This window comes from Oncorhynchus mykiss, chromosome 11, assembly GCF_057628025.1.
Source record: "Oncorhynchus mykiss isolate SJ-2025 chromosome 11, ASM5762802v1, whole genome shotgun sequence".
Lineage (NCBI taxonomy): Eukaryota > Metazoa > Chordata > Actinopteri > Salmoniformes > Salmonidae > Oncorhynchus > Oncorhynchus mykiss.
This window is the reverse complement of record NC_143032.1, coordinates 80,631,205-80,775,383: the sequence shown is the minus strand read 5'-3', so window position 1 is coordinate 80,775,383 and position 144,179 is coordinate 80,631,205. Positions and strand designations below refer to the sequence as shown.

General features: G+C 45.2%; 3 protein-coding genes and 1 non-coding gene across 18 annotated transcripts in view; 1 reads left to right on the top strand and 3 right to left on the bottom strand.

Annotated features, from left to right (window-relative positions):
* LOC110535129 (extracellular matrix organizing protein FRAS1) overlaps positions 1–64,676 on the bottom strand; it is a 349,490-nt gene extending 284,814 nt beyond the window's left edge. For all 4 annotated transcript variants that reach the window (XR_016484722.1, XM_090191232.1, XM_090191233.1 and 1 more), the window contains exons 1-2: positions 63,913–64,676; positions 60,648–60,679 (exon numbers count right to left, since the gene is read on the bottom strand). Coding sequence is in view for 3 of the 4 variants with exons in the window: in XM_090191232.1 (XP_090047358.1) it covers positions 60,648–60,679; positions 63,913–63,982 (102 nt within the window). In the remaining variant the exon portion in view is untranslated. The remainder of the gene's footprint in view (positions 1–60,647; positions 60,680–63,912) is intronic.
* Positions 64,677–66,436: 1,760 nt separating this feature from the next.
* LOC110536455 (uncharacterized) lies at positions 66,437–80,299 on the bottom strand. 6 transcript variants are annotated; one of them, XR_016484720.1, is made up of 7 exons: positions 75,620–80,299; positions 75,309–75,422; positions 74,501–74,583; positions 72,316–72,398; positions 71,969–72,040; positions 71,716–71,822; positions 66,437–66,582 (listed from the first exon to the last, which is right to left on the bottom strand). It is a non-coding gene; the product is annotated as an uncharacterized LOC110536455 (transcript). The 6 variants fall into 6 exon arrangements; XR_016484716.1 differs by having other exon boundaries at positions 66,437–71,822; XR_016484721.1 differs by lacking the exon at positions 72,316–72,398.
* Positions 80,300–83,050: 2,751 nt separating this feature from the next.
* cnot6l (CCR4-NOT transcription complex, subunit 6-like) lies at positions 83,051–106,989 on the top strand. 6 transcript variants are annotated; one of them, XM_036936460.2, is made up of 13 exons: positions 83,051–83,290; positions 84,416–84,537; positions 88,778–88,964; positions 89,212–89,297; positions 89,486–89,575; positions 89,767–89,835; positions 91,847–92,004; positions 92,289–92,443; positions 93,470–93,621; positions 94,275–94,502; positions 95,891–96,093; positions 98,627–98,835; positions 105,031–106,989. In XM_036936460.2, the coding sequence occupies exons 1-13, from the start codon at positions 83,109–83,111 to the stop codon at positions 105,032–105,034; spliced, it is 1,845 nt and encodes a 614-aa protein (XP_036792355.1). In that variant the 5' UTR covers positions 83,051–83,108; the 3' UTR covers positions 105,035–106,989. The 6 variants fall into 6 exon arrangements, 5 of the variants coding, with proteins under 5 accessions (XP_036792355.1, XP_036792353.1, XP_036792354.1 ...); XM_036936458.2 differs by lacking the exon at positions 105,031–106,989 and adding an exon at positions 101,515–101,546; XR_016484715.1 differs by lacking the exon at positions 105,031–106,989 and having other exon boundaries at positions 95,891–96,174; positions 98,627–99,512.
* Positions 106,990–108,657: 1,668 nt separating this feature from the next.
* LOC101268935 (chemokine CXCL13) lies at positions 108,658–110,047 on the bottom strand. 2 transcript variants are annotated; one of them, XM_090189032.1, is made up of 4 exons: positions 109,903–110,047; positions 109,588–109,723; positions 109,192–109,272; positions 108,658–108,959 (listed from the first exon to the last, which is right to left on the bottom strand). In XM_090189032.1, the coding sequence occupies exons 1-4, from the start codon at positions 109,964–109,966 to the stop codon at positions 108,860–108,862; spliced, it is 381 nt and encodes a 126-aa protein (XP_090045158.1). In that variant the 5' UTR covers positions 109,967–110,047; the 3' UTR covers positions 108,658–108,859.
* Between the last annotated feature and the right edge of the window lie 34,132 nt (positions 110,048–144,179).

The following is a 144,179-nucleotide window of genomic DNA, read 5'->3' as shown; positions in this document are numbered from 1 at the left end:
ACTATATACAGGGTCAGTTAATACCATACTATATACAGGGTCAGTTAATACCATACTATATACAGGGTCAGTTAATACCATACTATATACAGGGTCAGTTAATACCATACTATATACAGGGTCAGTTAATACCATACTATATACAGGGTCAGTTAATACCATACTATATACAGGGTCAGTTAATACCATACTATATACAGGGTCAGTTAATACCATACTATATACAGGGTCAGTTAATACCAGACTATATACAGGGTCAGTTAATACCATACTATATACAGGGTCAGTTAATACCATACTATATACAGGGTCAGTTAATACCATACTATATACAGGGTCAGTTAATACCATACTATATACAGGGTCAGTTAATACCATACTATATACAGGGTCAGTTAATACCATACTATATACAGGGTCAGTTAATACCATACTATATACAGGGTCAGTTAATACCATACTATATACAGGGTCAGTTAATACCATACTATATACAGGGTCAGTTAATACCATACTATATACAGGGTCAGTTAATACCATACTATATACAGGGTCAGTTAATACCATACTATATACAGGGTCAGTTAATACCATACTATATACAGGGTCAGTTAATACCACACTATATACAGGGTCAGTTAATACCATACTATATACAGGGTCAGTTAATACCATACTATATACAGGGTCAGTTAATACCATACTATATACAGGGTCAGTTAATACCACACTATATACAGGGTCAGTTAATACCATACTATATACAGGGTCAGTTAATACCATACTATATACAGGGTCAGTTAATACCATACTATATACAGGGTCAGTTAATACCATACTATATACAGGGTCAGTTAATACCATACTATATACAGGGTCAGTTAATACCATACTATATACAGGGTCAGTTAATACCATACTATATACAGGGTCAGTTCATTACCATACTATATACAGGGTCAGTTAATACCACACTATATACAGGGTCAGTTAATACCAGACTATATACAGGGTCAGTTAATACCATACTATATACAGGGTCAGTTAATACCATACTATATACAGGGTCAGTTAATACCACACTATATACAGGGTCAGTTAATACCATACTATATACAGGGTCAGTTAATACCAGACTATATACAGGGTCAGTTAATACCATACTATATACAGGGTCAGTTAATACCATACTATATACAGGGTCAGTTAATACCATACTATATACAGGGTCAGTTAATACCATACTATATACAGGGTCAGTTAATACCACACTATATACAGGGTCAGTTAATACCATACTATATACAGGGTCAGTTAATACCACACTATATACAGGGTCAGTTAATACCATACTATATACAGGGTCAGTTAATACCATACTATATACAGGGTCAGTTAATACCATACTATATACAGGGTCAGTTAATACCATACTATATACAGGGTCAGTTAATACCATACTATATACAGGGTCAGTTAATACCATACTATATACAGGGTCAGTTAATACCATACTATATACAGGGTCAGTTCATTACCATACTATATACAGGGTCAGTAAATACCAGACTATATACAGGGTCAGTGGGAGTGTGTAGGGCACTGTGAGTGTGCAGGGCACTGTGAGTGTGTAGGCCACTGTGAGTGTGCAGGGCACTGTGAGTGTGCAGGGCACTGTGAGTGTGTAGGGCACTGTGAGTGTGTAGGCCACTGTGAGTGTGTAGGGCACTGTGAGTGAGTAGGGTACTGTGAGTGTGTAGGCCACTGTGAGTGTGTAGTGCACTGTGAGTGTGTAGGGCACTGTGAGTGTGTAGGGCACTGTGAGTGTGTAGGCCACTGTGAGTGTGTAGGGCACTGTGAGTGTGTAGGGCACTGTGAGTGTGTAGGACACTGTGAGTGTGTAGGGCACTGTGAGTGTGCATAGAGACAAGAATACAAATAAAAAAGGTAAACGAGGACACAAGGTTAACGCAGATAGTCTGTGTAGCTATTTATCAGTCTTATTGCTTGGGGATAGGAGCTGTTCGAAGATGCTGTTGGTGCCAGACTTGATGCACGGGTACCACTTGCCGTGAGGACGCAGGGAGAATAGTCTATCACTTGGGTGGTTGGAGTCTTTAACGGGCCTTCCTCTGACACCGCCTGATATAGAGATCCCGGATGGCAGGGAGCTCGGCCCCAGTGATGTACCGAGCTGTCCGCACCACCCTCTGTAGCACCATGCGATCCAGGGCGGTGCCAATGCCACACCAAGCAGTGAGGCAGCCAGTCAAAATGCTGCTAAGTGGTAAATCTGCAGAATAGTTTGAGGATTTGAAGGCCTATGCCAAACTTTTTCAACCTCCTGAGGGGGAAGAGGCTCTGTCGCACGTGTTTGAACCATTTTAAATCTTTAGTGATTTGGACACCGAGGAACTTGAAGGTCTTGACCTGTTCCATGTGGACAGGGGTGTGCTCCGCCCCCTCGTTTCCTCTAGTCTACGATCAGCTCCTTGGTCTGACTGACGTTGAGGGAGAGGTTGTTGTCCTGGCACCACATAGCCAAGTGTCTGACTTCCTTCCTGTAGGCTGACTCATCGTCGCCGGTGATCAGGCCTACCAGAGGTGACGTGGCCTACCTTCACCACCTGGGGTCGGCCCGTCATGAAATGTGTGTGTGATTACAAACAACACAGATTGAAATTTTAGCCTTCAGGGAGTCCTCCTTGGACTGTATTCACAAAGCATCTCCGAATAAAAATGCTGATCAGGGATCAGTTTAGCCTTTTAGATTAAAAAATTATAATATTTCATGGACAGGGGGGACCTGATCCTAGATCAGACCTCTTACTCTGAGATGATCCTTTGAGAGTTTGAGTCCCGACTTTACCTCAACTATTTAGACATGAGGTACAACACAACAGCTTGTTGTCATACCTTTTGAATGAATTTACTTCAAAATGCTGTTAGTCCTTTGGTGATATATTCATTGTGTCTTTTGTACCGCAGTCCATCCACCTAGTCCCCAGTCCATCCACCTGGTCCACCTGGTCCACAGTCCATCCACCTGGTCCACAGTCCATCCACCTGGTCCACAATCCATCCACCTGGTCCCCAGTCCATCCACCTGGTCCACAGTCCATCCACCTGGTCCCCAGTCCATCCACCTGGTCCACAGTCCATCCACCTGGTCCCCAGTCCATATACCTGGTCCCCAGTCCATCCACCTGGTCCCCAGTCATCCACCTGGTCCATCTGGTCCACAATCCATCCACCTGGTCCCCAGTCCATCCACCTGATCCCCAGTCCATCCACCTGGTCCACCTGGTCCCCAGTCCATCCACCTGGTCCACCTAGTCCCCAGTCCATCCACCTGGTCCACCTGGTCCCCAGTCCATCCACCTGGTCCACCTGGTCCCCAGTCCATCCACCTGGTCCCCAGTCCATCCACCTGGTCCACCTGGTCCCCAGTCCATCCACCTGGTCCCCAGTCCATCCACCTGGTCCCCAGTCCATCCACCTGGTCCACCTGGTCCCCAGTCCATCCACCTGGTCCCTAGTCCATCCACCTGGTCCACCTGCTCCCCAGTCCATCCATCTGGTCCCCAGTCCATCCACCTGGTCCACCTAGTCCCCAGTCCATCCACCTGGTCCACCTGGTCCCCAGTCCATCCACCTGGTCCCCAGTCCATCCACCTGGTCCCAGTCCATCCACCTGGTCCCCAGTCCATCCACCTGGTCCACAGGGGTTCTGTTAAAAGAGGCTTTCTTCTTGCCTTGAAGGTTGCCTTGAAACGGAATTCACCTGTATTTAACCGAACAAACCGCAACTGAAAAACCACAGTTTCTTTTTGAGAAGTACTCTGTGTAGAAATGATTTATGTTTTCCCTCACAACAAAGAAATCCCTGTTTTCCGTAACTCTGCAAAAGTCTTCTGACTCTAGTTTCTTTGTGTAAAAACACCATTTATTCTATTGTATATGAATTGGTGGCCCTTCACAACCTGATATTTGAAGGTCGAAGCCAGAAAAGTTATTCAACAGTACGAGACAGTTTTATAAGAATACCTTATCAAAGCACACAGTGTAGTCTGGTCCAGGAGTGGGAAGGTGAACGGAAAGTCTCTGGAGCAACGAACCGCCCTTTCTGTCTCTGCCTGGCCGGTTCCCCTCTTTCCACTGGGATTCTCTGCCTCTAACCCTATTACAGGGGCTGAGTGGTGCTCTTTCATACCGTCCCTGGGAGGGGTGCGTCACTTGAGTGGGTTGAGTCACTGATGTGATCTTCCTGTCTGGGTTGGCGCCCCCTCTTGGGTTGTGCCATGGCGGAGATCTTTGTGGGCAATACTCAGCCTTTTTATTTATTTTATTTATTTATTTCACCTTTATTTAACCAGGTAGACCAGTTGAGAACACCTTTATTTAACCAGGTAGGCTAGTTGAGAACACCTTTATTTAACCAGGTAGGCTAGTTGAGAACACCTTTATTTAACCAGGTAGGCCAGTTGAGAACACCTTTATTTAACCAGGTAGGCCAGTTGAGAACAAGTTCTCATTTACAATTGCGACCTGGCCAAGATAAAGCAAAGCAGTTCGACACATACAATGACACAGAGTTACACATGGAGTAAAACAAACATACAGTCAATAATACAGTATAAACAAGTCTATATACGATGTGAGCAAATGAGGTGAGATAAGGGAGGTAAAGGCAATAAGGCCATGGTGGCAAAGTAAATACAATATAGCAAGTAAAACACTGGAATGGTAGATTTGCAGTGGAAGAATGTGCAAAGTAGAAATACAAATAATGGGGTGCAAAGGAGCAAAATATATAAAATAAATACAGTAGGGAGAGAGGTAGTTGTTTGGGCTAAATTATAGGTGGGCTATGTACAGGTGCAGTAATCTGTGAGCTGCTCTGACAGTTGGTGCTTAAAGCTAGTGAGGGAGATAAGTGTTTCCAGTTTTAGAGATTTTTGTAGTTCGTTCCAGTCATTGGCAGCAGAGAACTGGAAGGAGAGGCGGCCAAAGAAAGAATTGGTTTTGGGGGTGACTAGAGAGATATACAGTGCCTTGCGAAATTATTCGGCCCCCTTGAACTTTGCGACCTTTTGCCACATTTCAGGCTTCAAACATAAAGATAAAAAACTGTATTTTTTTGTGAAGAATCAACAACAAGTGGGACACAATCATGAAGTGGAACGACATTTATTGGATATTCAAACTTTTTTAACAAATCAAAAACTGAAAAATTTGGCGTGCAAAATTATTCAGCCCCCTTAAGTTAATACTTTGTAGCGCCACCTTTTGCACCTTTTACAGCTGTAAGTCGCTTGGGGTATGTCTCTATCAGTTTTGCACATTGAGAGACTGACATTTTTTCCAGTTCCTCCTTGCAAAACAGCTCGAGCTCAGTGAGGTTGGATGGAGAGCATTTGTGAACAGCAGTTTTCAGTTCTTTCCACAGATTCTCGATTGGATTCAGGTCTGGACTTTGACTTGGCCATTCTAACACCTGGATATGTTTATTTTTGAACCATTCCATTGTAGATTTTGCTTTATGTTTTGGATCATTGTCTTGTTGGAAGACAAATCTCCGTCCCAGTCTCAGGTCTTTTGCAGACTCCATCAGGTTTTCTTCCAGAATGGTCCTGTATTTGGCTCCATCCATCTTCCCATCAATTTTAACCATCTTCCCTGTCCCTGCTGAAGAAAAGCAGGCCCAAACCATGATGCTGCCACCACCATGTTTGACAGTGGGGATGGTGTGTTCAGGGTGATGAGCTGTGTTGCTTTTACGCCAAAACATAACGTTTTGCATTGTTGCCAAAAAGTTCCATTTTGGTTTCATCTGACCGGAGCACCTTCTTCCACATGTTTGGTGTGTCTCCCAGGTGGCTTGTGGCAAACTTTAAACGACACTTTTTATGGATATCTTTAAGAAATGGCTTTCTTCTTGCCACTCTTCCATAAAGGCCAGATTTGTGCAATATACGACTGATTGTTGTCCTATGGACAGAGTCTCCCACCTCAGCTGTAGATCTCTGCAGTTCATCCAGAGTGATCATGGGCCTCTTGGCTGCATCTCTGATCAGTCTTCTCCTTGTATGAGCTGAAAGTTTAGAGGGACGGTCAGGTCTTGGTAGATTTGCAGTGGTCTGATACTCCTTCCATTTCAATATTATCGCTTGCACAGTGCTCCTTGGGATGTTTAAAGCTTGGGAAATATTTTTGTATCCAAATCCAGCTTTAAACTTCTTCACAACAGTATCTCGGACCTGCCTGGTGTGTTCCTTGTTCTTCATGATGCTCTCTGCGCTTTTAACGGACCTCTGAGACTTTCACAGTGCAGGTGCATTTATACGGAGACTTGATTACACACAGGTGGATTGTATTTATCATCATTAGTCATTTAGGTCAACATTGGATCATTCAGAGATCCTCATTGAACTTCTGGAGAGAGTTTGCTGCACTGAAAGTAAAGGGGCTGAATAATTTTGCACGCCCAATTTTCCAGTTTTTGATTTGTTAAAAAAGTTTGAAATATCCAATAAATGTCGTTCCACTTCATGATTGTGTCCCACTTGTTGTTGATTCTTCACAAAAAAATACAGTTTTATATCTTTATGTTTGAAGCCTGAAATGTGGCAAAAGGTCGCAAAGTTCAAGGGGGCCGAATACTTTCGCAAGGCACTGTACCTGCTGGAGCGTGTGCTACAGGTGGGAGATGCTATGGTGACCTTGTCTCAGGATGGTAAGTTGGTGGTTGAAGATATCCCTCTAATGGTGTGGGGGCTGTGCTTTGGCAAAGTGGGTGGGGTTATATCCTTCCTGTTTGGCCCTGTCCGGGGGTGTCATCGGATGGGGCCACAGTACCTCCTGACCCCTAGTGTCTCAGCCTCCAGTATTTATGCTGCAGTAGTTTATGTGTTGGGGGGCTAGGGTCAGTTTGTTATATCTGGAGTACTTCTCCTGTCCTATCCGGTGTCCTGTGTGAATTTAAGTATGCTCTCTCTAATTCTCTCTTTCTCTCTCTCTCTCGGAGGACCTGAGCCCTAGGACCATGCCTCAGGACTACCTGACATGATGACTCCTTGCTGTCCCCAGTCCACCTGGCCGTGCTGCTGCTCCAGTTTCAACTGTTCTGCCTGTGATTATTATTATTTGACCATGCTGGTCATTTATGAACATTTGAACATCTTGGCCATGTTCTGTTATAATCTCCACCCGGCACAGCCAGAAGAGGACTGGCCACCCCACATAGCCTGGTTTCCTAGGTTTCTTCCTAGGTTTTGGCCTTTCTAGGGAGTTTTTCCTAGCCACTGTGCTTCTACACCTGCATTGCTTGCTGTTTGGGGTTTTAGGCTGGGTTTCTGTACAGCACTTTGAGATATCAGCTGATGTACAAAGGGCTATATAAATAAATGTGATTTGATTTGATTGGAATTGGACATATATGAACGGTCATATGAACAAACCCAATCCAAACCAATCAAATGCTATTGGTCACATACACATGTTTAGCAGATGTTATTGCGGGTGTAGTGAAATGCTTGTGTTTCTAGCTCCAACGGTATGTGTTGTCAAGACCTGTGCTATTTCACACTGAGTCAATTTATCACACATACACACTGAGACACAGAGACGAGACACAGAGACGAGACACAGAGACGAGACACAGAGACGAGACACAGAGACGAGACACAGAGACAAGACACAGAGACGAGACACAGAGACGAGACACAGACAAGTCTTTCCAACAAAATGACTTACGATTACACAAAAACAACCAATTCTGCCTCTGAATGATCCCCAAAGAAAAGTCCATCACTTCTCCCTCACTGTCCACCTACAATGCTCTTCCCTTTAGGCAGACAGCCATCACAAAAGACAGTCTCTGTTAGCAGTAGGGGCTAAGAGCAGAGCAGAGTGGGGGTTTGTCTTGTATCAAACACTCTCTGTTAGCAGGAGGAGATAAGAGCAGAGCAGAGTGTGGGGGTTTGTCTTGTATAAAACAGTCTCTGTTAGCAGTAGGAGCTAAGAGCAGAGCATAGTGGGGGTTTGTCTTGTATAAAACAGTCTCTGTTAGCAGGAGGAGCTAAGAGCAGAGCAGAGTGGGGGTTTGTCTTGTATAAAACAGTCTATGTTAGCAGGAGGAGATAAGAGCAGAGCAGAGTGGGGGGCTGTCTTGTATAAAACAGTCTCTGTTAGCAGGAGGAGCTAAGAGCAGAGCAGAGTGGGGGGTTGTCTTGTATTAGACAGCCTCTGTAAGAAGTCTCCTTTTCACTGTGCCTTGGACACAGTCCTGCTCTTGTGTCTTCTCATCGAGGAGAGGAGAGGGAACAGGGAGAGTTGACTATAAACTTCAAGATAACAAAGAGAGTCCTGTCGTGGAACAACTCTCGTCACCGTAGAGCAGACAGCCTTGAGAACAACGCAGTAAGAATCCTTCCCCTCCCATTCACTCTTGGACACAGACAGATAGAAACAGTCCTGCAGAGGAACACAGTGAGCAGAGAAGCCCTGTTGTAGGCTCCCTCGTTGGAGCCGTCGGGGCTCTGCCACGGTTCACTTCCCTAATCCTTCCCACGCCACATGGGGCTTCTGGGAGAAGGGGGGGAGGGTGAGACAGAAGGGGGTAGGACAGAAAGTCAATGAAGCCACTACTTTTGTGTAGACATGGTTCAGCGGTGAAGGAACACTCAGCACAGAAAATCAACAGTTGTCCTTTTTTTCCCTCTCCTTCTCACTGCGGATGGAGAGGTTTAGTTTGAGGTTTACCCTTCAGGGGTCTAGTACTTCTCTCATTAATAAGACTATGTCATTAGATGCTGGAGGGCGGGGAGGCAACCTCCTGATCTGGGTCCCCAGATCCTCAAAGAGTTCTACAGCTGCACCATCGAGAGCATCCTGACCGGTTGCATCACTGCTTGGTATGGCCACTCTAAGCATTTGAACGTAAAGTTCTACAGAGGGCAGTACATCACTGGGGCCAAGCTTCCTGCCATCCAGGACCTATATACCAGGTGGTGTCAGAGGAAGGGCCTAAAAATGTGTCAAAGGCTCAAGTTACTCTAGTCATAGACTGTTCTCTCTGCTACCGCACAGCAAGCGGTACCGGAGCGCAAAGTCTAGGACCAAAAGACACCTTAACAGTTTCTACCCCCGAGCCATAAACCTGCTGAACAACTATTCAAATGGACACCCTGACTATCTACATTGTTTTTACACTGCTCCTACCCACTGTTTACTATCAATGCATAGTCACATTACAAATTACCTCGATTATCCTGTACCCCAGCACATTGACTCGGTACCGGTACCCCCTGTATATAGCCTCCACATTGACTCGGTACCGGTAGCCCCTGCATATAACCTCCACATTGACTCGGTACCGGTAGCCCCTGCATATAACCTCCACATTGACTCTGTACCGGTACCCCCTGTATATAGTCTCCACATTGACTCTGTATCTGTACCCCTTGTATATAGTCTCCACATTGACTCTGTACCGGTACCCCCTGTATATAGCCTCCACAGTGACTCTGTACCGGTTCCCCCAGTATATAGCCTCTACATTGACTCTGTACCGGTACCCCCTGTATATATCCTCCACATTGACTCAGTACCGGTACACCCTGTATAAAGCCTCGTTATTGTTATTTTCTTGTGTTACTTTTTTGATTTTATGGTAAATATTTTCTAAACAAAATTTTCTAGACACACAGCTGTACATTTCAATGAAACATGGTGAAGTCCCAAAATTGCCCTCGCTAGAAGCATGTGTTTCAGACATAAGGAAGTGGATGGCTGCAAACTTTCTACTTTTAAACTCGGACAAAACAGAGATGCTTGTTCTAGGTCCCAAGAAACAAAGAGATCTTCTGTTGAATCTGACAATTAATCTTAATGGTTGTACAGTCGTCTCAAATAAAACTGTGAAGGACCTCGGCGTTACTCTGGACCCTGATCTCTCTTTTGAAGAACATATCAAGACCATTTCAAGGACCGCTTTTTTCCATCTACGTAACATTGCAAAAATCAGAAACTTTCTGTCCAAAAATGATGCAGAAAAATTAATCCATGCTTTTGTCACTTCTAGGTTAGACTACTGCAATGCTCTACTTTCAGGCTACCCGGATAAAGCACTAAATAAACTTCAGTTAGTGCTAAATACGGCAGCTAGAATCCTGACTAGAACCAAAAAATGTGATCATATTACTCCAGTGCTAGCCTCCCTACACTGGCTTCCTGTCAAAGCAAGGGCTGATTTCAAGGTTTTACTGCTAACCTACAAAGCATTACATGGGCTTGCTCCTACCTATCTCTCTGATTTGGTCCTGCCGTACATACCTACACGTCACAAGACGCAGGCCTCCTAATTGTCCCTAGAATTTCTAAGCAAACGGCTGGAGGCAGGGCTTTCTCCTATAGAGCTCCATTTTTATGGAACGGTCTGCCTACCCATGTCAGAGACGCAAACTCGGTCTCAATCTTTAAGTCTTTACTGAAGGCTCATCTCTTCAGTGGGTCATATGATTGAGTGTAGTCTGGCCCAGGAGTGGGAAGGTGAACGGAAAGGCTCTGGAGCAACGAACCGCCCTTGCTGTCTCTGCCTGGCCGGTTCCCCTCTTTCCACTGGGATTCTCTGCCTCTAACCCTATTACAGGGGCTGAGTCACTGGCTTACTGGGGCTCTCTCATACCATCCCTGGGAGGGGTGCGTCACCTGAGTGGGTTGAGTCACTGATGTGATCATTCTGTCTGGGTTGCCTTTATTATTATTGGACCATGCTGGTCATTTATGAACATTTGAACATCTTGACCATGTTTTGTTATAATCTCCACCCGGCACAGCCAGAAGAGGACTGGCCACCCCACATAGCCTGGTTCCTCTCTAGGTTTCTTCCTAGGTTTTGGTCTTTCTAGGGAGTTTTTCCTAGCCACCGTGCTTCTACACCTGCATTGCTTGCTGTTTGGGGTTTTAGGCTGGGTTTCTGTACAGCACTTTGAGATATCAGCTGATGTACGAAGGGCTATATAAATACATTTGATTTGATTTGATTTAAACTCTTATTGAACTGCAATGTTGGTCAAAGGCTTGTAAAAGTAAGCATTTCACGGTAAGGTTGTATTCGGCGTGTGTGTGACAAATTAAATTGGATTTGATTTGAGGACCAGCCTCTTAAGGCTAATTTGCAAGACAAGCAGGAGCCTAAAGGGTCATGTTTGATTCATCCAAGTTTTCCGGTTCAAACTTCAAGGCTCTTTGAGTCACCAAAGAGACGGAAGAGAAGTCTAAAGTTATGTAAAAAGGTAATTACTAGAGTTCAGAGAAGATAACCAGAGGCATAGAGCAGTCATCAAAAACAGCACAAACATTCATCTCAGTAAAGGATACACTGTCAGTGTCTGAGGCTGTGCCAAAAGCTCTAATAATATAATGTCAGCAAAATTATCAGTTAAAAATGTTTGCCGTTTCATACAATATATCACAAAGTAATTTTTGCAAACTAACCCTAACCCAAACTAACCCTAACCCTAACCCTAACCCAAACTAACCCTAACCCTAACCCTAACCCAAACTAACCCTAACCCGTTTCAGTTAAGAGTGAGACACTCCTAAATGTTCATAAGCTACAAGGGGGAGCATTGTCTAACGTCTTTAAATGACTTATCTTTCCACATTACCTTCAGCACAGGCAGTATGTGACAACAAAAACACACCCTGTCCCCCTTCGGTCGTGTGTGTCGACTGTTAAAGCTTTACTGCTCTTTAAACAGAATCTATCAGTGCCATAAAAAAACAAGTGGTTCCCCGGACAGCTCTGACCCCACTCAATAAAACGGGACATTGCCAGACGGCCACACACACACACACACACACACACACGCACACACGCGCACACACATACGTACACACACACACACACCCATCCGGCGCAGACAGAGATGGCCGCCTCGCTTCGAGTTCTTAGGAAACTTTGCAGTCTTTAGCTTTTTTTTTATGTATTATTTCTTACATTGTTACCCCAGGAAACCTTAAGTCTTATTACAAACAGACGAGAAGAACTATGGGATATAAGAGCAACGTCAACTTACCAACATTATGACCGAGAATAAGACTTTTCCGAAGCGGATCCTCTGTTCGGACCAACACCCAGGACAATGGATCAGATCCTCTGTTCGGACCAACACCCAGGACAATGGATCAGATCCTCTGTTCGGACCAACACCCAGGACAATGGATCAGATCCTCTGTTCGGACCACCACCCAGGACAATGGATCAGATCCTCTGTTCGGACCAACACCCAGGACAATGGATCAGATCCTCTGTTCGGACCAACACCCAGGACAATGGATCGGATCCTCTGTTCGGACCAACACCCAGGACAATGGATCGGATCCTCTGTTCGGACCAACACCCAGGACAATGGATCGGATCCTCTGTTCGGACCAACACCCAGGACAATTAATCGGATTCCAGCAGGCGACCCAAAACAACGGCGCCGCAGCAGGGGCCGACGGAGCAGTCTTCTGGTCAGGCTTCGTAGACGGGCACATCGCCCACCGCTCCCGAGTAATACTACTCGCCAATGTCCAGTCTCTTGACAATAAGGTAGACGAAAACCGAGCAAGGGCTGCCTTCCAGAGAGACATCAGAGATTGTAACATTCTCTGTTTCACGGAAACATGGCTCACTCGGGATACGTTATCAGAGTCGGTACAGCCACCTGGTTTCTTCACTCATCGCGCCGATAGAAACAAACATCTCTCTGGTAAGAAGAAGGGAGGGGGTGTATGCCTTATGATTAACGAGTCGTGGTGTGATCATAACAACATACAGGAACTCAAGTGGTTTTGTTCAGATGCCGACCGCATTATCTACCAAGAGAATTCTCTTAGATTATAACCACAGTCGTGAATATTCCCCCCCAAGCAGACACATCGACGCCCCTGAAAGAACTTCAATGGACTCTTTATAAACTGGAAACCACATATCCTGAGGCTGCATTTATTGTAGCTGGGGATTTTAACAAGGCTAATCTGAAAACAAGGCTAAATGTTTTCAGCATATCGAATGCGCGACCCGGGCTGGGAAAATTCTGGATCATTTTTACTCAAACTTCCGCGACGCATACAAAGCCTTCCCTCACCCCCCTTTCGGCAAATCTGACCATGACTCCATTTTGTTGCTCCCAGCCTTAGACAGAAAATAAAACAGGAAACGTCTGTGCACAGGTCTGTTCAACGCTGGTCCAGCCAATCTGATTCCATGCTTCAAGATTGCTTCGATCACGTAGACTGGGATATGTTCCGGATAGCGTCGAACAACAACATTGATGTATACGCTGATTCGGTGAGCGAGATTATTAGCTAGTGAATTGGTGATATTGTACCAACAGTGACTATTAAAACCTCCCCAACCAGAAACCGTGGTTTGATGACAGCATTCGCGCAAAACTGAAAGCGCGAACCACTGCTTTTAATCAGGGAAAGGCGACCGGAAACATGACCGAATACAAACAGTGTAGCTAATCAAACAAGCTAAGCGTCAGTATAGAGACAAAGGCAGCCGGCCCAGACGGCATCCCTAGCTGCGTCCTCAGAGCATGCTTGTCTGTTTACGGACATATTCAATCCATCCCTATCCCAGTCTACTATTTCCACATGCTTCAAGAGGGCCAGCATTGTTCCTGTTCCCAAGTAAGCTAAGGTAACTGAGCTAAACGACTATCGCCCTGTAGCACTCACTTCCGTCTTCATGAAGTGTGGCTTGTCACCAAAAACACACACAAACTTTTACAGATGCACAATCGAGAGCATCCTGTCGGGGTGTATCACCGCCTGGTACGGCAACTGCTCCGCCCACAACCGTAAGGCTCTCCAGAGGGTAGTGAGGTCTGCACAACGCATCACCGGGGGCAAACTACCTGCTCTTCAAGACACCTACACCACCCGATGTCACAGGAAGGCCAAAAAGATGAACAAGGACAACAACCACCCGAGCCACTGCCTGTTCACCCCGCTATCATCCAGAAGGCGAGGTCAGTACAGGTGCATCAAAGCTGGGACAGAGAGACTGAAAAACACCTTCTATCTCAAGGCCATCAGACTGTTAAACAGCCACCACTAACATTGAGTGGCTGCTGCCAACATATTGACTCACATCTCTAGCCACTTTAATAATAAAAAATTGGACGTAATAAATGTATCACTAGCCACTTTAAACAATGTCACTTTATATAATATATATATATAATGTCACTCACATTAACATTAGCTAACCATGTGTATGTGACAAATAAAAGTTGATTTGATTTGATTTGACACACACACACAAACACACACAAACACACACAAACCCTGCTTTCACCTGTTCCATTCAGCCACCAAGGGCCTTTTAATCTGAACGATTGAACAATGCCAACAGAGGTCACCAACTCTGGGAATATGTATATAATATGTATAATGTACGGTGGCTCAGATTCTGAGAACCAGGCAATACCGCTGAACGTGAAACGTGCCACACAGATTTTTAAGCAAATCCTTCTCCTGAGGAGTTTACACGCAAACTCATTCTACAGAAATCTATTGAGACAAGCATTTAGGCTACAGACAATCTGATTCCTTCTGTATTTGATTGTTTCTTTATGCCATTTGATGCAAGGAATGTGTACTTAATTCACTGTGTCATCGATATACAATATAAGGAAACGGGGAATACCTAGTCAGTTGTACAACTGAATGCCTTCAACTGAATATGTCTTCAGCATTTAATCCCTCTGAATCAGAGAGGTACGTGGGGGCTGCCTTAAAAGGCCTATACAGTAGGGTTTCTGTAAGGACATAGATAAATGTATTGGCATACTATGACAAAAGAAAACATATATTCTCAACAACTGCATTCACTGGTATTCACAACGAATAGACCCGCTTGTATCTAACTTTGGAGTAGATGAAATAATCACATCTTCACTAGACGATACCTTCAATTAGCTCATTCACCCCCCCCCCCCCCCTCATCTCCCCTGAATGTGTTCTCAGCCAACTTACCTGGTAAAATAAGGGTAAAATATATATATATATTTTTTAAAGGTTCCAAAGGAAGTTGTGAAATTGATAAAGGATAAAGAACAGGTGAAGATGTGGTTTAGCCATCTGACACACTCCAGAGCCTAACCATCAATGTCTATGGCCTACTGACTAGTGACATAGAGCTGTCGAAGGACAGAGAGGCCAGCAGGCGATCACTCAGGCAAGAAACTAAGGGTAAATCCCAGATGGCATCCCTATTCCCTATATAGTGCACAGGGCCTTGGTCAACAGTGGAGCACTATATATAGGGAATAGGGCTCTGGTCTAAAGTAGTGCACTATATAGGGAATAGGGCTCTGGTCAACAGTAGTGCACTATATAGGTAATAGGGCTCTGGTCAACAGTAGAGCATTATTTAGGGAATAGGGCTCTGGTCAACAGTAGAGCATTATTTAGGGAATAGGGCTCTGGTCAACAGTAGTGCACTATATAGGGAATAGGGCTCTGGTCAACAGTAGTGTTCTATATAGGGAATAGGGCTCTGGTCAACAGTAGTGTTCTATATAGGGAATAGGGCTCTGGTCAACAGTAGTGTACAATATAGGGAATAGGGCTCTGGTCAACAGTAGTGTTCTATATAGGGAATAGGGCTCTGGTCAACAGTAGTGCACTATATAGGGAATAGGGCTCTGGTCAACAGTAGTGTTCTATATAGGGAATAGGGCTCTGGTCAACAGTAGTGTTCTATATAGGGAATAGGGCTCTGGTCAACAGTAGTGTACAATATAGGGAATAGGGCTCTGGTCAACAGTAGTGTTCTATATAGGGAATAGGGCTCTGGTCAACAGTAGAGCATTATTTAGGGAATAGGGCTCTGGTCAACAGTAGTGCACTATATAGGGAATAGGGCTCTGGTCAACAGTAGTGTTCTATATAGGGAATAGGGCTCTGGTCAACAGTAGTGTACTATATAGGGAATAGGGAGCCATTTGAGAATCAAACTAACTGTTACAAATTATGAATGAATGAATTAGGGGGTTGTTTTTATAGTCCTTTTATAGTCACTGTATGAAGTGGGCAAGGGGCTACAGGTGTGGAATATCCCACTCCCCCTGAGACACCCTCAGACAGTGAGGTCACAACCAGGGATCAGACACATATCCCACTCCCCCTGAGACACCATCAGAGAGTGAGGTCACAACCAGGGATCAGACACATATCCCACTCCCCCTGAGACACCCTCAGAGAGTGAGGTCACAACCAGGGATCAGACACATATCCCACTCCCCCTGAGACACCCTCAGAGAGTGAGGTCACAACCAGGGATCAGACACATATCCCACTCCCCCTGAGACAGGGCTGAATGACAGATTTTATCTCGTCGGCTCAGAATTCCATCCACCAACCTTTCGGTTACTGGACCCAACACCTGTTTCATTCGCTGTTGGGTTCATGAGAAATAATAGCTGGTCTCAGAATAGTTCCTTGGTCGGCTGAAAGAGGAGAGATGACACCCCAGTAAGTGGTTCTCTCCGGGCCCCCTCCAACACTATAAACAGACAAATGAGCTACATGACACGATCCTATTCATAGACAGTGAAGTCAATCTGAGGACGCTTGAACGCTATCATACCTGGGTTCAAATTGTATTTGTTTTCTTTCACATACTTCAGCGTGCCTGGTACAACAGAGGCTATTGAATATGTAGTCGTCAAGAGGACTTCAGACAGGTTCAAGCAAACACTGCAAGAAGAAAAGTACTCTCGTTTGAACCCAGGTCTAAACGATACTGCTTTCTACTCAATACAACCCAACACCTTCCCGGGCAACCCCCCCCCCCCCCCCCCCCCCCCCCACCAGTCTACCCCTCACCTATCCAGTCTACCCCTCACCTACCGAGTCTACCCCTCACCTACCGAGTCTACCCTTACCTGCCCAGTCTACCCCTCCTACCCAGTCTACCCTTACCTACCCAGTCTACCCTTACCTACCCAGTCTACCCTTACCTACCCAGTCTACCCTTACCTACCCAGTCTACCCTTACCTACCCAGTCTACCCTTACCTACCCAGTCTACCCCTCCTACCCAGTATACCCTTACCTACCCAGTCTACCCCTACCCAGTCTACCCCTCACCTATCCATTCTACCCCTCACCTACCGAGTCTACCCCTCACCTACCGAGTCTACCCTTACCTGCCCAGTCTACCCCTCCTACCCAGTCTACCCTTACCTACCCAGTCTACCCTTACCTACCCAGTCTAACCTTACCTACCGAGTCTACCCCTCCTACCCAGTCTACCCTTACCTACCCAGTCTACCCCTCCTACCCAGTCTACCCCTACCCAGTCTACCCCTACCCAGTCTACCCCTCACCTACCCAGTCTACCCTACCCAGTCTACCCCTCATCTACCCAGTCTACCCTCACCTACCCAGTCTACCCCTACCCAGTCTATCCATACCCATTCTACCCTGACCTACCCAGTCTCCCCCTACCCAGTCTATCCATACTCAGTCTACCCTTACATACACAGTCTACCCCACCTACCCAGTCTACCCCTACCCAGTCTAGCCATACTCAGTCTCCCCTTACCTACCCAGTCTCCCTTACCTACCCAGTCTCCCTTACCTACCCAGTCTACCCTTACCTACCCAGTCTACCCCTACCCAGTCTACCCTTACCTACCCAGGCTACCCTTACCTACCCAGTCTACCCTCACCTACCCAGTCTACCCTTACCTACCCAGTCTACCCTTACCTACCCAGTCTACCCCTACCCAGTCTACCCCTACCCAGTCTACCCCTTCCTACCCAGTCTACCCTCACCTACCCAGTCTATCCATACCCAGTCTACCCTTACCTACCCAGTCTACCCTCACCTACCCAGTCTATCCATACCCAGTCTACCCTCACTTACTCAGTCAGCCATACCCAGTCTACCCTTACCTACTCAGTCTACCCTCACCTACCCAGTCTACTCCTACCCAGTCTATACCTACCCAGCCTACCCTTACCCAGCCTACCCTTACCCAGCCTACCCTCACCCAGCCTACTCCTACCCAGTCTACACCTACCCAGTCTACACCTACCCTTACCCAGCCTACCCTTACCCAGCCTACCCTCACCCAGCCTACACCTACCCAGTCTACACCTACCCATACCCAGCCTACCCCTACCCAGCCTACCCCTCTCTGGGGTCCCTCCTGATGACAGATCAAGAGAGAGGAGCTCAGGTTGTGCTTTGCTTCTCTCTGTTTAACGGCTGTTCCACAGGTTAATTACAGTGTTCTACAACCTGGTTTAAACCTGCAGAGTTCCAGGTGTTGGTCATCAGCAACACAGACAACACATGCCATTAGGTTACATCTGTCTACAGAGCAAAGCACCAACAACAGAACCTTCAAAAGGCCTAGTGTTCCTGTAAAAGATTCCTGCTGGGAGAAGAGAGGGATGGAGAGAGAATTAGAGAGAGGGGGGAAAACAGACATCTTGAAGAAGAGAAGGAGGGAGAGAGATGCGATTGTGAGCTGTCACTCTGGTCCAGTGTGTGTGTGTGTGTGTGTGTGTGTGTGTGTGTGTGTGTGTGTGTGTTTGAGTTGTGTGTGTGTGTGTGTGCATTTGTCATCGGAATGCACCAGAACACAAAAGAGCTTGGCCATCTGCCAACAACACAGTGACCGAACCTGAGTCAGGAGACTGACTGACACAAAGAACAAGGACATTCCCCCTCTCCTCTCCACAATGAGACAAGTGAAGGGCCAAGCACAGGAACCATTGTGTCGGGTGGGGAGGGAGAGAAGGGTCAGGATGGGTTAAAGGAGGGAGAGAAGGGTCAGGATGGGTTAAAGGGGGGGGAGAATGGTCAGGATGGGTTAAAGGAGGGGGGGGGGGTCAGGATGGGTTAATGGGGAGTGGGGGGTCAGGATGGGTTAATGGGGAGTGGGGGGTCAGGATGGGTTAAAGGGGGGGAGAAGAGTCAGGATGGGTTAAAGGAGGGGGGGGGGGTCAGGATGGGTTAATGGGAGTGGGGGGTCAGGATGGGTTAAAGGGGGGGCGAAGGGTCAGGATGGATTAAAGGGGGGTGGGGTCAGGATGGGTTAAAGGGGGGGAAGGGTCAGGATGGGTTAAAGGGGGGGTGAGAAGGGTCAGGATGGGTTAAAGGGGGGGAGAAGAGTCAGGATGGGTTAAAGGGAAGGGGGCAGGATGGGTTAAAGGGGGGTGGGGTCAGGATGGGTTAAAGGGGGGGTGAGAAGGGTCAGGATGGGTTAAAGTGGGGGTGAGAAGGGTCAGGATGGGTTAAAGGGGGGGAAGTCAGGATGGGTTAAAGGGGGGAGAAGGGTCAGGATGGGTTAAAGGGGGGGAGGGTCAGGGTGGGTTAAAGGGGGGGTGAAGGGTCAGGATGGGTTAAAGGGGGGAGGGTCAGAATGGGTTAAAGGGGGGAGAAGGGTCAGGATGGGTTAAAGGGGGGAGAAGGGTCAGGATGGGTTAAAGGGGGGGAGAATGGTCAGGATGGGTTAAAGGGGGGGAGAAGGGTTAGGATGGGTTAAAGGGGGGGAGAAGAGTCAGGATGGGTTAAAGGGGGGAGAAGGGTCAGGATGGGTAAAAGGGGGGGAGAAGGGTCAGGATGGGTTAAAGGGGGGGGGGAGGGTCAGGATGGGTTAAAGGGGGGGAGAAGAGTCAGGATGGGTTAAAGGGGGGGAGAAGAGTCAGGATGGGTTAAAGTGGGGAGAAGGGTCAGGATGGGTTAAAGGGGGGGAGAAGGGTCAGGATGGGTTAAAGGGGGGGAGAAGGGTCAGGATGGGTGAAAGGGGGGATCAGGATGGGTTAAAGGGGGGTGGAGAATGGTCAGGATGGGTTAAAAGGGGGGAGAAGGGTCAGGATGGGTTAAAGGGGGGGAGAAGAGTCAGGATGGGTTAAAGGGGGGGAGAAGGGTCAGGATGGGTTAAAAGGGGGAGGAAGAAGGGTCAGGATGGGTTAAAGGGGGTGAGAAGGGTCAGGATGGGTTAAAGGGGGGGGGGGAAGGGTAAGTATGGGTAAAAAAAGGGGGAAAGAAGGGTCAGGATGGGTTAAAGGGGGGGAGAAGGGTCAGGATGGGTTAAAAGGGGGGGGGGGGGGTAAGTATGGTAAAAAAGGGGGGAAAGAAGGGTCAGGATGGGTAAAAAAGGGGGGAAAGAAGGGTCAGGATGGGTTAAAGGGGGGGAGAAGGGTCAGGATGGGTTAAAGGGGGGGAGAAGGGTCAGGATGGGTTAAAGGGGGGGGAGAAGGGTCAGGATGGGTTAAAGAGGGGGAGAAGGGTCAGGATGGGTTAAAGGGGGAGAGAAGGGTCAGGATGGGTTAAAGGGAGGGGAGAAGGGTCAGGATGGGTTAAAGGGGGGGGTGAAGGGTCAGGATGGGTTAAAGGGGGGAGAGAAGGGTCAGGATGGGTTAAAGGGGGGGAGAAGGGTCAGAATGGGTTAAAGGGGAGGAGAAGGGTCAGGATGGGTTAAAGGGGGGAGAAGGGTCAGGATGGGTTAAAGGGGGGAGGGTCAGAATGGGTTAAAGGGGGGGAGAAGGGTCAGAATGGGTTAAAGGGGGGGAGAAGGGTCAGGATGGGTTAAAGGGGGGGTGAAGGGTCAGGATGGGTTAAAGGGGGGAGGGTCAGAATGGGTTAAAGGGGGGGTGAAGGGTCAGGATGGGTTAAAGGGGGGAGGGTCAGAATGGGTTAAAGGGGGGGAGAAGGGTCAGGATGGGTTAAAGGGGGGGTGAAGGGTCAGGAAGGGTTAAAGGGGGGAGGGTCAGAATGGGTTAAAGGGGGGAGAAGGGTTAGGTTGGGTTAAAGGGGGGGAGAAGGGTCAGGATGGGTTAAAGGGGGGGGGAAGGGTCAGGACGGGTTAAAGGGGGGGTGAAGGGTCAGGATGGGTTAAAGGGGGGGAGAAGGGTTAGGATGGGTTAAAGGGGGGGAGAATGGTCAGGATGGGTTAAAGGGGGGGTGAAGGTTCAGGATGGGTTAAAGGGGGGGAGAAGGGTCAGGATGGGTTAAAGGGGGGGTGAAGGGTCAGGATGGGTTAAAGGGGGGGGTGAAGGTTCAGGATGGGTTAAAGGGGGGGAGAAGGGTCAGGATGGGTTAAAGGGGGGGTGAAGGTTCAGGATGGGTTAAAGGGGGGGAGAAGGGTCAGGATGGGTTAAAGGGGGGGAGAAGAGTCAGGATGGGTTAAAGGGGGGGAGAAGGGTCAGGATGGGTTAAAGGGGGGGAGAAGGGTCAGGATGGGTTAAAGGGGGGGAGAAGGGTCAGGATGGGTTAAAGGGGGAGAGAAGAGTCAGGATGGGTTAAAGGGGAGGAGAAGGGTCAGGATGGGTTAAAGGGGGGGAGAAGGGTCAGGATGGGTTAAAGGGGGGGAGAAGGGTCAGGATGGGTGAAAGGGGGGGATCAGGATGGGTTAAAGGGGGGTGGAGAATGGTCAGGATGGGTTAAAAGGGGGGAGAAGGGTCAGGATGGGTTAAAGGGGGGGAGAAGGGTCAGGATGGGTTAAAGGGAGGGGAGAAGGGTCAGGATGGGTTAAAGGGGGGGGTGAAGGGTCAGGATGGGTTAAAGGGGGGAGAGAAGGGTCAGGATGGGTTAAAGGGGGGGAGAAGGGTCAGAATGGGTTAAAGGGGAGGAGAAGGGTCAGGATGGGTTAAAGGGGGGAGAAGGGTCAGGATGGGTTAAAGGGGGGAGGGTCAGAATGGGTTAAAGGGGGGGAGAAGGGTCAGAATGGGTTAAAGGGGGGGAGAAGGGTCAGGATGGGTTAAAGGGGGGGTGAAGGGTCAGGATGGGTTAAAGGGGGGAGGGTCAGAATGGGTTAAAGGGGGGGTGAAGGGTCAGGATGGGTTAAAGGGGGGAGGGTCAGAATGGGTTAAAGGGGGGGAGAAGGGTCAGGATGGGTTAAAGGGGGGGTGAAGGGTCAGGAAGGGTTAAAGGGGGGAGGGTCAGAATGGGTTAAAGGGGGGAGAAGGGTTAGGTTGGGTTAAAGGGGGGGAGAAGGGTCAGGATGGGTTAAAGGGGGGGGGGGGAAGGGTCAGGATGGGTTAAAGGGGGGGTGAAGGGTCAGGATGGGTTAAAGGGGGGGAGAAGGGTTAGGATGGGTTAAAGGGGGGGAGAATGGTCAGGATGGGTTAAAGGGGGGGTGAAGGTTCAGGATGGGTTAAAGGGGGGGAGAAGGGTCAGGATGGGTTAAAGGGGGGGTGAAGGGTCAGGATGGGTTAAAGGGGGGGGTGAAGGTTCAGGATGGGTTAAAGGGGGGGAGAAGGGTCAGGATGGGTTAAAGGGGGGGTGAAGGTTCAGGATGGGTTAAAGGGGGGGAGAAGGGTCAGGATGGGTTAAAGGGGGGGAGAAGAGTCAGGATGGGTTAAAGGGGGGGAGAAGGGTCAGGATGGGTTAAAGGGGGGGAGAAGGGTCAGGATGGGTTAAAGGGGGGGAGAAGGGTCAGGATGGGTTAAAGGGGGAGAGAAGAGTCAGGATGGGTTAAAGGGGAGGAGAAGGGTCAGGATGGGTTAAAGGGGGGGAGAAGGGTCAGGATGGGTTAAAGGGGGGAGAAGGGTCAGGATGGGTTAAAGGGGGGGAGAAGGGTCAGGATGGGTTAAAGGGGGGGATCAGGGTCAGGATGGGTTAAAGGGGGGGAGAAGGGTCAGGATGGGTGAAAGGGGGGGATCAGGATGGGTTAAAGGGGGGTGGAGAATGGTCAGGATGGGTTAAAAGGGGGGAGAAGGGTCAGGATGGGTTAAAGGGGGGAGAGAAGAGTCAGGATGGGTTAAAGGGGGGGAGAACAGTCAGGATGGGTTAAAGGGGGGGGAGAAGGGTCAGGATGGGTTAAAAGGGGGAGGAAGAAGGGTCAGGATGGGTTAAAGGGGGGAAGTCAGGATGGGTTAAAGGGGGGGAAGAAGGGTCAGGATGGGTTAAAGGGGGTGAGAAGGGTCAGGATGGGTTAAAGGGGGGGAGAAGGGTCAGGATGGGTTAAAAGGGGGGGGGAAGGGTAAGTATGGGTAAAAAAAGGGGGAAAGAAGGGTCAGGATGGGTTAAAGGGGGGAGAAGGGTCAGGATGGGTTAAAAGGGGGGAAAGAAGGGTCAGGATGGGTAAAAAAGGGGGGAAAGAAGGGTCAGGATGGGTTAAAGGGGGGGAGAAGGGTCAGGATGGGTTAAAGGGGGGAGAAGGGTTAGGTTGGGTTAAAGGGGGGAGGGTCAGAATGGGTTAAAGGGGGGAGAAGGGTCAGGATGGGTTAAAGGGGGGGAGAAGAGTCAGGATGGGTTAAAGGGGGGGAGAAGGGTCAGGATGGGTTTAAGGGGGGAGAAGGGTCAGGATGGGTTAAAGGGGGGGAGAAGGGTCAGGATGGGTTAAAGGGGGGGAGAAGGGTCAGGATGGGTTAAAGGGGGAGAGAAGAGTCAGGATGGGTTAAAGGGGAGGAGAAGGGTCAGGATGGGTTAAAGGGGGGGAGAAGGGTCAGGATGGGTTAAAGGGGGGAGAAGGGTCAGGATGGGTTAAAGGGGGGGAGAAGGGTCAGGATGGGTTAAAGGGGGGGATCAGGGTCAGGATGGGTTAAAGGGGGGGAGAAGGGTCAGGATGGGTGAAAGGGGGGGATCAGGATGGGTTAAAGGGGGGTGGAGAATGGTCAGGATGGGTTAAAAGGGGGGAGAAGGGTCAGGATGGGTTAAAGGGGGGAGAGAAGAGTCAGGATGGGTTAAAGGGGGGGAGAACAGTCAGGATGGGTTAAAGGGGGGGGAGAAGGGTCAGGATGGGTTAAAAGGGGGAGGAAGAAGGGTCAGGATGGGTTAAAGGGGGGAAGTCAGGATGGGTTAAAGGGGGGGAAGAAGGGTCAGGATGGGTTAAAGGGGGTGAGAAGGGTCAGGATGGGTTAAAGGGGGGGAGAAGGGTCAGGATGGGTTAAAAGGGGGGGGGGAATGGTAAGTATGGGTAAAAAAAGGGGGAAAGAAGGGTCAGGTTTGGTTAAAGGGGGGAGAAGGGTCAGGATGGGTTAAAGGGGGAGAGAAGGGTCAGGATGGGTTAAAGGGGGGGAGAAGGGTCAGGATGGGTTAAAGGGGGGGAGAAGGGTCAGGATGGGTTAAAGGGGGGGAGAAGGGTCAGGATGGGTTAAAGGGGGGGAGAAGAGTCAGGATGGGTTAAAGGGGGGGAGAAGGGTCAGGATGGGTTAAAGGGGGAGAGAAGGGTCAGGATGGGTTAAAGGGGGGGAGAAGGGTCAGGATGGGTTAAAGGGGGGGAGAAGGGTCAGGATGGGTTAAAGGGGGGAGAAGGGTCAGGATGGGTTAAAGGGGGGGAGAAGAGTCAGGATGGGTTAAAGGGGGGGAGAAGGGTCAGGATGGGTTAAAGGGGGGGAGAATGGTCAGGATGGGTTAAAGGGGGGGAGAAGGGTCAGGATGGGTTAAAGGGGGGAGAAGGGTCAGGATGGGTTAAAGGGGGGGAGAAGGGTCAGGATGGGTTAAAGGGGGGGAGAAGGGTCAGGATGGGTTAAAGGGGGGGAGAAGGTTCAGGATGAGTTAAAGGGGGGGTGAAGGGTCAGGATGGGTTAAAGGGGGGAGGGTCAGAATGGGTTAAAGGGGGGGAGAAGGGTCAGGATGGGTTAAAGGGGGGAGAAGGGTTAGGTTGGGTTAAAGGGGGGTGAAGGGTCAGGATGGGTTAAAGGGGGGGTGAAGGGTCAGGATGGGTTAAAGGAGGGAGAAGGGTCAGGATGGGTTAAAGGGGGGGAGAAGGGTCAGGATGGGTTAAAGGGGGGGTGAAGGGTCAGGATGGGTTAAAGGGGGGGTGAAGGGTCAGGATGGGTTAAAGGGGGGAGGGTCAGAATGGGTTAAAGGGGGGGAGAAGGGTCAGGATGGGTTAAAGGGGGGGTGAAGGGTCAGGATGGGTTAAAGGGGGGAGGGTCAGAATGGGTTAAAGGGGGGGAGAAGGGTCAGGATGGGTTAAAGGGGGGGAGAAGGGTCAGGATGGGTTAAAGGGGGGAAGTCAGGATGGGTTAAAGGGGGGGAGAAGGGTCAGGATGGGTTAAAGGGGGGGTGAAGGGTCAGGATGGGTTAAAGGGGGGGTGAAGGGTCAGGATGGGTTAAAGGGGGGAGGGTCAGAATGGGTTAAAGGGGGGGAGAAGGGTCAGGATGGGTTAAAGGGGGGGTGAAGGGTCAGGATGGGTTAAAGGGGGGAAGAAGGGTCAGGATGGGTTAAAGGGGGGGAGAAGGGTTAGGTTGGGTTAAAGGGGGAGAGAAGGGTCAGGATGGGTTAAACGGGGGGAGAAGAGTCAGAATGGGTTAAAGGGGGGGAGAAGGGTCAGGATGGGTTAAAGGGGGGAGAAGGGTCAGGATGGGTTAAAGGGGGGGAGAAGGGTCAGGATGGGTTAAAGGGGGGAGAAGGGTCAGGATGGGTTAAAGGGGGGGAGAAGGGTCAGGATGGGTTAAAGGGGGGGAGAAGGGTCAGGATGGGTTAAAGGGGGAGAGAAGAGTCAGGATGGGTTAAAGGGGAGGAGAAGAGTCAGGATGGGTTAAAGGGGGGGAGAAGGGTCAGGATGGGTTAAAGGGGGGAGAAGGGTCAGGATGGGTTAAAGGGGGGGAGAAGGGTCAGGATGGGTTAAAGGGGGGGATCAGGGTCAGGATGGGTTAAAGGGGGGGAGAAGGGTCAGGATGGGTGAAAGGGGGGGATCAGGATGGGTTAAAGGGGGGTGGAGAATGGTCAGGATGGGTTAAAAGGGGGGAGAAGGGTCAGGATGGGTTAAAGGGGGGAGAGAAGAGTCAGGATGGGTTAAAGGGGGGGAGAACAGTCAGGATGGGTTAAAGGGGGGGGAGAAGGGTCAGGATGGGTTAAAAGGGGGAGGAAGAAGGGTCAGGATGGGTTAAAGGGGGGAAGTCAGGATGGGTTAAAGGGGGGGAAGAAGGGTCAGGATGGGTTAAAGGGGGTGAGAAGGGTCAGGATGGGTTAAAGGGGGGGAGAAGGGTCAGGATGGGTTAAAAGGGGGGGGGGAATGGTAAGTATGGGTAAAAAAAGGGGGAAAGAAGGGTCAGGTTTGGTTAAAGGGGGGAGAAGGGTCAGGATGGGTTAAAGGGGGAGAGAAGGGTCAGGATGGGTTAAAGGGGGGGAGAAGGGTCAGGATGGGTTAAAGGGGGGGAGAAGGGTCAGGATGGGTTAAAGGGGGGGAGAAGGGTCAGGATGGGTTAAAGGGGGGGAGAAGAGTCAGGATGGGTTAAAGGGGGGGAGAAGGGTCAGGATGGGTTAAAGGGGGAGAGAAGGGTCAGGATGGGTTAAAGGGGGGGAGAAGGGTCAGGATGGGTTAAAGGGGGGGAGAAGGGTCAGGATGGGTTAAAGGGGGGAGAAGGGTCAGGATGGGTTAAAGGGGGGGAGAAGAGTCAGGATGGGTTAAAGGGGGGGAGAAGGGTCAGGATGGGTTAAAGGGGGGGAGAATGGTCAGGATGGGTTAAAGGGGGGGAGAAGGGTCAGGATGGGTTAAAGGGGGGAGAAGGGTCAGGATGGGTTAAAGGGGGGGAGAAGGGTCAGGATGGGTTAAAGGGGGGGAGAAGGGTCAGGATGGGTTAAAGGGGGGGAGAAGGTTCAGGATGAGTTAAAGGGGGGGTGAAGGGTCAGGATGGGTTAAAGGGGGGAGGGTCAGAATGGGTTAAAGGGGGGGAGAAGGGTCAGGATGGGTTAAAGGGGGGAGAAGGGTTAGGTTGGGTTAAAGGGGGGTGAAGGGTCAGGATGGGTTAAAGGGGGGGTGAAGGGTCAGGATGGGTTAAAGGAGGGAGAAGGGTCAGGATGGGTTAAAGGGGGGGAGAAGGGTCAGGATGGGTTAAAGGGGGGGTGAAGGGTCAGGATGGGTTAAAGGGGGGGTGAAGGGTCAGGATGGGTTAAAGGGGGGAGGGTCAGAATGGGTTAAAGGGGGGGAGAAGGGTCAGGATGGGTTAAAGGGGGGGTGAAGGGTCAGGATGGGTTAAAGGGGGGAGGGTCAGAATGGGTTAAAGGGGGGGAGAAGGGTCAGGATGGGTTAAAGGGGGGGAGAAGGGTCAGGATGGGTTAAAGGGGGGAAGTCAGGATGGGTTAAAGGGGGGGAGAAGGGTCAGGATGGGTTAAAGGGGGGGTGAAGGGTCAGGATGGGTTAAAGGGGGGGTGAAGGGTCAGGATGGGTTAAAGGGGGGAGGGTCAGAATGGGTTAAAGGGGGGGAGAAGGGTCAGGATGGGTTAAAGGGGGGGTGAAGGGTCAGGATGGGTTAAAGGGGGGAAGAAGGGTCAGGATGGGTTAAAGGGGGGGAGAAGGGTTAGGTTGGGTTAAAGGGGGAGAGAAGGGTCAGGATGGGTTAAACGGGGGGAGAAGAGTCAGAATGGGTTAAAGGGGGGGAGAAGGGTCAGGATGGGTTAAAGGGGGGAGAAGGGTCAGGATGGGTTAAAGGGGGGGAGAAGGGTCAGGATGGGTTAAAGGGGGGGGGGGGGGTCAGGATGGGTTAAAGGGGGGGAGAAGGTTCAGGATGGGTTAAAGGGAGGGTGAGAAGGGTCAGGATGGGTTAAAGGGGGAGAGAAGGGTCAGGATGGGTTAAAGGGGGGGAGAAGGGTCAGGATGGGTTAAAGGGGGGGAGAAGGGTCAGGATGGGTTAAAGGGGGGGAGAAGAGTCAGGATGGGTTAAAGGGGGGGAGAAGGGTTAGGTTGGGTTAAAGGGGGGAGAAGGGTCAGGATGGGTTAAAGGGGGAGAGAAGGGTCAGGATGGGTTAAAGGGGGGGAGAAGGGTCAGGATGGGTTAAAGGGGGGGAGAAGGGTCAGGATGGGTTAAAGGGGGGAGAAGGGTCAGGATGGGTTAAAGGGGGGGAGAAGAGTCAGGATGGGTTAAAGGGGGGGAGAAGGGTCAGGATGGGTTAAAGGGGGGGAGAATGGTCAGGATGGGTTAAAGGGGGGGAGAAGGGTCAGGATGGGTTAAAGGGGGGAGAAGGGTCAGGATGGGTTAAAGGGGGGGAGAAGGGTCAGGATGGGTTAAAAGGGGGGAGAAGGGTCAGGATGGGTTAAAGGGGGGGAGAAGGTTCAGGATGAGTTAAAGGGGGGGTGAAGGGTCAGGATGGGTTAAAGGGGGGAGGGTCAGAATGGGTTAAAGGGGGGGAGAAGGGTCAGGATGGGTTAAAGGGGGGAGAAGGGTTAGGTTGGGTTAAAGGGGGGGTGAAGGGTCAGGATGGGTTAAAGGGGGGGTGAAGGGTCAGGATGGGTTAAAGGAGGGAGAAGGGTCAGGATGGGTTAAAGGGGGGGAGAAGGGTCAGGATGGGTTAAAGGGGGGGTGAAGGGTCAGGATGGGTTAAAGGGGGGGTGAAGGGTCAGGATGGGTTAAAGGGGGGAGGGTCAGAATGGGTTAAAGGGGGGGAGAAGGGTCAGGATGGGTTAAAGGGGGGGTGAAGGGTCAGGATGGGTTAAAGGGGGGAGGGTCAGAATGGGTTAAAGGGGGGGAGAAGGGTCAGGATGGGTTAAAGGGGGGGAGAAGGGTCAGGATGGGTTAAAGGGGGGAAGTCAGGATGGGTTAAAGGGGGGGAGAAGGGTCAGGATGGGTTAAAGGGGGGGTGAAGGGTCAGGATGGGTTAAAGGGGGGGTGAAGGGTCAGGATGGGTTAAAGGGGGGAGGGTCAGAATGGGTTAAAGGGGGGGAGAAGGGTCAGGATGGGTTAAAGGGGGGGTGAAGGGTCAGGATGGGTTAAAGGGGGGAAGAAGGGTCAGGATGGGTTAAAGGGGGGGAGAAGGGTCAGGATGGGTTAAAGGGGGGAGAAGGGTTAGGTTGGGTTAAAGGGGGGGTGAAGGGTCAGGATGGGTTAAAGGGAGGGTGAAGGGTCAGGATGGGTTAAAGGAGGGAGAAGGGTCAGGATGGGTTAAAGGGGGGGAGAAGGGTCAGGATGGGTTAAAGGGGGGGTGAAGGGTCAGGATGGGTTAAAGGGGGGGTGAAGGGTCAGGATGGGTTAAAGGGGGAGGGTCAGAATGGGTTAAAGGGGGGGAGAAGGGTCAGGATGGGTTAAAGGGGGGGTGAAGGGTCAGGATGGGTTAAAGGGGGGAGGGTCAGAATGGGTTAAAGGGGGGGAGAAGGGTCAGGATGGGTTAAAGGGGGGAGAAGGGTCAGGATGGGTTAAAGGGGGGAAGTCAGGATGGGTTAAAGGGGGGGAGAAGGGTCAGGATGGGTTAAAGGGGGGGTGAAGGGTCAGGATGGGTTAAAGGGGGGGTGAAGGGTCAGGATGGGTTAAAGGGGGGAGGGTCAGAATGGGTTAAAGGGGGGGAGAAGGGTCAGGATGGGTTAAAGGGGGGGTGAAGGGTCAGGATGGGTTAAAGGGGGGAAGAAGGGTCAGGATGGGTTAAAGGGGGGGAGAAGGGTTAGGTTGGGTTAAAGGGGGAGAGAAGGGTCAGGATGGGTTAAAGGGGGGGAGAAGAGTCAGAATGGGTTAAAGGGGGGGAGAAGGGTCAGGATGGGTTAAAGGGGGAGAAGGGTCAGGATGGGTTAAAGGGGGGGAGAAGGGTCAGGATGGGTTAAAGGGGGGGGGGGTCAGGATGGGTTAAAGGGGGGGGAGAAGGTTCAGGATGGGTTAAAGGGAGGGGAGAAGGGTCAGGATGGGTTAAAGGGGGAGAGAAGGGTCAGGATGGGTTAAAGGGGGGGAGAAGGGTCAGGATGGGTTAAAGGGGGGGAGAAGGGTCAGGATGGGTTAAAGGGGGGGAGAAGAGTCAGGATGGGTTAAAGGGGGGGAGAAGGGTTAGGTTGGGTTAAAGGGGGGAGAAGGGTCAGGATGGGTTAAAGGGGGAGAGAAGGGTCAGGATGGGTTAAAGGGGGGGAGAAGGGTCAGGATGGGTTAAAGGGGGGGAGAAGGGTCAGGATGGGTTAAAGGGGGGAGAAGGGTCAGGATGGGTTAAAGGGGGGGAGAAGAGTCAGGATGGGTTAAAGGGGGGGAGAAGGGTCAGGATGGGTTAAAGGGGGGGAGAATGGTCAGGATGGGTTAAAGGGGGGGAGAAGGGTCAGGATGGGTTAAAGGGGGGAGAAGGGTCAGGATGGGTTAAAGGGGGGGAGAAGGGTCAGGATGCGTTAAAGGGGGGGAGAAGGGTCAGGATGGGTTAAAGGGGGGGAGAAGGTTCAGGATGAGTTAAAGGGGGGGTGAAGGGTCAGGATGGGTTAAAGGGGGGAGGGTCAGAATGGGTTAAAGGGGGGGAGAAGGGTCAGGATGGGTTAAAGGGGGGAGAAGGGTTAGGTTGGGTTAAAGGGGGGGTGAAGGGTCAGGATGGGTTAAAGGGGGGGTGAAGGGTCAGGATGGGTTAAAGGAGGGAGAAGGGTCAGGATGGGTTAAAGGGGGGGAGAAGGGTCAGGATGGGTTAAAGGGGGGGTGAAGGGTCAGGATGGGTTAAAGGGGGGGTGAAGGGTCAGGATGGGTTAAAGGGGGGAGGGTCAGAATGGGTTAAAGGGGGGGAGAAGGGTCAGGATGGGTTAAAGGGGGGGTGAAGGGTCAGGATGGGTTAAAGGGGGGAGGGTCAGAATGGGTTAAAGGGGGGGAGAAGGGTCAGGATGGGTTAAAGGGGGGGAGAAGGGTCAGGATGGGTTAAAGGGGGGAAGTCAGGATGGGTTAAAGGGGGGGAGAAGGGTCAGGATGGGTTAAAGGGGGGGTGAAGGGTCAGGATGGGTTAAAGGGGGGGTGAAGGGTCAGGATGGGTTAAAGGGGGGAGGGTCAGAATGGGTTAAAGGGGGGGAGAAGGGTCAGGATGGGTTAAAGGGGGGGGTGAAGGGTCAGGATGGGTTAAAGGGGGGAAGAAGGGTCAGGATGGGTTAAAGGGGGGGAGAAGGGTTAGGTTGGGTTAAAGGGGGAGAGAAGGGTCAGGATGGGTTAAAGGGGGGGAGAAGAGTCAGAATGGGTTAAAGGGGGGGAGAAGGGTCAGGATGGGTTAAAGGGGGGAGAAGGGTCAGGATGGGTTAAAGGGGGGGAGAAGGGTCAGGATGGGTTAAAGGGGGGGGGGGTCAGGATGGGTTAAAGGGGGGGAGAAGGTTCAGGATGGGTTAAAGGGAGGGGAGAAGGGTCAGGATGGGTTAAAGGGGGAGAGAAGGGTCAGGATGGGTTAAAGGGGGAGAGAAGGGTCAGGATGGGTTAAAGGGGGAGAGAAGGGTCAGGATGGGTTAAAGGGGGGGAGAAGGGTCAGGATGGGTTAAAGGGGGGGAGAAGGGTCAGAATGGGTTAAAGGGGGGGAGAAGGGTCAGAATGGGTTAAAGGGGGGGAGAAGGGTCAGGATGGGTTAAAGGGGGAGAGAAGGGTCAGGATGGGTTAAAGGGGGGGAGAAGGGTCAGGATGGGTTAAAGGGGGGGAGAAGGGTCAGGATGGGTTAAAGGAGGGAGAGAAGGGTCAGGATGGGTTAAAGGGGGGGAGAAGGGTCAGGATGGGTTAAAGGAGGGAGAGAAGGGTCAGGATGGGTTAAAGGGGGGGAGAAGAGTCAGGATGGGTTAAAGGGGGGAGAGAAGGGTCAGGATGGGTTAAAGGGGGGGAGAAGAGTCAGAATGGGTTAAAGGGGGGAGAAGGGTCAGGATGGGTTAAAGGGGGGAGAAGGGTCTGGATGGGTTAAAGGGGGGGAGAAGGGTCAGGATGGGTTAAAGGGGGGGAGAAGAGTCAGGATGGGTTAAAGGGGGGAGAAGAGTCAGGATGGGTTAAAGGGGGGGAGAAGAGTCAGGATGGGTTAAAGGGGGGGAGAAGAGTCAGGATGGGTTAAAGGGGGGGAGAAGGGTCAGGATGGGTTAAAGGAGGGAGAGAAGGGTCAGGATGGGTTAAAGGAGGGGGGGGCAGGATGGGTTAAAGGGGGGTGGGGGGTCATGTTGGGTTAAAGGGAGGGTGAAGGATCAGGATGGGTTAAAGGGGGGGGGGAATGGTTAGGATGGGTTGAAGGGGGGGAGAAGGGTCAGGATGGGTTAAAGGGGGTGGGGTCAGGATGGGTTAAAGGGGGGGAAGGGTCAGGATAAGTTAAAGGGGGGGGGGGTCAGGTTGCGTTAAAGGGGGGGAGAAGGGTCAGGATGGGTTAAAGGAGGGGGGGTCAGGATGCGTTAAAGGGGGGGGGGGGGTCAGGAAGCGTTAAAGGGGGGGTGAAAGGTCACGCACGCACCCACGCACGCACGCACACACACACACACACACACACACACACAGAGACTTAGAGCAGCAGGAGTGGAATGACACTATTTGAAGCTTCAATAGTGAAAGTAGTCAAATCTCAATGAGGGTATTTTCACTCCCCTGTTCTGACAGGGACCATATTACACATGATGGATGTCATAAAGCAACTCCAGCAGAGGGGAACAGAACAGTGTGTGTGTGTGTGTGTGTGTGTGTGTGTGTGTGTGTGTGTGTGTGTGTGTGTGTGTGTGTGTGTGTGTGTGTGTGTGTGTGTGTGTGTGTGTGTGTGTGTGTGTGTGTGTGTGTGCGTGCGTGCGTGCGTGTGTCACCTCTCAGAGGAAACTATGAAACTGCCCTTTGCTGCGTGACTTCCTGTCTCTGTATGGTCATGTAAAATACAGAGACCTCATTCTTCTGTTTGTCTACAGTAGGTGATATACAGGATGCTGCTCAAGGTATTTTCTCCCTGTCTTACCAGTCAGAAAGGGGTGAGTGCAGGGGGAATAGAAACAAGACAAACAGAGGAGAGACGGATAGTGTAATGACTGCAGGTTCTGGAGGAGAGGAGGTGGAGGAGGAGAGGGATAGTGTCATGACTGCAGGCTCTAGAGGAGAGGAGGTGGAGAGGGATAGTGTAATGACTGCAGGCTCTAGAGGAGAGGAGGTGGAGAGGGATAGTGTAATGACTGCAGGCTCTAGAGAAGAGGAGGTGGAGGAGGAGGAGAGGGATAGTGTAATGACTGCAGGCTCTAGAGAAGAGGAGGTGGAGGAGGAGAGGGATAGTGTCATGACTGCAGGCTCTAGAGGAGAGGAGGTGGAGAGGGATAGTGTAATGACTGCAGGCTCTTGAGGAGAGGAGGTGGAGGAGGAGAGGGATAGTGTAATGACTGCAGGCTCTTGAGGAGAGGAGGTGGAGGAGGAGAGGGATAGTGTAATGACTGCAGGCTCTAGAGGAGAGGAGGTGGAGAGGGATAGTGTAATGACTGCAGGCTCTAGAGGAGAGGAGGTGGAGGAGGAGAGGGATAGTGTAATGACTGCAGGCTCTAGAGGAGAGGAGGTGGAGAGGGATAGTGTAATGACTGCAGGCTCTAGAGAAGAGGAGGTGGAGGTGGAGAGGGATAGTGTAATGACTGCAGGCTCTAGAGAAGAGGAGGTGGAGGTGGAGAGGGATAGTGTAATGACTGCAGGTCAGGCTCTATAGGAGAGGAGGTGGAGGAGGAGAGGGATAGTGTAATGACTGCAGGCTCTAGAGGAGAGGAGGTGGAGGAGGAGAGGGATAGTGTAATGACTGCAGCCTCTTGAGGAGAGGAGGTGGAAGAGGAGGAGAGGGATAGTGTAATGACTGCAGGCTCTTGAGGAGAGGAGGTGGAGGAGGAGGAGAGGGATAGTGTAATGACTGCAGGCTCTAGAGGAGAGGAGGTGGAGGAGGAGAGGGATAGTGTAATGACTGCAGCCTCTTGAGGAGAGGAGGTGGAGGAGGAGGAGAGGGATAGTGTAATGACTGCAGGCTCTATAGGAGAGGAGGTAGAGGAGGAGAGGGATAGTGTCATGACTGTATAGTATAGTTCCCTTAAGGAAAAGCACCTTTAGTAAATTTGTTTTCTCTGTGAGATCTTCCCATGTCTGGAATACACTGCCATCAGACACACATAACTGCACCACATATCACACTTTCACAAAATGCTTAAGGCCAATCAGATTTGTGAACATGGTCCCTAGCTGTGTGTTGCTGCTTTCCATGTCTGTTGTCTGTAACTTGTGAGGTGTGGAAACACTTTCTTGTTGCTTTTATGAATTTTGTCTTGCTGCTTTTTGTTCTATGTTGCTCTGTCTGTATGCTACGTCTTGATTGTTCTATGTTGCTCTGTCTGTATGTTACGTCTTGCTTGTTCTATGTTGCTCTGTCTGTATGCTACGTCTTGATTGTCCTATGTTGCTCTGTCTGTATGCTACGTCTTGATTGTCCTATGTTGCTCTGTCTGTATGCTACGTCTTGATTGTCCTATGTTGCTCTGTCTGTATGCTACGTCTTGCTTGTCCTATGTTGCTCTGTCTGTATGCTATGTCTTACTTGTCCTATGTTGCTATTGTCTATATTGTAATTGTGTGTGTGTGTGTGTGTGTGTGTGTGTGTGTGTGTGTGTGTGTGTGTGTGTGCGTGCGTGCGTGCGTGTGTCACCTCTCAGAGGAAACTATGAAACTGCCCTTTGCTGCGTGACTTCCTGTCTCTGTATGGTCATGTAAAATACAGAGACCTCATTCTTCTGTTTGTCTACAGTAGGTGATATACAGGATGCTGCTCAAGGTATTTTCTCCCTGTCTTACCAGTCAGAAAGGGGTGAGTGCAGGGGGAATAGAAACAAGACAAACAGAGGAGAGACGGATAGTGTAATGACTGCAGGTTCTGGAGGAGAGGAGGTGGAGGAGGAGAGGGATAGTGTCTTGCTTGTTCTATGTTGCTCTGTCTGTATGCTACGTCTTGATTGTCCTATGTTGCTCTGTCTGTATGCTACGTCTTGATTGTCCTATGTTGCTCTGTCTGTATGCTACGTCTTGATTGTCCTATGTTGCTCTGTCTGTATGCTACGTCTTGCTTGTCCTATGTTGCTCTGTCTGTATGCTATGTCTTACTTGTCCTATGTTGCTATTGTCTATATTGTAATTGTTTTTCATAACCTGCCCAGGGACTGCGGTTGAAAATTAGCCGGCTGGCTAAAACCAGCACTTTTACTGAAACGTTGATTAATGTGCACTGTCCCTGTAAAAATAAAATAAACTCAAACCCAAACTCAAACTGCAGGCCTGGCTCTTGAACCTAACTTTCTAGTGAGGCTGTGGCACTGTTTAGTGTGGTAGATTAATGATGTCTGGGCCTGTGGGTCTATGAGGGAGGGAGGGATGATGGAGGGAGCATTAGATTAGAGGGAGGGATAAGGTAGGAAGGGAGAGAGCAGAGAGAGGAGGGAGGGAGCATTAGATTAGAGGGAGGAAGGGAGAGAGCAGAGAGAGGAGGGAGGCAGGAAGGGAGAGAACAGAGAGAGGAGGGAGGGAGCATTAGATTAGAGGGAGGAAGGGAGAGAGCAGAGAGAGGAGGGAGAGAGCATTAGATTAGAGGGAGGGAGGAAGAGAGCAGAGAGGGGAGGGAGAGAGCAGAGAGAGGATGGAGAGAGAGAGAGGAGGGAGAGAGAGAGAGAGGAGGGAGGGAGCATTAGATTAGAGGGAGGAAGGGAGAGAGCAGAGAGAGGAGGGAGAGAGCATTAGATTAGAGGGAGGGAGGAAGAGAGCAGAGAGGGGAGGGAGAGAGCCGAGAGAGGATGGAGAGAGAGAGAGGAGGGAGAGAGAGAGAGAGGAGGGAGGGAGCATTAGATTAGAGGGAGGAAGGGAGAGAGCAGAGAGAGGATGGAGAGAGCATTAGATTAGAGGGAGGAGGAAGGGAGAGAGCAGAGAGAGGAGGGAGGCAGGAAGGGAGAGAACAGAGAGAGGAGGGAGGGAGCATTAGATTAGAGGGAGGAAGGGAGAGAGCAGAGAGAGGAGAGAGAGAGCATTAGATTAGAGGGAGGAAGGGAGAGAGCAGAGAGAGGAGGGAGAGAGCATTAAATTAGAGGGAGGGAGGAAGAGAGCAGAGAGGGGAGGGAGAGAGCCGAGAGAGAATGGAGAGAGAGAGAGGAGGGAGAGAGAGAGAGGAGGGAGAGAGTATTAGATTAGAGGGAGGGAGGAAGGGAGGGAGAGAGAGAGAGGAGGGAGGCAGGAAAGCATGCTTACTTATCCTGGGCCACCACCACAATGGGACGCCTTACCCTACTGAGTCCCCCGCCCCCTCCTACAGACACACGCACGCACGCACGCACGCACACACACACACACACACACACACACACACACACACACACACACACACACACACACACACACACACACACACACACACACACACACACACACACACACACACACACACACACACACACATACACACACACACAGAGACTCACACCAGGGCTGTGGGCTGTGCTATTTGCAGTGGACAAGATAAATAATGTGTCTGCTAGCGGTCCTGTCTGAGACGTGGGAGTCATGGGGTTTTGCTGGATGTAATTGCATGTTATTATTATACCCCTCGGCTTATTGATGACACTTTAACTCCGTGGAGGCAGGAAGACTCTCTCTCTCTCTCTCTCTCTCTCCTCGCTTTCTATTGTTTAACTCAGAAATCTACTTTTTTATCCAGGTCTCTTACATTCTCTCCCAAACACAACCTTTCCTATAATGTGCAGTACTTTTGACGAGAGGCCTATGGGTGCAGATGGAATGCTAGAACAGTGCAGATGGAATACTATAACAGTGCAGATGGAATTCTAGAACAGTGCAGTGCAGATGGAATGCTAGAACAGTGCAGAAGGAATGCTAGAACTGTGCAGATGGAATGCTAGAACAGTGCAGATGGAATGCTAGAACAGTGCAGATGGAATGCTAGAACAGTGCAGATGGAATGCTAGAACAGTGCAGTGAAGATGGAATGCTAGAACAGTACAGATGGAATGCTAGAACAGTGCAGATGGAATGCTAGAACAGTGCAGTGCAGATGGAATGCTAGAACAGTGCAGTGCAGATGGAATGCTATAACAGTGCAGTGCAGAAGGAACGCTATAACAGTGCAGTGCAGAAGGAACGCTATAACAGTGCAGTGCAGATGGAAAGCTAGAACAGTGCAGATGGAATGCTAGAACAGTGCAGATGGAATGCTATAACAGTGCAGATGGAATGCTAGAACAGTGCAGATGGATTGCTGGAACAGTGCAGTGCAGATGGACGCTAGAACAGTGCAGATGGAATGCTAGAACAGTGCACTGCAGATGGAATGCTAGAACAGTGCAGATGGAATGCTAGAACAGTGCAGTGCAGAAGGAACGCTAGAACAGTGCAGTGCAGATGGAAAGCTAGAACAGTGCAGTGCAGATGGAATGCTAGAACAGTACAGTGCAGATGGAATGCTAGAACAGTGCAGATGGAATGCTAGAACAGTGCAGTGCAGAAGGAATGCTAGAACAGTGCAGTGCAGATGGATTGCTAGAACAGTGCAGTGCAGATGGAATTCTAGAACAGTGCAGTGCAGATGGAATGCTAGAACAGTGCAGTGCAGATAGAATGCTAGAACAGTGCAGTGCAGATGGAATGCTAGAACAGTGCAGTGCAGATGGAATGCTAGAACAGTGCAGATGGAATGCTAGAACAGTGCAGTGCAGATGGAATGCTATAACAGTGCAGTGCAGATGGAATGCTATAATAGTGCAGTGCAGATGGAATGCTAGAACAGTGCAGTGCAGATGGAATGCTATAACAGTGCAGTGCAGAAGGAATGCTAGAACAGCGCAGAAGGAATACTATAACAGTGCCGTGCAGAAGGACTGCTAGAACAGTGCAGATGGAATGCTAGAACAGTGCAGTGCAGATGGAATGCTAGAACAGTGCAGTGCAGATGGAATGCTATAACAGTGCAGTGCAGAAGGAATGCTAGAACAGCGCAGAAGGAATACTATAACAGTGCCGTGCAGAAGGACTGCTAGAACAGTGCAGATGGAATGCTAGAACAGTGCAGATGAAATGCTATAACTGTGCAGTGCAGAAGGAATGCTAGAACAGTGCAGAAGGAATGCTAGAACAGTGCAGAAGGAATGCTAGAACAGTGCAGATGGAATGCTAGAACAGTGCAGAAGGAACGCTATAACAGTGCAGTGCAGATGGAATGCTAGAACAGTGCAGTGCAGATGGAATGCTAGAACGGTGCAGTGCAGATGGAATGCTAGAACAGTGCAGTGCAGATGGAATGCTAGAACAGTGCAGTGCAGATGGATTGCTAGAACAGTGCAGATGGAATGCTAGAACAGTGCAGTGCAGGTGGAATGCTATAACAGTGCAGTGCAGATGGAATGCTATAATAGTGCAGTGCAGATGGAATGCTAGAACAGTGCAGTGCAGAAGGAATGCCAGAACAGCGCAGAAGGAATACTATAACAGTGCAGTGCAGAAGGACTGCTAGAACAGTGCAGATGGAATGCTAGAACAGTGCAGATGAAATGCTATAACAGTGCAGTGCAGAAGGAATGCTAGAACAGTGCAGAAGGACTGCTAGAACAGTGCAGAAGGAATGCTAGAACAGTGCAGTGCAGAAGGAATGCTAGAACAGTGCAGATGGAATGCTAGAACAGTGCAGATGGAATGCTATAACAGTGCAGTGCAGATGGAATGCTAGAACAGTGCAGATGGACGCTAGAACAGTGCAGATGGAATGCTAGAACAGTGTAGATGGAATGCTAGAACAGTGCAGATGGAATGCTAGAACAGTGCAGATGGAATGCTATAACAGTGCAGTGCAGATGGAATGCTAGAACAGTGCAGATGGACGCTAGAACAGTGCAGATGGAATGCTAGAACAGTGTAGATGGAATGCTAGAACAGTGCAGATGGAATGCTAGAACAGTGCAGATGGACGCTAGAACAGTGCAGATGGAATGCTAGAACAGTGCAGATGGAATGCTAGAACAGTGCAGATGGAATGCTAGAACAGTGCAGATGGAATGCTAGAACAGTGCAGATGGAATGCTAGAACAGTGCAGTGAAAACTGTTCTAGTTCTAACTCTAGTTAAAGTTACTCACTGTGATGTCACAGAGGCGAGAAGCGGTAAAGAAGATAATTATCTCACCGGTAAGAAGACTGTAACCCTTGACCTTGACAGGGACATAAAATAACCTAATTTCCTGTCTGTCATTACTCTTTCCGATTTCGCCGCAGGCGTAAGAGACAACCTGTCCCATCAACAAGAGTCTGGGGTTGTCCCAAATTGCCCCCTATTTGCTATGTAGTGCACAGGGTTCTGGTCAAAAGTAGTACGCTACAGAGAGAATAGGGAGCAATATGTCTACCCTGTCTGATCAATCATAGGAGCAGCCATATTGGTGTAAGGGGTCATAGGTCAATCACCCCTAACCCCTTTACTTAACCCTGCACCCCCATTGTGTTGTTACTCCCACCCTGCCTGCCTCTCAGTCAGCCTGTCTGTCTAACACCCCCCCACCCACCCACCCATCCCCACCCCACCCCGCCTGCCTCTAAGTAAGCCTGTCTGTCTAACACCCCCCCCACCCCCCCTACCTGACTCTCAGTCAGCCTGTCTGTCTAACACCCCCCCCACCCTGCCTGCCTCTCAGTCAGCCTGTCTGACTCTCAGTCAGCCTGTCTGTCTAACACCCACCCCACCCCACCCCCCCACCCATCCCCACCCCACCCTGCCTGACTCTCAGTCAGCCTGTCTGTCTAACACTCCCCCACCCTGCCTGCCTCTCAGTCAGCCTGTCTGTCTAACACCCCCCCACCCACCCTGCCTGCCTCTCAGTCAGCCTGTCTGCCCCCCCCCCCACCCTACCTGACTCTCAGTCAGCCTGTCTGTCCCCCCCCCCCCCCCACCCTGAGAAGACCCCTACAAGGCTGGAGAATAAAGGGGGAAGGGACTAATAAAAAGCCAAGACCTGAGTGTCAGAGCTGTCCCAAGAACTGTCTAGATGGATGCCATTACACACACACACACACACACACACACACACAAGCGCACACACACACACACACACACACACACACACACACACACACACACACAAGCGCACACGCACACACACACACACACACACACACACACACACACACACACACAAACACACACACACACACAAGCGCACACGCACACACACACACACACACACAAGCGCACACACACACAAGCGCACACACACACACACACACACACACACACACACACACACACACACAAACACAAGCGCACACACACACACGCACACACACACACACACAAGCGCATACACACACACACAAGCGCACACGCGCACACACACACACACACGCACACTACATACGCTGAGTTTAGGGAAACAGTTTTGGGGGGGAAGTGAGTGGGGTGAGCTGAAAAGTGAGAAAAAAATAACATAATTTAATATGAATGTAATTTCCCTCCATTACATAAATGGAAGGCCTAATCATAATGCACGTTCGCCCCCAGGGCTAATTGAAATGAAACCTTTGATATCCAATTCCACGAGTCAGTGCTAACAAATTACACTTGATGCGTCAGAAATGGCAGCCTATCCCCCCCATATAGTTCACTTTGTAGGGAACAGGGTGGCATTTGGGACACAGGACCCTTTCTAGCACAGCAGTGGCATATCAAAGATTTGATTTGGTATTCTGGATCCAACTCAACTAGACAAGACCGTAGGACTTCTCCCTGTACTCAGAATACAGTGGAATACAGTAAACTACTCAGAATACCGTGGAATACAGTAAACTACTCAGAATACAGTGGAATACAGTATACTACTCAGAATATAGTGGAATACAGTAAACTACTCAGAATATAGTGGAATACAGTAAACTACTCAGAATACAGTGGAATATAGTAAACTACTCAGAATATAGTGGAATACAGTAAACTACTCAGAATACAGTGGAATACAGTAAACTACTCAGAATATAGTGGAATACAGTAAACTACTCAGAATATAGTGGAATACAGTAAACTACTCAGAATACAGTGGAATACAGTAAACTACTCAGAATATAGTGGAATACAGTAAACTACTCAGAATATAGTGGAATACTGTATACTAGTCATAGTACTGTGGAATACTGAATAATAGTCATAGTACTGTGGAATACTGAATACTAGTCATAATACTGTGGAATACTGAATACTAGTCATAGTACTGTGGAAAACGGAATACTAGTCATAGTACTGTGGAATACTGTATACTAGTCATAGTACTGTGGAATACAGTATACTACTCATAATGCTGTGAAATACAGTATACTACTCACATTACTGTGGAATACAGTAAACTACTCTGAATGCTGTGGAATACAGTATACTACTCATATTACTGTGGAATACTGTATCCTACTAATATTACTGTGGAATACAGTAAACTACTCATAATGCTGTGAAATACAGTACACTACTCATAGTACTGTGGAATATTGTATACCACTAATAATACTGTGGAATACAGTAAACAACTCATAATGCTGTGAAATACAGTACACTACTCATACTGCTGTGGAATATTGTAAACTACTCATAATGCTGTGGAATACAGTATACTACTCAGAATACAGTGGAATACAGTAAACTACTCATAATGCTGTGGAATACGGAATACTAGTCATAGTACTGTGGAATACACTATACTACTCAGAATACAGTGGAATACAGTATACTACTCATACTGCTGTGAAATACAGTATACTACTCAAAAAACTGTGGAATACAGTATACTACTCATAGACTGTGGAAAACACTATACTACTCAGAATACAGTGGAATACAGTATACTAGGCATAGTACTGTGAAGTACTGTATACTAGTCATAGTACTGTGGAATACAGTATACTACTCATAATGCTGTGAAATACACTATACTACTCAGAATTCAGTGGAATACAGTATACTAGGCATAGTACTGTGGAATACAGTACACTACTCATAGACTGTGGAAAACACTATACTACAAAGAATACAGTGGAATACAGTATACTAGTCATAGTACTGTGGAGTACTGTATACTAGTCACAGTACTGTGGAATACAGTATACTACTCATAATGCTGTGAAATACAGTATACTACTCATAGTACAGTGGAATACAGTATACTGTGGAATACAGTATACTACTCATAATGCTGTGAAATACAGTATACTCCTCACATTACTGTGGAATACAGTAAACTACTCAGAATGCTGTGGAATACAGTATACTACTCATATTACTGTGGAATACTGTATACTACTAATACTACTGTGGAATACAGTATACTACTAAAAAAAACAGTGGAATACAGCATACTACTCATAATATTGTGGAATACAGTATACTACTCAAAATGCTGTGGAATATAGTATACTACTCAGAATACAGTGGAATAAAGTATACTACTCATATTACCGTGGAATACTGTATACTACTCAGAATACAGTGGCATACAGTATAGTACTTATAATACTGTGGAATACAGTATACTACTCAGAATACTGTGGAATACAGTATACTACTCATATTACCATGGAATACTGTATACTACTAATAATACTGTGGAATACAGTATACAACAAAAAAAACAGTGGAATACAGTATACTACTCAGAATACAGCAGAATACAGTATACTACTTATAATACAGTGGAATACAGTATAGTACTTATAATACAGTGGAATACAGTATACTACCCATAATGCTGTGGAATACAGTATACTACTTATAATACTGTGGAATACAGTATACTACTTATAATACTGTGGAATACAGTATACTACCCATAATGCTGTGGAATACAGTATACTACCCATAATGCTGTGGAATACAGTATACTACTTATAATACTGTGGAATACAGTATACTACTTATAATACTGTGGAATACAGTATACTACCCATACTGCTGTGGAATACAGTATACTACCCATAATGCTGTGGAATACAGTATACTACCCATAATGCTGTGGAATACAGTATACTACCCATAATGCTGTGGAATACAGTATACTACTCATAGTGATAAAGACATCCCAAATGACATTATATCCCATTGTGTAGATGTCAGATATTGTAATGGGATTATTAAATGCACACTACTTATTAGTTATTACTAGTGTATTAGTTATTTCATTTGACTGATGTTGAAATATTTGTACTGCCCTGTTGAGGGAGCTCGCAGGTAAGAAGTTCACTGTATTGTTCATACCTGCTGTAAACTGTGTATGTGACGGACAAAACATGAATTTGATACAGAATATTATTTCGACAAGTTTAGATAGCGCTCTGTTTAAAAGTAGTGGATTATACAGGGAATACATTTCCATCTGGAATGAAACATTGGACAGTTTAACAATCAGTTAAAGAGAGAGAGAGAGTTCTACTCTATTCTACTGCCAAACTGTTACATCTTGACACTGTAGTCCACTAAAAAGGCTTGAAACAACATCACAGTTTGGTGTTTGTTTTCTCACATCGAAAACCCAGAGGTAGTCTCGACTCTCCAGCCATAGCCTGTAAATAACAGATCCTACATTCTCTTCACCCCACAATGACCAACTGTTACGGACTGCAAAGGCTCCTGTGGTGGAAATAAACAAGAATAAACCAAAATAAACAAAACAACAGGAGGAGTAAACACATAGAAGATAGGGTATTCTCTGTCTGAGTACCCCTCCTGGTCTCAGACAAACCAACTGACTAACACAGCACAGGTCTCAGACAATAACACTGACTAACACAGCACAGGTCTCAGACAATACAACTGACTAACACAGCACAGGTCTCAGACAAACCAACTGACTAACACAGCACAGGTCTCAGACAAACCAACTGACCAACACAGCACAGGTCTCAGACAAACCAACTGACCAACACAGCACAGGTCTCAGACAAACCATCTGACCAACACAGCACAGGTCTCAGACAAACCAACTGACTAACACAGCACAGGTCTCAGACAAACCAACTGACTAACACAGCACAGGTCTCAGACAAACCAACTGACTAACACAGCACAGGTCTCAGACAAACCAACTGACCAACACAGCACAGGTCTCAGACAAACCAACTGACTAACACAGCACAGGTCTCAGACAAACCAACTGACCAACACAGCACAGGTCTCAGACAAACCAACTGACTAACACAGCACAGGTCTCAGACAAACCAACTGACTAACACAGCACAGGTCTCAGACAAACCAACTGACCAACACAGCACAGGTCTCAGACAAACCAACTGACTAACACAGCACAGGTCTCAGACAAACCAACTGACCAACACAGCACAGGTCTCAGACAAACCAACTGACCAACACAGCACAGGTCTCAGACAAACCAACTGACCAACACAGCACAGGTCTCAGACAAACCAACTGACCAACACAGCACAGGTCTCAGACAAACCATCTGACTAACACAGCACAGGTCTCAGACAAACCAACTGACCAACACAGCACAGGTCTCAGACAAACCAACTGACCAACACAGCACAAATCTCAGACAAACCAACTGACCAACACAGCACAGTTTGGGTCAGGAACACAATCTACACCCTCGTCAAACTCAAATTGTAAATTGCTTTTTAAGTTCATGACTTGATTTAGACGCACTTTTTTTGCTCATTAATTCACTAACTGATTGGAATTTAAAAGGAATTAAACTCAACTTGAAACCCATTTACAGTGAGGTTTAGAATGACACCCTTGATAAAGATGAGCCTTAAATGACTGTATAAAATTAATAATTGAAATACTGAGCTGTGCTGTATGCTGGGATAAGAACATCTACTAAATGACAACAACAACAAAAACTAGAAATGTAAATACAAATTTCCCCAATGTACACCTGATGAGTCAGAGAGAAGACTATAATTGGAGGAATTCGCAACTCCGATCTCACATTATATGTTGAGTGCCTTGACGCAGAGTAGCAGTTCCTCCTGTACGGGCCAAACCAACAGAGAGCTTAAGGCTTTATAATAGGACTCGTACTTACGGCTTTATAATAGGACTCGTACTTACGGCTTTATAATAGGACTCGTACTTACGGCTTTATAATAGGACTCGTACTTAAGGCTTTATAATAGGACTCGTACTTACGGCTTTATAATAGGACTCGTACTTACGGCTTTATAATAGGACTTTTACTTAATGCTTTATAATAGGACTCGTACTTAAATAATAGGACTCTTACTTAAGGCTTTATAATAGGACTCTTACTTAAATAATAGGACTCTTACTTAAATAATAGGACTATTACTTAAGGCTTTATAAAAATGACTCGTACTTAATGCTTTATAATAGGACTCTTACTTAAATAATAGGACTATTACTTAAGGCTTTACAATAGGACTCTTACTTAAATAATAGGACTCTTACTTAAGGCTTTATAATAGGACTCTTACTTAAGGCTTTATAATAGGACTCTTACTTAAATAATAGGACTCTTACTTAAATAATAGGACTCTTACTTAAGGCTTTATAATAGGACTCGTGCTTTATAAGTATGCAACTTGAAGACCACATCTTTTGATTGTCTAAAAAGGTCCTAAGACCTTCTGTAGTAGAAGATGAAATGCAACCACCGTGCAATTATATAAAACCTGTTGGGGGTATTTACCTTTTGAAGAGATTCTTGTGAGAGATTCTTGTGAGAGATTCTCGTGAGAGATTCTTGTGGGAGATTCTTGTGGGAGATTATTGTGAGAGATTCTTGTGGGAGATTCTTGTGAGAGATTCTTGTGAGAGATTCTTGTGGGAGATTCTTGTGGGAGATTCTCGTGAGAGATTCTTGTGAGAGATTCTTGTGGGAGATTCTTGTGGGAGATTATTGTGAGAGATTCTTGTGGGAGATTCTTCCCCGCTCCCTGGGGACCCCAACTGTTTCAGTTATATCTTCTTTTTTTTTACTATTCCAGAACTAGTACACCTAATTCAACTTGTCAACTAATCATGAAGTCCTTGACTATGTGAATCAGGTGACTTAGTACAACAACACTGCGAAACGTCTTGGGGGGTGTCCCTGAGAAGAGGTTTGAGAACCACTGCCCGAAGAAGCCACATCTCTCACCTAAATATTCATAATAAAAGACAGGAAATGAGAGAATGAGAGAAGGCGTGTGATTCTATGCCCTCAGGTAAAAGCTCTCTCTCTCTCTCTTAGGTGTTTTTCTTTGTTATCAGTTGGGAGAGAGGCCAGTGTGTTGGGGTTGCTGTTTGTTTGATGTGGGAGCGATTTTCTTTTCTCCCGGCACAACATGCCACAACGTAATCCTAACGTCTTGTGGGGTCGAGTAGCAGATCACGGTGGAAAAGTAACGGGTTTTTTTTTTCCTGTCAACTGCAGACGACATAAGGTGGATCTTTCTGTCTAGCTCTTTACCCCGGATGACCCTGACTCAGACAGGCCTTAACGAGGGGCAACACGCTCCAGACAGGCCTTAACGAGGGGCAACACGCTCCAGACAGGCCTTAACGAGGGACAACACACTCCAGACAGGCCTAAATGAATAGCCTAATTGACGAATAACTTGCTGTGCATAGATCTCCCCTGAAACGTCGATGTTTGAGCCTTACATATAAACATGTCTAGTTAGCAACCTTGCTTTGAAGTGGCCTACCTTATCCATTTGATCCCTGATTCATTGAACGAGGGAATCACTTCATAAAGACAAAAGGATTTGGATGTAATGTTGAAATATTTTATATCAAAGGTGGCAACCACCCTCCAGGATAGCTACTGGGAGTGCAGGCTTTTGTTCCTGCCCTACTCTAACCACACTGTAGCCTAAACATCAGCCCTGGTCTAATCACACTGTAGCCTAAACATCAGCCCTGGTCTAATCACACTGTAGCCTAAACATCAGCCCTGGTCTAACATCATCGCTGGTCTAAACACACTGTAGCCTAAACATCAGCCCTGGTCTAACCACACTGTAGCCTAAACATCAGCCCTGGTCTAATCACACTGTAGCCTAAACATCAGCCCTGGTCTAATCATACTGTAGCCTAAACATCAGCCCTGGTCTAATCACACTGTAGCCTAAACATCATGCCTGGTCTAACATCATCCCTGGTCTAAACACACTGTTGCCTAAACATCAGCCCTGGTCTAACCACACTGTAGCCTAAACATCAGCCCTGGTCTAACCACACTGTTGCCTAAACATCAGCCCTGGTCTAACCACACTGTAGCCTAAACATCAGCCCTGGTCTAATCACACTGTAGCCTAAACATCAGCCCTGGTCTAACCACACTGTAGCCTAAACATCAGCCCTGGTCTAATCACACTGTAGCCTAAACATCAGCCCTGGTCTAATCATACTGTAGCCTAAACATCAGCCCTGGTCTAATCACACTGTAGCCTAAACATCATGCCTGGTCTAACATCATCCCTGGTCTAACATCATCCCTGGTCTAACATCATCCCTGGTCTAACATCATCCCTGGTCTAAACACATTGTAGCCTAAACATCATCCCTGGTCTAACATCATCCCTGGTCTAACATCATCCCTGGTCTAACATCATCCCTGGTCTAACATCAGCCCTGGTCTAATCACACTGTAGCCTAAACATCAGCTGCTCAACAGGACCTTGATCAGCAGACTTGGGTGTTTCAGGTCAGGATCAAACGCCAAGTCTGCACACTCAGCAGCTCCCCAGACGGAGGGTTGACCACATGTTGACCACATGTTGACCACATGTTACTAACAGTCCAGTTCTACTTTGTGGTGGGTTAAGTGCCTTGATCAAGGGCACGATGGCAGGATCTACATAGGATCAGACATAGGACCCTTCCAGCGTCAATAAAGCTTAATTTTTCATGTAAAGTAATAGTCATGAAAATTTGGTTAAAAATCATGGAAAATGTGTATAAACCTTTAATAGTGAATAATCCGAGGTCTCTACAGCATCATGTCATTTGTGAATATCGGTGAACATAGTGCTGCACTTCTTTCTTCTCAAGTTAATCAGTGCGGAGCTCAAACTATGCTCTGTTATTGTTATTTAGGGGACAACCATCCTGTGTCCTCTTTTCTAGATTAAAGTCTAAGAGTCTTGTTTGGATGTTGGAGAGTCACAAACCTGATTCTAAATGCCTGGACAATGGAGATTCTACGCTGAACATGCTGTCCAGTCTAGGTCTAGGACTAGTCTTAATCTGGGTAAACTGTCCCTAAAAGTCTCGTCTGGATGTTGGAGAGCCACAAACCTTGATCCTAAACTCCTGAGCAACCATGTACTGTGAGGGAGGTGGAGAATGTCATCACTCCCTCCATCTATCTTTCCTTTCCTCTCCCACATACTTCACATCTTCAGGTTAATAAATTATTAGCATTAGTAAATCCTCAGCAGGCAGCAGGAGAGTTCTTCGTTGACCCTGAGAGAGGGATTAAGATGGTCACAATTTTCAGGTCATTGTGCTACAACTGAGCAGGAAACCACAGCATTAACTTCTCACACACACAGATTTAAACTAAACCTGTGGGGAACCATGGGAACAGTACTAGAATAGGCTGCACTTATTATTATTTTTTGATATAAAATATTAGCCCTGATCTACTAAACAAAGCGATACTTCTAAGTTCCTATGTGACTTGGGTCTTTACATGAAGACTTTCCAAACCGTTCGAGAGGAGAGCCTCAAGCGAGGTGAGAGAAGCATCGACTTGTGAAAGCACGGGAATGTGTGAATGTTGAAGAACTAAGAAGCAGATTAGCCTTAAAAGCGTCTTGTGGGAGAAGAGTCGCTGTAGGCACTTCACAGTCTAAGACTTCTTAATAATTCACAAGTGGGGAAAGGAAGGGAAAGCCACAAATGGCAAGTCCTCAATAATCTATTTCAGTTCTGTGTCCTCCTGGTCTGCTGTGTTTCTGAACAGAATATTCTCCAGGCATTTACATGGGAATGCTGTGCTGCAGTGGTTCACTTCTCTACATGGGGTCCTCTCCATTGGAACGGCTGTGTACGTGCCAAGAAAGCTACTACAGAGAAATTGACTCCAGAGAACTCCATCTACTAACAGACAGTGAAAGCTACTCCAGCTACTAACAGACAGTGAAAGCTACTCCATCTACTAACAGACAGTGAAAGCTACTCCAGCTACTAACAGACAGTGGAAGCTACTCCAGCTACTAACAGACAGTGAAAGCTACTCCAGCTACTAACAGACAGTGAAAGCTACTCCAGCTATTAACAGACAGTGAAAGCTACTCCAACTACTAACAGACAGTGAAAAATTCCAGCTACTAACAGACAGTGAAAGCTACTCCAGCTACTAACAGACAGTGAAAGCTACTCCAGCTACTAACAAACAGTGAAAGCTACTCCAGCCACTAACAGACAGTGAAAGCTACTCCAGCCACTAACAGACATTGAAAGCTACTCCAACTACTAACAGACAGTGAAAACTACTCCAGCTACTAACAGACGGTGAAAGCTACTCCAGCTACTAACAGACAGTGAAAGCTACTCCAGCCACTAACAGACAGTGAAAGCTACTCCAGACACTGACAGTGAAAGCTACTCCAGCCACTAACAGACAGTGAAAGCTACTCCAGCTACTAACAGACAATGAAAGCTACTCCAGCTACTAACAGACAGTGAAAGCTACTAACAGACAGTGAAAGCTACTCCAGCTACTAACAGACAGTGAAAGCTACTCCAGCTACTAACAGACAGTGAAAGCTACTCCAGCCACTAACAGACAGTGAAAGCTACTCCAGACACTGACAGTGAAAGCTACTCCAGCCACTAACAGACAGTGAAAGCTACTCCAGCTACTAACAGACAGTGAAAGCTACTCCAGCTACTAACAGACAGTGAAAGCTACTCCAGCCACTAACAGACAGTGAAAGATACTCCAGCTACTAACAGACAGTGAAAGCTACTCCAGCTACTAACAGACAGTGAAAGCTACTCCAGCCACTAACAGACAGTGAAAGCTGCTACTAACAGAAGTGAATTTCAGGCTTATGCAGGCTGTTTGAAACAGTAAGTGGTCTGAGGTTGCTAGTGGACTCTCTCTCTCTCTTTCTCACTTTCTCTCTCTGAGGTTGCTAGTTGATTTCCATCATGCTTTCAGAGGTAAACACGGAGGTATTCAAGCACAGCTAGGATGAGTTCATTTACAACAGAAAAAAGTACCACTTCAGCTCCAAGTTCATTTTGGATTATGTTGCACAAACAAGGACCTTTGTTTTGACTTGTTGAACAAGGCTAGAGGGCGAGGTGCCCCAATTTGAACCCATACATTTCATATTACCTGTCTAGCATTTTACATTAAAGAAAAAACGAACATGGAACATAGCATCGTCGATAAACAACTGCAGCACTGCAGAAATAGAACAATTCTAAGTTTGGGGTGACGGCAGGAGTGGACAGGGGACTATAACCAACAACGGTTTATGATTTATTTCTTCTTCAGGACAGTTAGGCTGAAGTCAGGTGACCTTACTACCTGTCCAGGGGGTAACTACTCCCCCTCTTCAGCCAGCCAGCCAGCCAGCCAGCCAGCCAGCCAGCCAGCCAGCCAGCCAGCCAGCCAGCCAGCCAGACAGACAGACAGAGAGAGAGCGATAGAGAGAGGGATAGAGAGAGAGAGGGGGTTAAACTAGTTTAACTCCCTATCGCTCTCTCTCTGTGTCTCTCTCTCTCTCCCATTTTCTCTCTCTATCTCTCTCCCCCTCATTCCCTCTCTTTCTCCCCCTCCTCCCTCTCTTTCTCCTATACTTTCTCTCATTCTCCACCCACACCTTCTCAAGATCAAGTTCAATTTATATGTATTGTCCCAACTCGGAAATGTGTTGATCAACAAAACAAAAAAACTAAAACAACTTTAAAAACAGTGACAACCATACAACCTCTCTCGTCCTGTCACTTTCTCTCAAATCTCTTCCCTGTTTTTCTTGTTCCCTGTCAACTCCTGTGTTTAATATCTCTTTCCCTCTCTCTCTCCCCTCCTTCCCTCTCTCTCTCTCTTGTCCTCTATCTTCTCGCCATCCCGCTCTCTTCCCTCCATCCATCTCTCTCTCTCCAGCAGTCCATGTCTTCTCTCCAAGGTAGGGCTGCAAAGCTACAAGTAATTTACTAAATGTACCAGAATCTTCAGTAATTTTGGTAATTAACAGAAAATCTATTGCATTATATGGTAATGTATAAAACGTACAAAAATAAACAATATACAGTATTAATTTACTTTACACTGAACAGAAATATAAACGCAAAGTGTAAAGTGTTGGTCCCATGAACTAAAATAAAAGATACCAGAAATGTTCCGTACTCACAAAAAGCTTATTTCTCTAAAATGTTGTTGACAGATTTGTTTACATCCCTGTTCTCCTTTGCCAAGATAATCCATCCACCTGAAAGGTGTGGCATATCAAGAACCTTGTGCTGGGGACAGTAAAGGGCCACTGGAAAATGTGCAGTTTTGTCACACAAAACAATGTCACAGTTTTGAGGGAGCGTGCAATATTGGCATGCTGACTGCTGGAATGTCCACAAAAGCTGTTGCCAGAGAATTTGATGTAAATCTCTGTACTATAAGCCTCCTCTAACACCGTTGTAGAACATTTTGCAGCACAACAGCAGACCGTATGTAACCATGCCAGCCCAGGACCTCCACATCCGGCTTCTTCCCCTGCGGGATCATGTGAGACCAGCCACACGGACAGCTGATGAAACTGTAGGTTTGCGCAACCAAAGAATTTCTGCACAAACTGTCAGAAACCGTCTCAGGGAAGCTCATCTGCGTGTTTGTAGTTCCTCACCAGGGTCTTGACCTGACTGCAGTTAAGTGTTGTAACCGACTTCAGTAGGCAAATGCTCACCTTCGATGGCCACTGGCACACATGATAATGCACAGCCCCATGTCACAAAGATCTGTACACAATTCCTGGAAGCTGAAAGAACCCCAGTTCTTCAATGGCCTGCATACTCACCAGACATGTCACTCATTGAGCATGTTTGGGATGCTGTGGATCAACGTATAAGACAGCATGTTCCAGGTCCTGCCAATATCCATCAACTTCGCACAGCCATTGAAGAGGAGTGGGACAAGATACCACAGGCCACAATCAACAGCCTGATCAACTCTATGTGAAGGAGATGTGTCGCGCTGCATGAGGCAAATGGTGGTCACACCAGATACTGACTGGTTCTCTGATCCACACCCCTACTTTGTCTAAGGTATCTGTGACCAACAGATGCATATCTGTATTCCCAGGCATGTGAAATCCATAGATTAGAGCCTAATTAATTGACTTATATAAACTGTAACTCGGTAAAATCTTTGAAAGTGTTGCATGTTGCGTTCATATTTCTGTCCAGTGTACGTGTGTCCATATTGTCCATGAGTTTCTAGTAAAAACAAACAAACATATGGTTCAAGAGAAAATAGCCCAATTAATAATAATGAAAAATAAAAAAACATTTAATCAACAATGGCATTCAATTACCTCTGCAACTCGTCCAACTGTTGACTTTTTTCACAACTGCACGTTGTTTGAACCAAAAAAACATTGTCAACAAATACATATTGACAAAATAACTACGTGTGTTAAGATATATATATATATAATCCATCAGTAATTAAACATCCGTTATACTGTATATATATTTATCTATAAATATATATACAGTGCCTTGCGAAAGTATTCGGCCCCCTTGTTACTAGACGTATTGTGATAGATCACATACAATCCTTGAAACACAATTCTGTGAGTTTTACTGGTAAACGTCCCAGTAATATATCCCCCCTTTGCAAGGTTACTCCAGGGTACAGGAAGACCTGATAGGGCTTGTCCTCTGATCACATGGGGGTTAGGGCATTGAGCCCCGGGATTGCCCCAGCCTGAAACATCAGTCACTGGTGCTGCCACACACACACACGCACGCACGCACGCACACACACACACGCACACACACACACACACACACACACGCACGCACGCACGCATGCACGCACGCACGCACGCACGCACGCACACACACACACACACACACACACACACACACACACACACGCATATACACACACACGGCGACCCCACTGCCACCACACAAATGACTTATCTCCAGCAGGGCTCCAGTATTAATCCAGTCAGTTCCCATATACAGATTCTCTTCAGCTCAGCTCTGTGACAGTCCGATCCTATTAACTCTTAACGTCATTCTCAACGTCACCATGTCCTATGAATTTCCTCTAAATGTGCATGTGAACTGAGCTGAAAGTCATACTTAAGCATCAAAGGCCTTCAGGGTAACAATATGTATTTCCATGCTTAGGATGTTCCTCCTGACGGTGACGGTGTGACTTAGGCAGCCGGTTTAAACATATTCATGTCTTAAAGCAACTCTTCTGTAAAAATCTCACTTTTATAAGTTCATATTGTGTTAACTTACACCCCAAAATAATGTCGTTGACCAGTCTTACGTATTTGTGGCCAAAGGAGAACTTGGAGGGAAACAAAAACACTTCAAAAACCCTCAAACATTTTTTTATTTTTTATTTTCCGTTGGGGGAAAAGGATCCTTCATGACACTTGGGAAGACACGAGTTTACGGCACACAAGCAAGCTAGCTAGCAAACCAAGCAATTCACAGAGATTCATATGGTTGCATAGGACAGCGCCTATGAAACAATATCTTCAGTGACTTTCTATTTCAAACTATGTGGTTTGTAAGAGTTGGCCCTGCTGGCTGTTTAGAAGCAGTTAACATGCTAACGTTAGCTAGCATGCTAACATTAGCTAATGTTAGCTAGCTAGCCAACAAGACAGCAAGTCGAAGTAGATCCGCCATACAACAACAATATCACCATTCCTTACTATTTTAGATACTTTGGATGGTAGCTAAATGTTTTATGTCAAGAGGAAACCTAATTGGCTGTTATTGACTGATATAGGTAGCAGTAGTAGCTAGCTAGCTTCACAACTAGCTTGTTAGGTAGCCAACAACAAAAATATCAGGATTATAGTGACAAAGCACCCTAGTGGTTCCATCGTGCATTTCCAAATCCTGAATCCAATCCATCCATAATATTTTATAATATTTGACTTGGTGCAGCTGGTGATAAGTGGGTTGACTGATAACCCGCAGTCCATGCAGTTATATCAACGGGGCGGGTGAGTTGAGGGTCATGAAATATTGTGTGGATGAAAGGCGGGTGGGTGGCGGGCAGGTGATAAAGAGAAAACAATGAATTAAAAACCAATAAATGAATCATTCTTGTGCAATTCATATCTATAGGATACATTGAGGTATTTCTATCCTTATTTTTTTTAACCTGCCATTAGTGCGTATTCCTAAACTTTAGGGCCTAACAGCACGTGCGCCATATACACACCAATCGCCAAATCCTTTTGGGAACTTGGGCTGATAAAGTTAACATCGATCCACTGAGGCAAAAAGGAATATGTCAAAGTTTAATTCAATAAGAGAAAAGCTGCGAAGCGGAGAGTTAAAAATAAGGGAGGGCCAGAACAGTAATGTTTTGGAAAGAATTTGTGAAGTGGTAAAAGACGATGGTAGCAGTGAACTGAATCTGAATTTAAGGAAATTAAAAGCAACGAAAACATCCCAACATGTATTTGATAGGTCAAACTTAAATTCAGCAAACAACATTTTTGCAATTTCTCCCCGGTCCCTATACATCTGCTGCACGAGAGAAGCAGATGTATAGGGACCGGGGAGAAATTGCAAAAATGTTGTTTGCTGAATGAGAAGCAGAGATGAAAGAAAAAAACTTTACTGATGTCAATCTGATTGAAGCATTCATCGATTTCTGAAATTATTCTGGTTTATTTTGTCTTCTAGCTGCTGTATTTATCTACTTATAGACGATGATTATTATTATTATATATTATCCTATTATAAGCTGACTAACAAATAGGTTATGCAAAAATTTTGGAAATTATAGGCAGACATATATATAAATTAGGGTTAAAAAAAACTCCACCCCCCCCCCCCCCCCCTGTCAAAAAAATAGTTCTGCCAGGCTGTGGCTCGGGTGGTTGATGTCCTTGATGATCTTTTTGGCCTTCCTGTGACATTGGGTGATGTAGGTGTCCTGGAGGGCAGGTAGTTTGCCCCTGATGACCTGTTGGGCAGACCGCACCACCCTCTGGAGAGCCCTGCGGTTGCAGGCGGTGCAGTTGCCGTACCAGGTGGTGATACAGCCCAACAGGATCCTCTCAATTGTTCATCTGTAAAAGTTTGTGACGGTTTTAGGTGCCAAGCCAAATTTCTTCAGCCTGAGGTTCAAGATGTGCTGTTACGCCTTCTTCACCACACAGTCTGTGTGGGTGGACCATTTCAGATTGTCAGTGATGTGTACGAAGAGGAACATGAATCTTTCCACCTTCTTCACTGCGGTCCCGTCGATGTAGATAGGAGCGTGCTGACTGTTGGACTGTTGGAAAAGCATTCCTCATGAAGCTGGTTGAGAGAATGCCAAGAGTGTGCAAAGCTGTCATCAAGGAAAAGGGTGGCTATTTGAAGAATTTCAAATATAAAATATATTTAGATTTATTTGGCACTTTTTTTGGTTACTACATGATTCCATATGTGTTATTTCATAGTTTTGATGTCTTCATTATTATTCTACAATGTAGAAAATAGTAAAAAAAAAAATATATATATATATTAAAACCTTGAATGAGTAGGTGTTGTAAAGCTTTTGACCTGTAGTGTACAGTCAGACCTTTCACTGACATCACCAACAAATCATGAAAAAATATTTTTTTGTACAGCAGCCTACAGCTCTTCTGCTCTTGATTCATTGGTGTCCCTTCCCTGCCTGCTGTTATCGATGGTTCTATTCTTAAAGTGCCCTACATTTGGACCCCTTACAGGGAGGATGACTTGCAATGCCAGGAATGACTGCTCTGAGGCACTAGTGATATATTTGGACTTGCATGGTGCTGGCTGTCTCTGTGTTGCTGTGAAGTAGCGCCGGGCATCTTTACAGTACAGTACGACAGTATGTCAGGCCAGTACAATGCGTCAGAGGGCACTTCTACTGACTTATTTACACCACTGTGTAGGATATGTCACCCATGAGAGTGCGGCTTCTTCAGACCAGGAAGGAATCTAAAATAGGCCTCATGTAAGGTATCTCCTTGTGAGAGTGGTAGGTAAAGTACACGCAGTTTGACGTTTATTTTCATGAATCTTGCCCTGGAAAGTTTCGTTTTTGTGTATTATACGTTTGGTTTGGTACACTAGCTTCAAACAGCTGAAAATTCAATATTTTTAGTTCTGAAAAATATATTTCACAGCGTTTTTGTTACATGAACTGAAATTAGGGGAACTATTAGAATGTTTGCAACCAGGAAATGGTGGAGCGATTTCTGCACAGTGCATTTTTAAAGGTTTGTGTGAGCAGTGTTTTGCCATATCAAGCTGCCAAAGGAACCTGAAACACACCACAGTGAAACACACACATACTCCTACCTCAAAACACAACCTCTGTACGTCTTTGTTCTCTGGTTATTTTGATGTGCAAATGCCTTGACCGGAGACTTCAACAAAAGTTTCTCAGGGCTTCCATTAGGATACGCTTCCACTTTAATCTGTGTATGTGTTGTTTTCTTCCGGTAGTACCCAGGTCCAATTCCAGGTGTTGAGCTAGTTGTCCTCTTTGAACTCCAGAAGGGCCTCTTCCTGACTGTGTTAGAACATGCTCAGACCTACCAGCTACACCAGTCCCCACCCTCCTTCCTCTTGTTACTCATTCCCCTTCTCCTCGTCTCCCCCCCACCTCTCCTACTCATCCTTCCTCCTGTTCTCCTCTACCACGTCCCACTCTTCAACCACTACCTCCACCTCCCTCTCTCCACCTGCCTCTCTCCACCTGCCTCTCTCCACCTCCCTCTCTCCACCTCCCTCTCTCCACCTCCCTCTCTCCACCTCCCTCTCTCCACCTGCCTCTCTCCACCTCCCTCTCTCCACCTCCCTCTCTCCACCTGCCTCTCTCCACCTCCCTCTCTCCACCTGCCTCTCTCCACCTGCCTCTCTCCACCTCCCTCTCTCCACCTCCCTCTCTCCACCTCCTTCTCTCCACCTCCCTCTCTCCACCTCCCTCTCTCCACCTCCCTCTCTCCACCTGCCTCTCTCCACCTCCCTCTCTCCACCTGCCTCTCTCCACCTGCCTCTCTCCATCTCCCTCTCTCCACCTCCCTCTCTCCACCTCCCTCTCTCCACCTGCCTCTCTCCACCTCCCTCTCTCCACCTGCCTCTCTCCACCTGCCTCTCTCCACCTCCCTCTCTCCACCTCTCCTTCCTCACTGAAGTGAACTGAAGGGAAATTATAGAATGGGTGATCTGTGCCCCAACTGCAGTGTTCTTAGAGCTTACATGAGGGAAGAGTGAGAGAGAAAGAAAGAAAGGGATAGAAAGGAGAGAGAGATAGTGAGAGAGAGAGACAGAGACAGAGAGAAAGAGAGACACAGAGACATCGACAGAGACAGAGAGAGAGAGACACAGAGACACAGAGACAGAGACAAAGAGACACAGAGACATCGACAGAGACAGAGAGAGAGAGAGAGAGAGACAGAGAGACAGCGACAGAGACAGAGAGAAAGAGAGACACAGAGACATTGACAGAGACAGAGAGAGAGAGCAAAAGAGAGAGAGAGAGAGAGAGAGAGAGAGAGAGAGAGAGAGAGAGAGAGAGACAGTTAACTCTAACCTGACTGTAATTATGTTGATCACACAGTGGTGCAAGCCGTATTAAACCTGTGTGCCTGGGAACCACAACTCTATCCCTGAGAACTGTGTTTAACCGTGTTTTTAATAAGAGAGATGAACAGTTGTTTCAGGGGGAGAAAAGTAGGGTAACTAAAGTAACAACTGTGTCTGTAATAATGACATGGCTTGTTTCCTCAGAAGGTATTCAGGACATACAGAAGAACACACCTTCCTCTTAACCTCTTACGGATCCGCAAATTTTTGTCAATTTTAGCCAAAAATGGCATACCCAAATCTAACTGCCTGTAGCTCAGGACCTGAAGCAAGGATATGCATATTCTTGATACCATTTGAAAGGAAACACTTTGAAATTTGTGGAAATGTGAATGAATGTGAAATGAATGTAACACATGAGATCTTGTAAAAGATGATGCAAAGAAAAAAACAACCATTTTTTTTTTGTACGCTCTCAACTTCTCTACACCTTCTCTTAACTTCTCTACACCTTCTCTTAACTTCTCTACACCTTCTCTTAACTTCTCTACACCTTCTCTTAACTTCTCTACACCTTCTCTTAACTTCTCTACACCTTCTCTTAACTTCTCTAAACCTTCTCTTAACTTCTCTACACCTTCTCTTAACTTCTCTACACCTTCTCTTAACTTCTCTACACCTTCTCTTAACTTCTCTACACTTTCTCTTAACTTCTCTACACCTTCTCTTAACTTCTCTACACCTTCTCTTAACTTCTCTTAACTTCTCTACACCTTCTCTTAACTTCTCTACACCTTCTCTTAACTTCTCTACACCTTCTCTTAACTTCTCTACACCTTCTCTTAACTTCTCTTAAATTCTCTACACCTTCTCTTAACTTCTCTACACCTTCTCTTAACTTCTCTACACCTTCTCTTAACTTCTCTTAACTTCTCTACACCTTCTCTTAACTTCTCTACACCAGCTCTTAACTTCTCTACACCAGCTCTTAACTTCTCTACACCTTCTCTTAACTTCTCTTAAATTCTCTACACCTTCTCTTAACTTCTCTACACCTTCTCTTAACTTCTCTACACCTTCTCTTAACTTCTCTACACCTTCTCTTAACTTATCTTAACTTCTCTACACCTTCTCTTAACTTCTCTTAAATTCTCTACACCTTCTCTTAACTTCTCTACACCTTCTCTTAACTTCTCTACACCTTCTCTTAACTTCTCTTAACTTCTCTACACCTTCTCTTAACTTCTCTTAACTTCTCTTAACTTCTCTACACCTTCTCTTAACTTCTCTTAACTTCTCTTAACTTCTCTACACCTTCTCTTAACTTCTCTACACCAGCTCTTAACTTCTCTACACCTTCTCTTAACTTTTCACACAAGCAGGGCTCCTGCCATTCTCTGCGAAGTATGAAGGAGTATTTTTACTTTCTTAGATGGGGTCTGAAAACTATACATCTATGGACAGACCCAGACCATCCCTGGACAGACCCAGACCATCCCTGGACAGACCCAGACCATCCCTGGACAGACCCAGACCAACCTTGGACAGACCCAGACCAGCTTTGGACAGATCCAGACCAGCCCTGGACAGACCCAGACGAGCCTTGGTCTATTTATGAACATGAATGATGTTTTGGTCAAAAAAAAATAAGTTAAATTAGTTCATAGCAGATACATTCAACATAAATAGCAATAATGACAAAGCACATACAGAGCGAAAGAGAGGCAAGAGCAACCAATCAATAAAAAACATCTCTAGATGAGATATTGAACAAAATGAAAAGCATGGCTCTTAGTTTGTAGGCCTATATTGCAGAGTTCTAACATCCAAAAATAATACCAGAAATGCACGACCTTCTCCTACAGTCCTCACAGACATCCGTATAGCTTTCTCCATAAGTAGGAGTCGGAGACAAGCAACCATTACCAAGACAACGGGATCTAGTCTCCTGTGTCCCAAAATGGCACCATATTCTCTATGCAGTGCACTACCATTGGCCAGAGTCCCTATGAGTGTATTAAGTAGGGTAGAGGGTGCCATAGAGACGCAACCAAACAGGATCTAGTTGTCATATCAGCAATGACTTGTTGATGAAGAGCATCTACTCAGCTACATGTCCGAATGCATCTTCAAATAGCACCCTTTCCCTATATAGTGCACTACTGTTGACCAGAGCCCTATTCCCTATATAGTACACTACTGTTGACCAGAGCCCTATTCCCTATATAGTGCACTACTGTTGACCAGAGCCCTATTCCCTATATAGTGCGCTACTGTTGACCAGAGCCCTATTCCCTATATAGTACACTACTGTTGACCAGAGCCCTATTCCCTATATAGTGCACTACTGTTGACCAGAGCCCTATTCCCTATATAGTACACTACTGTTGACCAGAGCCCTATTCCCTATATAGTACACTACTGTTGACCAGAGCCCTATTCCCTATATAGTGCACTACTGTTGACCAGAGCCCTATTCCCTATGCAGCCTGGTCAAAATAAGTGCACTACAAAGGGAATAGGGTGCCATTTGGGACACACACTCAGAAAACACATCAGTGAAACAACCTCCAGTGATAGGGTGAAGATCTGGGTCACCTCCAATGTAACCCTGCTTCAGAATCACCACCTTCATCATGTGTCATATACAGGAACACTGAGTGTACAAAACATTAGGAACACCTTAATACTGAGTTGCACCCACCCCCCTCTTGTTGCCCTTCGTCGGGGCATGGACTCTAAAAGATGTCGAAAAGCATTCCACAGGGTTGCTGGACCATGTTGACTCCAATTGCTTCCCACGGTTGTGTCAAGTCGGCTGGATGTTATTTTGGGGTGGTGGAACATTCTTGATACACACAGGAAACTGTTGAGGATGAAAAACCCAGCAGCGTTGCAGTTCTTGACACAAACAGATGCACCTGGCACCTACTACCATCCCCCGTTCAAAGGCATTTGTTAGTTTTATCTTGCCCATTCTCTGAATGACACACACACATAATCCACGTCTCAATTGTTTCAAGGCTTAAAAATCCTTCTTTAACCCGTCTCCTCCCCTTCATCTACACTGATTGAAGTGGATTTAACAAGTGACATCAATAAGGATCATGGCTTTCACCTGGATTCACCTGGTCAGTCTGTGTCATGGAAATAGCAGGTGTTCCTAATGTTTTGTCCACTCAGTGAACAGTAGTTGTGTAAATAAATGTGACGGCGGGAAGAAGAAGGCAGGAAGGAACGATGAAAGGTGCACTTACCGCGAACAGAGATCCCTGATAGAGACATGCTCCTGTGGGTGAAGAGGAGGAGGAAGAGAGGAGAACACAGCAGTGTTAAGAGCAAGTTCAAAAGGTATTTCAATGTACAATACAGTATTTTTTGAAGAATGCACTTAAAGCCTTATACCTACATAAATATTACACCACGACCTAGGTAAGAGTAGGTAAAAAAAAAAAAAGCTAGACATTTTTATGTGTGTGTGAGACGTGTGTCCATCTGAACCACTACATGGTCTCACTCTTGACTTGCACAGTAGCCTGTAGCCATTACATAAAGACGCTGAACATTTGAACAACGGAGTGGCCATTATTCTCCTTTGCTCAATTGGAAGACTAAACATAGAAAAAAATGAACTAGCAGTGAGAGAGAGAGAGCCAGGCGGACAGGCGGGGACGTGTCAATACATCTTGGCTGGGGGGGGGGGGGTCACCCTGAGAGTTGAACAGACTTCACACACACCCCAAAAAGCACCACAACAGAAGTGAAATGGATGTGGACAACTGTGGTGTAGTCTGCTGTACATGTGATGTGACCGACCAGGTGGTGCCCAACCCAGGTCTGGGTGCCACAAGATAGTTAGCCAACTGAGCTAAAAACGTAGGTAGTGCAAGGCTTCAGGTCCAGCAGATGTTTTAGACTACTTTGTCTACCTCAGCGCCATCTGAGACCACTGTCCCCCTGAGACCACTGTCCCCTGAGACCACTGTCCCCTGAGACCACTGTCCCCCTGAGACCACTGTCCCCTGAGACCACTGTCCCCTGAGACCACTGTCCCCCCGAGACCACTGTCCTCTGAGCCCACTGTCTTCTGAGCCCACTGTCCTCTGAGCCCACTGTCCCCTGAGACCACTGTCCCCTGAGACCACTGTCCCCTGAGACCACTGTCCCCCTGAGACCACTGTCCCCTGAGACCACTGTCCCCCCGAGACCACTGTCCTCTGAGCCCACTGTCTTCTGAGCCCACTGTCCTCTGAGCCCACTGTCCCCTGAGACCACTGTCCCCCTGAGACAACTGGCCCCTGAGACCACTGTCCCCCTGAGCCCACTGTCCTCTGAGACAGTTGTCTACATTATTCAAATAGAACTCAAGATTGACTGTGTAATGTTATTTTTATTTCACCTTTATTTAACCAGGTAGGCTAGTTGAGAACAAGTTCTCATTTACAACTGTGACCTGGCCAAGATAAAGCAAAGCAGTGCGACACAAACAACAACAACAGAGTTACACATGGAATAAACAAACATACAATCAATAATACAACAGAACAAGTCTACATATAGTGTGTGCAAATGAGGTAGGGTAAGAGGTAAGGCAATACATAGGCCATAGTGGCAATATAATTACAATATAGCAATTAAACACTGGAGTGAAGATGAGTGTGCAAGTAGAGATACTGGGGTGCAAAGGATCAAAAGGATCAACATTTAAAAAAAAAAGTTTAAAAAAAATACAAATAAATAAATAACAGTATGGAGATGAGGTAGTTGGATGGGCTATTTACAGATGGGCTATGTACAGGTGCAGTGATCTGTGAGCTGCTCTGACAGCTGGTGCTTAAAGTTAGAGAGGGAGATATGAGTCTCCAGCTTCAGTGATTTTTGCAGTTTGTTCCAGTCATTGGCAGCAGAGAACTGGAAGGAAAGGCGGCCAAAGGAGGAATTGGCTTTGGGGGTGACCAGTGAAATATACCTGCTAGAGTGAGTGCTACGGGTGGGTGTTGCTATGGTGACCAGTGAGCTGAGATACGGCGGGGCTATACCTAGCAAAGACTTATAGATGACCTGGAGCCAGTTGACCTGGAGCCAGTGGGTTTGGCGACGAATATGAAGCGAGGGCCAGCCAACGAGAGCATCCAGGTAGCAGTGGTGGGTGGTATATGGGGCTTTGGTGACAAAACGGATGGCACTTTGATAGACTACATCAAATTTGCTGAGTAGAGTGTTGGAGGCTATTTTGTAAATGAAATAACATCTTTTTTTTTTTTAACAAAATTTTAATACTGGCTATGATTATATTTCCTCTTGGCCTGTGCGGTTTATGTACTTTAAAAGCTGAGCATGATCTCTGTAGATTTTTTAGTTATTATTGTATTATAAGACATCATAAAGCCTTATAACAGGCTTATAACAGGCTTATAACAGGGTTATAACAGGTAATACGTCATTATACCTGCAGGTTGTCAGTAAAGTGTTCTACCCACAGGGTTTTCTCATGTCCTTCTGTGAGTGAATGTCCAGCAGTTGCCCTATGGGAGAGAGCACCAGATCCACATCTAAACTTTGCCTTACACTCCTGCAGAGACACTTATGGCAAGATGGTACAGACAGATAGGGTAGCTCTGCTTCTAGCTCATAAACAACTTTGCGGTATTTTTAAAAATAAATAAATGGTGTGTTATTTCTTACATTATTAGCCCAGGACATTTGTTTGTGTTATTACATACAGCATTCTAATATTTATATATTCCTTAATTGCATTATTTTACTTTTAGGTTTCCGTGTATTGTGTTTATTGTTGTGAATTGTTAGATAGTACTGCACTGTTGGAGCTAGAAACACAAGCATTTCGCTACACCCCGCAATAACATCTGCTAAACATGTGTACATTTATATTTATTTGATTGAACAGTAATAGAATATGTATGTTTACATGCCATTGGAGTTGATTGTGATGAGGTAAAACCTTAGCCTAGGGTTTTAACTATATTTAGGTTACAGTCAAACAAGTACATGTGTGTGTGTGTGTGAGTGACTGTGAGGCATTTGATCAATTCAATCTCAGTTAGAGGCAGATTACAGATGACAGATTTACCTGGCTGGTTGGGATTATATTCTGTCTGGACATGAATAATAAATCAGACAAATGGGACATTTCTTTCCACACAGAGAACGCCGAGGAAAGGAGCCAGCTGGTTTATAGAGTGGTGTGTTCCCCTGTTATAACATGTGGATCCAAAGATGTGCATACGGCCTATTCTTAAAAGTCATAGTGTCTTGAGTTGTATTTCTGTTTTAGAATGTCAGAGCTAAATTTCCCTTAATAACCATAAAATATATATTTAGAACCTAAACACAGTCAAATATACTGCCTATGTTTGCAACGCAACCTTTTGCAATATATTAATATATATGAATAATATCCAAGCCTACCCGTTTTTTTTTTTTTTTTTACAGATGTTAATTTCCATAATCGATAAATAAAAAGTGAATTCACGTGATTGAATAAGAGACTAAAATACCCACCATGTATTTCTGAAGTGGCGGTGAGAAGAATTCCAGCCAAAGCGGCTACGAGGATCCATTGTAAAGCCATAGTCACCGCATACAAGGCATTCAATCCGATGGGGCAGAAGCAGAACTTAAATGCAGAATCTTTCTAGTTCAAAACTAATCGATTCTCAAATATCATTATTGATTTTCCGATGTTTCAGATAAACGACCACACTGGGCAAAGCCTTGCCAGAAGAATGTTTGACTGGGCTGGAGAATAGTTCAGAAGTTACACGTAAAGACAGCAGGTAGGAACGGGGACCCCCTCTCTCTCTCTCTCTAGCTCTCTCACTAAGTCTGAAAAACGCTGCAGGTCTGGACTCCAGAGCGAAGGAATGCAGTCCCAACTGTTCGCAATCGGCGAAACTTCAAGACAAAAACGCAGGTGTCATCGACCGTAGATTTAAAAGCTGTACAGCATGACGAAGTATGAGAATCCGTTTCCAGCCCGTATAATTATAGACTAAAATCCGCTCGCTCACTTGCAATGGTCGCGCTGTGCAAGAACTGAGGCGACGCTATAAAGTGCCCTGCTATGCAGGGTTTCTTCTCCCTCTCTCTCTCCAAGCACACTCCAAACCGTAGGACGTCCCCCAGCACACCACCCGGACGATTGAATGCAGTCTAGGGATAGAAACGTATGATGTGCGGTCTGCTCTAAATTAATAAAATATAGGGCTTTGCTATGCAACAACAGCTATTTGACATCTTTCTCATTCCTCTAATCATGCTTGAACAGGCCCAATATGCTACCAGATTGTTATGCGTTCTGTGGCCAATATGCTACCAGGTTGTTATGCGTTCCATTTGAACGGGCCCAACAATATGCTACCAGGTTGTTATGAGTTACGTCTGAACGGGCCCAACAATATGCTACCAGGTTGATATGAGTTCTGTCTGAACGGTCCCAACAATATGCTACCAGGTTGTTATGAGTTACGTCTGAACGGGCCCAACAATATGCTACCAGGTTGTTATGAGTTCTGTCTGAACGGTCCCAACAATATGCTACCAGGTTGTTATGGGTTCTGTTTGAACAGGCTCAATATGTTACCAGGTTGTTATGAGTTCTGTTTGAACAGGCTCAATATGCTACCAGGTTGTTATGAATTCCGTCTGAACGGGCCCAACAATATGCTACCAGGTTGTTATGGGTTCTGTTTGAACGGGCTCAATATGCTACCAGGTTGTTATGGGTTCTGTTTGAACAGGCTCAATATGCTACCAGGTTGTTATGGGTTCTGTTTGAACAGGCTCAATATGCTACCAGGTTGTTATGAGTTCCGTCTGAACGGGCCCAACAATATGCTACCAGGTTGTTATGAGTTACGTCTGAACGGGCCCAACAATATGCTACCAGGTTGTTATGAGTTCCGTCTGAACGGGCCCAACAATATGCTACCAGGTTGTAATGGGTTCTGTTTGAACAGGCTCAATATACCCAATATGCTACCAGGTTGTTATGGGTTCTGTTTGAACAGGCTCAACAGGCCCAATATGCTACCAGGTTGTTATGAATTCCGTCTGAACGGGCCCAACAATATGTTACCAGGTTGTTATGGGTTCTGTTTGTAGTAGCAATTGCATATTATAGTGTTGTAAAACAATCCATTATTGCTGGCCTATAAACATACTCAAATTTGGAAGAACGGACAATTAAATAAACAATCCATTCAGCAAGCACGTACTAAGAGCTGACATTCCTCTAGGTCACACAGGAGCAACCTAATCTTCAGTCAATGGCAAACGCTTTTTGTCCCCGGCTGAGAAGAGCCATCAGACAAGACTCCTGGCCTTTAGAAAACAACAGTTGCCACTGCTGTCCCACGCATGAGTGAATTCCTCAGCTTTCCCGCCAAGTAGAGTTGGCTGTGTGCAATGGACATTTACAAAATAAATAAATAAATAAATAAGGTAGAAATTTAGATTGGGATAACCTACCATCCAAATATAATCACCCTAAAAAGCTATATTGTTTATAATGCGGTCATAGTGAATCCCCTGTTGTTGGCAACCTGATTATTTATCCCCCTGTTTGTTTCCATGTTTATTCCCAATGGTGAAATGTGACTCCATAATTTACAGTATTAAACAGGTTGAGGCCTCCAACTACAGAACATATTGACAAGTCTTTGGCCCAGCTGTACAGAATATACACGTTGTCTAAGTGATAACATCCAGATAAGACAGTGGAGGTTTTAATTCAACCTCGAACTCCTGGGAAAACAATAAGAATTGTTGTACATGTTGTTACTGCCATCTGGTGTTACAGAGTGGAATAGTCCAGTGGACGGTTAGATCTTTCTCTGTGGCCTACTCAATATTGTATTAAATAGCAGCTACACGTACATTCTAGTTTTAACCAGTAGCTTCGGATCGACCATCCTTTTCTCGTGAGATCACACTCCTTTTCTCTGAACGTGGTCAGTCGGGTTTCGCCAGGCGACTTAACAGTCAATTCTAAATATGCTCAATGTTCACAAGACGAGTCAGTAAATCCATAATATTTTCATACTTTATTGAATAAATTATACACATTAACATATAAAATCACAAGCGTCTTTAATCGTCCTTTTTCACTGTGACTTTCTGTACGAGTTCTTCACTCCGACAGCTGACGATCGCTCGCTCTAATGACACGTCCTGTGGAGACAAGGGAAGAGGTGTCAGAGACATTGAAACAGTGCCAGGGTCTAGTCTAGTAGTAATGCTGCCGTCCTTTGAACCAGAACCAGAACCCTGGTGGCGTGGGTTCAATCCCTGTTCAGACCCCTATGCCTTACTTTACCATTCTCTTCCTTTCCATTTCATCCCTCACAACATTCATCAGAAAATAGTGAAGTACGGAACTCCACATGGATAGACATTAGGACAGGAGAAGAAGGATGTTATGAAAGTACACACCTGAACAGAGTTGCTCAGACACACGTCTGATGCAATATGACAAATCTACTGTTTTCTTTTCAGACCACTTGTCAAGAAGATTTCCGTTACATTCTAGAATCCTCTCCCTGAGGGTATTTGTGTTACCTGCCTGCCTCTCTCCCTCCCCCTGCCTGCCTCTCTCTCACTCTTCCCTGCCTGCCCCTCTCTCTCCCTGCCTGCCTCTCTCTCTCTCCCTGCCTGCCTCTCTCTCTCTCTCCCTGCCTGCCTCTCTCACTCCCTGCTTCTCTCTCTCCCTGCCTGCCTCTCTCTCTCTCCCTGCCTGCCTGCCTCTCTCTCTTACTCTCCCCTGCCTGCCTCTCTCGCTCCCCCTGCCTGCCTCTCTTTCTCCCTGCCTGCCTCTCTCTCTCTCCCCCTGCCTGCTTCTCCCTCTTTCTCTCCCCCTGCCTGCCTGCCCCTCTCTCCCCCAGCCTGCCTCTCTCTCTCCCCCCTGCCTGCCTCTCCCTCTTTCTCTCCCCCTGCCTGCCTGCCTCTCTCTCTCCCCCTGCCTGCCTGCCTGCCACTCTATCCCCCTGCCTGCCTGCCTGCCTGTCACTCTCTCCCCTGTGGGACTGTGGGACCTTATATAGACAGGCGTGTGCCTTTCCAAATCATGTCCAATCAATTGAATTTACCACAGGTTGACCTCCAATCAAGTTGGAGAAACATCTCAAGGATGATCAATGGAAACAGGATGCACCTGAGCGCAATTTTCAAGGGGTCTGAATACTTTCCGAATGCACTAGTATGAGTTCTGGCCTTGTACTGTAGATCCTTTACTATAGTTATCCCTTGATACACACAAATCCCTATTGGTTTGCTTTGTTTGTAGGCAAAAATTACACACCTATCAAGCACACAATATTGCATTGGAAGGCTTGGTATTAAAGTCCATGGGATGTGTAGTTCAATAATGAGGAATCATGGAGTGGGATATGTAGTTCAATAACTAGAATGAGGAATCATGGAGTGGGATATGTAGTTCAATAATGAGGAATGAGGAATCATGGAGTGGGATATGTAGTTCAATAATGAGGAATCATGGAGTGGGATATGCAGTTCAATAGCTATAATGAGGAATCATGGAGTGGGATATGTAGTTCAATAGCTATAATGAGGAATCATGGAGTGTGATATGTAGTTCAATAACTAGAATGAGGAATCATGGAGTGGGATATGTAGTTCAATAATGAGGAATCATGGAGTGGGATATGCAGTTCAATAACTAGAATGAGGAATCATGGAGTGGGATATGTAGTTCAATAATGAGGAATCATGGAGTGGGATATGCAGTTCAATAGCTATAATGAGGAATCATGGAGTGGGATATGTAGTTCAATAGCTATAATGAAGAATCATGGAGTGGGATATGTAGTTCAATAATGAGGAATCATGGAGTGGGATATGCAGTTCAATAGCTATAATGAGGAATCATGGAGTGGGATATGTAGTTCAATAGCTATAATGAGGAATCATGGAGTGGGATATGTAGTTCAATAGCTAGAATGAGGAATCAAGGAGTGGGATATGTAGTTCAATAATGAGGAATCATGGAGTGGGATATGTAGTTCAATAACTAGAATGAGAAATCACGGCGCGTATGATAGCATGTAGCACTGCCTTGAAGTCTCACTGCCAAATAAGTCCCAGAGAGCCTTGGAACGGTCATGTTGTCAAGGAGGGGATCCAGGTATGTATGGTTGTAGTCACATGACCCAGGCTCCTCTAAACGTGTGTTAACCCTCTAAAGCCCAATGTGACATACATGGCATATACACCGAGTGTACAAAACATTAAGAACACCTTCCCAATATTGAGTTGCACCTCCCTTTTGCCCTCAGAACAGCCTAAATTCGTCGTGGCGTGGACTCTACAAGGTGTCGAAAGCGTTCCACAAGGACGCTGGCCCATGTTGACTCCAATGTGTCACACGGTTGTGTCAAGTTGACTGGATGTCCTTTGGGTGGTGTTCTTGATACACACTGGAAGTGTTGAGCTTTAAAAACCCAGCAGCGTTGCAGTTCTTGACACACTCAAACCGGTGCGCCTGGCACCTACTACCATCCCCCGTTCAAAGGCACTTACATGTTTTGTCTAGCCAATTCTCTGAATGGAACACATACACAATCCATGTCTCAATTGTTAAGGCTTAAAAATCATTCTTTAACCCGTCTCCTCCCCTTCATCTACACTGATTGAAGTGGATTTAACAAGTGACATCATCACGACTTGACTTTCATTTCAGACATAATACATTGAATACAGTTCATACAGGGCATTCGGAAAGTATTCAGACCCCTTGACTTTTTCTACATTTTGTTGCGTTACAGCCTTATCCTAAAATTGATCAAATACATTTTTTCCCTCATCAATCTACACAACACTCCATAATGACATCACAATACCCCATAATGACATCACAATACCCCATAATGACATCACAACACCCCATAAGGACAAAGAAAAAACACAGACATTTTTTTTAAAGCAAAAAAATAAACTTATTTACATAAGTATTCAGACCTTTTGCTCTGAGACTCAAAATTGAGCTACGGTATATCCTGTTTCCATTGATCGTTTCTACAACTTGGAGTCCACCTGTGGTAAATTCAATTGATTGGACATGACTTGGAAAGGCACCCACCTGTCTATATAAGGTCCCACAGTTGACAGTGCATGTCAGAGCAAAAACCAAGCCATGAGGTCGAAGGAATTGTCCGTAGAGCTCCGAGACAGGATTGTGTCGAGGCAGAGATCTGGGGAAGGGTACCAAAAATATTCTGCAGCATTGAAGGTCCCCAAGAACACAGTGGCCTCCATCATTCATAAATGGGAGAAGTTTGGAACCACCAAGACCCTTCCTAGAGCTGGCCGCCCTGCCAAACTGAGCAATCGGGGGAGAAGGGCCTTGGTCAGGGAGGTGACCAAGAACCCTATGGTCACTCTGACATAGCTATAACGTTCCTCTGTGGAGATGAGAGAACCTTCCAGAAGGACAACCATCTCTGCAGCACTCCACCAATCAGGCCTTTATGGTAGAGTGGCCAGATGGTGGCTACACTTCAGTAAAAGGCACATGACAGTCCGCTTGGAGTTTACCAAAAGGCACCTAAAGGACTCTCAGACCATGAGAAACAAGGTTCTCTGGTCTGACGAAATCTAGATTGAATTCTTTGTCCTGGAGGATACCTGACATCATCTCTACGGTGAAGCATGGTGGTGGCAGCATCATGCTGTGGGGATGTTTTTCAGCAGCAGGGACTGGGAGACTAGTCATAAATACAACCCACATTTTAACGGCTATGTTCTGATTTCAACGTGATGTCGATATGAGTGCTGAAAATAAAAGAAAACTAGCGTTGCGCTTACCTTTCCGCATTGAAACCAAATGCAACAATCCAACATCTAGCTGTCGGTCTTCTCCAAGTTGTCCTGAACCAGGGATATTACACAGTACATATTATTCCCAGTCTGGAACTTTGGTGTGACTCCGCCCCCTCTCGTTCTATTGATTTCAACATATGTATTTATTATGGATCCCCATTATTTCCTGTCAAGGCAGCAGCTACTCTTCCTGGGGTTTATTATGGATCCCCATTATTTCCTGTCAAGGCAGCAGCTACTCTTCCTGGGGTTTATTATGGATCCCCATTATTTCCTGTCAAGGCAGCAGCTACTCTTCCTGGGGTTTATTATGGATCCACATTAGTTCCTGCCAAAGCAGCAGCTCCTCTTCCTGGGGTTTATTATGGATCCCCATTATTTCCTGTCAAGGCAGCAGCTACTCTTCCTGGGGTTTATTATGGGATCCTCATTACTTCCTGCCAAGGCAGCAGCTACTCTTCCTGGGGTTTATTATGGATCCCCATTATTTCCTGTCAAGGCAGCAGCTACTCTTCCTGGGGTTTATTATGGATCCCCATTAGTTCCTGCCAAGGCAGCAGCTACTCTTCCTGGGGTTTATTATGGGATCCTCATTAGTTCCTGCCAAGGCAGCAGCTACTCTTCCTGAGGTTTATTATGGATCCCCATTAGTTCTTAACCTTGGATTAATTCTCTTAACCTTGGATTAATTCTCTTAACCTTGGATTAATTCTCTTAACGTTGGATAATCTGACAGACATTTGTGAGGATTACAAGTATGCTTTAACGTTGTGGTGATTATACTGTAGGTCGTTCCGTAATGAATTTATACTTACCGTTCCTACCATAGTGATGACAGTGTTCCTTCATACTTACCGTTAGTACCGTAGTGATGACAGTGTTATTGTTTTGGTCACTCTATAAAATCAGTTATCTTTTGGCAAATTTCATTTTCACGGTTGTATTTTTTCACGGTTTCAGAGTTTCCCAAATTCACTCTCAAAAACCACACTTTTAAATGAGAAAAACCACACAAATTTTATGCTTTAAGCTTAAAAATCAAATCACAAGACCACTTTGGAGGTCTGGGAACAATTCTTTGGCAGGTGTAGTTGCCCTTCCATTCAATTGCACACCTAGCAAGTAGACCGCTGTGTTTGGCTAGTGGCGTTTTTGTCCTGTACAATGTACCAGGTAGGCTACATGTGATGGCAGAGTTAGAAACAAGAAAAAAAAGACCCATGATCGATACAAACAATCAAGATAATTATTCTGCAAAGTAGGCCACCTTCATTTGAAAAGGTTTTTGGGGGAAGCCTTCAGAATGTTCCTTTAAACAGCGCATGGGGGGGCCTCCTCTCAGAGTCAGGTTCCTCTCAAGGTTTTGTTCCTAGGGTTTTTTTTGGGGGGGGGGGGGTGTCAAAAGCATTTTGACAAATGTAAAAAAGGACGATGTAAATTTGATTGATTGATAACGGGAGTGTTGCCCACCTCTCTTGTTCTTGGGGAACTTCTTTGCGTCGGTTGTTCTTCAGAGGCAGTAGTTTGGAGATGATATCTAGTACCACTACGTAGAAGTCCACATTATCTTCCAAGATCTACATTACAAAGAACAGAGAACACAGGAAATATTAACAAAAAGTGTGTGAGTGATGTGTGTGGGTGGGGGGTGTGAGAGAGACAGAAACAGAAGGGGGAAAGATTGAATTTCCCTCAGAGAGCGAAAGAACTTTGTGACACTCACTCTCTGCACAAGGTCGGCTCCTCCCACAAACGCTGCTCCGTTCTCCTGGGCTACTTTGGCTTGATCAGGATTCTGACAAGAACAGACAGTATCCTTCATTTATATTTACTACAGTATGAACACAAGGCAGAGCACCATGGGACCTATCCTGACATGGGCTGCATTTACACAGGCAGCCCAATTCTGATCTTTAGCCCAACTATTAGCAAAAGTCAACTCCAGTGTTATGGTGTGGTACAGTGTAGTAGGTGTGTTTACTGGAACTAGGAATTCCCCGATGTACAAATATAATATGCTTGGCTGAACCTTTGATCCAAAGCGACGTACAAAACAATATATGCACTCACTGTAATGTAAAGTGTAATGTGTTTGATCCCTGCAGGAACTGAACCACGCGACCTTGATGTTGTTAGTGCCACTCTCTTGCTAACTGGGGCACAAACAGAACGATGTTCATATACATACATATATATATATATATATATATATATATACATATATATATATATATACATATATATATATACATATATATATATATATATATATATATATATATATATATATATATATACACACACACAATATACAGTACCAGTCAAAAGTTTGGACAAACCTACTTTTAAACAATTTTCTACATTGTAGAATAATAGTAAAGACATCAACACTATGAAATAACACATATCGAATCATGTAGTAACCAAAAAAGTGTTAAAACATTTTTTTTCTCTAAATACATTTTATATTTGAGATTCTACAAAGTAGCCACCCTTTGCCTTAATGACAGCTTTGCACACTCTTGGCATTCTCTCAACCAGCTTCATGAGTTAGTCACTACTTTTCTACAATGTAAATAATTGTAAAATAAAAATGCTAGAAATGAGTAGGTTTGTCCAAACTTTTGACTGGTACTGTACATCACTGCCAGTTCTAGTTGCCATACAGATTATACACAGTGCATTCGGAAAGTACTCAGACCCCTTGACTAATATTTTGTTACGTTACAGCCTTATTCTTAAATTAAAAATATATAAAAAATAAAAAAGAATCAATCTACCCCATAATGACAAAGAAAAATATTGTTGCAAACGTATAAATACAAAAAAACTGAAATATCACATTTACATAAATATTCAGACCCTTTACTCAGTACTTTGTTGAAGCACCTTTGGCAGTGATTACAGCCTCAAGTCTTCTTGGGTATGACGCTACAAGTTTGGCACACCTGTATTTGGGGAGTTTCTCCCATTCTCCTCTACAGATCCTTTCAAGCTGTCAGGTTGGATGGGGAGCGTCGCTGCACAGCTATTTTCAAGTCTCTCCACAGATGTTAGATCGGGCTCTAGCTGGGCTACTCAAGGACATTCAGAGACTTGACCATTCTACCATGTAGGCCTGATTGGTAGAGTGCTGCAGAGAAGGTTGTCCTTTTGGAAGGTCACCTCCCTGACCAAGGCCCTTCTCCCTCAATTGGCCCGGGCACCCAGCTCTAGGAAGAGTCTTGGTGGTTCCAAACTTCTTGCATTTCAGAATGATGGAGGCCACTGTGTTCTTGGGGACCTTCAATGCTGCAGACATTTTTTGTTGCCCTTCCCCAGATCTGTGCCTCGACACAATCCTGTCTCGGTGCTCTACAGACAATTCCTTCCATCTCATGGCTTGGTTTTTTTCTCTGACATGCACCGTCAACTCTGGGACCTTATATAGACAGGTGTGTCTTTCCAAATCTTGTCCAATAAATTGAATTTATCACAGATTGACTCCAAACAAGTTGAAGAAACATCTCAAGAATTATCAATGGAAATGCACCTGAGCTCAATTTCGAGTCTCATAGTAAAGGTTCTGAATACTAGTGGTTAGAGAGTTGGGCCAGTAACCGAAAGGTTACTGGATCAAATCCCAGAGCTGACAAGGTAAAAATCTTTCATTCTGCCCCTGACCAAGGCAGTTAACTCACTATTACCGGGGCGCCGAAGACGTGGATGTTGATTCAGAGGCGAAGACGTGGATGTTGATTATGTCAGCCTCCAGCACCTCTCTGATTCAGAGGGGTTGGGTTAAATGCAGGAAGACATTTCAGTTGAAGGCATTCCGTTGTACAACTGACTAGGTATCACCCCTTTCCCCTTTTGTAAATAAGGTAATTCAGTTTTATATTTATTTTGCAAACATTTCTAAAAGCCTGTTTTCGCTTTGTCATTATGGGGTATTGTGTGTAGATTGATGAGGGAAAAAGTTGATTTAATCAATTTTAGAATAAGGCTGTAACGTAACAAAAATGTGGAAAAAGTCAAGAGGTCTGAATCATTTCCAAATGTACTGTATTTCCATGTATACATCACTGTCAGATCAACAAGGGATTTCAATAGAATGACTGATTAACATGTAAATGACTTAGGGACTCGGTAAGGTCCATCAAGGAAGACATAACATAAATCAAACGAATAAATTAGCTATTGATGTTGGAAACAGCACACAGGAGATTTTAAAAAAGACACAGAATAAAGGCTACTGTTAAGTCACATAACCTACCTCTGTAAAAATTGAAACTTCGTTGACTTCTGTCTTGAACAAGTAAATAAAACTGTGCTGACAAAGGGATCCACTTTTTTTTCCTGGAAGAGAAGATTGAAAACATTCATGGTAATATATTGCTGTGTTGCCTGCGACATCAAAAGCCTACATTAAAAACCCAATATGTGGCAAGCAGATGAAGGAATCTGGATTTTACTCAACCACGTTTACCATCCTAGGTCACCATGACAACATAATGCGTGCGCCACAAATGGAACCGCTATCCCCCCCATTGTGCATGACTTTTCACCTATTGGGCCCTGGTCAAACGCAGTACCTGTTAATATCAGGGTTACTGCCTCCCGGGTGGCGCAGTGGTTAAGGGCAGCGGCGCCAGCTGTGCCATCAGAGACCCTGGGTTCGCACCCAGGCTCTGTCGTAACCTGCCGCGACCGGGAGGTCCGTGGGGGCGACTCACAATTGGCCTAGCGTCGTCCGGGTTAGGGAGGGCTTGGTCGGTAGGGATGTCCTTGTCTCATCGCGCACCAGCGACTCCTTTGGCGGGCCTTGCGCAGTGCACGCTAACCAAGGTTGCCAGGTGCACCTTGGTGCGGCTGGCTTCCGGGTTGGATGCGCGCTGTGTTAAGAAGCAGTGCGGTTGGTTGGGTTGTGTATCGGAGGACGCATGGCTTTTGACCTTTGTCTCTCCCGAGCCCGTACGGGAGTTGTAGCGATGAGACAAGATACTAAAAAACAATTGGATACCACGAAATTGGGGAGAAAAAGGGGTAAAAATTCAACAACAAAAAAATACAAAAATAAATACCCGGGTTACGTACACATCATCCACCGGTGCCCATACAGTTTGTGACGACCTGTGTTGTCAATAACCAGTTTCTCCTCTCTTTTGTCTTTGACATTTCTTTTTTTTTTAAAGGCCCTGTGGAAAGACGACATTTATGTTAAAAAGGTCGGTGTTGTCTGGCTTATGGAGCGGACCTTATAAATGCAAACTAGGCTAATAGGTATGTAAATGATCATTCAAAACAAAAAACTAAATGTTATGTTCAATCAGTCTATGGTGCGAAAAGGAGAAATTGGAAAGCATTCGATGAGGGTGTGTGTGTGATGACTTACTTCGCGGCAGCATAGATCCTAACAGGGAGATGTCTGGGTGCAGTCTGAGAGACATTTCAGTATGTTGGATCACCAACCATCAGGAGATGTCTGGCATCCTGCTAAAACTAAGAGAATTGAAGCATTGCGAGTCAGTAAGTATCCCAGCCGGACTTCACAGCTGTTCAGTTGAATGCGGTTTGATTGTTTGAAGTATAGGTGCAATTTCACCACACAATCTGTAAAACTTTAGCAAGTTAGATAAACACGGTACGCATAAAATCATTCCAAAAGGATAGTAGGTGAATAAAACGCGTACAGGAATCTGATTAAAAAGAAGTCATAGACGAGAGATACTGCGTTCAAACAGGCAGCCTAATTCTGATGTTTTTTTTCTCCACTTATGGGTTTTTTGACCAATCACATCAGATATTTTTTTCAGGGCTGATCTGATTGGTCAAAAGACCCCTTAGCGAAAAGAAACATCAGATTAGGTAGGGCTGCCCGTCTAAATGCAGCCAGAGAGATAGTGACGTTACGTTTGATACCGGAGCTCGCGAGGCGTCGAAATTGCTAAGCATTTTACTTCGAGGCAGTGAGTTGAGTGACTCAACAATGAGCGTCGAATTTGGTTAATCGAAAATGTAACGGCTTATTTTCTACGTGTTGGTTTTATTTGATTAAATAGAAGTTGCGTAATAATTAGGTTGTTACGAGTGTACTGATTTAAGTAGGACTCGTGACATCCAGGAAACTTTGAGGTCCCACCTGATCTTGCCTCGTCCTGACCGCCTTCCGTTCTTTAAGGAATGTAGTTTCATTGTTAGAGGGGCCACTACAGTATCAGGTCAATATAAAAGTATAATCTGATGCAGCCCAAGAGTCAGACAGGCTGCGTTTACACAGGCAGATCAATTCTGAAGTTTTTTTTTTTCTTCCCGCAAATTGGTCTTTTGACCAATCACATCACCTGTGTAACTGTCACACCGGCCAACATTACTGGACAGCTTCATTAACAAGATAGCTAGCTAGAGAATTGCCTGGAAACCCGATGTTGCATTGAATTGTATGTCAGGCAGAAATTAGCATTTGAATCAGTAAAGTTTCCTCTAACGAACCTCTACAAGTCAGAATGTTGAAAACAATTAGATTTTAAAGTACTGTACTGGTTGTCTGTGCGGTTGGTCCTTTTTGGCGGTAGGAATGTGAGACAATATATCCACAGGAAAGTAGAATTACAAGAACCTTTCAAAAAGCACTGGTAGAGCGTTCAGATTTCCATCACCCGAAGCATGCGGACAAGATAACAACACATGCACACTTGCCGAGCAGGTGCATGTGTTGACATGGTTCTGCGCGAGTTGTGAACTTCAACAACAACTACGCAGAGGATAATCTAATAGTATTAGCAGGACGCCACCGAGGACACAAACACTTTGGTGGAAAGCTGCTGCCGTCCCATGTGACAAAAGCAGTGATGTGGCATCTCTAAAGGAATCGATGACAACACTTGGTATGTAAAAGCACAAACACAACATTTTGATTATTTAAATTTACCTCCAACATGATTGGCACTACTTTTATTCATCTCACATTTTCTCTGTTATTTCCTGTTTTTACAGCTTCGATTCTCTAGAGCCTGGTGTCGTCGCCAAGGACCGTGTGGACTCAGTCGGGACCAGGTTTCAGCTGCTATGGCAATGCTGAAATCCTTCCTCCCATGGATGGTCTGCCTGTACAAGCACCACCTGGACTGGACACAGCTAGACAAACTTATATTTTTGAGAAGATCAGGGAGTTTTGCGACGAAGAGGCTAAGGATATCACATGCCGTGCAGCAAAGTCAAGGGCAGGACAGAAACAGGCTCTCCGAATGCGTCGTACTACACTGGCTCCAACGCTCGGATGTGGCAGGCTTGCAAACTATTACAGATTACAAAGGGAAGCACAGCCATTAGCTGCCCAGTGACACAAGCCTACAAGACGAGCTAAATTACTTCTATGCTCGCATCGAAGCAAATGACACTGAAACATGCATGAGAGCACCAGCTGTTCCAGACGACTGTGTGATCACACTCTCCATAGCCGGACAGGTCAACATTCACAAGGACAAGGGCCAGGATGTGTACTCCGAGCATGCGCTGACCAACCAGCAAGTGTCTTCACTGACATTTTCAACCTGTCCCTGACAGTCTTTAATATCAACATGTTTCAAGTAGACCACCATAGTCCCTGTGCCCAAGAGCACAAAGGTAACCTGCCTCAATCACTACCGACCCATAACACTCACGTCTGTAGTCATGAAGTGCTTTGAAAGGCTGGTCATGGCTCACAACACCATTGTCCCAGAAACCCTAGACCCACTCCAATTTTCATACCACCCCAACATACCACCCCAACGGATCCATGATGCAATCTCTATTAGAGGTCGACCAATTAATCGGAATGGCCGATTAATTAGGGACGATTTCAAGTTTTCCTAAGAATCGGAAATCCTTTATTTAACTAGGCAAGTCAGTTAAGAACACATTCTTCTTTTCGATGACGGCCTAGGAACGTTCTGCCTCGACAGATTTTTACCTTGTCAGCTCTAGGGATCCAATCTTGCAACCTTAGTTAACTAGTCCAACGCTCTAACCAACTGATTACATTGCACTCCACGAGGAGCCTGCCTGTTACGCGAATGCAGTAAACCAAGGTAAGTTGCTAGCTAGCATTAAACTTATCTTATAAAAAACAATCAACGACTGTCGTTGCTCCAATGTGTATTTAACCATAAACATCAATGCCTTTCTTAAAATCAATACACAAGTATATATTTTTAAACCTGCATATTTAGCTAAAAGAAATCCAGGTTAGCAAGCAATATTAACCAGGTGAAATTGTGTCACCTCTTGCGTTCATTGCACGCAGAGTCAGGTTATATGCAACAGTTTGGGCCGCCTGGCTCTTTGCGAACTAATTTGCCAGAATTTTACGTAATTATGACATAACATTGAAGGTTGTGCAATGTAACAGGAATATTTAGACTCATGGATGCCACCCGTTAGATAAAATACGGAACGGAATAAACGTTTTGTTTTTGAGGTGATAGTTTCCGGATTTGACCTAAGGCTCGTATTTCTGTGTGTTTATTATAGATAAGTCTATGATTTGATATTTGATAGAGCAGTCTGACTGAGGGGTGGTAGGCAGCAGCAGGATCGTAATAGTTAAAGGTATATGGTTTAAAGAAATAGTCGACGCGTTATAATTCCTGTAATAACTTGCGGCTGAACTTGAAAGGGGTTCCTTCTCCTTATTTTACCGTTCATGTCTTCCATACAGAATGTCTTGATCTACTTCAGATAAGGTCTGTGTTTCGTTCAGGCTTAAACCGCCTCTGTTCATGTCTTCCATAGAGAATGTCTTGATCTACTTCAGATAAGGTCTGTGTTTCTTTCAGGCTTAAACGCCTCGGCATTTTGATCCCCGTGTAAATCTCACTAGGATAAGGTAACATTTGTCAAAATATTTTCAGAAATCCACTCTATAAAAAAAGTGATCTTCGCTTATATTTAGCCAATATTGATCAGAGTTACCTTGTCCTATGGATAGCTACACAGTTATAAAATTGGCAAGGTGGTGTAAGCCGACACGAAACACAGACCTTATTTTAAGTGAATCTAAAAATATCCTATGGAATAAATGAATGAATGAACCGCTTTTCAGATTTTGCTAGAAGGTGTCATGGGAATTATGACTCGCACTTTGGTAGTCAATTCTTACCATGTCCATTATTAAAATAGGATTTCCTGCATATAGAAATTACAGTTTCTGTTTTCAACATTCATCATTCATGTTATTTGAGATTAAATTGATTTAATTTATGTATTATATTAAGTCAAAATAAAAGTTACATAAAATACGGAACGGTTCCGTATTTCACTGAAAGAATAAACGTCTTGTTTTCGAGATGATAGTTTCCGGATTTGACCATATTAATGACCTAAGGCTCGTATTTCTGTGTGTAATTATGTTATAATTAAGTCTGTGATTTGATAGAGCAGTCTGACTGAGCGGTGGTAGGCAGCAGCAGACTCGTAAGCATTCATTCAAACAGCACTTTAGTGCGTTTGCCAGAAGCTCTTCGCTGTGCTTCAAGCATTGAGCTGTTTATGACTTCAAGCCTATCAAATCCCGAGATTAGGCTAGTGTAACTGATGTGAAATGGCTAGCTAGTTAGCGGGGTGTGCGCTAATAGTCCTTCAATTGGTGACGTCACTCGTTCTGAGACCTTGAAGTAGTTGTTCCCCTTGCTCTGCAAGGGCCACGGCTTTTGTGGAGCGATGGGTAACGATGCTTTGAGGGTGGCTGTTGTCGTTGTGTTCCTGGTTCGAGCCCAGGTAGGGGCGAGGAGAGGGACGGAAGCTATACTGTTACACTGGCAATACTAAACTGCCTATAATAACATCCAATAGTCAAAGGTATATGAAATACAAATGGTATAGAGAGAAATAGTCCTATAATTCCTATAATAACTACAACCTAAAACTTCTTACCTGGGAATATTGAAGACTCATGTTAAAAGGAACCACCAGCTTTCATATGTTCTCCTGTTCTGAGCAAGGAACTTAAACGTTAGCTTTTTTACATGGCACATATTGCACTTTTACTTCTCCAACACTTTGTTTTTGCATTATTTAAACCAAATTGAATATGTTTCATTATTTTAGACTAAATTGATTTTATTGATGTATTATATGATGTATTATATTAAAGTTAAAATAAAAGTGTGCATTGTTCATTCAGTATTGTTGTAATTGTCATTATTACAAACATATATATATATATATATATATATATATATATATATATAAAAATCTTGCGATAAATTGGTATGGGCTTTTTTTTGGTCCTCCAATAATTGCTATCGGTGTTAAAATATCATAATCGGTCGACCTACAGAAGGTAGTGTGTACGGCCCAGTACATCACTGGGACCAGGCTTCCTGCCACCCAGGACCTCTATACCAGGCAGTGTCAGAGGAAGGCCCTAAAAATTGTCAAAAACTCCAGCCACCCAAGTCATAGACTGTTCTCTTTGCTAACACACTGCAAGCGGTAGCAGAGCGCCAAGTCTAGGTCCAAAAGACTTCCTAACAGCTTCTACCCCAAGCCATAAAACTTCTGAACAGCTAATCAAATTATTACTCATGCTACTCAAGACTATTTGCGTTGCCCCCCTCCACTCTCTTTTACACTGCTGCTACTCTCTGTTTATTATCTATGCATAGTCACTTTGACTCTACCTACATGCACATATTACCTCAATTACCGCAACTAACCTGTACCCCCGCACATTGACTCTGTACCGGTACCCACTGTATATAGCCTCCACATTGACTCTGTACTGTAATACCCTGTATATTGCCTCCACATTGACTCTGTACCGTAATACCCTGTATATAGCCTCCACATTGACTCTGTACCGTAATACCCTGTATATAGCCTCCACATTGACTGTGTACCGTAATACCCTGTATATAGCCTCCACATTGACTCTGTACCGTAATACCCTGTATATAGTCTCCACATTGACTCTGTACCGTAATACCCTGTATATAGCCACCACATTGACTCTGTACCGTAATACCCTGTATATAGCCTCCACATTGACTCTGTACCGTAATACCCTGTATATAGCCTCCACGTTGACTCTGTATATAGCCTTTACTGCTGCTCTTTTTTGCTCTACTTATCTATTTTTTATTTAATTAACACTTATTTGATTTTGTTTTGGGAATATAGATTATTTTGTTATAGATTACTTAGCAAGATGTGGCTGGTGGTTATAGCATTTCTTACACATGACCCATCAATATAGACAAGTGCGGCTGGGTAAGAATCATCTAACATTTATAAATATATTTATCTGGACACTTTCGATTTACCTGGAATGTTTCCTTATTGTAGGCTACTACTTTTAGTCTTAATCTTTACTACACTACTCACTGTTTAGCACATGACCTCACATGAATCCTTAAAGAGATGTGTGGGCCAGGTTTAAGAGGGTGTAAACGATGCTGAATGTGTGTAGACAAAGGAGAGCTCTCAAGTAGGTACCAAAACATTCAAAGGCCATTTTCTCAAAAGTGAGTTTACAAGTTTATCAACTTTCAAAGCAGAATTACTTTCCCATTGTTCCTGAGCTGTAGTGTATGATATATCATTTTGTAGCTCTGAGTCTACTTTTATCCAATGTAAAAAACACAATTTCAAACTTTGATACATAAGACCGAATCCAGGTGGTTGGTCATCATAGTGGTCTCTGACATCATAGTGGTCTCTGACATCATTAGTGGTCTCTGACATCATAGTGGTCTCCGACATCATAGTGGTCTCCGACATCATAGTGGTCTCCGACATCATAGTGGTCTCCGACATCATAGTGGTCTCCGAAATTATAGTGGTCTCTGACATCATTAGTGGTCTCTGACATCATTAGTGGTCTCTGACATCATTAGTGGTCAGAATCGCTCAGGTGGAACAAACTTAAACTTGCAGCTTTTTTCAATGCTGATTTGAATGTCATTGAGAAAACAAAGAGGTGTCTTTCTGAATTTAAAAGTAATCCTTGAAATAATCATGTCGTTTTTCTAAAGTATCTAATCTGATTACAATATTTTTTGCTGGTAATCTAACCCTGGTAGAAAGTAAGGGCTCCCGAGTGGCGCCGCGGTCTAAGGCACTGCATCTCAGTGCTAAAGGCGTCACTACAGACCTGGTTCGATTTCAGGCTGTATCACAACCCGCCGTGATTGGGAGTCCCATTGAGCAGCGCACAATTGGCCCAGCGTCGTCCGGGTTAGGGCTTGGCCTTCATTGTAAATAAGAATTTGTTCTTAATTAACTGACTTGCGTAGTTAAATAATACACTTTTTTTTAAGGAGTTGAAAAGTTTCTAATTAGCTAAAAATGGTCTGTGATGAGATTTAAACTCGCAACCTTTGGGTTGCTAGACGTTCTTGTTATACGCACAACTTTTGTTTTTGCCTTAAGTAACCACCCGTCTTATGTAACCATGCCAAACGTAACATATCACACTAATTTAAGTATCCTATGTTACTTCTAGTGTAAGAGACCACGCTGAGTTATTGAAGTTATTGAATCCTACTAGTGAGCATCAGTAGTTAGAACATTTGTTTGCTAGCTACATGAGTGACAAAGGCTGCTAGATAGATACTTTTGCTAACGTCAGCTACTCGCCCGAGTTTGTTGGAGTCGACAGCTAGGAACAAAGTACAGTATGCAACATAAATGCATTGCCTATGCATCATCATATGGACTGTTTATTCTAAACATTGAACTGCAATTGAATTTAAGATTTAAAAAAAATAGTTTGTAGAACTGACCTTTTTCAATCCTCGTCCAGGTTGCCATGTTTATATATATATATATATATATTTACACCAGTGCACCTTGCCTTATGTTAAATTCGTCACGTGTAGAAACAACGCAGCCAACTTTGCATGCCGGTGGGGGGCAGACGGATAGGGCAGACGGTACGAGCTGGAAGCCATGTTTGTTGTTCCTCCTTCTGCCACTTCGGAGTTCGGTACGTTCAGGGTCTGAACGTTCAAGAACTCCGTCTGCATGTCTTTATTATCAACAATATCGCCACTAAATATTCTCTACCACCCTCCGAATGCAGGTAATACATGTTTTTTATTGTTCATAGTTGCAGTGATACAATTTGTATCGCCGAATGTCTCTCTGCATTTCTCCCGTCCGGTTTTTGTCTCACCTCTTCCCAAGGTCCAAGTACCAGAGCTAGGTAGCTTTCTGGCGCAGGAAAGGCTGTGCTCTCAGACCGCCTGTTAATTTACTCAACACCCATGCTTCAAGCCTTTGGTATATTTACTGTCGAAAGTAACGGGAACGTTCAGTTGTGTGTTCAAGTTGTTAAAACTGCTGAGATGTATTTGTAACTAGGTGCTGTTGTTGCTCATACAAATGTGTCATGCATGCTATTGAATGGTTTTGACAGCTGGCAAGTAAACTTCTCTTGCAAAGCAGGCCCGGTGTAGTTGCATAGCTGTTGCTACTTTTGACATTTGGCAATAATGTCAACACACAATTGTCACTGCATTTTACAATCATCGGTAGTTTTTAAGAATTGCAAATTAGCTAGGTAACGTTATTGAAATGTAGCTAGTTTGGTTGGTTGCTAAAGTGTTGTAGTTACTGTGTCATTATCAAAGACCCAGCTGTGTAAGCAGCTGTCAATGGACCTCGAAAAGATATTCTCGGATGACAGCCCCGGTGTTAATTTCTTATACCCGGTCACCAGCCAGAGAACGAAACATATTCAATCCCCATTCATACTGTGGTGGTGGTGGTGGTGTTGTTGTTGCCACTATCACTGGTACAGGACGTGTGGCCGACTTGTGTTTAGACAGATAAACAGATTATGTAACTACTAAGCCAGCTCCGAACGTCTTCCCTGCTAGCTACACTTCAACTTTGACATTCCAAGTATTTGTGTTACTAATTGTTACTTCCTCTATAGCTGCAAGCTTTCAATACATTTCCCATGTCACTGACACCAGAATGATTTCTCAATGAGACAATATGCACAATATAACTAAAATATCAATGTGGACCCCCCTCACAATTTAAAGATATTAAAGTTGGACACCTCCTACAGACAGGAGGCACCCCAGGAGACCATGTGTAATTCAAACCCTGGTGAATCAACATGTCTTGTGTAATAATCTGCCTTGTTGGTGTGTGTCTACTAGGCATTTGACCTGGCTCGTTGGTGTGTGTTCCTTAGATTAACAGGTATGCCAAAGGAAAAATATGATTCCCCGGATCCTCGCCGATTATACACCATCATGTCAGCTGAGGAGGCAGCCAACGGGAAGAAGTCGCACTGGGCCGAGCTGGAGATATCAGGTCAGTCAGTGACAGTCAGTCAGTCTGTTAGGTTGATATATCAGGTCAGTTAGTTAGCTGGAGGTGACAGTCAGTCAGTTAGGTTGAGATATCAGGTCAGTTAGTTAGTCCGTCTATTAGCTGGAGATATCAGGTCAGTTAGCTAGCTGGAGAGATCAGGTCAGTTAGCTAGCTGGAGAGATCAGGTCAGTTAGCTAGCTGGAGATATCAGGTCAGTTAGTTAGCTGGAGATATCAGGTCAGTCAGTTAGCTGGATATATCAGGTCAGTCAGTTAGCTGGATATATCAGGTCAGTCAGTTAGCTGGAGATATCAGGTAAGTTAGTCCGTCTGTTAGCTGGAGATATCAGGTCAGTTAGTCCGTCTGTTAGCTGGAGATATCAGGTCAGTTAGCTAGCTGGAGATATCAGGTCAGTCAGTTAGCTAGCTGGAGAGATCAGGTCAGTTAGCAAGCTGGAAATATCAGGTCAGTTAGTTAGCTGGAGATATCAGGTCAGTTAGTTAGCTGGAGATATCAGGTCAGTTAGCTAGCTGGAGACATCAGGTCAGTTAGCTAGCTGGAGAAATCAGGTCATTTAGCTAGCTGGAGACATCAGGTCAGTTAGTTAGCTGGAGATTTCAGGTCAGTTAGTTAGCTGGAGATATTGGGTCAGTTAGTTAGCTGGAGACATCAAGTCAGTTAGCTAGCTGGAGATATCAGGTCAGTTAGCTGGAGATATCAGGTCAGTTAGTTTGTCAGTCAGTTAGCTGGAGACATCAGGTCAGTTAGCTGGAAATATCAAGTCAGTTAGCTGGAGACATCAAGTCAGTTAGCTGGAGACATCAGGTCAGTTAGCTAGCTGGAGATATCAGGTCAGTTAGCTAGCTGGAGATATCAGGTCAGTTAGTTAGCTGGAGATATCAGGTCAGTTAGCTAGCTGGAGATATCAGGTCAGTTAGTTTGTCAGTCAGTTAGCTGGAGACATCAGGTCAGTTAGCTAGCTGGAGATATCAGGTCAGTTAGTTAGCTGGAGATATCAGGTCAGTTAGCTAGCTGGAGATATCAGGTCAGTTAGTCCGTCTGTTAGCTGGAGATATCAGGTCAGTTAGCTAGCTGGAGATATCAGGTCAGTCAGTTAGCTAGCTGGAGATATCAGGTCAGTCAGCTAGCTGGAGATATCAGGTCAGTCAGCTAGCTGGAGATATCAGGTCAGTCAGCTAGCTGGAGATATCAGGTCAGTTAGCAAGCTGGAAATATCAGGTCAGTTAGTTAGCTGGAGATATCAGGTCAGTTAGCTTGCTGGAGACATCAGGTCAGTTAGCTAGCTGGAGAAATCAGGTCATTTAGCTAGCTGGAGACATCAGGTCAGTTAGTTAGCTGGAGATGTCAGGTCAGTTAGTTAGCTGGAGATATTGGGTCAGTTAGTTAGCTGGAGACATCAAGTCAGTTAGCTAGCTGGAGATATCAGGTCATTTAGCTAGCTGGAGATATCAGGTCAGTTAGCTGGAGATATCAGGTCAGTTAGTTTGTCAGTCAGTTAGCTGGAGACATCAGGTCAGTTAGCTGGAGATATCAGGTCAGTTAGCTGGAGACATCAGGTCAGTTAGCTGGAGACATCAGGTCAGTTAGCTGGAGACATCAGGTCAGTTAGTTTGTCAGTCAGTTAGCTGGAGATATCAAGTCAGTTAGCTGGAGACATCAGGTCAGTTAGCTAGCTGGAGATATCAGGTCAGTTAGTTAGCTGGAGATATCAGGTCAGTTAGCTAGCTGGAGATATCAGGTCAGTTAGTTAGCTGGAGATATCAGGTCAGTTAGCTAGCTGGAGATATCAGGTCAGTTAGTTTGTCAGTCAGTTAGCTGGAGACATCAGGTCAGTTAGCTAGCTGGAGATATCAGGTCAGTTAGCTAGCTGGAGATATCAGGTCAGTTAGCTAGCTGGAGATATCAGGTCAGTTAGTTTGTCAGTCAGTTAGCTGGAGACATCAGGTCAGTTAGCTAGCTGGAGATATCAGGTCAGTTAGCTAGCTGGAGATATCAGGTCAGTTAGCTAGCTGGAGACATCAGGTCAGTCAGTTAGCTGTAGACATCATGTCAGTCAGTTAGCTGGAGACATCAGGTCAGTCAGTTAGCTGGAGACATCAGGTCAGTTAGTTAGCTGGAGATATCAGGTCAGTTAGTTAGCTGGAGATATCAGGTCAGTTAGTTAGCTGGAGATATCAGGTCAGTTAGTTAGCTGGAGATATCAGGTCAGTTAGTTAGCTGGAGATATCAGGTCAGTTAGTTAGCTGGAGATATCAGGTCAGTTAGTTAGCTGGAGATATCAGGTCAGTTAGTTAGCTGGAGATATCATGTCAGTTAGCTGGAGATATCAGGTCAGTTAGCTGGAGATATCGGGTCAGTTAGCTGGAGATGTCGGGTCAGTTAGCTGGAGATGTCGGGTCAGTTAGCTGGAGATGTCGGGTCAGTTAGCTGGAGATGTCGGGTCAGTTAGCTGGAGATGTCGGGTCGGTTAGTTAGCTGGAGATATCGGGTCGGTTAGTTAGCTGCAGATATCGGGTCGGTTAGTTAGCTGCAGATATCGGGTCAGTTAGTTAGCTGGAGATATCGGGTCAGTTAGTTAGCTGGAGATATCGGGTCAGTTAGTTAGCTGGAGATATCAGGTCTAATGTTTAAAGTCAGTTTTTCACAATTCCTGACATTTAATCCCAGTAAATATTCCCTGTTTTACGTCAGTTAGGATCACCACTTTATTTTAAAAATGTGAAATGTCAGAATAATAGTAGAGTGATTTATTTCAGCTTTTATTTCTTTCATCACATTCCCAGTGGTCAGAAGTTTACATACACTAAATTAGCATTTGGTATCATTGCCTTTTTAAATTGTTTAACTTGGGTCAAATGTTTCGGGTAGCCCTTCCACAAGCTTCCCACAATAAGTTGGGTGAATGTTGGCCCATTCCTCCTGACAGAGCTGGTGTAACTGAATCAGGTTTGTAGGACTCCTCGCACACACGTTTTCAGTTCTGCCAATACATTTCCTATAGAATTGAGGTCAGGGCTTTGTGATGGCCACTCCAATACCTTGACTGTGTTGTCCTTAAGCCATTTTGCCACAACTTTGGAAGTGTGCTTGGGGTCATTGTCCAGTTGGAAGACCCATTTGCGACCAAGCTTTGTCTTGAGAGGTTGTTTCATTATATCCACATAATTGTCCTCCGTCTATTTTCTGAAGTGCACCAGTCCATCCTGCAGCAAAGCACCCCCACAACATGATGCTGCCACCCCAGTGCTTCAAGGTTGGGCTGGTGTTCTTCAGCTTGCAAGCCTCCCCCTTTCTCCTCCAAACATAACGATGGTCATTATGGCCAAACAGTTCCCTTCCCCAGATCTGTGCCTCGACACAACCCTGTCTCGAGCTCTTCAGACAATTATTTTGATATCATGGCTTGGTTTTTGCGCTGACATGCACTGTCAGCTGTGGGACCTTGTATAGACAGGTGTGTGCCTTTCCAAATCATGTCCAATCAATATAATTTACCACAGGTGGACACCAATCAAGTTGTAGACACATCCCAAGGATGATCAATGGAAACGATGGAGTCTCATAGCAAAGGGTTTGAATACTTATGTAAATAAGTTTTTTTGTTTTTAATAAATAAATAAATAAAAATCTGTTTTCGCTTTGTTATTTTGTGTACATTGATGAGGGGGGGGGGGGGGGGGAAACTATTTAATCCATTTTAGATTAAAGCTGTAATATGGAAGGGGGTCTGAATGCTTTCCGAAGGCACTGTATATGGGGCGGCAGGGTAGCCTAGTGGTTAGAGTGTTGGACTAGTAACCGAAAGGCTGCAAGTTCGAATCCCCGTGCTGACAAGGTACAAATTTGTCATTCTGCCCCTGGACAGGCAGTTAACCCACTGTTCTTAGGCCGTCATTGAAAATAAGAATTTGTTCTTAACTGACTTGCCTAGTAAAATAAAGGTACAATTCAATATTATTTAGTAATTAGGATTCGTTATCTGTTATGATAAATTAGGCATTGTTGTTCTCTGTTGGCATATAGTTAAATGAGCACATATTTTTTCCAGTACAGCCCTTGTTAAAAAAAGTACTCAAGTACTTGAAAAAAAATCATACGAGGACTCGGAACAGTCAAAGATCTAATTCCCATCCCTACTGTGAAGAATGCAATATTGGAGGCCTTATCTGTAGCATTTAGCTCTAACCTTTCACCCATCTCTCCTCTGTCTCCTCTCCAGGTCGGGTCAGAAGTCTGAGCAGTTCTCTGTGGACTCTCACCCACCTGACGGCTCTACACATCAACGACAACAACCTGAGTCGCATCCCGCCCGACATCGCCAAGCTGCCACACCTGGCCTACCTGAACCTGTCGTCCAACAAGCTCCGCAGCTTGCCCGCCGAACTCGGAAACATGGTGTCTCTCAGGTAAGAGCTCCTGTGTGGTTGTGTATTCTTGAAGTGGTGCTGGCAACTCTTAAGGTTGTGGGTTCAATTTCCGGTTGGGATCACATACACTTACTGAAAATGTATGCACTCACTGTACTGTAAGTTTCTGTTCATAGAAGCATTTGCAAAGTGGCGTAAGACGCCACCAGGATGGTGGAGGTTTTCCACTTTCTTCAGACTTTCTTTCTTCCCGCTGTGTTCCCCTTCACTGCCCACCCCCCCCCAGGGAGTTGCTTTTAAACAACAATCTTTTGCGAGTTCTACCTTACGAACTCGGGCGGCTGTTCCAGTTACAAACCCTGGGGCTAAAAGGTACGTCTTAGTTTGGTAACGCTTTACTTTAAGGTTACCTTTTATAATCCTATAAAAGGTTTATAATGACTTCATTCATTAATTAAACATTATTAATTAAACATTTTATAGACACAGTTAAGTGTGCAGGTAACCAACCACAGTGTTAGATTATTATTCATATTAAGGCTTATTGTATCTCTGTGCAGGTAACCCTTTGTCCCAAGACATCCTCAACCTGTACCAGGAATCAGACGGAACCAGAAAGCTCTTGAACTACATGCTTGACAATCTAGCAGGTAAATAAGTCAACCGATTCACTTTACAACAAAACAAGATACATATTGAGTCTAAACCTGACCGGAGCACCTGATTTGCCATATTTTCTTCTCCTGAACCAAATATCATTAAAGTCCTGTTTCCCTTTCTAATTAATCAATGAATTAATTTATATATTCATTTTGTTTTATCGTGTCCTTTCTTTGTTTAGTGCACCCAGAACAGCTCCCCCAGAGACCTTGGATCACCTTGAAGGAGCGGGACCCAATGATCCCTACAGGTACTTTGGGATAACTCTCAGTGGGAGCTACAGGTACTTTGGGATAACTGCCAGTGGTAGCTACATGTACTTTGGGATAACTCTCAGTGGTGGCTACAGGTACTTTGGGATAGTAGTATTAGAGTTATTATTAGTAGTAGTGGAAGTATTATTATTAGTAGTAGTAGTACTTGTAGTATTATAATTATTCTTATTATTAATAATATAAGTATTATTTGTAGTAGGAGCAGTAATAGTATTATATGCATTATTATTATTATTAGTAGTAGTAGTAGTAGTAGTAGAAGTATTATTTGTAGTAGGAGCAGTAATAGTATTATATGCATTATTATTATTATTATTATTATTATGATTATTAGTAGAAGTATTATTAGTAGTAGCAGCAGTAGTAGTCTTAATAGCACTACTACATACAGCACCAGTCAAAAGTTTAGAACACCTACTCATTCCAGGGTTTTTCTTTATTTTCACCATTTTCTACATTGTAGAATAACAGTGAAGACATCAAAGCTATGAAGTAACACATATGGAATCATGTAGGAACCAAAAAAGTGTTAAACAAATCAAAATACATTTTATATTTGAGATTCTTCAAAGTATCCACCCTTTGCCTTGATGACATTTTTGCACACTCTTGGCATTCTCTTAACCAGCTTCATGAGGAAGTCACCTGGAATGCATTTCAAATAACGGGTGTGACTTGTTAAGTTAATTTGTGGAATTTCTTTCCTTAATGCGTTTGAGCCAATCAGTGTCGACAAGGTAGGGGTGGTATACAGAAGATGTCCCTATTTGGTAAGACCAGCTCAAATAAGCAAAGAGACACGACAGTCCATCATTATTTTAAGATATGAAGGTCAGTCAATACGGAACATTTCAAGAACTTTGAAAGTTTCTTCAAGTGCAGTCTCAAAAACCATAAAGCTCTATGATGAAACTGGCTCTCATGAGGACCGCCACAGGAAAGGAAGACCCCGAGTTACCTCTGGTGCAGAGGATAAGTTCATTAGAGTTACCAGCCTCAGAAATTGCAGCCCAAATAAATGATTCACAGAGTTCAGGTAACAGACACATCTCAACATCAACTGTTCAGAGGAGACTGCGTGAATCATGCCTTCATGGTCGAGTTGCTGCAAAGAAACCACTACTAAAGGACACAAATAAGCAGAAGAGACTTGCTTTGGCCAAGAAACACAGGCAATGGACATTAGACCTCTGGAAATCTGTCCTTTTGGACTTATTTTAGATTTGGTTCCAACTACCGTGTCTTTGTGAGATGCGGAGTATTTGAACGGATGATCTCTGCATGTGTGGTTCCCACAGTGAAGCATGGAGGAGGAGGTGTGATGGTGTGGGGGTGCTTTGCTGGTGACACTGTCAGTGATTTATTTAGAATTCAAGGCACACTTTACCCGTATGGCTACCACAACATTCTGCAGCGATACGCCATCCCATCTGGTTTGCGCTTAGTGGGACTATCATTTGTTTTTCAACAGGACAATGACCCAATTCACCTCCAGGCTGTGTAAGGGCTATTTGACCAAGGAGGAGAGTGATGGAGTGCTGCATCAGATGACCTGGTCTCCAAAATCACCCGACCTCAACCCAAATTAGATGTTTTTTTTGATGAGTTGGACCGCAAAGGGAAGGAAAAGCAGCCAACAAGTGTTCGTCATATGTGTGAACTCCTTCAAGACGGTTGGAAAAGCATTTCAGGTGAAGCTGGTTGAGAGAATTCCAAGAGTGTGCATAGCTGTCATCAAGGCAAAGGGTGGCTACTTTGAAGTGTCTAAAATATATTTTGATTTGTTTACAACTTTTTTTTGGTTACTACATGATTCCATATGTGTTATTTCATAGTTTTGATGTCTTCACTATTATTCTACACTGTAGAAAATAATAAAACTAAAGACAAACCCTTGAAATGGGTAGGTGTGTCCAACCTTTAGACTGGTGCTGTAGGTCATTGAGTTGTTGATGGTGCATTGAATATCCTGCCTCCCTCTCCCAGCCATGTTCACAGTGATGTGTTACAACGTGCTGTGTGATAAGTACGCCACTCGTCAGCTGTACGGCTACTGTCCCTCCTGGGCCCTCAACTGGGAGTACAGGAAGAAGGGCATCATGGAGGAGATCACACACTGTGACGCTGACATCATCAGTCTACAGGTAGGGTCTGACGTCGTCTGTCTACAGCTAGGGTCTGACATCATCAGTGTGTGATGACATGTTTGTGAACCCCAGGAAGAGTATCTGATGGGATTATACCAGTTAATCAGTATATAATAAAACCAGTAATCCTCCACACATCAAGAGGTCATTTTAGCCCGTGTGTTGGATATGTTCAGTAGAACCCATTCAGACCCAGGCTTTTGTGTCTTTTACACCGGAGCAAAGTAAACATCCACTAAAACTATTCTAACATGACGGCCATCTTGGTCGTGTGTCCTCAGGAGGTGGAGACGGAGCAGTACCACGCCCTCTTCCTGGAGACTCTAAAGGACCATGGGTACGAGGGGTACTTCTGCCCAAAGTCTCGTGCCAAACTGGTCTCAGAACAGGAGAGGAAGCACGTGGACGGATGTGCTGTGTTCTTCAAGACTGAGAAGTGAGTCAATTTAATCAATGACATTTATTTTATAAAGCTCATTTTACGTTAGCAGTGCTTTACTGCAAAGTGCTTTACAGATACCCAGCCTAAAAGTGAATAATTCCTAATAATTTACCTGTGCTTGATTGAACTTGCCTCTTGCAATGGGAACCTATTAAAAAAAAGTGCAAACCCCGCCCACAATTGATTCACTCCAGGCGGGCTTAAATCAATTCACTCCAGGCGGGCTTAAATCAATTCACTCCAGGCGGGCTTAAATCAATTCACTCCAGGCGGGCTTAAATCAAGGCACTCCAGGCGGGCTTAAATCAATTCACTCCAGGCGGGCTTAAATCAATTCACTCCAGGCGGGCTTAAATCAATTCACTCCAGGCGGGCTTAAATCAATTCACTCCAGGCGGGCTTAAATCAATTCACTCCAGGCGGGCTTAAATCAATTCACTCCAGGCGGGCTTAAATCAATACACTCCAGGCGGGCTTAAATCAATTCACTCCAGGCGGGCTTAAATCAATACACTCCAGGCGGGCTTAAATCAATACACTCCAGGCGGGCTTAAATCAATTCACTCCAGGCGGGCTTAAATCAATACACTCCAGGCGGGCTTAAATCAATTCACTCCAGGCGGGCTTAAATCAATTCACTCCAGGCGGGCTTAAATCAATTCACTCCAGGCGGGCTTAAATCAATTCACTCCAGGCGGGCTTAAATCAATTCACTCCAGGCGGGCTTAAATCAATTCACTCCAGGCGGGCTTAAATCAATTCACTCCAGGCGGGCTTAAATCAATTCACTCCAGGCGGGCTTAAATCAATACACTCCAGGCGGGCTTAAATCAATACACTCCAGGCGGGCTTAAATCAATTCACTCCAGGCGGGCTTAAATCAATACACTCCAGGCGGGTTTAAATCAATTCACTCCAGGCGGGCTTAAATCAATTCACTCCAGGCGGGCTTAAATCAAATGCTCAAAGTATTTCAAATAATTTAAATAGTGTTTGAATCCATGTCTGGTTATGTTTCAGATTTACTCTGGTGCAGAAACACACGGTGGAGTTCAACCAGGTTGCCATGGCAAACTCTGAGGGTTCAGAGGTCATGTTGAACAGGGTCATGACCAAGGACAACATCGGGGTCGCTGTCCTACTGGAGGTCAACAAGGACATATTCTCTGGTGGTGAGGAACCTGTTAATCAGTCAGTCATCAATCAGCCAATCAATCAAAAAATATAATGCCCTTTTAGTGTAAGAGCTGTTTGAAAAGACCGGCTGAAATTTCCTCCTGTTTTGGTAGGATGGAGTTTAGTCAATTAGTAAGGTAGTCAATTAGTTCATAGACCAATAAGAAAGAGAGTTCCAAACCTCTGTGCGAATAAAGCTAGTTTTCACCTCCACAATCAGACCACTTCCAGACAGTCCTAGCAAAATTGTTGCTTGAGAAATGTGCTCTTGACAGCATCTGCTAAATGATGAAAATCTAAAGTGGAACTTCAGTGATATTCTTTCCCTGTCCTAGAGATCACCATCATTTGTCTTTCCCTTTTGATGTATGGTTTTCAGTACCTAACTCTACCAGTAGATGGCAGTCCCTGCTTCTCCAAAGTCCTAAACGTTTACATGATACAACTTTAGTTTGATTGAATTTGGCCTGGTATAATGCAAACAAGTCCACTACTTTTTAAGTTTCAAGGTCACCTGAAAATACCGTTGAAATACTTGAAAAGTTCTTGATATAACCTATTTGGTCGAGGTGTGGTTAACTAACTCTTACCACTGTTCTGTGGGCTGAAAGGAGAATGGACAATAAATTATTTGTCTTCTGTTTGTCAGGCATGAAGCCTCTGCAGGAGACACAGTTCCTTCTGGTGGCTAACGCCCACATGCACTGGGACCCAGAGTTCTGTGACGTCAAGCTGATTCAGACCATGATGTTCCTGTCGGAGCTGAAGAGCATCACCGAGAGGGCGCTGAGCTCCGTGGCAACAGGCTCCCCGACCTCCGACCCCTCCTCCATCCCTATCGTCCTCTGTGCTGACCTCAACTCCCTGCCAGACTCTGGTAAGGATCTGACCTTTGACCCGGCTCAGAACTAACCCTTTTCACTGAAGCAAATCTGTGTTCCATGTGATATGTTATTCAGGTACTCAAATACACGATAAAACAGAGGTTAACTGTTTCAATGCCCCTTCGTTCCCCATCCAGTATTAACTGATTCCATGGCCACCCTCCCACCAGGTGTAGTGGAGTACCTGAGTAATGGTGGTGTACTGTTTTAATGTCCCCCCTACCTACACCATATTAACTGTTATAATGTCCCCCCTACCTACACCATATTAACTGTTATAATGTCCCCCCCCCCACCTACACCATATTAACTGTTATAATGCCCCCCCCCCTACCTACACCATATTAACTGTTATAATGCCCCCCCCCACCTACCTACACCATATTAACTGTTATAATGTCCCCCCTCCCCCACCTACACCATATTAACTGTTATAATGTCCCCCCCACCTACACCATATTAACTGTTATAATGCCCCCCCCCCTACCTACACCATATTAACTGTTATAATGTCCCCCCCCCCTACCTACACCATATTAACTGTTATAATGTCCCCCCCCTACCTACACCATATTAACTGTTATAATGTCCCCCCCCTACCTACACCATATTAACTGTTATAATGTCCCCCCCCCACCTACACCATATTAACTGTTATAATGTCCCCCCTACCTACACCATATTAACTGTTATAATGCCCCCCCCCTACCTACACCATATTAACTGTTATAATGCCCCCCCCCCCCCCCCCCTACACCATATTAACTGTTATAATGCCCCCCCCTACCACCAGGTGTAGTGGAGTACCTGAGTAACGGTGGCGTACTGTTATAATGCCCCCCCCCCCCCCCACCACCAGGTGTAGTGGAGTACCTGAGTAACGGTGGCGTACTGTTATAATGCCCCCCCCCTACCTACACCATATTAACTGTTATAATGTCCCCCCCCCTACACCATATTAACTGTTATAATGCCCCCCCCCACCACCAGGTGTAGTGGAGTACCTGAGTAACGGTGGCGTACTGTTATAATGCCCCCCCCCTACCTACCACCAGGTGTAGTGGAGTACCTGAGTAACGGTGGTGTACTGTTATAATGCCCCCCCCCCCTACCTACCACCAGGTGTAGTGGAGTACCTGAGTAACGGTGGTGTACTGTTATAATGCCCCCCCCCCCTACCTACCACCAGGTGTAGTGGAGTACCTGAGTAACGGTGGTGTACTGTTATAATGCCCCCCCCCCTACCTACCACCAGGTGTAGTGGAGTACCTGAGTAACGGTGGCGTACTGTTATAATGCCCCCCCCTACCACCAGGTGTAGTGGAGTACCTGAGTAACGGTGGTGTACTGTTATAATGCCCCCCCCCCTACCTACCACCAGGTGTAGTGGAGTACCTGAGTAACGGTGGTGTAGCAGAGAACCATAAGGACTTCAGAGAGCTGCGCTACAACGAGGCTCTCAGCAACTTCAGCTGCCAGGGGAAGAACGGCCCATCTGACGGCAGCATCACTCACAGCTTCCAGCTGAAGAGCGCCTACCAGGGCAGCCTCATGTCTTATACCAACTACACCTATGACTTCAAGGTAGGTTACACCTCTATATACTAACCCTACGCCTACCAGGGCAGCCTCATGTCTTATACCAACTACACCTATGACTTCAAGGTAGGTTACACCTGTTAGGTACTAAAATGAACCGAGTTCAATCGATTGGACGACTAGGAAAAGCTTTTAATTAAGTTTATTCCCCCAATGGGTCAAACAGGTCTACAGACAAATACATATTCCCATCAGCACAAGTGTGTGTGTGTGTACAGTTGAAGTCGGAAGTTTACATACACTTAGGTTGGAGTCATTAAAACTCTTTTTTTTTCAACCACTCCACAAATTTCTTGTTAACAAACTATAGTTTTGGCAAGTCGGTTAGGACATCTACTTTGTGCATGACACAAGTTATTTTTCCAACAATTGTTTACAGACAGATTATTTCACTTATAATTCACTGTATCACAATTCCAGTGGGTGAGAAGTTTACACACACAAAGTTGACTGTGCCTTTAAACAGCTTGGAAAATTCCAGAATTCCAGGCTTTAGAAGCTTCTGATAGGCTATTTGACATCATTTGATTCAATTGAAGGTGTATCTGTGGATGTATTTCAAGGCCTACCTTCAAACTCACTGCCTCTTTGATTGACATCATGGGAAAATAAAAATAAATCAGACAAGACATCAGAATATTTTTTTGTGGACCTCCACAAGTCTGGTTCATCCTTGGGAGCAATTTCCAAACGCCTGAAGGTACCACGTTCATCTGTACAAACAATAGTACGCAAATATAAACACCATGAGACCACACAGCCGTCATACCACTCAGGAAGGAGACGCGTTCTGTCTCCTAGAGATGAACGTACTTTGGTGTGAAAAGTGCAAATCAATCCCAGAACAGCAGAAAAGGACCTTGTGAAGATGCTGGGGGAAACAGGTACAAAAGTATCTATATCCACAGTAAAACAAGTCCTATATCAACATAACCTGAAAGGCCACTCAGCAAGGAAGAAGCCACTGCTCCAAAACCGCCATAAAAAAGCCAGACTACGGTTTGCAACTGCACATGGGGACAAAGATCGTACTTTTTGGAGAAATGTCCTCTGGTGTGATGACACAAAAAAAGAACTGTTTGGTCATAATGACCATCTTTATTTTTGGAGGAAAAAGGGGGAGGCTTGCAAGCTGAAGAACATCATCCCAAACGTGATGCACGGGGGTGGCAGCATCATGTTGTGGAGGTGCTTTGCTGCAGGACGGACTGGTGCACTTCACAAAATAGATGGTGTCATGAGGTAGCAAAATTATTTGGATATAACGAAGCAACATCTTGGTCGCAAATGGGTCTTCCAAATGGACATTGATCCCAAGCATACTTCCAAATTTGTGGCAAAATGGCTTAAGGACAACAAAGTCAAGGTATTGGAGTGGTCATAACAAAGCCCTGACCTCAATCCTATAGAACAGTTGGGCAGAACTGAAAACGCGTTTGGGAGGAGTCCTACAAACCTGACTCCGTTACACCAGCTCTGTCAGGAGGAATGGGCCAAAATTCACCCAACTTATTGTGGGAAGCTTGTGGAAGGCTTCCTGAAACGTTTGACCCAAGTTAAACAATTTAAAGGCAATGCTACCAAATACTAATTGAGTGTATATAAACTTCTGACCCACTGGGAATGTGATGAAATAAATACAATATGAAATAAATCTCTACTATTATTCTGACATTTCACATTCTTAAAATAAACTTACCTAAGACAGGGAATGTTTACTAGGAATAAATATCAGGAATTGTGAAAAAAGTTTAAATTTATTTGGCTAAGGTGTATGTACAACATCCAACTTCAACTGTAGGTTTAGGTGAAGTCTCCTTTTCTCTAAACATGACGTATTTTATTGCTAGGCAGGAAGTTTAGTGATGTGAGTAATAAACTGTTCCTTCCCCCTTACTGTGACCTGACCTCAGCCCCCGTTACATCTCCAATTAACAGCTTTCCACACTCATCAGTGACCACAACCATGTGATTACCTTTCCCGTACTCCGTAACATTCCCAAGCACCCATATCCAACCTTAATGGACCCCCACCATATACATTGCTGCTATAGATAACCATTCACTTCTGCTGTAGCAAGTATTTCAGAATTACAACCCAACAACTGAAGCCAGACTGTGGGTCTTCTCCTTTCCATAGGATTCCTGATGTCAATCAATAACATGTTCTGACAGAATGTAACTGTTCTGCATTCCCCTCTCTCCCTCAGTACCATGAGCAAGGAAGGATATTTCATAGTTCAAGTTTTGAATTCAGAACCCATCACACCTTAATACCAACAACTATATACGTATGACTTCAAGGTTAAACTGGGCTGCTCTGGAGTAGGATCGGTCCTCAGTTGAGTGCTCACAGTTTGTCATGTTTCGGCCCAGTTCGATAAGCCTAGCAACTCCTTGACCAGCAGTGAAAGTTGTGTGTTTCATATTTTTTACGTGTAACAATAGTAAAGAAAATCTCTCTTTCATTCTCTCTGTTTCACCTTCTCCCCCTCTCTCGCTCTCTCTCCTTCCGCAGGGCGTGATCGACTACATCTTCTTCTCCAAGACTCACATGTCTGTAGCCGGCTTGCTCGGCCCCCTGGAGTCTCAGTGGTTAACGGACAACAACATCACCGGCTGTCCCCACCCCCACATCCCCTCTGACCACTTCTCTCTGCTCGCCCAGCTGGAGCTCCACCCGCCCGTCACCACCTCCCTCAACGGCCTGCACCTGCCCGTCCACAGGTAGTGGGGCACCAACCTCTCACCCATGATCCTTGACCTTTGAACCCCTAATGCCCTGCCCCATCTCTGCCGAACAAACAAACCCAGACAGGCCATCCCCCCCCGACGGAGTATTCACCCCTTCTGCTCCTCTTTTAACCTCCATTTTGCACACTGATTGGATTTCTGTTTGTTTTTGTTTGTTGTCTTTCTTTGTCTACATGAACGGCTTGATACCAAATTAGGGTTGGGATTTGTGTTTTGTGTTGTTTTCTGGTCACATTACATACCGCTGCTCTTCTCCTTGGACGCAAAAGTGCGTCCGAAATAGCACCCTATTCCCTATATAGTGCACTACTTTTGACCAGGGCCCTTTGTGGGACTTGGTCTAAAGTAGTGCACCATATGGGGAATAGGGTTCAGTTTGGGAGGGAGCCCCAAGTTCAGGTCATCCTGATCTGGTGTCAGTGTTTTTTTTTTGCCTTAAACCTGGTTTGGATGGTGGTGACTTTTTGTCACATAACCTTCTACAGTAACAATGACAACCGACATCTGAATTCTCTCCGTTCGATTTTGAGGTACCCAATCCTCAAGACAACTACTTAACATATTTTACAAATATGACATCCAAAGTTCTACTGAATTGTATTTTATGATCATGTTAAGTCCTATCATTTCAACATAAATGTTACCCCAAACACGTTTTTTTCTTCTTCTCCTAAATCACAAAGGATGGGGTGTGGGACTTTTCAGTATTGCTCTATTTGGTGTAATGTATGGTAAGAGGACAGATGTGGTTTTCATCACGTCAGTGTATCAGTCGAAGATTTAAATGTAGATTTCAATATGGAAATGTGAAATGTGACATGTGGCTTCTATGGAGACCTATAGGAACGGTCGTTGAACAGGATCCCAGCCCTACTAACTCAATCCCAGCATCCCTGTCAACTTACGTTGCTTTCACCTCACGTTGCTATTTATGTTGACGCTACGCACTGATTTCCCCTCGTCCGTTTGAGTTGCTTGCGAGTGGTGTGTTCCCCTGATCCAAACCAAAATTAACTTATGGATTGCAGTCATTTTAGATATGTCTTTGACCAATTTATCTTGTTAATCATTATGATTTGGTCTTTAGCTTTTAAACTGCAGTGCATTTAACACCTTTTAAAGTCATAAGTCTTAAGCCCAACTTCCCCGAGGCTCGTAGCCCAACTTCCCCGAGGCTCGTAGCCCAACTTCCCCGAGGCTCGTAGCCCAACTTCCCCGAGGCTCGTAGCCAAGAGTCCTCATCAATCCATCAATGTTTGATTGATAGATTCATTGAAGAATCCTCCCAAAACCAATCACATTTGCTTGCCATGTGTTGCGTTATCTATGTATTAAGAGGCATGAGAAAGGATTGGTGTGTTTCCAAGCCAGATGTCATTAAGGAAGTGGTCATGTCCTATCATTGATTAATGCTGAGCTGAATGTATTTCTAATCGAAAGGCACAGAACAACCGCAGTGGTTTTTAGCTCAATTCTACATAGCAATAGCTTCCAAACCATTGGAAATGTGTGTGTTAGGTCAAAATAATAGGTTACGTCCCAAGTGACACCCTATTCCCAATATAGTGCACTACTTTAGACCAGAGCCCTATATAGTGCACTACTTTAGACCAGAGCCCTATATAGTGCACTACTTTAGACCAGAGCCCTATATAGTGCACTACTTTAGACCAGAGCCCTATATAGTGCACTACTTTAGACCAGAGCCCAATATAGTGTACTACTTTATACCAGAGCCCTATTCCTTATATAGTGCACTACTTTAGACCAGAGCCCTATTCCCTACATAGTGCACTACTTTAGACCAGAGCCCTATTCCCTACATAGTGCACTACTTTAGACCAGAGCCCTATTCCCTACATAGTGCACTACTTTAGACCAGAGCCCTATTCCCTATATTGTGCACTGCTGTTGACCTGGGTCAAATGGTTCTGGTCAACAGTAGAGCATCATGTCTGTGATTACACAGGCAACTCAACTCTGATCTTATTTCCACTAATTGGTATTTTGACCAATCACATCAGACATTTCACATGACATGTTTTTTAGAGCTGGTCTGATTTTTGTCAAAATACCAATTAGTGCAAAAAATAATATCAGCATTGGGCTGCCTGTGTAAACACAGCCTGGGTGTAGGGTATGGGGAGCAATTTGGGACATAAGCCAAACTCAATGTGATGCCCGGCTTAATTGAGGTGGAACCCAGGGGTGTACTGTGCATTAAAAAAATACCTCTTCTGTTCATGACCAAGACTCTAGACTCAAGACTCTAAGAAGCTGTTGTTTTGTGAAGGCTTTCATATCCCTAGGTCCGTACCAATGACTTTAGATATGTTACACAAACACTAATGTTCAGTACAGGCTATAGGCTATATAGCTGACACAGGGTTGTCTGACAGAGTTTGGGGGTAGCACACTGCAATAGGTTATTACTGAGTAATTGAGCAATACCATTTTTACCATGTCATTTCTTAAGAAGTACCTGGTCATTTCTATAACTATCTAAAGTGATACAGAGTTGAGGGGTTGTAGAAGTGATCAAACCTAGCGTTTGTTCCCAGAGGTATTTGAATGATAGAAGCCATATATTTATGGGGATTTAAAAGGTTGAAAGATGTTAACTTTCTCAAAACTCACATTTTTTTTCCCCAGAATTCCTTGTTAGAACATTCCCCCTGAATCAAGAGAGGAATAAGAAGGAAATCCATGAATCCTCCAACCAAAACCTGTGGATTTTGTAAAAAGTTAGCAGACTATTTGCAACCCTAACGGGGATACAATAACACCATGGCAACACTGTACGGTGTGTGCAGGTTGAAGCTGCGTGGACATAACGTAACGTTATAACCGGTCTTGACAACATTTGGCTCTGCTTTATTTGCACGTGATTATCTAACACGCTATGCCTCCAATTTCAATGACTTCTGTGAAACCAGCCTGCCTGAGAGAGTGAGAACGGACGTGGGGGGGGGGGGGGGGGGGCTTTTCTGGGCCCATACTTCACCCCCCCCCCCCCCAGATCTTCATTTAGTGGGGTACGACTATTTTTATGGCAGTTGTATATTCAACCAGATATTAACGTCTTTGGTGACAGACCGTCTGATCACCATAACGGCTTTACATCCGTTGGGGGTAATGTACTGCTTTACATCCGTTGGGGGTAATGTACTGCTTTACATCCGTTGGGGGGTAATGTACTGCTTTACATCCGTTGGGGGTAATGTACTGCTTTACATCCGTTGGGGGTAATGTACTGCTTTACATCCGTTGGGGGTAATGTACTGCTTTACATCCGTTGAGGGTAATGTACTGCTTTACATCCGTTGGGGGTAATGTACTGCTTTACATCCGTTGGGGGTAATGTACTGCTTTACATCCGTTGGGGGGTAATGTACTGCTTTACATCCGTTGAGGGTAATGTACTGCTTTACATCCGTTGGGGGGTAATGTACTGCTTTACATCCGTTGGGGGTAATGTACTGATTTACATCCGTTGGGGGGTAATGTACTGATTTACATCCGTTGGGGGGTAATGTACTGCTTTACATCCGTTGGGGGGTAATGTACTGCTTTACATCCGTTGAGGGTAATGTACTGCTTTACATCCGTTGGGGGGTAATGTACTGATTTACATCCGTTGGGGGTAATGTACTGCTTTACATCCGTTGGGGGTAATGTACTGCTTTACATCCGTTGGGGGTAATGTACTGCTTTACATCCGTTGGGGGTAATGTACTGCTTTACATCCGTTGGGGGGTAATGTACTGCTTTACATCCGTTGGGGGGTAATGTACTGCTTTACATCCGTTGGGGGTAATGTACTGCTTTACATCCGTTGGGGGGTAATGTACTGCTTTACATCCGTTGGGGGTAATGTACTGCTTTACATCCGTTGGGGGTAATGTACTGCTTTACATCCGTTGGGGGGTAATGTACTGCTTTACATCCGTTGGGGGTAATGTACTGCTTTACATCCGTTGGGGGGTAATGTACTGCTTTACATCCGTTGGGGGGTAATGTACTGCTTTACATCCGTTGGGGGGTAATGTACTGCTTTACATCCGTTGGGGGGTAATGTACTGCTTTACATCCGTTGGGGGTAATGTACTGCTTTACATCCGTTGGGGGGTAATGTACTGCTTTACATCCGTTGGGGGTAATGTACTGCTTTACATCCGTTGGGGGGTAATGTACTGCTTTACATCCGTTGGGGGTAATGTACTGCTTTACATCCGTTGGGGGTAATGTACTGCTTTACATCCGTTGGGGGTAATGTACTATTTTCCTAGCCTGGTCTCAGATACACTATGAATATATACAAAAGTATGTGGAACCTTTCAAATCCGTGGAGTCGGCTATTTCAGCCACACGTATTGCTGACAGTTATATAAAATCGAGCACACCGCCATGCAAACTCCATAGACAATCATTGGCAGTAGAATGGCCTTACTGGAGTTTTCCCCGGTCAACTGAAAGTCCTGTTATGTGAAGTGGACACGTCTAGGAACAACAACGGCTCAGCCGTGACATGATAGGTCACACAAGCTCACAGAACGGGACCCCCGAGTGCTGAGGCACGGACTCTGGAGCATTGGAAAAGCGTTCTCTAGAGTGATGAGTCATGCTATACCATCTGGCAGTTCGACGGACAAATCTGTGTTTGGCTGGTGCCCGGGGGGGCGCTGCCTGCCCCGATGCGTGGTACCGACTGTAAAGTTTGGTGGAGGAGGAATAATGGTATTAGGCTGTTTTTCATGGTTCGGGCTAGGACCATTAGTTCCAGTGAAATCTACATTTTAACGCTACAGCACACAATGACATTCTAGACGATTCTGTGCATCCAACTTTGTGGCAACAGTTTGGGTAAGGGCCCTTTGCTGTTTTCAGCAGGACAATGCCCCTGCGCACAAATCTAGATCCATACAGAAATGTTTTGTTGTGATCGGTGTGGGAGAACTTGACTTTGCCTTCACAGAGCCCAGACCTCAACCGCGTTGAACAGCTTTGGGATGAATTGGAACGCCGACTGCTAGCCAGGCCTAATCAGCCCAACAGCAGTGCCCAACCTCACTGATGCTCTTGTGGCTGAATAGAAGCAAGTCCCAGCAGCAATGTCCCTACATCTAGTGGTAAGCCTTCCCAGACAAGTGGAGGCTGTTATAGCAGCAATGTTCCAACATCTAGTGGAAAGCCTTCCCAGACAAGTGGAGGCTGTTATAGCAGCAATGTCCCTACATCTAGTGGAAAGCCTTCCCAGACAAGTGGAGGCTGTTATAGCAGCAATGTCCCTACATCTATTGGAAAGCCTTCCCAGACAAGTGGAGGCTGTTATAGCAGCAATGTTCCAACATCTAGTGGAAAGCCTTCCCAGACAAGTGGAGGCTGTTATAGCAGCAATGTCCCTACATCTAGTGGAAAGCCTTCCCAGACAAGTGGAGGCTGTTATAGCAGCAATGTCCCTACATCTATTGGAAAGCCTTCCCAGACAAGTGGAGGCTGTTATAGCAGCAATGTTCCAACATCTAGTGGAAAGCCTTCCCAGACAAGTGGAGGCTGTTATAGCAGCAATGTCCCTACATCTAGTGGAAAGCCTTCCCAGACAAGTGGAGGCTGTTATAGCAGCAAAGCGGGGACCGACTCCACATTAATTCCCATGATTTTTGTATTGAGATATTGGACCAGCGGTGTCCACATACTTTTGGTCATGTAATGGACGTTTGTTCTGTCTTACCAACTCTTATGGTCATTTGTTTTTGCGACAAAGCAAACTGATCTGGGGCCAGGCTACAATTTTCTTACTAGAAGGGTTAATTTGATTTTGACACAAGTCCAAAGTTTGTCAATCTTATGTGTATGCCCAGTCAGTGTGCCACCATTTTGTGTGTGAAATAACCCCCAGCTCAACACAGTACAGACAGAAGTATATGTACCAACGCTTCAATTCGGAGGTTGTTTTTAAACTATGGCATTTTTTGTCTGTGATCTAAATGCAGTCTATAAATTGGTACTTTGTGTGAAAACAGTAATTACAAGTTTTTGAAAAAGAGATCTGTCGTTAATGGGTTTTATTAAGACTGAAATGTTTTATGTGGAATCAATCTAGATGATCAAAGGATGGTCGACTCTTTCTAAATCAATTTTTTCTTCTTTTTTTTCTCCCTTTTTCAGCTGATGATCTCCTAGTCTTCCCTAGGACTTTTTATGTTTGAACAAGGTCTCCCACTCCCAAACACTGTAATTACTTCCCCAACTTCAGCTGTACCCCCCCCCCCCTTCCAGCCCCCTTCCCCTGCACCTCTCCACATATCTAATTTAATATCACAGCCTTTTTTTCCCCTCTCTCTCTCTCTCTCTCTCTCTCATGAACACATCCACTCTTACTTTACATTTGTATCAAAGTTAGTTTTGTAGAGCACACCTGCATTTTCTTACTTACAACAAAAACAACGTGCCTCGTTTGTACAGTATACAATCTCTCCAACAGCAGCACTGCCTAGGAAAATATGTTTGCGTTTACACAGGCAGACCAAATCTGATCTTTTGCTACTAACTTTTGACCAATCAGATCAGAATTTTTTTTTGCCAATAATTGGTCAAAAGATCAGAATGGGCTGCCTGTTTTTAAACCCAGCCTGAGTAGCTCAGACTAACCATGCGCCAACATCTATCCATCCATTCTTCCATCCCTCCATTCATCCCTCCCTCCATTCATCCACCCCTCCCTCCATCTCTCCATCCATCCCTTCATCATCCATCTCTCCATCCCATCATCCCTCCATCCATCTATCCCTCCATCCATCCCTCCATCTCTCCATCCATCCCTTCATCATCCATCTCTCCATCCCATCATCCCTCCATCCATCTATCCCTCCATCCATCTCTCCATCCCATCATCCCTCCATCCATCCCTCCATCTCTCCATCCATCCCTTCATCATCCATCTCTCCATCCCATCATCCCTCCATCCATCTATCCCTCCATCCATCTCTCCATCCCATCATCCCTCCATCCATCCCTCCATCTCTCCATCCATCCCTTCATCATCCATCTCTCCATCCCATCTATCCCTCCATCCATCTCCATCCCATCATCCCTCCATCCATCTATCCCTCCATCCATCTCTCCATCCCATCATCCCTCCATCCATCTATCCCTCCATCCATCTCTCCATCCATCTATCCCTCCATCCATCTATCCCTCCATCCATCTCTCCATCCCATCATCCCTCCATCCATCTATCCCTCCATCCATCTCTCCATCCCATCATCCCTCCATCCATCTATCCCTCCATCCATCTCTCCATCCCATCATCCCTCCATCCATCCATCCCTCCATCCCTCCCTCCTTTTTCTCTTCTATCATCCCCTGTTCCATCCTCAGAAGGTATATGAAGTTAAACGTAGATGAGGTACAGGGATGACACAATGTCACCAGAACCCTCTCATTTCATACCACTCGGGTTGCCCTTCTGTTGCAATTCACATCAAAGTTAACTGAAATTCCAATTCTGAAAAAATGGCATCTATTTGCAATGTTTTTCTCAATAAACTGAAGCTATTTATTTGAAAAGTTTTTTTATTTTATTTTTAATGTAAGAATAATTTTTCCTGATTTTAGATGTTTTTTTGACAGGTGGTGCAGGATTATGTTGCCTGATTTAGCTATGCATCTGCTTATAATTTCCAACATGTTGGTAGGCTATTTGTTAGTCAACTATAATTAGATACTTGCTCACCAGAATAATGTCATTGACTCAATAGAATGAATGCTTCAGTGTAGTTGACATCAGTAAACTTTTCTCTGTCATCTCTGCTTCTTTCGCGGAGCAAAGACGTTCAGGGACCGGGGATAAAATGCAATAACTGGAGATTAAAAAAATTTAACGGGGAAACGGATTCTGTGCAGAATTTCCAAATTACGTCCGTTTGACCGGTTGAAAGAAAATGGAAATCTGTGAAAACAAACCAACATGTTTCTGATAAGATTTTCGTTCTGCTTGGGTGCATATTTGATGTGGTTGAAATACTATCCGTTTTTGTGACGCTGATAAAGATGGCCGCTCTACAGATGGGATCTAAATGAGCATTCGCATTCTGTCAAGATGCTGAAATAAATCATATTTCTCCACTCCTGTTCCAGAGTAAAAATGTTGCATACATTTGGTTGATCATTTTACTGCTAGATATGCTTTTTTAAAAAAAAATTATTCCAGGAGTTCATATTAAGGCCCATGTGAGAGGTTATAGACCTACAGTCGGTGTCCAGATTTCAGTTTCCATTCAACCCATCCGAACAGTAGGCTACAGTTCCATTGACGTGACTGTCACATTTTATATAAGCTTCTCACAATCATCACACGTAACTTAGCCGCCGCTTCTGCTATCATCCTCTTTTAACACTTCACCAAATCTTTCCCAAACATTACATTTTTAGCCCTCACTTTGCTTATTTTTATTGTTAACAACTTTTTATTTCGCAACTCTTCTGTCATTGAATTAAAACTCCGACATTTTGTCTTTTTTTCCCTCCTTGGATCGACATGAACTTTTTTCTGCCCATTCCCAAAAGCATCTGGTGATTGGCTGTAGGCTATTTGGCCTGCTTTAGGCCTTAAAGTTTAGGCTTTATGCACTAATGCCAGATAGTGACTCAGTGTAGCATATACATATAAATTGAGCAAGAATTTATATATAGATTTTTCTTCTTTCTCAAGCCAGCCCACACCCTTCATCCACTCAATATTTCATGACCCTAAACCGCCCCCACCCCACTGATATAACCGGGTGGACTGCATGTTATGAGTCAACCCGTGCGTCACTAGTAGGAAACGATCATTGTGGCTTGTCAGCCATATTGAGAATGCCCACTGGTAGCCCCTCGGAGACCATTCTAAACCCACAGATGGTTTCATGTCACCAGCTAGACCGGAGGATCCAACAACTGCTACCCAGCTGCACACGTTCCGTTTGGTTTCTGAATGTAGAAGGTTTTTATTTGATTTCAATTTAGTTTTTTTATATTTGTTCATTCGGGTCATAATTAGGTAGACTTGGCACAGAGTGACTGAATTGCTAGAGGTTTTGTTAGCAGACATATTTTGAATAGTGAACTCTAGACTTTGGTTGAATATCACTTGTTCTTTTCAGACCTAAGACACTTTTTTAGAAGAGAAATGTTAGCATCTATAGTATGTTAATTCAGGTTTAAAGCTGATTTGCCATTGCAAGGTCATCGTTTCAGTGTGATTTTAAAAAGAAAGCACTTTTTAAATATGTGTTTGTCTTAGTTTATCTGACCCTTATGCATCTATCCTAGCCTTCCTTCCTACATGGTTTACCTAAAAACTGGTGGATTTCAATGTTTTACCTACAATCATAAAACCATATTTGACACAGAGTGTGGACAGAGGGATTGTGGTCAATGTGGTCGTGTCAATAAGTTCATACTAACCATGTGATCAAGGACAAGGAAGTAGACTCTGTAGTGTTTGGGCAAGAAACAAGGCCTAAAACTATGACCAGGAAGTTTGAGAATGACCTATGCTCCCCAAAGAGGAAAGGGTTTAAGTTGAGTTAACTACGACCACCCCAGTCCCACCTCCTCCTGGGAGTGTAATCTGTCAACCAATCAGAGGTGGAGGTGCTAACTTTTTGTATTACTCTGAAAACAGTGTTTTAGTTTTATGGATTTATTGGGGTAATAATGTTCACATAAAAATAAAATATACACGCTCATCAGCAATTGTATAATTGTCCCTCTTCCTCCTCAGGCAATAAAATTGTCATTTAAAAAAAGTATGTTTTGTCCATCTTTATTTCTCTGGGTTGGAGACGATACATTATAAGGACATGAAATAATAACACATAATACGTACAGAGATAATTTCAGAGAAATTTAAATAATTTGGTATTACAATTGAATGCATTGGTATTGCATAAACTTGTGTTGTGTTCATTCCATTTTGCTCCAGATTGAATGATGTGATGATGTTGACCGTTTACTGTAGCTGTTCCACTATCATGTTGATGCCGTCCTTCGTGGTTGAGATGGGGACACCTGCACTTCCCTTGTTGTTACTGTTGACAGAGATGGTGTTACTGTTGACAGAGATGGTGTTACTGTTGACAGAGATGGTGTTACTGTTGACAGAGATGGTGTTACTGTTGACAGAGATGGTGTTACTGTTGACAGAGATGGTGTTACTGTTGACAGAGATGGTGTTACTGTTGACAGAGATGGTGTTACTGTTGACAGAGATGGTGTGTGTTTTTTTTAAACAGTTGCACATCTACAAAAAGTGTGTGTTTGGTGTGTGTGTGTTGTATATACCTTTGTAACCGGGCAATGACTTTGTTGATCCATTTTGCCTCTGGATTCACACAGACTATGGTCTTGTCCTTCTTGGTAACGCTGATGAATGGAGGGGATACATTACTAGCCAAGGAGAAGTCAAACTACCATAGAAATATATAAATATAACTATCTGAGCTTTGCCATGAAAATGGCATAATTTATTGTAGCCTGTTGTAGGTTGTGCGAAGTGGGAGACTTGAACTCTTCAGTGACTTCTAATGGGTTTGGATGTAAGACAGTAATGTGTCACTTTTCTTCTTCTTCTTCTTCCTTCCACTACTTCCTGTCTCCCATACTTTTCATACATGCATTTTTGAGTGACTCCATGGTTTCATTAGAATATGTTGAAATAGTGACATTCTGTTGACTCACATCATCTCCATGCGACTACAGTGGGCTCCTGCAGGTAAGATCTCCAACTTGTGAAACCTGGTGGGAGAGATGAAGGCAGGGGACGTCCGGATGCAACGACATGTCAGACGTGGAGCGAAGCCGCCCATAGGAAACGCTGCAGGGAGGAAGAGGAAGACCATCATAGGTCAAGTAAATGCAGGTCACGTCAAATCCTTAAAAACAACCGATAGATTAACTTTAAAGGGAACAGTTTGTTATGAAAAGCATTCATATGCTACGTTTTAGGTCCTATTGCAATAAATAAAAACGCTTTTTAACAGATCTGTATCTCACCGTGAAGAGCAGCAACGCAGCAGAGAGTCATTACGACCAACAAGTAGTGTGGCTTGAAGGGCATCTTGAGTCTGGGTTGGCTGTGGTCGGCTGAGGTTAAAGATCAAGATCGAAGTGCTCTGAGAGTGAGTGATGGAATTCATGTGCATTCTGGGTTTATATTGCTGCAAATAAGGAAGTGTGTTGGGGAATCCCTCATCAGAAAAATCACGGATTCATTAGATTTACCGACATCAATCTATTTGAGTCGGTGTTGGTGGGTATACCTAATATTGTAGATGTAAGCTTTTATTTTTTACACTGCAAAACATGAAAATGTTACCTAGATATGTAATCTTGTATTGAGATGCTTAAATGAAATGTTTGTTTTGAGTTAATTTATCTTACCCATTTATTTGTTTTAAGGTTGATTACACTTGATTTCACATGCAGAAAATGCTTTAAGATCTGCAGTCGTTTTATCAAAACGTTTTGCATTTTTGGCAGTGTAATTAAAGTTCCATTTAAATTACATTTAGATTTTTTTGCAGTAAATGAAATTCTACTTTCCTACGTTAACCTTCAATTCTACTGTAACCTTCTAATGAAACTAAACAGAAGCTGTCTTCATATCAGAAACATCTAGATAAAATGAGTCATACATAGAGCAACAAAGAGAGATATAGTTATATCCTCTTTCTCCCCCCCCCCCCCCCCTTCTTGCTCTTTCTCCCCCTCTCTTATCACATTCTGTTTTATATATTAATTATTAGTCTTTCTTTAACAGGGCTGTAAAGGTTACACCGTCATTTCAATCAAATCAAATTTATTTATATAACCCTTTGTACATCAGCTGATATCTCAAAGTGCTGTACAGAAACCCAGCCTAAAACCCCAAACAGCAAGCAATGCAGGTGTAGAAGCACGGTGGCTAGGAAAAACTCCCTAGAAAGGCCAAAACCTAGGAAGAAACCTAGAGAGGAACCAGGCTATGTGGGGTGGCCAGTACTCTTCTGGCTGTGCATTTAAGCAGCAGTTGAGGCAGATTGATGTTTATGTCACTACGTTTCCAAATGGAACTGACTCTCTTGTACTGACTCTCTTGGCCACTCTACATAAAGTAGAAATGAGCTTCAGCCGTCGTTGACATTGCAGATAAAGCAAAATACTGCTTTAACTGGAGGAGGGGAGACAACAGTAGCTAGGTGGGTGAAGAGATAACAGCATTCTATCATGATAAGGCTGACCTTTGGTACATATTCTTGATGCATTGATATGCTGTCAACATTGAGAATAATAATGTATTGATAAAGATTTGTAAGATTAACATTTGAAGATTATAGTGTAGTGTATAGCAGGCAGCTTGTATCATACTAACAGACAGTCTGGAGATTATCTATGGAGAGTAATCCATGCAGCAAACATTTCTGGAGCATTGAAGGTCCCCAAGAACTCAGTGGCCTCCATCATTCTTAATTGGAAGAAGTTTGGAACCACTGAGTCTTCCTAGAGTTGTCCGGGCAAACTGAGCAATCGGGCGAGAAGAGCCTTGGTCAGGGAGGTGACCAAGAACCAGATGGTCACTCTGACAGAGCTCTAGAGTCCCTCTGTGGAGATGGGAGCACCTTCCAGAAGGACAACCATCTCTGCAGCATTCCACCAATCAGGCCTTTATGGTAGAGTGGCCAGACGGAAGCCACTCCTCAGTAAAAGGCACATGACAGCCTGCATGGAGTTCCCCAAAAGGCACCTAAAGGTTCTCAGACCATGAAATAAGATTCTCTGGTCCGATGAAACCAATATTGAACTCTTTGGCCTGAATGCCAAGCGTCACGTCTGGAAGAAACCTGGCACCATCCCTACGGTGAAGCATGGTGGTGGTAGCATCATGCTGTGGGGATGTTTTTCAATGGCAAGGACTGGGAGACTAGTCAGGATCGAGGCAAAGATGAACAGAAAAAATTACAGAGAGATCCTTGATGAAAACCTGCTCCAGAGTGCTCAGAACCTCAGACTGGGGCGAAGGTTCACCTTCCAACAGGACAACACAGGAGTGGCTTCGGGACAAGTCTATGAATGTCCTTGAGTGGCCCAGCCAGAGCCTGGACTTGAACCCGATAGAACATCTCTGGAGAGACCTGAGAATAGCTGTGCTGCAACGCTCCCCATCCAACCTGACAGAGCTTGAGAGGATCTGCAGAGAAGAATGAGAGAACCTACCCAAATACAGGTGTGCCAAGCTTGTAGCGTCGTACCCAAGAAGACTCTCGGCTGTAATCCCTGCCAAAGGTGCTTCAATAACGTATTGAGTACAGGGTCTGAATGTAAATTTGATATTTCAGTTTTTTAAATATTTTTTATAAATTAGGCAAAAACATCTAAAAACATGGATTTGCTTTGGTATTGTGTGTAGATTGATGAATAAATAAAACCATTTGATTAATTTTAGAATCAGGCTGTAACAAAATGTGGAAGAAGTCTGAACACTTTCCGAAGGCGGTGGAGGTGCACAGTTTGAGTGATCAAGGTGACAGACATTGCCACATTCAATACCACCATGCACAATCTTGCATCTAGCTGAGCTAGGGTATAATCATTAGTCCAACAGTTGCAAATGAGAGTTTCTATTGGACAAATTCAGGTATGTTTATTCCGTTTGCTTCCGTTTATGAAAAGTTTTTCAACAGAATGGGCGGAATGAATACACCCCTGATCGCACGCAAACACAGTTCACTTTCAAAGCAGCCACATGGATACAGAATGATCCTTTTGATCGTTGGATAATTCCTTCTTGCATCAGACTTGCTGTCTCCTCCTTTCACCTTTTCCCTTCGCTTGTGGACTTCAGTGCACAACATATCAGCTGTCTGTGACCAGGCCAAACCTTTGTATCATAACCACTAAACGCTACACACAGCCTACATCGTGGTCACCATATTAGCTAACGTCAAGTCAACATGGCTAATAGAATGAATGTGTTAGTAAACCAGCTACAATCATGCATTACATTGTAGAGTTAGCAAGCAGTTTAGCAGTCACACTGATGGGCCCCGGTGACAATAGACCTTCATTGCAAAACAGTGTGTTTTAATCAATTATTTGGTGACGTGGATATATTTGTTATATCTAAATATTTTAAAAAAATGTACTGCCCAAATGAGACTGTCTTGTCTCATCGCTACAACTCCCGTACGGGCTTGGGAGAGACGAAAGTTGAGAGCCATGCGTCCTCCAAAACACAACCCAACCAAGCCGCACTGCTTCTTAACACAGCGCGCATCCAACCTGGAAGCCAGCCGCACCAATGTGTCGGAGGAAACACCGTACACCTAGCGACCTGAACAGCGGCACTGCGCCCGGCCCGCCACAGGAGTCGCTAGTTTGCGATGAGTCAAGGATATCCCTACCGGCCAAACCCTCCCTAACCTGGACGACGCTAGGATAATTGTGCGTCACTCCATGGTCCTCCCGGCCGGCTGCGACAGAGCCTGAGCTCAAACTCAGAGTCTCTGGTGGCACAACTAGCACTGCGATGCAGTGCCTTAGACCACTGCGCCACCCGGGAGGCCCTAAAAGACAACTTTTTTAATGTTTCACTTTTTTCCCCCATGAAACTCACTGAGGAGGACGGTCCTCCCCTTCCTCCTCTGAGGAGCCTCAACTGATAGAGACTAATCCAGACAGTATGTATCATAATAACAGACATATCTCCAGACTATAGACACTAATCCATCCAGAATATTGAGGTAGGCTATATTGCAAATAACTAGGTTAAAATGTCTATCGATACCTACAGTACAATAGTTAATTTGTCGTTGTATATCATGTAGACTAGACCATCTAAATACATCCGTTCTGAGATTAAAACCTTGTTCACTTAGATTACACAACCACAACCTCAATACATTTTCCACGGAGTTAAACTAGGATGTGGTAGATAAGGGGAAGGTTATTCAAGGGAAAGGGGTTAATTACACAATGCACTGCTGAAAGCTTACTGTAAACCAGGATGATACCATACTGCCGAGCATCCATGTAAAACATCCAACAGCTTCCTGTCACCATATACTGCCTGGATGAGGTTAATCTTTCAGGAAGCATTATCTGATTATGCTTAAGTTATCATCTGAATGGAGAGCGGTGCATTAGAGAGTGTTTACATATGGGTCCTGAAGATTATTACAGAGACATTAACTTGTCTTGTGCTGTAGACTAAGGCCCTTCAGATTCTCAAAAAAGGTTATACAGCTGCAACATTGAGAGCATCTTGACTAGCTGCATCACAGCTTGGTATGGCAGCTGCTTGGCGGCCGACCGACCGTAAGGCGCTACAGAGGGTAGTGTGTACGGCCTAGTACATCATTGGGGACGAGCTCCCTGCCATCCAGGACCTCTTCAGTCGCTTTATCCCTACCAATATGTACATACTGTATGTAGCCTATGTAAACAAGTAGAAAGTCAGTAGTAAAGATTTAACATTATCTTACTGTTTCAAATATATTCTATTTTACTGCTATGGTAGCCTAGTGGTTAGAGTGTTGGGCCAGTAACCAGCAGGTAGCCTAGTGGTTAGAGTGTTGGGCCAGTAACCAGCAGGTAGCCTAGTGGTTAGAGTGTTGGGCCAGTAACCAGCAGGTAGCCTAGTGGTTAGAGTGTTGGGCCAGTAACCAGCAGGTAGCCTAGTGGTTAGAGTGTTGGGCCAGTAACCAGCAGGTAGCCTAGTGGTTAGAGTGTTGGGCCAGTAACCAGCAGGTAGCCTAGTGGTTAGAGTGTTGGACTAGTAACCAGCAGGTTGTCTAGTGGTTAGAGCGTTGGGCCAGTAACCAGCAGGTTGCCTAGTGGTTAGAGTGTTGGGCCAGTAACCAGCAGGTAGCCTAGTGGTTAGAGTGTTGGGCTAGTAACCAGCAGGTTTCCTAGTGGTTAGAGTGTTGGACTAGTAACCAGCAGGTAGCCTAGTGGTTAGAGTGTTGGGCTAGTAACCAGCAGGGTAGCCTAGTGGTTAGAGCGTTGGGCTAGTAACCAGCAGGGTAGCCTAGTGGTTAGAGTGTTGGGCTAGTAACCAGCAAGGTAGCCTAGTGGTTAGAGTGTTGGACTAGTAACCAGCAGGGTAGCCTACTGGTTAGAGTGTTGGACTAGTAACCAGCAGGGTAGCCTAGTGGTTAGAGTGTTGGACTAGTAACCAGCAGGGTAGCCTAGTGGTTAGAGTGTTGGGCTAGTAACCAGCAGGGTAGCCTAGTGGTTAGAGTGTTGGGCTAGTAACCAGCAGGGTAGCCTAGTGGTTAGAGCGTTGGGCTAGTAACCAGCAGGTAGCCTAGTGGTTAGAGTGTTGGACTAGTAACCAGCAGGTAGCCTAGTGGTTAGAGTGTTGGGCCAGTAACCAGCAGGTAGCCTAGTGGTTAGAGTGTTGGACTAGTAACCAGCAGGGTAGCCTAGTGGTTAGAGTGTTGGACTAGTAACCAGCAGGGTAGCCTAGTGGTTAGAGTGTTGGACTAGTAACCAGCAGGGTAGCCTAGTGGTTAGAGTGTTGGACTAGTAACCAGCAGGTAGCCTAGTGGTTAGAGAGTTGGGCTAATAACCAGCAGGGTAGCCTAGTGGTTAGAGCGTTGGGCTAGTAACCAGCAGATAGCCTAGTGGTTAGAGTGTTGGGCTAGTAACCAGCAGGTAGCCTAGTGGTTAGAGCGTTGGGCCAGTAACCGGAAGGTTGCTGGATCGAATCCCCAAGCTGACGAGGTAAAAATCTGTCGTTCTGCCCCCGAGCAAATGTAGTTAACCCACTGGGTGCCGAAGACGTGGATGTCGATTATGGCAGCCCCCCCCCGAGCCTCTCTGATTCAGGGTTAAATGCGGAAGACACATTTCAGTTGGACAACAGACCACTTTTCCTTTATTCATTCACTTATAGTAACATTATAGTACATCTCAAATCTTCCCAGAATTCTGGCACACAAGGCTGATATCTTCATATCACTCGTGTTAAATTTAGATTAATTTCACTTGATCAGACACAAGGAACCCAGAATGAGGAACAGAAACATGCTAACAAGCATTAAATAAGCCAGATAATCTTTTCTGTTAGCAGACTGACTGAAAGAGTTCTATATTGGCAGTGAATGCCCCCTGTTGCATAACAGCTCATTTACATTAATCCTGACTAAATAACAGCTATTTATATTAATCCTGACTAAATAACAGCTAATTTATATTATTCTTGACTAAATAGCAGCTAATTTATATTAATCCTGACTAAATAACAGCTAATTTATATTAATCCTGACTAAATAACAGCTATTTATATTAATCCTGACTAAATAACAGCTCATTTATATTATTCTTGACTAAATAGCAGCTAATTTATATTAATCCTGACTAAATAACAGCTAATTTATATTAATCCTGACTAAATAACAGCTATTTATATTAATCCTGACTAAATAACAGCTAATTTATATTAATCCTGACTAAATAACTGACTAAATAACTGCTATTTTATATAAATCATGACTAAATAACAGCTATTATTAAAAATGCTGATTATTGTCATACCATTATTGCTCAATGGAGAGACAACAACATTATATAACCTTATAATAAGATAAAGGCTAATACAATCTTATAGCAACTAATAAAGATATTAATTGGGTTTTCTACCAATTTTATTGGTCACAAACACATATTTAGCAGATGTTTTTGCTGGTGGAGCGAAATGCTTGTGTTCCTCCTAGCTCTAATAATGCAGTAGTATCTGACAAGACACAACAACACATATCCAAAAAGTAAAAGAATTGCCACATTACCATTAGTGTAATACCACTCAGACTGACACTGAGTTGAGTAGATAGGATACCCACTACATTGGTACCATCATTGGCATTAATACAGGTTATTTTGCTGGCTTTGCAGAACCAAAACTCCACAATCTACCAAAAGACTTTCCAACTTCTCTGAATCAGAATAGCAAATATAATGAAACTTACAGTATGGGCGGGATAACATGGGTGGATCAACATGCAGCCACACTCTGCTGACGAGTATTTTTCTCCCCGCTTATACATGAGTTTTAATAATGGCCTTGTGCACTATTTTTTTGCTTATGTTAATGATGTGTTTTTTATGGGTGATTTATCAGGGGGTGCTGCAGGTTACTTCCGGAGCAATGTAGGAATGTATTTGTAATGTACCCACCTGCAATTGTCATGTATTTCAAATCAAATCAAATCAAATTTTATTTGTCACATACACATGGTTAGCAGATGTTAATGCGAGTGTAGCGAAATGCTTGTGCTTCTAGTTCCGACAATGCAGTAATAACCAACAAGTAATCTAACTAACAATTCCAAAACTACTGTCTTGTACACAGTGTAAGGGGATAAAGAATATGTACATAAGGACATATGAATGAGTGATGGTACAGAGCGGCATAGGCAAGATACAGTAGATGGTATCGAGTACAGTATATACATATGAGATGAGTATGTAAACAAAGTGGCATAGTTAAAGTGGCTAGTGATACATGTATTACATAAGGATACAGTCAATGATATAGAGTACAGTATATACGTATGCATATGAGATGAATAATGTAGGGTAAGTAACATTATATAAGGTAGCATTGTTTAAAGTGGCTAGTGATATATTTACATCATTTCCCATCAATTCCCATTATTAAAGTGGCTGGAGTTGAGTCAGTGTCAGTGTGTTGGCAGCAGCCACTCAATGTTAGTGGTGGCTGTTTAACAGTCTGATGGCCTTGAGATAGAAGCTGTTTTTCAATCTCTCGGTCCCAGCTTTGATGCACCTGTACTGACCTCGCCTTCTGGATGATAGCGGGGTGAACAGGCAGTGGCTCGGGTGGTTGATGTCCTTGATGATCTTTATGGCCTTTATGGCCTGTGACATCGGGTGGTGTAGGTGTCCTGGAGGGCAGGTAGTTTGCCCCCGGTGATGCGTTGTGCAGACCTCACTACCCTCTGGAGAGCCTTACGGTTGAGGGCGGAGCAGTTGCCGTACCAGGCGGTGATACAGCCCGCCAGGATGCTCTCGATTGTGCATCTGTAGAAGTTTGTGAGTGCTTTTGGTGACAAGCCGAATTTCTTCAGCCTCCTGAGGTTGAAGAGGTGCTGCTGCGCCTTCTTCACAATGCTGTCTGTGTGAGTGGACCAATTCAGTTTTTCTGTGATGTGTATGCCGAGGAACTTAAAACTTGCTACCCTCTCCACTACTGTTCCATCGATGTGGATAGGGGGGTGTTCCCTCTGCTGTTTCCTGAAGTCCACAATCATCTCCTTAGTTTTGTTGACGTTGAGTGTGAGGTTATTTTCCTGACACCACACTCCGAGGGCCCTCACCTCCTCCCTGTAGGCCGTCTCGTCGTTGTTGGTAATCAAGCCTACCACTGTTGTGTCGTCCGCAAACTTGATGATTGAGTTGGAGGCGTGCGTGGCCACGCAGTCGTGGGTGAACAGGGAGTACAGGAGAGGGCTCAGAACGCACCCTTGTGGGGCCCCAGTGTTGAGGATCAGCGGGGAGGAGATGTTGTTGCCTACCCTCACCACCTGGGGGCGGCCCGTCAGGAAGTCCAGTACCCAGTTGCACAGGGCGGGGTCGAGACCCAGGGTCTCGAGCTTGATGTCGAGCTTGGAGGGTACTATGGTGTTGAATGCCGAGCTGTAGTCAATGAACAGCATTCTCACATAGGTATTCCTCTTGTCCAGATGGGTTAGGGCAGTGTGCAGTGTGGTTGAGATTGCATCGTCTGTGGACCTATTTGGGCGGTAAGCAAATTGGAGTGGGTCTAGGGTGTCAGGTAGGGTGGAGGTGATATGGTCCTTGACTAGTCTCTCAAAGCACTTCATGATGACGGAAGTGAGTGCTACGGGGCGGTAGTCGTTTAGCTCAGTTACCTTAGCTTTCTGGGGAACAGGAACAATGGTGGCCCACTTGAAGCATGTGGGAACAGCAGACTGGTATAGGGATTGATTGAATATGTCCGTAAACACACCGGCCAGCTGGTCTGCGCATGCTCTGAGGGCGCGGCTGGGGATGCCGTCTGGGCCTGCAGCCTTGCGAGGGTTAACACGTTTAAATGTCTTACTCACCTCGGCTGCAGTGAAGGAGAGACCGCATGTTTTCGTTGCAGGCCGTGTCAGTGGCACTGTATTGTCCTCAAAGCGGGCAAAAAAGTTATTTAGTCTGCCTGGGAGCAGGACATCCTGGTCCGTGACTGGGCTGGATTTCTTCCTGTAGTCCGTGATTGACTGTAGACCCTGCCACATGCCTCTTGTGTCTGAGCCGTTGAATTGAGATTCTACTTTGTCTCTGTACTGGCGCTTAGCTTGTTTGATACCCTTGCGGAGGGAATAGCTGCACTGTTTGTATTCGGTCATGTTACCAGACACCTTGCCCTGATTAAAAGCAGTGGTTCGCGCTTTCAGTTTCACGCGAATGCTGCCATCAATCCACGGTTTCTGGTTAGGGAATGTTATAATCGTTGCTATGGGAACGACATCTTCAACGCACGTTCTAATGAACTCGCACACCGAATCAGCGTATTCGTCAATATTGTTATCTGACGCAATACGAAACATGTCCCAGTCCACGTGATAGAAGCAGTCTTGGAGTGTGGAGTCAGCTTGGTCGGACCAGCGTTGGACAGACCTCAGCGTGGGAGCCTCTTGTTTTAGTTTCTGTCTGTAGGCAGGGATCAACAAAATGGAGTCGTGGTCAGCTTTTCCGAAAGGGGGGCGGGGCAGGGCCTTATATGCGTCGCGGAAGTTAGAGTAACAATGATCCAAGGTCTTTCCACCCCTGGTTGCGCAATCGATATGCTGATAAAATTTAGGGAGTCTTGTTTTCAGATTAGCCTTGTTAAAATCCCCAGCTACAATGAATGCAGCCTCCGGATAAATGGTTTCCAGTTTGCAAAGAGTCAAATAAAGTTAGTTCAGAGCCATCGATGTGTCTGCTTGGGGGGGGGATATATACGGCTGTGATTATAATCGAAGAGAATTCTCTTGGTAGATAATACCGTCTACATTTGATTGTGAGGAATTCTAAATCAGGTGAACAGAAGGATTTGAGTTCCTGTATGTTTCTTTCATCACACCATGTCACGTTAGCCATAAGGCATACGCCCCCGCCCCTCTTCTTACCAGAAAGATGTTTGTTTCTGTCTGCGCGATGCGTGGAGAAACCCGTTGGCTGCACCGCCTCGGATAGCGTCTCTCCAGTGAGCCACGTTTCCGTGAAGCAAAGAACGTTACAGTCTCTGATGTCCCTCTGGAATGCTACCCTTGCTCGGATTTCATCAACCTTGTTGTCAAGAGACTGGACATTGGCAAGAAGAATGCTAGGGAGTGGTGCACGGTGTGCCCGTCTCCAGAGTCTGACCAGAAGACCGCCTCGTTTCCCTCTTTTTCGGAGTCGTTTTTTTGGGTCGCTGCATGGGATCCGCTCCGTTGTCCTGTTTGTAGGGCAGAACACAGGATCCGCGTCGCGAAAAACATATTCTTGGTCGTACTGATGGTGAGTTGACGCTGATCTTATATTCAGTAGTTCTTCTCGACTGTATGTAATGAAACCTAAGATGACCTGGGGTACTAATGTAAGAAATAACACTAAAAAAAACAAAAAACTGCATAGTTTCCTAGGAACGCGAAGCGAGGCGGCCATCTCTGTCGGCGCCGGAAGTTTGCAATGTACCCGCCTGCAATTGTCATGTATTTGCAATGTACCCGCCTGCAATAGTAATGTATTTGCAATGTACCCGCCTGCAATTGTAATGTATTTGCAATGTACCCGCCTGCAATTGCTAATAACTAATCCACAACTGCATTACTATATGTAATAAAGTGAAAATATGAGGCCCGCACCTGATCTTAAACCACTAATATAGAAAATGCACTGAAGGCAACAGTCAGACTCGGCGAAAATAGTTATTTTTGCCTGAATTGGATATGTTTCTGCCTATAATTTCCCACATTGTAGTAGGCAATTTGTTAGTCAACTTGTCTATAACTACATACATGCAGCTTATCTTCAGTCATTACACTGTATGTACACTGTATGTACACTACCCTTAACCTTGTTAACCTTGTACACACTAAGCTTTCTTAGTGTCCAACAAGCTTTCTCTGCGCTTAACCTTGTTCTGAACACCTCCAAAACAAAGGTCATGTGGTTTGGTAAGAAGAATGCCCCTCTGCCCACCAGTGTTATTACCACCTCTGGGGGTTTAGAGCTTGAGGTAGCTCATACAAGTACTTGGGAGTATGGCTAGATGGTACACTGTCCTTCTCTCAGCACACATCAAAGCTGCAGGCTAAAGTTACATCTAGACATGGTTTCCTCTATCGTAATCGCTCCTCTTTCACCCCACCTGCCAAACTAACCCTGGTTCAGATGATCATCCGACCCATGCTAGATTACGCAGACGTAATTTATAGGTAAGGGTGCTCTTGAGCGGCTAAATGTGTTTTAGAATTTGGAAATCAGATTTGCCACCAATGCTCATTATAGGACACATCACTGCACTCTATACTCCTCTGTAAACTGTTCATCTCTTTATACCCGTCGCAAGACCCACTGGTTGATGCTTACTTCAAAAACCCTCTTAGGCCTCACACCCCCCTATCTGAGATATCTACTGCAGCCCTCATCCTCCACATACAACACCCATTCTGCCAATCACCTTCTGTTAAAGGTCCCCAAAGCACACACATCCCTGGGTCGCTCGTCTTTTCAGTTTGCTGCAGCTAGCGACTGTAACGAGCTGCAACAAACACTCAAACTGGACAGTTTTATCTCCATCTCTTCATTCAAAGACTCATCATGAACGCTCTTACTGACTGCTTTGTGTGATTTATTGTTGTCTCTACCTTCCTCCCCTTTGTGCTGTTGTCTGTGCCCAATAATGTTTGTACCCTGTTTTGTGCTGCTACCATGTTGTGTTGCTACCATGTTGTTGTCATGTTGTGTTGCTACCATGCTGTGTTGTCATGTGTTGCTGCCTTGATATGCTGTTATCTTAGGTCTCTCTTTATGTAGTGTTGTGTTGTCTCTCTTGTTGTGATGTGTGTTTTGTCCTATATATATATATATATATATATATATATATATATATATATATATATATATATATATATATTTATATATATATATATATATATATAGATATATATTTTTTTTTTTTCTTTTTAAATCCCAGCCCCCGTCCTCGCAGAGGGCCTTTTGGCTTTTGGTAGGCCGTCATTGTAAATAAGAATTTGTTCTTAACTGACTTGCCTAGTTAAATAAATGTAAAAAAAAAAAACATTGTGTAGAAGTCAAAATAAACCCTTGGTCACCAGAATAATGTCATAAACTGACTTCAGTCTAATTGGCAACAGTACTGTTTTCTCCATCATCTCTGCTTCTTTCGTGGAGCAAAGACATTTAGGGACCGGGGAGAAAATGCAATAGCTCAACAACAAAAAAAACGTGAAACATTTTCAGTGCAAAATTTCCAAATTATATCACTTTGACTAGTTGGAAGGAAATAGAAGCTGTAAAAACGACCCAACATGTTTCTCATAAGAATTAAGTTTGGCTTGTGTGGATATATATTATTATATATATATATATATATATATATTTTCTCAAAAGTGGGGTTACAAGTTTATCAACTTTAGAACCAGAATTACTTTCCCATGTTCCTCAACTGTAGTGTATGATATACCATTGTGTAGCTCTGAGACTCTACTTTTATTAAACGGGAAAACCGTGTAACAGAGTCAAAAGATGGCGCCGGAGCAGAAGGCAGACGTTTTACGTGCCCCCAACCGATTGTGTTTTTTTGTTTGTTTATCAGCGTTGTTTGTAACTTATTTTTTTACTCATTTTGTACATAATGTTGCCGCTACCGACTCTTATGACTAAAAATAACTTCTAGACATCAGGACTGCGATAACTCACCAAGGACTAGCAGAATCCTTTTTCTTCTTTCACGCCTCTAACGAGCCCGAGGCGGAGGATATACAGATCAGGCCCCGACCCCCGTGATCTGCATGAAGAGGAGGCATAGGAAGAGAGGCTGGAGAGCGGGCTGCCTTCTGAGAATTCGAAGGTGATTGAATAAACCCCCACTTCCCTCAATTCTGCTAGCAAACGTGCAATCTTTGGACAATAAAAGTGACGAGTTACGGGGAAGATTAAACTACCAATTGGACATTAAAAACAGCAACATCTTATGCTTCACGGAGTCGTGGCCGAACGACAACATTATCAACATACAGCTGGCTGGTTATACAATGCACCGCCAGGAGAGAACAGCGGTGTCTGGTAAGACAAGGAACTAATGTATTTTTGTAAATAACAGCTGGTGCATGATATCTAAGGAAGTCTCGAGCTATTGCTCGCCCGAGGTTTATATCATGATAAGCTGTAGACCACACTACCTACCAAGAGTTCTCATCTGTATTCTTCGTAGCTGTTTGCATACCACTTCAGTCAGAGGTTGGCATTAAGATAGCATTGAATGAGCTGTATTCCGCCATAAGCAAACAAGAAAACGCTCACCCAGAGGCGGTGCTCCTAGTAGCAGGGGACTTTAATACAGGGAAACTTAAATCAGTTTTATCAAATTTCTATCAGGATGTCAAATTTGCAACCAGAGGGAAAATAACTCTGGACCACCTGTACTCCACACACAGAGACACGTACAAAGCTCTCCCTCGCCATCCATTTGGCAAATCTGACCATAATTCCATCCTCCTGATTCCTGCTTACAAGCAAAAATGAATGCAGGAAGCACCAGTGACTAGATCAATAAAAAAGTGGTCAAATGAAGCAGATGCTAAGCTACAGGACTGTTTGCTAGCACAGACTGGAATATGTTCCAGGATTCCTCCAATGGCATTTAGGAGTACACCACATCGGTCATTGGCTTCATCAATAAGTGCATCGATGACGTCGTCCCCACAGTGACCGTATGTACATACCCCAACCAGAAACCATGGATTACAGGCAGCAAGCGCACTGAGCTAAAGGCTAGAGCTGCCACTTTCAAGGAGCGGGACTCTAACCCGGAAGCTTATAAGAAATCCCGCTATGCCCTCCGACAAACCATCATACAGGCAATCGTCAGTACAGGACTAAGATCGAGTTGTACTACCCCGGCTCTGACGCTCGTTGGATGCGGCAGGGCTTGCAAACCATTACAAACTACAAAGGGAAGCACATCCGAGAGCTGCCCAGTGACACCAGCCTACCAGATGAGCTAAACTACTTCTATGTTCGCTTCGAGGCAAATAATTACTGAAACATGCATGAGAGCACCAGCTGTACCGGAAGACTGCGTGATCACTCAGCTCTCCTCAGCCGATGTGAGTAAGACCTTTAGACAGGTCAACATTCACAAGGCCAGAGGGCCATATGGATTACCAGGAACGTGTACTGCGAGCATACGCTGACCAACTAGCAAGTGTCTTCACTGACATTTTCAATCTCTCCCTGTCCGACTCTGTAATACCAACATGTTTTAAGCAGACCACCGTAGTGCCTGTGCCCAAGAACACTAAGGTAACCTGCTTAAATGACTACCGACCCATAGCACTCATGTCTGTAGCCATGAAGTGCTTTGAAAGGCTGGTAATGGCTCACATCAACACCATCATACCAGAAACCCTAGACCCACTCCAATTTGCATGCCACCCCAACAGATCCACAGATGATGCAATCTGTATTGCACTCCACACTGCCCTTTCCCACCTGGACAAATGGAACACCTATGTGAGAATGATATTAATTGACTACAGCTCAGCGTTCAACACCAGAGTGCCCTCAAAGCTCATCAATAAGCTAAGGATTCTGGGACTAAACACCTCCCTCTGCAACTGGATCCTGGATATCCTGACGGGCTGCCCCCAGGTGGTAAGGGTAGGTAACAACACAACCACCACGCTGATCCTCGACACAGGGGCCACCAGGTGTGCGTGCTCAGCCCCCTCCTGTACCCTCTGTTCACTCATGACTGCATGGCCAGGCACGACTCCAACACCATCATTAAATGTGCAGATGACACAACAGTGGTAGGCCTGATCACCGACAACAACGAGACTGCCTATAGGGAGGAGGTCAGAGAACTGGCTGTGTGGTGCCAGGACAACAACCTCTCCCTCAACGTGATCAAGACAAAGGAGATGATTGTGGAATACAGGAAAAAGGAGGACCGAGCTCACCCAAATCTTATCGACGGGGCTGCAGTGGAGCAGGTTGAGAGCTTCAAGTTCCTTGGTGTCCACATCACCAACAAACTAACATGGTCCAACCAAGACAACCTATTCCCCCTCAGGAGACTGAAAAGATTTGGCCTGGGTCCTCAGATCCTCAAAAGCTTCTACAGCTGCACCATCGAGAGCATCCTGACCGGTCCTGACCGATCACTGCCTGGTATGGCAACTGCTCGGCCTCCGACCAGTAAGGCACTACAGAGGATAGTGCGAACAGCCCAGTACGTCACTGGGGCCAAGCTTCCTGTCATCCAGGACCTCTATAGCAGGCTGTGTCCGAGGAAGGCCCTAAAAATTGTCAAAGACTCCAGCCACCCTAGTCATAGACTGTCATAGACTGTCTTTTTGCTACCACACTGCAAGTGGCAGCAGAGCGCCAAGTCTAGGTCCAAGAGGCTTCTTAACAGCTTCTACCCCCAAGCCATAAGACTGAACATCTAGTCAAATGGCTACCCAGATTATTTGCATTGAACCCCCCCTTCTCATCTCCACACCACTGCCACTCTCTGTTGTCATCTATGCATAGTCACTTTAATAACTCTACCTACATGTACATACTACCTCAACTAACCGGTGCCCCGCACATTGACTCTGTATAGGCACCTCCCTGTATATATTGTTATTGTTTACTGCTGCTCTTTAATTACTTGTAATTACTGTTGTATTCGGCGCACGTGCCAAATACAATTTGATTTAATTTAATAATGTAGCATGTGTTTGATGTATCATTTTCCTGGAAGCAATGCGCAGGAGTTCATATTAAGTCTATGTGAGAGGTTCCTACAGTCCAGAAGAGGCTGATGGGAGGAACGGAGTCAAACACTTGGTTTAATAAGTTCCATTTCATTCCATTCCAGTCATTACAATGAGTCCATCCTCCTATAGCTCCTCTCATCAGTCTCTTCTTCTACAGTCAGTGTCCAGATATCAGTTACCATTTAACTTATTTGAACAGTCGTAACGGTTGTCGTCTGGAGATAGAGAGGACCAAAGCGCAGCGTGGTTAGTGTTCATCTTTTTAATAAACAACTGAACACTTCAAAACACAAAACAACACCGTGACAACCGAAACAGTTCTATCTGGTGCAGACACACAAAGACTGAAAATAACCACCCACAAACCCCAACACGAAACAGGCCACCTAAATATGGTTCCCAATCAGAGACAATGACTAACACCTGCCTCTGATTGAGAACCATATCAGGCCAAACAAGAAACCCAACCTAGAAACACAAAACATAGAATACCCACCCAACTCACGTCCTGACCCACTAAAACAAAGAAATAACACGAGAACTAGAGTCAGAACGTGACAGCAGTAGGCTACAGTTCACTTGACGTGCCTTAGGCCTATTTGATGTCCATCTTGTGACTGTCAAATTGTATATAGCTTCTCACAATCATCACACATAACGTGATAACGCCTCTCCTATCATCCTCTTTTTAACACTTCACCAAATCTTACCCAAACATGACATTTCAGGCCCTTCTTTTTATTTTCAACTCTCCATTTCCTTGCTTTTCTCTTAAAGAATTCAACTCCGACCTTGTCTTTTTTTGGCCTGTTTAGATAGACATGAACTTGTTCTGCCTGTTTTCAAAAGCAATTCTGTGATTTGCTGATAATCTTTTTTTTTGCCACACATATTGTTAGATCCTAAGGTTTATGCACTAATGCCAGAGAGCATAACATAATGAAAGAAAAACCTCAATGTAGCCAATAGAAAAAATTGCACAATATAAATTAAACTTTATTCAACCTGCCAGCCACCAACCCGCGGTCCATCCACACACTATTTCATAACCCTAGGCCCACCCTTTCCACGGAGACTGCGGGTTATGAGTCAACCAGCACACCACTAGCCTACAGTAACCCTCCCCTCATATCAGCTAGGCCATAGCACTAACCATGAGAATCACAATGTTCCAGGCAGTAAAATGTGGAAGCTGTTAGAATTATTAGAATCTCTTACAGATGTTTGTTGTCTGGTTTCCAATGTAAATTAGTGTGCCTAGCTTAAGACCATGTATGTGTTCCCTCAGCCCTGTGTTCCCTCAGCCCTATGTTCCCTCAGCCCTATGATCTCTCAGCCCTATGTTCCCTCAGCCCTATGTTCCCTCAGCCCTATGATCTCTCAGCCCTATGTTCCCTCAGCCCTATGTTCCCTCAGCCCAATGTTCCCTCAGCCCTGCGTTCCCTCAGCCCTGCGTTCCCTCAGCCCTGCGTTCCCTCAGCCCTATGTTCTCTCAGCCCTATGTTCCCTCAGCCCTATGTTCCCTCAGCCCTATGTTCCCTCGTCGCTATGTTCCCTCGTCCCTATGTTCCCTCAGCCCTATGTTCCCTCGTCCCTATGTTCCCTCGTCCCTATGTTCCCTCGGCCCTATGTTCCCTCGGCCCTATGTTCCCTCGTCACTATGTTCCCTTGTCACTATGTTCCCTCAGCCCTGCGTTCCCTCAGCCCTATGTTCCCTCAGCCCTATGTTCCCTCAGCCCTAGGTTTCTCTCAGGCCTGTTTTCCCTCAACCCTATGTTCCCTCAGCCCTATGTTCCCTCGTCACTATGTTCCCTCAGCCCTAGGTTCCCTCAGCCCTAGGCTCCCTCAGCCCTAGGTTCCCTCAGCCCTAGGTTTCTCTCAGGCCTGTTTTCCCTCAACCCTATGTTCCCTCAGCCCTAGGTTCCCTCAGCACTAGGCTCCCTCAGCCCTAGGTTCCCTCAGCCCTAGGTTTCTCTCAGGCCTTTTTTCCCTCAACCCTATGTTCCCTCAGCCCTGCGTTCCCTCAGCCCTATGTTCCCTCAGGCCTGTTTTCCCTCAACCCTATGTTCCCTCAGGCCTGTTTTCCTTCAACCCTATGTTCCCTCAGGCCTGTTTTCCTTCAACCCTATGTTCCCTCAGGCCTGTTTTCCCTCAACCCTATGTTCCCTCAGCCCTAGGTTCCCTCAGCACTAGGCTCCCTCAGCCCTAGGTTCCCTCAGCCCTAGGTTTCTCTCAGGCCTTTTTTCCCTCAACCCTATGTTCCCTCAGCCCTGCGTTCCCTCAGCCCTATGTTCCCTCAGGCCTGTTTTCCCTCAACCCTATGTTCCCTCAGCCCTGCGTTCCCTCAGCCCTATGTTCCCTCAGGCCTGTTTTCCCTCAACCCTATGTTCCCTCAGGCCTGTTTTCCTTCAACCCTATGTTCCCTCAGCCCTGCGTTCCCTCAGCCCTATGTTCCCTCAGGCCTGTTTTCCCTCAACCCTATGTTCCCTCAGGCCTGTTTTCCTTCAACCCTATGTTCCCTCAGGCCTGTTTTCCTTCAACCCTATGTTCCCTCAGGCCTGTTTTCCTTCAACCCTATGTTCCCTCGGCCCTATGTTCCCTCGGCCCTATGTTCCCTCGTCACTATGTTCCCTTGTCACTATGTTCCCTCAGCCCTGCGTTCCCTCAGCCCTATGTTCCCTCAGCCCTATGTTCCCTCAGCCCTAGGTTTCTCTCAGGCCTGTTTTCCCTCAACCCTATGTTCCCTCAGCCCTATGTTCCCTCGTCACTATGTTCCCTCAGCCCTAGGTTCCCTCAGCCCTAGGCTCCCTCAGCCCTAGGTTCCCTCAGCCCTAGGTTTCTCTCAGGCCTGTTTTCCCTCAACCCTATGTTCCCTCAGCCCTAGGTTCCCTCAGCACTAGGCTCCCTCAGCCCTAGGTTCCCTCAGCCCTAGGTTTCTCTCAGGCCTTTTTTCCCTCAACCCTATGTTCCCTCAGCCCTGCGTTCCCTCAGCCCTATGTTCCCTCAGGCCTGTTTTCCCTCAACCCTATGTTCCCTCAGGCCTGTTTTCCTTCAACCCTATGTTCCCTCAGGCCTGTTTTCCTTCAACCCTATGTTCCCTCAGGCCTGTTTTCCCTCAACCCTATGTTCCCTCAGCCCTAGGTTCCCTCAGCACTAGGCTCCCTCAGCCCTAGGTTCCCTCAGCCCTAGGTTTCTCTCAGGCCTTTTTTCCCTCAACCCTATGTTCCCTCAGCCCTGCGTTCCCTCAGCCCTATGTTCCCTCAGGCCTGTTTTCCCTCAACCCTATGTTCCCTCAGCCCTGCGTTCCCTCAGCCCTATGTTCCCTCAGGCCTGTTTTCCCTCAACCCTATGTTCCCTCAGGCCTGTTTTCCTTCAACCCTATGTTCCCTCAGCCCTGCGTTCCCTCAGCCCTATGTTCCCTCAGGCCTGTTTTCCCTCAACCCTATGTTCCCTCAGGCCTGTTTTCCTTCAACCCTATGTTCCCTCAGGCCTGTTTTCCTTCAACCCTATGTTCCCTCAGGCCTGTTTTCCTTCAACCCTATGTTCCCTCGGCCCTATGTTCCCTCGGCCCTATGTTCCCTCGTCACTATGTTCCCTTGTCACTATGTTCCCTCAGCCCTGCGTTCCCTCAGCCCTATGTTCCCTCAGCCCTATGTTCCCTCAGCCCTAGGTTTCTCTCAGGCCTGTTTTCCCTCAACCCTATGTTCCCTCAGCCCTATGTTCCCTCGTCACTATGTTCCCTCAGCCCTAGGTTCCCTCAGCCCTAGGCTCCCTCAGCCCTAGGTTCCCTCAGCCCTAGGTTTCTCTCAGGCCTGTTTTCCCTCAACCCTATGTTCCCTCAGCCCTAGGTTCCCTCAGCACTAGGCTCCCTCAGCCCTAGGTTCCCTCAGCCCTAGGTTTCTCTCAGGCCTTTTTTCCCTCAACCCTATGTTCCCTCAGCCCTGCGTTCCCTCAGCCCTATGTTCCCTCAGGCCTGTTTTCCCTCAACCCTATGTTCCCTCAGGCCTGTTTTCCTTCAACCCTATGTTCCCTCAGGCCTGTTTTCCTTCAACCCTATGTTCCCTCAGGCCTGTTTTCCCTCAACCCTATGTTCCCTCAGCCCTAGGTTCCCTCAGCACTAGGCTCCCTCAGCCCTAGGTTCCCTCAGCCCTAGGTTTCTCTCAGGCCTTTTTTCCCTCAACCCTATGTTCCCTCAGCCCTGCGTTCCCTCAGCCCTATGTTCCCTCAGGCCTGTTTTCCCTCAACCCTATGTTCCCTCAGCCCTGCGTTCCCTCAGCCCTATGTTCCCTCAGGCCTGTTTTCCCTCAACCCTATGTTCCCTCAGCCCTGCGTTCCCTCAGCCCTATGTTCCCTCAGGCCTGTTTTCCCTCAACCCTATGTTCCCTCAGGCCTGTTTTCCTTCAACCCTATGTTCCCTCAGGCCTGTTTTCCTTCAACCCTATGTTCCCTCAGGCCTGTTTTCCTTCAACCCTATGTTCCCTCAGGCCTGTTTTCCTTCAACCCTATGTTCCCTCAGGCCTGTTTTCCTTCAACCCTATGTTCCCTCAGGCCTGTTTTCCTTCAACCCTATGTTCCCTCAGGCCTGTTTTCCTTCAACCCTATGTTCCCTCAGGCCTGTTTTCCTTCAACCCTATGTTCCCTCAGGCCTGTTTTCCTTCAACCCTATGTTCCCTCAGGCCTGTTTTCCTTCAACCCTATGTTCCCTCAGGCCTGTTTTCCTTCAACCCTATGTTCCCTCAGGCCTAGACCTATATGGTGATAAGGGGGAATTCAGAGTGTCTAGTTGTGTACGGGTGGAGACCAGTCTCTTTTGGAGTTCCTTTTGTCATTATCATGAGCACTGGTTTAATTTAATCAGCTGGCTTATTCATCTGGTTTAATCAGCTGGTTTATTCCCACGCTACATCCACACACTATTTCATAACCCTAAACCCACCCTTTCCGTGGGGGCTGTGGGTTATGAGTCAACCAGCACATCACTACAGTAACCCTCCCCTCATATAGGCTAGGCCATAGCACTAACCATGAGAATCACAATGTCCCAGGCAGTATAATGTGGAAACTGTTAGAATTGTTATTCTAGCTATCTCTTATAGATGTTTGTTGTCTGGTTTCCATTGGAAATTAGTGTGCCTTAGCTTAGGACCATGTCTATGTTCCCTCAACCCTAAATTCCCTCAACCCTAAGTTCCCTCAACCCTAAGTTCCCTCAACCCCAAGTTCCCTCAACCCTAAGTTCCCTCAACCCCAAGTTCCCTCAAGCCTATGTTTAATTTAATCAGCTGACTTCATTCACACACTATTTCAGCTAGTTTATTCAGCTGATTTATTCAGCTGAGAAAAATGCATTTTTATCTGTAGGACTTAAAAATGTACAATCAAATTAATAGGCGTAGACTTTGTGTTTTCTATAGACTTCGTGGTGTGGTGGTAGTCAGTGAAATAGTGATAGTGAGGTTGATCAACACTGACAGAATGACACGTGATATCAACGCCCTCTGGTGCTTAAGGAAAACCGTTACACAATTAAAAATGAACACTACCCTAGACAGCCAGTAGAGGGCTAGACTGCCACTGAAGATTGTGTATGTTAGAACAAAACAGCCTGCACAGCTCACACAAATAATTGTCCATGTGTGGATATAATTACTATGATACTTGAAGCTGTTTGACCAGTCGACTGACAACAACATGTCCATTGAATGTTGATGGGAACAGGTCAATCAAGCCTAAAGAATGATACACCTGCCAGAACCAGGGCAGTATAGCACAGAGGAAATGAGAGAAGCCGAGGGAGGGAGGGAGGGAGGGAGGGAGGGAGGGAGGGAGGGAGGGAGGGAGGGAGGGAGGGAGAATGACAGAAGGAAGGAGAGAGATGGAGGGAGGGAGGAAGGGAGGGAGAATTACAGAAGGAAGGAGAGAGACCGATGGAGGGCAGGGAGGGAGGGAGGGAGGGAGGGAGGGAGGGAGGGAGGGAGGGAGGGAGGGAGGGAGAATTACAGAAGGAAGGAGAGAAACCGATGGAGGCAGGGAGGGAGGGAGGGAGACGGACAGAAGGAAGGAGAGAGACCGAGGGAGGGAGGGAGGGAGGGAGGGAGGGAGGGAGGGAGGGAGGGAGGGAGGGAGGGAGAATTACAGAAGGAAGGAGAGAAACCGATGGAGGCAGGGAGGGAGGGAGGGAGACGGACAGAGGGAAGGAGAGAGACCGAGGGAGGGAGGGAGGGAGGGAGGGAGGGAGGGAGGGAGGGAGGGAGATGGACAGAAGGAAGGAGAGAGACCAAGGGAGGGGGGAGACGGACAGAGGGAAGGAGGAGCATGGAGGACAGGAGGCAGTCATTCATAAACAACTTTTAAATTTAAAGCACCAGGTAAATTTCTGGGACTGTTATTGGCACAGGGTGTTTCAATGAGAGTGATGTGTGAGGAAATAAACGAGTGGATGGCATGTGATAACATGTGGAGATGCAGGGTAACTCCCAGAGAGAGAGAAGTACCTGTCAAACCATAGACAGGTTTCCTGCCTTCATTTGTGGATATGATGAGGTGATAAGACGGGATGTGTTGAGATAATAGTGTTTCCTACAATTGTCCCCTGAGCTGAAGGTCACATATGAATCAAATCAAACTTTATTTGTCACAGAAGCCGAATACAAAGTGTAGACCATGAAATGCTTTACTTTACAAGGCCTTAATCAACAGTGTAGTTCAAGTGTGCAGCAGTATGATTTTGTCAAGCACTGAACTGATGTGTCCAATAGTTTCATCAATGGGCTTCGTACAATGTCCTGTATTACACACTATTCATATACTGTCTATCAAATGGTGTCGTTTATGACCCTTTATTGATCAAGGTTAGCTCATGGCGATAACATAGTTTTAATGCATTATGACAGATCTGGTCCTAGACAGATGCAGGTTCAAGGGTTTTACATAAGAGACCACACTTCCATGACACTACACATGGAAAGCAATCCAACAAGAAATAAATGAAGGTAGGGAGGAACAACGGAACAACCCTGTGAAATAACAATTGTATTATACCTTTAATTGACTTACTGCCTAAACTGTTAATGGATGATACAAGCTTTTAACCTTGAAGGCAAGGCTGCTGCAAACAGAATATTCATATTGTTTGTCTACATTTTTTGGATTGTGGTTGTTCCACATCAGAGCATCTGAATGGGAGATCCGTTCCTCCTGTTGAAACCTGCTCAGGGAAGAAGACTTAGTATCTGTTTAAAGGTATTCACTCATCAGGTAACACCAGAGATGATTTTAATGTTGATTACAGGCCTTGGTAATTACCACTGTAGTGTTGAAATGAATCGTCTCCTTTCTAATGACATTGTCAGGAAGAGAACTAATATATCTCATCAGAGCATTTGAATGGGCGATCCGTTCCCCTGTTGAAACCTGCTCAGGGAAGAAGACTTAGTTTACAGACATGTATTTATTGGTAATACAGGCTTTGGTCATTACCACTGTAGCTTTGAAATAAATGGTCTCCTTTCTAATTACATTGTCAGGAAGAGAACTAAAGTATTTCATCAGATCATCTGAATGGGAGATCCGTTCCCTTGTTGAAACCTGCTCAGGGAAGAAGCCCTTTAAAGATATTCATTCATCAGGTCATACCAGACAGGTATTTAATGGTAGTACAGGCTTTGGTCATTACCACTGTAGCGTTGAACCTCAAGCACAACTAAAGTACCTCAATGAGTAAAGTACCTCAATGAGTAAAGTACCTCAAGGATAACTAAAGTACTTCAAGGAGAACTAAACCCTTGTGGGGCCCCAGTGTTGAGGATCAGCGGGGTGGAGTTGTTGTTTCCTACCCTCACCACCTGGGGGCCGCTCGTCAGAAAGTCCATAAACCAGTTGCACAGTGCGGGGTTCGAGACCCAAGGTTTGGAGGGTACTATGGTGTTAAATGCTGAGCTGTAGTCAATGAACAGCATTCTTACATAGGTATTCATTTTGTCCAGTTGGGATAGGGCAGTGTGATGGCGATTGCATCGTCTGTGGACCTATTGGGGCGGTAAGCAAATTAGAGTAGGTCTAGGGCATCAGGTAGGGTGGAGGTGATATGATCCTTGACTAGTCTCGCAAAGCACTTCATGATGACAGAAGTGAGTGCTACTAGGTGATAGTAATTTAGTTCAGTTACTTTAGCTTACATGGGAAATGGAACAATGGTGGCCATCTTGAAGCATGTGGGAACAGCAGCCTGGAATAGGGATTGATTGAATATGTCCGTAAACACTCCAGCCAGCTGGTCTGTGCATGATCTGAGGACGCGGCTGGGGATGCCGTCTGGGCTGGTAGCCTTGCGAGGGTTAAGACGTTTAAATGTTTTACTCACGTTGACCACGGTGAAGGAAAGCCCACATGCTTTGGTAGCGGGCCGTGTCAGTGGCACAGCATTGTCCTCAAAACGAGCAAAGAAGTTGTTTATTTTGTCTGGGAGCAAGACGTCAATGTCCACGGCAGGGCTGTTTTTTGTTGTTGTTGTTGTAATCCGTGATTGACTGTAGACCATGCCACATACGTTTTGTGTTTGAGCCGTTGAATTGTGACTCTACTTTGTCTCTATACTGACACGTTGGTTGTTTGATTGCCTTGCGGAGGGAATAGCTAACTGCTTGTATTCGGTTATGTTTCCAGTCGCCTAGCCATGATTAAAAGCGGTTCGCACTTTCAGTTTTGTGCGGATGCTGCCATCAATTCATGGTTTCTGATTTTAATAGCCACAGTGGGTACAACATCACCGATGCACTTGCTAATAAACTCGCTCACCGAGTCAGCATATATGTCAATGTTGTTGTCTGAGGCTACCTGGAACATATCCCAGTCCACGTGATCGAAGCAATCTCAAAGTGTGGAATCCGATTGGTCAGACCAGCGTTGGATAGACCTGAGCAGGGGCGTTTCCTGTTTTAGTTTCTGTCTATAGGTTGGGAGCAACAAAATGGAGTCATGGTCAGATTTGCCGAAGGGAGGGCGGGGGAGGGCTTTGTCTGCATCACTGAAATTAGAGTAGCAGTGATCCAGAATGCTACCATCTCGGGTCGCGCATTTGATATGCTGATACAATTTAGGAAGCCTTGTCCTCAGATTTGCTTTGTTAAAATCCCCAGCTACAATAAATGCAGCCTCAGGAAATATGGTTTCCAGTTTACATAGAGTCCAGTGAAGTTCTTTCAGGGACGTCGAGGTATCTTCTTGGGGGGGATATACACAATTGTGACTATAATCAAAGAGAATTCTCTTGGTAGATAATGCACTTGGCATTTGATTGTAAGGAATTCTAGGTCATGTGAACAAAAGGACTTGAGTTCCTGTATGTTGTTATGATTACACCATGATTACACCATGAGTTGTTAATCATAAGGCATTCTTCTTCTTACCAGAGAGATGTTTGTTTCTGTCGGCACAATGTGTTAAGAAACCGGGTGGCTCACATCGGCTTGCGAAAGCGGTGTGTGGTGTTCTCGCCTTCTAAGTCTGACCAGTAGGCCGCTCCGTCTGCCTCTCCTACGCCTGTTGTTTTGGGTCGGCCTCTGGGATGAGATCCCATGTCCCAGGGTGGAGGTCCAAACAAAGGATCCGCTTCTGGAAAGTCGTATTCCTGGTCGTAATGTTGGTAAGTTGACGTCACTTTTATATCCAGTAGTTCTTCCCGGCTGTATCTAATAATACTTGAGATTTTCTGAGCTAACAATGTAAGAAATAATACATGAAAAAAACAAATTACTGCATAGTTTCCTGAGGACCTGAAGTGAGGCGACCATCTCTGTCGGCGCCATTGCTGTACATCTGAGTCTAAAGTACTTCAAGGTGAACTACAGTACCTCAAGCAGTCTAAAGTACCTCATGCAGTCTAAAGTACCTCAAGGAGTCTAAAGTACATCAATGAGTCTAAAGTACCTCAAGGGGAACTAAAGTACCTCAAGCAGTCTAAAGTACCTCAAGCAGTGTAAAGTACCTCAAACAGTCTAAAGTACCTCAATGAGAACTAAAGTACCTCAAGTAGTCTAAAGTACCTCAAGTAGTCTAAAGTACCTCAAGTAGTCTAAAGTACCTCAAGGATTCTAAAGTACCTAAAGGATTCTAAAGTACCTCAAGGAGAACTAAAGTACCTCAAGGAGTCTAAAGTACCTGAACTCAATGATGAGACAACAAAGAAAGACAACAAAGTTAGTGGGTCTATTTAAGTGTTGGTAATTTAGCAGATGCTGTTGGTCAGTTTTCAGGTTAGTTACCGGTTACAGCTTCCCCCAGATTATTGTATTAACCCCTCATTCCATGATTCTCTCCTCAGGCCGGTGGTGGCTGGCCCGCTCCAGGAGTCTGAGGTGCGGGATGTTCCTCCGCCCCCTTTGGACATCGAGGGGGCCCTAATATTAGATAAAGGGAACCTGAGCACTTTTTTAATACTTGATTTATTTAATTAACACATTTACGCAACACCCAACACCCCATTCTCCTGTGTGAAAAAGTATTTGTCTCCTTACACTCAATAACTGGTTGCGCCCCCTGCAGATGTAATGACTGAATCCAAACCCTTCCTGCAGTTGTTTATTTTTGAATTTTGCAGAACTGCTCTGAGGTACAGAACTGCTGTAACACCTCAGAGACATTTGCTAATTTCAGGTCCTGTCACAACATCTCAATTTGAATTAGGTCTGGACTTTGACTAGGCCATTCCATAGCTTCAAATGTGTTACTTTTTAACCATTTTCATGTAGACTTGATTGTGTGTTTACGATCATTGTCTGGCTGCATGACCCAGCTGCGCCTCATCTTCAGCTAACAGCCCCTTGGGTGCTGCCATAGAGTTACATTAGAAGTGCCCATCCAAGAAGGCTCAAGGTCATTGGCCACAGCTAAAATGACATCAAATCACATTATTAGTACCTTAGCTTTGATTGGACTGATCATGTCAACACCATAATTCAAAATCTTAGCTAGCAAGCTAGCAGTCATCATCATGAATCAAGTTGACAATCTACTGGCAAATCCTTTTCATATGAGGAAAAATTATGAAGAGAAATTATAGATAAAATGTATCTGTGCTCATCGATCATTGAACATAAACATTACACAACAAGTTGGAAATTGCAAATTCAACAATGAGTGGTTTGGAAGGAATCAGTGGCTAACTGCAAGCATTTCAAAGTAATCACTAGCCCGCTATTCAATGGAGTGGGTGTGTGGTCCAAGTCTGGGTTTAAGGGTCTCTTTTCCAACCTTAAAAGGATAAACATTCAACATTGGCCATGCTGTCAATTCAGCACGACTTTTGTCACGTTCAAAACAACTGGAAACTCGGAACTGGGAAATCTCAGACTTCAGTGAGTTCAAGGCCACTGTGAATTTGGAAATAAACGAGCTCCGACTGGGAAAATACGTTCGAATGGTCATCCAACTCGGAATTCCAAGTCGGGAACTCGGGCCTCTTTCTTGAGCTCTAACCTGAAGATCACTGACCTCATGATTCGACCTTGTTTTTTTTCTTCAGAATTCCCAGTTGTCTTGAAAGCACCATAAATACAGAGAATGCCAGACTTTGATGTCAAATGTTTTAGAGAAATGTCATCATGGATATCATCATCATCATGAATATTGTAAGAGCTTTCATTGTCTGCTTATTATGTACCCCCTTTATTTATCTTATGGTTCTGACTTGGTGTACACTGAACACTGAATACTGTCGCTGTACATTTCAAGAGTGTTGAACAAATAGTTATATTGACTACATCTGTCCTAGCTGCCTCATCAATGTCTTCATCTAAATTATTGATTGCCTCTAATCCGCTCTAATCCGCCCTTATGCCATAGTTTGTACATTTCAATTGTCAGTAGAAACCACATTTGTTTAAGCAAGTCAGCCATATCAGCTATGTATTTTTATAAGGCAGTAAATGAGGCTGAATGAACTGTTTTGCTGCCAGACAAAGGCTCAGCTGATAGCCAGGTGTAGTAGTGGTAAGGTGTTGGGACTGCTGTTGGGACTCTGCTGTTTGGACAGCTTTCTGTAGTGCAATTAATGATTTGTTTAGTGTTGTGTTCTGTAGTGACTTTGCTGGCATGGAAAACATTTTTTGGAAGGGGAGCTTGCCCCACCAAGATTTGCTTGCTAAAATCGCCACTGTCTCTGCCTGCATTCCACTGCTGGCTTGCCTCTGAAACTAAGTAGGGACAATCCTTGTTGGTCCCTGGATGGGAGACCTGGTTTAAGGAGATTGTTATGCCAGAAGGCAGTGAAGAAGACATTGCCCTCTCATAAGGTGCAGCCTTTTGGATGGGAGGTTAACTATGTTGTACTGATTCTCTATGGTCACTAAAGATCACATAGCACTTAATGTAAAAGGGTGCAAACCCCAGTGTCCTGGATACATTCCCTTACAATCATGGCCACCCAATCAACCCCAGCTTCCAATCAGCTAATTCATCCCCCTGTAACTCTTCCCCAGGTAGGTGCTGTAAAAAGATATATGTTCTCAGTCAACTTACCTGGTAAAATAAGGATAAGTATATACACAATCTGGGTTTAAATAGAATGAGTAAAATATATCAAGCCCTTTATCAGCAGTATTAGTTCTGTTATACGTTTTTTTTTTTTTTTTTGAATTGCATAATAGCACTTGTAAGTTATTTGGTAGTAGTATAAAACAACACATCAATGACAACAATACAGCAAGACATAGAGACAGACATAAAAAATACAAAAAATACTACTACTACTACTACTACTAATAATAATAATAATAATAAGGAAAAATATATTTTGATACAGTTGTTATGATTCAACTAGTACAGATAATACCATCCTTACCATCCGAGATGTCGTGTATACACATACCAGGCCTCTTACGTTGTTATGCCCGTGAGTGAGGACCCAAAAGCGGTTTAACAAAAACAGAGTCCTTTAATGTCAAAACACAGGGAAGACATAGATCCTCTTCAGACGTATATAATGGCAAAATAGACAACCCGCAGAGAGGGCGACAAATGAATCATAAAGTCCTTCTGATATTCACAGAAGAGTCCCCATTCTTAGCAGCAGAGGAGAATAGCTGGGTTAGCGGCGACAGACTGCTGGTCTCTCTGGGTAGGCGCGGGTCGTAGAGGACAGAGGTACCTGATCACACGTAGCATCAGATGAACAGGCAGATTCCGACAGGACAGGACAAGGGTGAAGCAAACGAGACGATAGTTTGGTTCTGGCATGAGAAACTCAAACGAGAATCTGACAAAGACAGAAGCAGGAACAGAGAGAGAAATAGAGACCTAATCAGAGGGAAAAAGTGAACAGGTGGGAAAACGGTGAACGAGGTAGTTAGAGAAGATGAGGAACAGCTGGGGGAAGGAGAGGAAGAGAAGGTAACCTAATATGACCAGCAGAGGGAGACGGAGTGAAGAGAAAGAACAGGAACAAGACATAATATGACAATACATGACATACGTCACCAATATATAAATGTATTCGTTTAGCATAAGAAAAGAAGGGAGCCCACATTGCATAGATTCTGTCTACAGACCCATTGAGTGTGTGTTACATTTTTTCCAACGTTATGCAATTTCAAAACAGATTTAATCCAAAGAGCATGAGAAGGGACTGCAGAGGATTTCCATCTAAGTAAAATTAATCATCTCGAAAACAAAGTGACGAAGGCAATTACATCCTTATTCATTTTGGTCAGTTGTATTGTGGGTAAGGAAACCCCAGATAATGCAATTGAAGGGTCTGGCTCGATCTGTGTTTCCCGCTTAATTCTGAGAGTGTGTTAAAGATGTCTTTCCAGAAACCAACAAGAGATGGGCAACACCAAAACATGTGTACATGATTAACAGGAGACTGATTACATCGTACACAATTAGGGTTCACATCCTTGTAAATTTTGGATAACCTTGCTTTGGTCCAGTGGGCCCTATGAATGAGTTTGCATTGAATGAGACCGTGTCGAGCGGAAATAGAAGAGCTATGTAACCCTTTTGAGTGCCCCTTCCCATAGTTCATCAGCTATGTCCTCACCCAGTTCCTCCTCCCATGAGCATGTAATACTGTTTAATGAGATGACTTGTAGTGAGCAAATTTGACTATAGATTATTGACAAGGTGCCTTTAAGAGTAGGAACTGGGACAAGAAATGTGTCGAACTGGGTTTCACCAGGAAGGGTGTCCTGGATCTACGCTGTGGACGTAACTCCGGACTTGTAAGAACCCAAAAAAAAATATGTCTGGGGAGACCAAATGTAGCTGATAATTGTTCAAACGTAGTAAATGTATTGTTAGTATACAGATCTCTGAATCTTTTAATAGCGAGACAAGACCATGTTGAGAAAGCACCATCAACCATAGATGGGGGGAAAAGCTGGGTTTGAGGCCACCGGATCCATATGAGAGGTTGTCTGAAACCCAAAGTGGCACCAAAATTGATTCCAGATCTTCAATCTTGTTTTGACACATATATTTTCGGTGAAGGAGAAGTAAGGGCCTGTAACGGAGGAGTGAGAGAGGGAAGAGAATGACAAGGCAGCCTCCATCTCTAGCTAAGTTGAGGGGGTGGGAACATCTCTCTCTGCAACCAGTAGTGAATGATCCTAAGGTTAGCGGCCCTATAATAGATTCTGAAATCCGGGCCTCTGCAAAAGCTGTTTATGCATCCTGGGGGGCTCTTTGTGCCACATAAAGGGTAGTATTAGGCCGTCGATCTTTTTGGAAAATGTATTGGGAAGAAAAATTGGAAGGCACTGATAGAGATGTAAGAATTTAGGGAGAGTGTATTCATTTTAACAGAATGAATTATTGCGACTAAGGAGAGTTGTAGCAAAGACCAGCGTTTCCAAATCGTCCTTAGTACGGGTTAAAAGAGGAGCAAAGTTGGCTTGAAAAAGGTTTTCAAATCTGATTGTGACATGTACACCGAGATAAATAAAACTATTGTGAGCCATTTTAAATGGCAAGTTATGTAAAGGGGAATTTTTTGCGGCCATATTCAGCGGCATCAATTCGCTTTTACTGAGATTCAGTTTATACCCTGGTAAGTGATCAAAGGATGCGAAAGTGGCATGGGCAGCAGGAACAGAGACAGAACGGTTGGATGTGTATAATAATAAATAATCTGCATATAAGGACAGTTTGTGGGGGTTGGAGTGAAGTGTCATTGCAAGTGGTTCTATGGCGAGGGCAAACAGTAATGGACTTAAAGGGCAACTCTGGCGTGTCGATCGTTGCAAAAGGAAGCAGTCTGATTGAGTGTTATAAGTCCTGACAGAGGCTTGAGGGGATGAATACAGAACTCTTATCCAAGCCATGAATTTGGAGCCAAAGCTGAATTTATTTAGAGTGTAAAAAAGGTATTTCCATTCCACCCATTCAAACGCATCCAGGGATATAATGGCTTCAGAGGTATTGACGACAGAAGGACTATGTACAATATTAAATAATTGTTGAAGATTGAAGAATGAGTGTCTATTTTTAATGAATCCTGTTTGATCTTGTGAGATAATTGATGGGAGGACTGTTTCCATACAAATTGCCAGAAGTTTGGCTAGAATTTTATAGTCAACCTCTAGCAGGCTAATTGGACGGTCAAGAGGGTCTTTGTTTTTTTTTAAGAATAAGACAAATGGTTGCCTGAGTGAGAGTCTGTGGGAGAGCACCATTTACAAATGCTTCATTGTACATTTCAATTAGTTTAAGGGCTATTTTGGAGATATACTTTTTATAAAACTCTGCCGAGTAGCCGCCAGACCCTGAGCTTCTCCCAGATTGAAGGGATTTGACAGCATTAGACAATTCTTCAACAGTGATCGGCTGCTCTAATTTTTTAACTAATTCCCGGCTGACAGAAGAGACAGCAAGTGAATGGAAGAAATCATCCAATTCCAATGTATCCACTTTACTTTCAGAAGTATATAGAGACTGGTAAAATCTCTTGAACTCATCATTGATGCCCCTAGGATCTAATGATATCCCAGATGATGTACAAATTTTAGGAATCTGAAATGATGATGATAGTTGACGTAACTTGTGAGCTAATAATTTACTGACTTTATCTCCTTGTTCATAGTATGTGCTCCTAGACTTAACAAGCAGTTCAGTAACCTGGTCTGTTAATAATGTGTCAAATTCTGTTTGCAGAGTTAAACGTTCCTTATAAATATCTGGGGATAATGAAACGGCATAAACGTCATCTAATTGGGCAATACAGCGTGTTAACATAGATAGCGTATCCCTTTTCAGTTTGTTCTCATGTGCGGTGTAAATCATTTCACCTCTGATATAAGCTTTCAAAGCAAGTGACGAGACACAAAATACATATAAAAACTATATACAATGAAAGAGGGAAAAACCCCTTACCTCACACCCTCCCTTGCCAAAGCATCTCCCCAACTGAGATGCAAGCAAAACCCTAAATACAAAACAGGCTTAGAGCAAAGCATGATAACTCTTACTCTGTGCTACCTGAGATGTGTGACCATTTAACTAGAGTAAGCCAAACATACATCCCCAACAGAGTCTAAGGAAACTTAACCTCGGTTAAGAGCGGTTTAACAGCAATACAGATGGTAAAACCACGACTGAACCATGAGAACAGCCAGATATTGGCATTAGAGGCGGCAACCTGGGTTAGAAATGAAAAAAATTAAAAAGAGAATGACATTCAAATGTTGATGAACCCAGCAAAATTGGCTTCGCTAGCAAACCATTCGGCCTGCTAACTAGCCTGCTAACTAGCCTGCTAACTAGCCTGCTAACCAACCATTTGGCCTGCTAACTAGCCTGCTAACCAACCATTTGGCCTGCTAACTAGCCTGCTAACCAACCATTTGGCCTGCTAACTAGCCTGCTAACCAACCATTCGGCCTGCTTACTAGCCTGCTAACTAGCCTGCTAACCAACCATTTGGCCTGCTAACTAGCCTGCTAACCAACCATTTGGCCTGCTAACTAGCCTGCTAACCAACCATTTGGCCTGCTAACTAGCCTGCTAACCAACCATTCAGGCCTGCTAACTAGCCTGCTAACTAGCCTGCTAACCAACCATTTGGCCTGCTAACTAGCATGATAACCAACCATTTGGCCTGTTAACTAGCCTGCTCACCAACCAGTTGCTCCACCACCATGTGGTACAACTCCCGCTTTCACGTTCTAGTTGATGGAATCTGCCGCTGAAGCCAGGTCCTCGAATCTGTACGTGGAGCCGTCCGGTAAAGTCAGAACCGCAGGGTAGATGAGGTCGAACTTCACTCCAGGGCATGGGCGTAGCTGGCGCTTCACAGCTCCAAAACTAGCCCGCTTCTTAGCCACAGCTGTGGTGTAGTCCCTCCGGTATTCCCAGTAGACGGATGTTGTTCCTCTGCATTCTACTTTCCATATCTTCACATCTGTTGTCGAGGTATGCCACCTTAGTTGTCAATGAGCCAACGTTAGCCTCTAGCTCGCTAATGCGAGTGCTAGAGGCACCTCGTTCCAAATCCGATAAGGCCACTCCGTGTGCGTCGAGGTTATTCTGTATACTCTCGATAGATTTTTTTAAAGCTCATCCATAAGCTTTGACCACTGATATCTCGGACCTGAGATTGGTAGAGAGAGAGTCAATTTTGCCGAAAATATCAGGTTTGAGGGTTCCTATCACGGATTGTAGCATCTCCACAGTCAGTGTTTCCGTGGGGCCGGCATTAGCAGTGTCCGGTGGCGGGGGTGAATCAGGAGAGGGCGCGGGCTTGCTGCGGCCTGCTCTTGCAGACTCCGTTTTTGGCCGGGTAAACGACATTACAAACTTAAATTTCTCAAACTTGATCTGAATTATTTATGGATCTCTCCAGACGCCTGGCCAAACAGAAATATAAACAATTTTGCAAGGTTAAATATATACATTTGGTTACGAACTCAGGAGTGATAGGGAAATGCGTTCTACCTCCTTGGCTTCCAACAGCGCCCCCTCCAGGTCTGTTTTACATTCTGACATTTTAGTAGTTTAACAGATGCTGTTATCCAGAGTGACTTACATTTAGTACACTAATCTTAAGATGAAAGAACCACATATCCCAGTCGTAGTAAGTACACTAATCTTAAAATGAGAGAACCACATATCCCAGTCGTAGTAAGTACACTAATCTTAAGATGAGAGAACCACATATCACAGTCGTAGTAAGTACACTAATCTTAAGATGAGAAAACCACATATCACAGTCGTAGTAAGTACACTAATCTTAAGATGAGAGAACCACATATCCCAGTCGTAGTAAGTACACTAATCTTAAGATGA

Bases quoted from the DNA above. Each gene is read 5' to 3' on its own strand.
- LOC101268935 (XM_090189032.1), bottom strand. From the start codon at position 109,966: ATGCCCTTCAAGCCACACTACTTGTTGGTCGTAATGACTCTCTGCTGC. The intron at 109,724-109,902 runs GTGAGATACAGA...TCCTCCCTGCAG, and splicing joins CTGCGTTGCTGCTCTTCACG to CGTTTCCTATGGGCGGCTTC. The intron at 108,960-109,191 runs GTATATACAACA...CTCTGTCAACAG, and splicing joins GTCATTGCCCGGTTACAAAG to TAACACCATCTCTGTCAACA.
- cnot6l (XM_036936458.2), top strand. From the start codon at position 83,109: ATGCCGGTGGGGGGCAGACGGATAGGGCAGACGGTACGAGCTGGAAGC. The intron at 84,538-88,777 runs GTCAGTCAGTGA...TCTCCTCTCCAG, and splicing joins GGCCGAGCTGGAGATATCAG to GTCGGGTCAGAAGTCTGAGC. The intron at 94,503-95,890 runs GTAAGGATCTGA...ACCTACCACCAG, and splicing joins CAACTCCCTGCCAGACTCTG to GTGTAGTGGAGTACCTGAGT.